The following is a 129,912-nucleotide window of genomic DNA, read 5'->3' as shown; positions in this document are numbered from 1 at the left end:
GCAGTGTGACATATAAGAAACAAACAAACAAAAAATCCAGAACAAAATAAAAACACTGACTTGGGACCCTGGAAGCCAGGACACAAGACCTGATTCTGGAACCAGTCCACTGTGTGACTTAGGACAACTCTCTTTAATCATTTTCTCTCATTTGAAATACAGGAATGCTCATATAAGCCTTGCCTGCCACACAGGGCTGTTGTAAAGACCCCTTGAAATCACGCATTTTAATGGCGCTCATACAATACTGGAGAAAAAGTGAGAGTTGAAGCGAGTAGGGGTCTTTTTAGTGGTTTAATTAACCAGCAAATATTTATCAGGTTTCTAATGTTTACTGAGAGCTTTTCTTTCCAAAGTTTTCTCTTTTCAGATGCTTTTCTTCTGCTATTCTTACTACATACTATAGAATGTAAACTCTATGGGAAAACAGTGTTGAGCTGTCTTGTTCAGCTTCATCTCTGTACTTGCACATAGCAAGCGTTCAGCAGGTATTTTAAAATGAAGGATGGAAGGAAAAACTTAATTGCCGCCCTGAAGGATAGCATCTTTGCCCTTAAGGACAATTAAGTTAGAGGCAAAGCGATACACAAAGAAAACAGACACCAAGCCCCGCACAGGTCACCTGTAACAGGTGCGGAAGCAAGGGCAGGGGCACAGGCACTCCTTACCCGTTAGCTGTAGTGGAGGACAGCACAATGGGCCCTTGCTTTTGTGAGAAAGATAGCAACACAGCCTGTCGGTGGAACAGACAAGACAGCGAAGATTCGAGTGATGGTCTAATTCAGGAAAGAATACATGTGAGCTGGCCTGGCAAAATAAATCTTTACGGAGCTGAGGCTCAAGTTGGGATTGGTAGGAACGCGTGATACATCCAGGTTTAGGGAGCACATCTCAAGCAGTTAGATAAATTACTGAAATCTATGCCCCTGGCGGAAGGCTGTAAGGTGAGGTGACCTGGAGCCGTTGCGCACAGATGGAAAAAGATTCCGGGAAATAGTTTAAGATTCTGCCTCCGAGCGCCCCAGAGAAGAGGTCCCGTTTTGAGACAATATCGGCACGCGTAGATAGTATTTGGTTTTCCACTAGTCGACGGACAGGGGTGGGTATTGGAGGACACGACCGAGTGGGCGGGGCCAACGCGAGTGGGCGGATCACGCGGGCCCTCCCTTTAGCTACTGGAGGGCTGGCAAAGGGGCGGGGTTTCCGGCGCAGAGGCACTCGGCATCGGGTGACGCTAGAGGACGAATCAGCACGTGACACGGAAGTGACTACGAACAGGAAGAGGACGAAAAATATAACCGTCCGCGAAGCCGAGCCGAACCGGACCCGCAGCCACCATGAACAGCAAAGGCAAGGACTGGGGATGGCTGAGGCCGTCGGGGGGAGTAGCGCTGCCCGGAGCGAGCGGCCGGGACCCCAGGGTCCCCTTACTCTAAATATGGGGCGAGCTGCGCCGCCCTCCTCGGCCGGCTGCAGTCCCCGGGGCTGCGTCTGCCGCATTCGTCATCTCCGAATTACGGCTGCTCGCTTCTTCCCGACCCTTTCCCCCTTCAACTCTGTGGCGCAGTTTGGCGCTGCATAGTCGGGGTGGGGGGGGGGGAAGGTTTGTCATGATGGGCATCTGCAGAAGCAAATGGGGAGCTAGAACAGGGATTTGGGTAGGCCAATGGGGAGCCGGCGGAGGCGGGGCGCCGCGCTCCCGAACCACAGGCAGGCCCCGGGCGTAACCGGAGCGGGCGCTGGTGGGCGGGCCAGCGCCTGAAGGGTCACTTTCCCCTTTCCTTCGCCGGCGACCATAATTTATCCTGGTTCCTGTGATGCTGCTAGTATGTCTGGCAGAACACGACCTCGGCTTTTCAAGTCAGGACTTTCCCCTTCACCCTCTGTCCAGGCTCAAGGTTCTCTTCCTCCATTCACGCTTTGTTTTAATTTGAAGTCGACCTTGAGTGCACATCTGTGAGATAACCACCGTTACTCGATCGAAGTCTTGGCTGGTTACAACCAGGCCTGTGGAGACTCCCGACCGGCGGCAGGAGGCACCCTTGAAACGCGGGCGAGAACTTGCCCTGCACTCTGGAAGGAACTTGGGCCTAGCTAGATTTTCCACGTACACCAGTACACTACGGGAAGAGCGACTTTCCTGCCCATTTATAATCTAGCATCCGTGATAAGGGACTGCTTAAGCAAAGAACGCTTTTTCCCCTTGGCTACAGGAATCAGGCCCTCCAGGGCAGTCTGGTTTTGCAAATCCCCTTTTGCTTGCTCCCACTAGTTTACTACCCGATATGCCCTTCCTTGATGGCTCTATATGGCAGGCAATATGCATTTTTTCTTGTCTTCCAGGTCAATATCCAACGCAGCCAACCTACCCTGTGCAGCCTCCCGGGAATCCAGTGTACCCTCAGACCTTGCATCTCCCTCAGGCTCCACCCTATACGGATGCTCCACCCGCCTACTCAGAGGTGCTTCTAATTTACTGGACTTGAACTGGTTGAGAATACTTTTGGATCACATTTTCAGTCCTTAGCTAAGTCTCACTCTATATATTGACAAACAGAATAATGAATAATGAATAATCTAAAACAACATATAGTTCATCAATATCTGTTGGGTTTCATAATGCATTATCTGATTATTGTACATTATTTGGCACAGGCTGAAGTTAAGATGAATTTGCATTCTTTCAGCTTAAGGTTAGGTATAGCAGGAAGTGATTTAAGAATATTGAGTGGTAGGGGAAAGGCAACTTGTATAACTTCTAGATTATAATCTGAATAAAGAGAATTAAGAGTGACTCATTAAAGAGGAAACAGGAATGAAATCTGAAATAGGAATGTCATCAAGTAACATTTCCCCTTCTCCTGCCTTTTCTAGCTCTATCGTCCGAGCTTTGTGCACCCAGGGGCTGCCACCGTCCCCACCATGTCAGCTGCATTTCCTGGCGCCTCACTGTATCTTCCCATGGCCCAGTCTGTGGCTGTTGGACCTTTAGGCTCCACAATCCCCATGGCTTATTATCCAGTTGGCCCCATCTATCCACCTGGTTCAACAGTGCTGGTGGAAGGCGGGTATGATGCAGGTGCCAGATTTGGAGCTGGGGCTACTGCTGGCACCATTCCTGTGAGTATGACTTTATCAGAAAAAACTCAGCTCTTGTGTATTTTAACTTTCTGAAATGGCTACATATTCATCCTTTCACCATCCTTGGATAATAGTTGCTGGTATTAGTGTAACCAATGACAGCCACTAGTTAGGCAGAAAGTGACTGAGAGGGCAGGAGAACTGTGGCAGGTCAGTAGCATCTGGAACATTCACTGGCTCTGAGTTAACCAGATTCCTTTGCTTTCCTGTCCTAGGAGTCTTACCTGCTGCTTGTGCAATTCACTTTGGTACAGTGAACTGGTCTAGTAACATTCTGTATTCATACCATAGCATTTACTTAATATTTGCCACCAGCATGGAGCCATGCTGATTAAAAGTAGAACGCATAATCTCTATTAAGTAGCTTTTAGAAAGATACTAGGGAGTTTAGTTATGTCTCCTGCTTAGTTTCCCTATACATGGGATTTAGAGCCCAAATGGTCTTTGCTAGGTCTTTCCCCCCTGCATTGATTTTTAGAGAGAGTGGAAGGGAGGTGGGGGGGAGAGAGAGAGAGAGAGGAACATCAATGTGAGAAAGACACATCAGTTGGTTGCCTCCCAGGGCAGGGATTGAGCCTGCAACTGAGATACATGTCCTTGACCTGTTGAACCTGTGACCCTTCAGTCTGAGGGCCTTGCTACGCCTTGAGGCCTGTCTACTCACCATAAGTTAGAGATGAGGTGGGAATGGTGTCATTAGGTAGAACCTTTTGGTTATCCCATCGTCATTGAAAAATATTGAGGGACCCTGTGGTATAGGGCCATGGACCTGGCACCCCATCCCTGTTTTTGGAATGTGGGTAGGAAACCACTGGGTCTAGACTACCCATATTCAGAAGGTATCCATAGGCTTTATCTTGAAGCTAGAGCCCTTTGAATAAGTAGTGCATGCTTTCCTGTTTGTATCTTTGGGTTCACAGATCTGCTTTAGTACCCAGATTGGTGGTACAGCCAGCTCCTAAAGATGCTTTTGGTCAGCGCACTGCCATCTTCCTAACAGGTCTTCTGTTTCACCTGTGTCCATTTCCCTTGTATCAGCTGCCTTATGCCCAATCAATCTTGTCTTTTCTTTTCAGCCTCCACCCCCTGGATGCCCTCCCAATGCTGCTCAGCTTGCAGTCATGCAGGGAGCCAATGTCCTCGTAACTCAGCGGAAGGGGAACTTCTTCATGGGTGGTTCAGATGGTGGCTACACCATCTGGTGAAGACCCAAGGCCACCTCTGTGCCGGGAAAGACATCACATACCTTCAGCACTTCTCACAATGTAACTGCTTTAGTCATATTAACCTGAAGTTGCAGTTTAAGACACATGTTGATGGGGTGTCTTTCTGGTGCCCAAACTTTCAGGCACTTTTCAAACTTAATAAGGAACCATGTAATGGTAGCAGTACCTCCCTAAAGCATTTTGAGGTAGGGGAGGTATCCATTCATAAAATGAATGTGGGTGAAACAGCCCTAAAGATCTTCCTTTAATTCCTCTGGAGTAATACTGTACCATACTGGTCTTTGCTTTTAGTAATAAAACATCAAATTAGGTTTGGAGGGAACTTTGATCTTCCTAAGAATTAAAGTTGCCAAATTATTCTGATTGGTCTTTAATCTTTAAGTCTTTGATTTATATTGCTTGTTATAAGTGAAATGCATTAGTTGTCTGCCTTTTCTTTTCCATCTTTTGTCCCACATCCCACGCCCAACCCATCTTCCATTCCCTCCCGCCAATCTCCATTGAATCAGTGGTGCAGGACAGAAAGCCAGTCAGACTAATTTCCTTCTCTCCTTGCACTTGTCCCCACTTGTCATCTTTGTCTTTCACAAGGATCCTCTGAAACCCCATCTGTGCCCAAAGCACAGACCCCATTATTTCTGTTTCTGCATGTCCTCAGGCAAAAGTGGAGGGTGCCTTTTGGACCCTCCTCATAGGCTGTCTCTTCATACATGAACCAAACCCAAATTTGCTTTGGTGCCAGAAAAACAGCTTATTTGAACAAGGGATAGCAACACAAACTGTAAACAACAGTTTGTTTAAAATGTGTGTGTGGGGGCGGGGAGGGCAAGGAGGAGGATGTATTTCGTAAGCCTGATGACTTTAGAGCCAAATTTAAGTGGAGTTGTCAGATAAAAAATTGGTTACCATTTACTGCCCAAGCGTCTGATGCAGCCACTCATGGCTCCCAATAATTCCTAAGCTGCGTTAATGGGGTCATGTTGTGAATGCCTCTACAAAATGACTTGAGTCCAGTGAAATCTCATTAGGGTTAAGAATATTTCAGGGATCCTTAATATTTTAATTTTTGTTTTTTTGCAATTGGGTTTTATTTTTATAATTTCAGTTCATCTAAATTTTGTGTTCTGTACATGTGATGTTTGACTGTACCATTGACTGTTATGGAAGTTAAGCATTGTATGTCTCTCTCTCTACACTGTGGTGCACTTAACTTGTGGATTTTTTTATACTAAAAATGTAGAATAAAGACTATTTTGAAGATTTGAATAAAGTGATGAAGTTGCATTACACCTCACTTCAAGGATTCATTACTCAGCTTGTTTTTAGATTTCTTCTGTTTATAGCTTTTATATCCCACTGAGAATTCAGATAGGTGCCACTGCCATTTTAAACAATTAATTTTACTTCCTAAGCTCTTGCTTTTTTTCCCATTGTGTGAAAAATTTTCCCCGTATTTTATACCCCTTATACGCTCTTCTACCTTAACTCACCCCCCTTGCAGTGTGTGTGTGTGTATGTGTGCACGTGCACACTCTGACCGGGAATCAAACCGTGGTTCATAGGTTGACACTCAACCACTGCCACACCAGCTGGGCTCAGATTCTAAAAGTCTATTATGCCACAGGAATTCAGAACATAAACTTAGAAATAAGGGAATGATACAGACTCCTAACTTGCCCTAAAGTTTGACTTGAGGAAAATGTTTTTAGTATAAAAGTTTGTGTAAGTTCAGGGTGACCTTCAGTTTCTCCAAGTTCTGTGTGGAGAAACACTGAAAACTGGAATCTGGGTTGCCAAGATTGATTCCTCAACTCCTGAGGTCTTACTTTGGGTGGACTTGGACAATGCAGACAATACATTTAAGACCTCAAAGAAGATTTAGCTTAATCCCAAAGAATTATCTGGGGAGTTAATGATTTCCACCAAAATAATTGTACCTCTTAATCCTCACCCGAGGATAAGTTGGTTTTTGTTTTTTTTAAAAAATTGATTTTAGAGAGGAAGGAGAGGGAGGAAAAGAAACATCGATGTGAGAGAAAAACTGATCGATTGCCTCTGGTATGCTTCCTGACCAGGGATTGAACCCGAGTGCACAGGGCAGTGCTCCAACAGCTACCTGGCCAGGGCCAATGGTGACTTTAAAACACACCTCATTTTGAGATACAAGTTAGATCTGAGAAGCTTCTCAGCTTGATTCAAGGAGATTAGTGGGAAAAGTGGTAAGTAGACTGCTCCTGGTGCCCTCTGTGTACACGAAGAATGGATTCTGGGAAATTGATGGAGAATAAGCCAATCCATCTCCCAGGGTATGTTTGTAATGACACTTTCTAGGACCACCTTTGTTTCAAGCCCCACCTCCACACCCCTCAAAAAAATTGTTCGGGGAACTTCCAAAACTTCCTTAGAGTTCTTTTAGTTTGGGAGAGGACATATGCAAAGGAGTCAAGCAAAAGAAAATGTCAGAAAGTTTAAGCAGGGATAAGTCACAATGTAAAGGTAGCCTTTCTGGCAGTAACAACTTCCCCACCACAACATGCCTCTCGCTAAGGATCTCCTTCATCCCTCTCCAGAAGAGAAGAGGAAAGAGCCCCAATTCCTATTTCATGGCATGGGTGTGAAATGTCCAGGATGCTATAAGACCACCACTGTTTGTAGCCATGCACAAACGGTAGTTTTGTGTGTTGGCTGCTCCACAACTGTCAGCCTACAGGAGGGAAAGCAAGGCTTACAGAAGGGTGATCCTTCAGAAGGCAGCAGGAAGAAAAGCACCCCGAATCAAGATGAGTGGGAAACATCCCAATAAAGACATTTTGGATTAAAAAAAAAAAGTTATTTCTTGTACATGAGAATGATTTCTTAATGAAAAATTTTAATTCTGATAAAAATAGCATTAAGTATGAGGCTGGGAAATAGGGAAAGGATGGGCTCAGATTAAGGGATGTTGCACATTCATTAGGAGGTAAGGTATCTATATAGTCTCCTACCCCTCATGGCCTGGCCTTTTATTGTGCTATCAGCCTCTGGGAAGAACTTCTGTGGACACTACCTCCACTGGGGCTGTCACTAGGTAGGCAACAGAGGAGCAGCCAGTGACCCTAACTCCTCCCCTTTGACCTGTGAAAAAAACCTGAAGATGACTGGGCACATACTGAAATGTTGCCTGGTATAGCCCTACCTTATTGGTCAGTCACAAACACTGCTGTCTAAAGACATAAGCAGCTTTCTCCATGTCCCTGGTCCCTACTGTCAGTGATGTTGGATTTGGGCCTCCTCCTGGAAGGTGCTCAGGTTTGCCCATACCAGTCAATGCTTCTCACTGGCTTCAGATAAAACTTTCACCTAATAAATTAAATAGTCATTGTGTTAGCACTGGAGCCTGGATAAGCTCTGTGGGGCCTGGGAATCATTAGATGAAATATTCCTCCTTCTCCCTGCCCTTGGCTGAGTCACTCTCCATCTGAAGGATGGTGCTGGGCTCTCCTTCTGCAGGTTCGTAGGTGACGTAGCTGCCTTTGTTCTTGTACAGGTAAAAGAAGATCAAGATCACGACTGAGAGCAGGGTGAGGAAGACCACGGTGATAACAACTTGTAAAGGAGGGAAAATGTAGAGATGTTTTAGGATCCAGTATATCTCAGTAATTCACGGGGTCCCCTGAACTAGACGACTCCCTCACTTTTCATAAGGATCCTCCTGGTCTAGTTAACTGGTGTCCACTTCCAAATCTATATTCCCCCACCAAGCCCAATCCCCATGGGACATGATCTCTGGGGACTTAAGCTAAGGACACAAGGCTTTTTTGACTTCTGATAAAATGGAACTCTCTCTCAACCAGTTCCTGACGATTATGATAGAAACAGGAAGGAGGCAAACAGGAAATAGCTTATCCAACAGGAAGGGCTGTTTGAATCCATAGCCTCCTGCAAGGGGGTTCTCTGCTCCCTCCTATCCTCTTCCTCATCCACTTGGCAAACCACACATCCGCCTCCCTACCCACATACTGGAGTGTAGCGCCCATACCCACCTATATCTACTTGTGGCCACCTCCCAACCTATCATTTACTGGCAGTGCCTCTGCCAGAAGCCTCAGAGAGTCTTTCAGAGTTTGTGTGTAAGATAACCTACATGCCGAAATGAGCCCCTGTGTGGGTCTGGTCTCTGATTTTTAGTGCTTTCCTGTATAGGGAAGTCCTAGTTCATCACCATGGGTTCCTGGCTGACTGGAACGAGATGGCCCCTGAACTCAGAAGGTCCCTTGGATTTGTCTCAGAGCTGTTGTTACCTGCAATGAGTGCTGTGCTGGCTTCAGCTTCTGGGGATAGGGCCTCAGTGACCTGCCGAATTGTGGTGATCAGTCCTGGAAAATTTAGAAAAGTGGAGAAGGAAATGGGGTGAGTTGTTTTGTTCTAAAGCATATGTTTGTCCTTCAAGTTTCACCACCCTTATTCCCTATTCAAAAATTTATCATTCAACTTCTATAGTAAACCCACATAGAAAACCTGGGGAACAGAGGAGAAAATAAACCACCACCCAAAGACAGAGAACATTCTCACGGATTTCTTTCTGCCTGATTTAGGAGTTAAGAGTATGGGCTCTAGAGTCTGACTGACAAGGTTCAAATCTGTCCTTTACTGGCTGTGGAACCTTGAGAAAATTACCTCACCCCCCTGTGCATCAGCTTCCTCCTCTGAAAAATGGAGAGAATAGTGTCTACTTTATAGGGTTGTTGTGACATGTAGTAACTCAATGAAGCTAAGCTATTATTAATTAGGAATGCACATTTTTGCATAAATGAAATCAAATGCTGAGTGTATATACATAATAGATATATTATATGGTACATGCATTTCTTCAATGTTCTTACAAACTCTTTGTAAACACTACCTAAAAGATTTTAATAAATTTTTTTTAATCTTCACCTGAGAATATGTTTGACTTTAGAAAGGGAGGAAGGCAGAGAGGGGGGGGGGGGGGAGAGGGGAGAGAGAGACAGAGAGAAAGAAAGAGAGAGAGAGAGAGAATTATTGCTGTGAGAGATAAACATCGATTGGTTGCCTCCTGTACGTGTCCCAACGGGAGATCGAACCTGCAACCTTCTGCTATATGGGACAATGGTCCAACCTAGCCATACCAGCTAGGGCATATAAACATTATTTTTAAATAATGAGATGAGGTTCCTTATTAAAACCCTTTCTACACTTCTAGAGTAGGCCCTGTAATTTGAAAGGTTCTGAAACAAGGCCTCTCCTATCCTAAAACATATCCCACTCCCTCCCGCTCTTAGTCTATCTATCCCTCAGAGCTTGAATGACCCACCCCTAAAGTCATTATCCTGAGTGGGAACACTACAGAACCACTGGTCTTCAGAAGTCCCTTTTAAATGTTTTCCTGGGAAGTCAGGAAGCCCTTCAGTTCCCCCCTAGTTAGCGTTTCAGTATAAACATTTGAAAAGGTAACAATTAAGTTAAGGTTACTATAGGACAGAAGTACCCTGAGGCAACAGGCTGGCTGATCCTGTTTTCAGGAAGCATCCACAGGAAGCATCTCAATATTCATTCAATAGATGATAACAGCGGCACTCATTAACTGCCTACTGTTTGCCAGGTACTGTGCTAGGCACGCTGGGGATACAACAGTGAGCAAAACATTCATGGCCTACCTCACTGAACTTGCCCTCCACCATGCCACAGTTCACAGTAATGAACTGCCGATAAATGCAGCAAAGGAAATATCCGGCACTTAGCATGTGACAGAGGGGCCTGGTCTAGTCTTCCAGCAGGGACAGCCTCCCCAGGAAGTAAGACTTGCATAGGGAGCTGAAGCAGGCGTAGGAGTTTACTACGGGGTAAAAGGAGTGGGAAATGGGACACACTCTATGCAGAGGGAAGAGCCTGGGTCGGAGTTCTGAGACAAGAGGATCAAAGGCCAGTGTGGCTGGAGCACAGGGCATAGCATGCTTCTTGTCTGGTGCCTGACACCCTCAGGTTTCCTGCCAGGGCAGGTGAAACTTAAGTGACCCGTGGTGGTCTGGGGAGCCTGGGAACAGTGCTAAGAGGGCAGTGGTGTTGAGGGGTGTTTTAACCCAGGCCAAGCGGAGGCCTGATGAATCGTCCTGGCTCTGCAACAGAGAAGGCGAGGTAGGCTGTCGAGAGCACCTCCCCTCCCAAGGCCAGGCCACTCTCCTCACTCTTCTTTAGGAATGGGGATACACTCAGCTACTTTGTGGCTCAGTTTCCCGATCTGTAAAATGGGAGTGTGGTAGGAAGCGTCTAAGATGACTCCCAATGATTCCGGCCTCCTGGTAGTCACACCCTTGTGAAAGCCCCTCTGCCTGTGTGTGGGCCGGACCCAGAGACTTGCTTCTAACAAACAGAATACCACAAAAGTGATGAGATGTCATTTGTGAGATCCATAAAAACAAACAAACAAACCCTGAGGTTTATCGACCCTTGCCAAGCACACGTTCCCTCCCCAAACCTCCCAGGGCTGGACTCTATCTTCTTACCGTTGATTCAGAGTTCTGTACAGTTGCTTCTAGTTTGGCCTTCCTTAAACATTTGGGAACTTAAGATAAACAAAGCACCAAGAAGAATAATGTAGGTACGTAAATTTAAAATAAAGGTAAGCAATATTCAGTTCAATCAATCAACAATTTACTTTGCACCTAATGTGCCTGAGGCACTGTCATAGATGCTCGGAAGCAGCCATGATGAGGGCAACCCGACGGACCACGGAGCTGAATTTTAGTGAGGGTTCTGGGTACAGATACGTATGAGTCCCTGAAAGAGAATCTGGGAAGAAAGATGATTCCTAGTTGGGAAATTCTGCCAATGATGTCAATTATGACAGCTTTGTGTTAGGTGCTTTATGGACATAATTATTAATCCTTAGAACACCAATCCCTTCAAAGTCGTGTTTTTATTTGCCCATGTAGACCCTGAGGCCACAGGAGAGTTAAGTGACACGCTTCATATTATAAATGAAGAAATAGTGGGTGGAGCCAACATCTGAATCAGGATGACCCACTCCAAAGCCCAAGCAAAGTATTAATGCTAAACCTTCCTACCTCTGTCCTTTTCTTTTTTCCAGTCGGGAAAGAGTGGAAGAGTGAATGAACGACAGCTATGAGGCAGCACAACAAGCTTCCTAAAAAGTCCAGTGGGTTAGAAGACACGGATGAAGGCAGAAGAAAACCATGCAACTACCATCAAGTACAGACTGCCGTGCCTCCGAGAGGGCGCCTTCTACGGAGGCGCTTAGAGAATGACATCAGTGTAATGTGGAAATCACGCCAGTTCATAAGCAACTGTTCCAGCTTTCCCATTTGATGTTCTACATCTAAAAAGAACATTTCAGCAATATCAGGACCTTAAGAAACATAAAATTCAATAGAAATGTCTTCCTTGGGTGCAGTAATCAGTTGGTTTCTACTTTTATTAAGCCGTCTGGTGAAGCAGTAAGTACAAATGAAGGACTTACACATAAATTTACCTGTATGAGAAAACCAAGGGTTAATGAAGAAGGCAGACCCTGCATCCGATTTTTAGTTTTGACGAACAATTTCACTCTGTTGGAGGTGAGGGGTCTCTGGCGTCTACTTCTAAAAGGAGGAAGCACACTCGCCAGGGCACAGGGGGCAAAGGGCTGGCAGAGATGCGAGGTTGGAAATGCTGGTGGAGATTTCACTGTCAATATTTTAATTGAGATTGTTGTCGTATTTTTAGGGTTTTTGTTACAGCGCTTCCTAAGTGTTGAGTGGTCTGTCCTAATCCTGTTTTTCCTGTAAGCCCATTTTTAGTAGTGTAATTTCAGAATGTGGGTCTTAAAAAAAATGCACATCGAGTTTTATAGCAGAAATGTCTATATTAGAGACTTAGAAGAATAGTGTCAGAAAACTGGCAAACAAATTTAAAAAGCGTTATATTTGGAGCAAGAACAGGGAAAGGGCTAAGGGTGCTGTTTGGGCCTGAGGATGTCAGCTTGGAGGTAACAGAGAAAGCAAGATTCATCCAGCCTTTTATTTGCCTCTGTCTCCTATCAAAGAGAATGATTTTTGCACAAAAGCAGCAGCAGGAACTTGGTGAGGTGGGGAAGTGAGTTTAAGAGAAGAGCCCAGAAAGCACCAGACTAATCTAAAAAGGATCCAAATAAATGACAGTCAATGGCAATGAAAGAACATGTAATGGGCCACTATTGGTGATGTAGGAGCGTCTGAGAAAGAGGGGCCAGGAGCCTGACAAGCCATAGAAAAGAAGGTGGATTCTGTAAACAGCTGGTGATTTCGACATAGTTCCCCAGCAAAATTCTAGAACAGTGGTTCTCAACCTTTCTAATGCCGCGACCCTTTAATACAGTTCCTCACGTTGTGGTGACCCCCAACCATAAAATTATTTTCGTTGCTACTTCATAACTGTAATTTTGCTACTGTTATGAATCGTAATGTAAATATCTGTGTTTTCCGATGGTCTTAGGTGACCCAGCTAGCGGTTCTCAACCAGTGGGTCGCGACGCACAGGTTGAGAACCGCTGCTGTAGAGCCTAAGACCATCGGAAAACATTGAGAACCACTGCTGTAGAGCCTAAGACCATCGGAAGACACTGAGAACCACTGTTCTAGAACAAGTTATTAGGGCCTGCTTTGGGGGCCTTGATCTTGAAACAGCATGCATTAGGAGCTACTCTGGGACCACTATGAGTAAGCGGCTCAGACAAGCCGCACAGCCTTCTTAGAGTGAGAGTCCACGTTCACAGAGAAATTAAAAGTTAATTCAGTAAGTATTTATTGACTGTGTACTCTGTGCTAGGCTCTGTTCTAGGCTCTGGCCATAGGCCAGTGAACACAACAAACAACAGCCCATGCCTTCACAGTTCCTTAAAAATTTAAACACAATTTCCATATGACCCAGCAACTCCACTTTTGGTTATATACTCAAAAGAAATGAAAGCATGAACTCGAAGAGATATTCACACACCCATGTTCATAGCAGCACTATTCATATAGCTAAAAAGCAAAATAACTCAAATGTCCAAGAACTGATAAGCAAAATGCCATATACATATACAATGGAATACTATTCAGTCTTAAAAAGGAAGGAAATTCTGACATATAATACAAAATGGATAAACCTGGAAGACATGCTAAATGAAATAAGCCCATCAATCACAAAAGGATAAGTATCATATGACTCCACTTATATGAGGTATGGGGAATAGTCAAATTCACAGAGACAGAAAGTAGAATAGTGATTATCAAGCGGTGGGAGGAGGGGAGAATGGAGAATTATTGCTTAATATGTAGAGTTTCAGTTTGGGATGAAAAGTTTTGGAGATGGATGGTGGTGATGTTGCATAACAATGTCATTCAGTCTGGAAACACTATACAGTTGTTCCCCACGAGGAAGAACACAGAACCGTAGACTTAAAAATTTTCAATTTTAGCCCTGGCCAGGTGGCTCAGTTAATTGGAGTGTTGTCCCTTACACCAAAAAGTTGCAGGTTTGATCCCTGTCTGATCATGTAAGGGAGGCAACGAATGGATGTTTCTCTCTCTCCCATCTTCTCTCTCTAAAATCAATAAAAACATATCCTCAAATAAAAAAAAATTGTAAATTTTATGTAATGTATAATTTTACCACAATTAAAAGAAGTTTAAAATAAAATTTACATTCTGAGGGGGGAGAAGGACAATAAACAAAATAAATAAGTGAGAAAATAGACCGCATTAGATGTTGATTAGTGCTATGTAGAAAAAACAAGCAGGAAGGGAGGCAGGGAGTTCGAATGCGGACGGCGGTGGTCAGGGAATGTCTCCCTGATGAGGTGACTTGAGCAAGCTAGGTGAGGAGGCAGCCACGCAGACCTGGAGAGGAACCTTCAGGCAGAGTTCAGTTAGGGCTACTCCATAATACTAACATGCACGTGGGGCCAGGGCACACTCGGCCTGTCAGGGGTGCAGCACAGAGGTCGCCTGGAGGGCGCAAGGAGGCGAGCAGGAGAGCAGTGGGGAGCGCTGTGTGAGTGAGTGAGATGGGAATCCTTTAGAGGTTTTTGAGGAGAAACTGGCCGGATTTATATTTTACAACAGTGCTTCTCAAACTCTGCTGTGCCCGAGTCTCCCAGGGATCAGGTGACAATGCAGGTTCTGATTCAGGGCCTGAAATCCCGAGGACCGTACCTTCGGAAAACTGAGTCCACTATGTTGTGAGGGAGCTGGATCCAGCCCACTGAAGGATGAGAGGCCACACTGAGAACACGGAGGCGCCCCGCCCGTACCAGCCGCTCGGTGCGTGAGGGAGGCCATCTTGGCCCTCTGGCCCAGCGGACCTTGTGCATCAGTGCGAGCACAGTGAAAGCAGCAGAGGAGTGCGGGCCAACTCACAGAACCCTAAGAAACAATACACTGCTGCTGTCTTAAGCCACTAAGTGCTGAGGTGGTTTGTTATGCAGCAATAGGTAACGGAACAGAAGCTGATTTTAAAGGCTCCTGAGCGAAGGTGGGGATGAAGTAGAAAGAGGTTCGACCTGGCACCAGGGCACAGCTCATCCACCCAAAGGGGAGCCTTTTTCTGGTTTGCACGAAAACACTGACTGGGGCTAGCAGCAGCTCACGGGGAAAGTGGGGGGATTCTGGATATATTCTGAAGTTAAGACTGACAGGATGTGGGGTGAAGTCGGGATGACACCAAGGTTTGGGCCTGAGTGACTGCAGGGAGGGAAGGCATGATGCCACCCGAGATGGGAAGCCTGTAGGAGGAACTGATTTGGAAGGGTAAATCCAGATTTGGACAGACCGCTTATCAGATATCCAAGTGCAGATGTTAATTAAGGCTGGAATTTTGGGAAGAGGTGTGCACTGGAGATTTAAAAGGTCAGCATATTGAGAGTGGGTGAGCATCATGGGAGCAAGTACAGGTAAAGAGGATCAAAGACCCCTGGGTTTTGCCAAGCATAAAGTCATGAATGACTTCGACGGAAGCCGCTTTGGCAGCCCTAGCTGGGTAGCTCAGTTGGTTAGAGCATCGTCCCAATATGCCATAGTTGTGGTTCAATCCCTGATCAGGGCACATATAAGAATCAACCAATGAATGCATAAATAAGTGAAAGAACAAATGGATGTTTCTTTCTTTCTCCTTTCCTCTCTCCCTCAAATCAATAAATAAAAAAAAAGTTTTTAAAAGAAGCTTTGGTGAAGTGCTGAGTATAAACCCCTGGTTTACAGAGGGTTAAAAAAAATGGAATGTTGCCCTAACCGGTTTGGCTCAGTGGATAGAGCCTGGGCCTGCTGCCTGCGGCCTGAAGAGTCCCGGGTTTGATTCCGGTCAAGGGCATGTACCTCAGTTGCAGGCTCCTTCCCCACCCGGGCCCTGGTCAGGGCTCATGCAGGAGGCAACCAATCGATGTGTTTCTCTCACATTGATGTTTCTCTCTGTCTTTCCCGCTCTCTAAAAATCAATGGAAAAATATCCTTGGGTGAGAATTAAAAAGGAAAATAAATGGAATGAGAGGAACCAAAGGCATAATATAAACTTTTTTTTTTCCTGTAAAGGTGAGCAGAGAAATGGGCTGTCGCTAGAGTGAGGAGGGAATTCAAGCTTTTTGTTTGCTTTTGCCTTTTGTAAGGATGAGAGAAATGACAGCATGTTTATGTACGTTCAGGAATGAGTCAGGTGCGAGGGAACAACTGATGATGCATGAGAGAGGAGAGTGGCTGGAACCATGGCCTTGAAGGGTTTGAGACCTAGTGTATAAATAGAGGGGTTGGCTGCAGACAGTGCAGGGACCATTCATTATCAATGTGTACACAGGAACAGAGGAGGTAGTAGGCAGATGGGGGCAGGGGATAGGAGCCTTTGGCAGTTCTCTTCTGACAACTAATTTTTTCAAGAAAACAGAATATAAGGTCATTAACTGAGTGAGGAGGGGAGAGGGTTGAAGGTGCCCTGTGAGTAGCTAGAGGCTCCTCACAGAACATAGGATAAAACTATTTATACTATCCTTGTGGAGTAATACAGCCTAGTTGTAAGGACTAAGTGTGGGGTAACTGTCAGTCAAGGAAAGGAGTGAGTGATGCCAGTCTAAATAGAGGTTCTTCCACTGGGGTTTGACTTTAGTTCTTTTTGAATTGATATTATTATATCAAACCAGGGATAGGACTAAATTAAGGCCTTTAAGCAATTAAAAAAATTAAATCGTAAGACGTGTAGAGGAAAGTCCAATAATATAATGTGTCCCTTATGATGATGACTCTGGCTTTTTGTTTGTTTTTAAAAAGATATTGAATATGAAATTCTTTGCAAGATCTTTGGGTGTCCCACTTTTTCGATACCTTCCCCAAGGGCTTAGTGCCCTTTGGGTAAACACAGTCCCCTGCGGACGCAGGGAAGGAGTGACAAAACTGTGAAACACTCAAAGCTAGAGGGGCAACTAGTAAGCTGATAAACAGAGAGATTTCAAATGACAGAAGAAACGGGCCAAACTGAACAAGATGAGAATTTAACAGATTCCCTGCTGTTAGGCCCAGGAAACCAATGAACTCACAAGTAAAATGGGGACCGGGGAAGAATGGGGAAGCCATGGCTTAGTGGCAGCATATACAAATGGCTTATAATAGGATCATTAGAAAGCAACTGACACAGGAAGGATATACCCCCAAATAACAGCAAGAGTGACGGGTACGTTATAGAATTTGGGATGGTTTTTATTTTCTTCTAATACATGCTTCCCTTTCTCTTCCAAATTTCTTACGATAATTACTCATAAAAAATGTTCAACTTGCTGTTAATTAGGCACCATTAATATGGTCTCTAATAATGGACACAGCAGTGCCGCCTTCCTTTGCGCCACACCTAGACTGCTGAGTTGCGTCTGGGTGTCACAATTTTGAGGTGAGCAGCCAACATTGTGAATGGTTTGGGAACCGTTCCAGGTAAGGAAAGCTTGCAACAGAAAGCCCAGAGAGAAAACTTAGGGGGAGCCTAGAACTTGAATGCTGCCCTCAAATATGCCACTGGATGACCTGTACAAGTGGCAGAAACCAATGGGAGTCCGATGCCACCCACAGAGGAAGAACACAGCAGGACAAATGCTTTGGGTACCGGCGAGATTCTAACTGAGTGGGTGGTTGAACTAGCTGGCCCTCAGGACCTTTCTCAGCCTTAATTTTGGAATTTTTATAAATTGAAATTGTTCTATCAGAATTTACTTCAAAACCACATTTTTGAACTGGTGAAATCTCAGTGAAGTCTGTAGTTGAGTTAATAATATTGTACCAACGTTAATCTGTTTCTTCCACAAATGTACCATGGTCATGTAAGATGCATTAAGGGGAAACTGGCTGAAGGGTATATGGGAATTCTCTGTACTATGTTTGTAACTTTTCTATAAATCTAAAATTATTCCAAAATAAAATGTTTATTTTTAATTTATTTTTTTAAATTTATTTTTAAAATATTTTATTGATTCTTACAGAGAGAAAAAGAGAGAGGGATAGAGAGAGAGAGAAATATCGATGGGAGAGAAACATCATTCAGCTGCCTCCTGTACAACCCCTACTGGGGATCGAGCCTGCAACCAAGGTACATGCCCTTGACCGAAATTGAACCCGGGACCCTTCAGTCCATGGCCTGATGCTCTAGCCACTGAGCCAAACCGGTTAGTGCTAAAATGTTTATTTCTCAAAAATTAAAATTTTGAACTCACACAAAAGTGCTTGTCTCAGACTAAAGGTCAAAAAATGTCCTGAGAACTGATGAGCTAGTGCCTTTCAGGCTTCAAGTATAAGAATTATTATCTATATTTCTGATTTACAGTTTATAAAACATACATTATTTTATCTCCACCTCAAGACCAGGACGTAAACAGGGTTGTTATTATCATTCTGTACACGCCAAGAAGCTGAAGCAGCTCAGCAAGCGCAGGGTCACTCAGCAGTTGGCTGAGCTGGGTTTCAAATCTGTCCAAGGCTCCTTCTACCACAAACTACCTACCCTCCAAGATCTGGAAACATCCTGTGCTGCCTCCAGTGAAACTGAGTTGTTCTCTGAGTTTTATTGCAGAAGGAAAGGGTGTTCACTGTTGCACTGTTTGCAAGAGTGACACATATCTGAATGTCCACAGGCAGAAGAATGATTACATAAATTACAGGTCATTCATTCTGGAAACACTATACAGTTGTTAAGAAGAAAGTGGTAGATCTGCATATACCGCGGGACAGGACATGTGGTTAGATGAAAAAAGCAAATTGCTGGGGCAGCATGTAATATGATTACATGTTTGTAAAAACTGTGAATTAAAATAAAATTATAAACACACACATATATAGAGAAAAGGTCAAGGAGGCTATTTTGAGGGGCATGAAATAACTTTTTTAATGAAAACAACAACAAAGGTTAACAAAGTTTAGAAAGTCTGGGATAAAAGGGGGATGGCTTACAGCTTCCCCCCATTATCTCCTGTTGCTACCCCATTTCTCCTCTGTCTTTTGTCCAACAAAGGAATAATAATGTTACTCTCTTCCTTCCCTTCTCAGGCTTGGAAGTGCTCTAGTGCCGCCGGCTTTTCTTTCAGGTGGCAGGTCTGGGGCTCAGGACCACAAAGAGGTTCCACCCAAATCCGTACCAATAGCAAATGAACTTCAAGATCTATTTTGCTCATTCACCCTCCTCTCCTGTTTGTGTTAACCCAGATACAGGTTGGCTTCTTTGTGTCCCTTGTTCCCCTAAATCTCTTATCACTAAGGCATCAGATCCTTTGCCACCCGAGTCTGCCAACCTACTTATTTGCTCTAGAGCTGCCCAACACAGGGCGGCTCCCCCAATCCTCCTTCCCACGGGAACCCGCCCTGGAATTCTGCTCCTTTTCTCCTTCCTTCTCTTTCATGTGGCCGGCCAGTGGGGTGGAGTGGCACTTTAAGAGCAGTATACCATGACGGAAAGAACACAGGCTCTGGAGTGAACCAAACGTGGCACCAAGTCCCACTCCTGCCATTATTAGCCACATGACCTTGGGGGGATTTCCTAACCTCTGAAAATTTCTGAACTACCCTGAACCTCAGTTTTTGCTTCTGTAAAATGAGACTAAAACCTGCTCATAGGGTTGTGGTAAAAAATAAGTGAGATGGAAAATACTGAGTGTCCAATCCAGAGTGAGGAAAACCTAGGAGGAAGCTAGTATGATTAGGTGGAAAGGGGCGGGCTTTACTTGTGGGTAGGCAGAGCCCACAATGGCAGGTTCGACTCCATCCTACTTCCAACAGGGTGACCTAGGCTTCATGATACTTCTAGGGGCCCATGAAAATGGTTTTTAATAATTTTAATTGTAATGATTTTAATTTTTTAAAATTACAGGAAAAAATTGAACATTTAGGTCAAGGAAATTGTAATACTGTTATCAATTAATCATTAATTATACGTACAACTTTAGTATTATATTTTTCCTTACACCAACACAGTTGTAAAATATAATTTTTAATATATATCTTTTTGTTTATTTGATAGTCCTCACCCGAGGCTATTTTTCCATTGATTTTTATAGAGAGTGGAAGGGAAGGGGAGAGACAGAGAGAGAGTGAAACATCTATGTGAGAGAAATGCATCAATTGGTTGCCTCCTGCACAGGCTCTGACCAGGGCTGGGGATCGAGCATGCAACCAGGTATGTGCCTTGACTGGAATCGAACCCAGGACCCTTCAGTCCAGGGGCCAACACTCTAATAATATAAATCTTTTTTTTTTAAAGATGATAATCTTCTTTTTAAAAAAATGTATTTTTATTGATTTCAGAGAGGAAGGGACAGGGAGAGATAGAAACATCAATGATGAGAGAGGATCTCAATCGGCTGCCTCCTGCACACCCGCTACTGGGGATTGAGTCTGCGACCCAGGCACGTGCCTCTGACTGGAATCAAACCCGGGACCCTTCAGTCCTCAGGCCGACACTCTATCCACTGAGCCAAACCTGCTAGGGCTGTGGCCCTCACTTTCAACACTCCAAGAGGTTAGCTCCTTTAGGAGATCTTTATAGACGGACTAGGGGAAAGGATGGGAGGGGACAGATGGGGAAGAGACGTACAAGACCCTCCATGATCTCACTGTTTGTGATTTCTCCCGTATTGTCTCTGAACTTAATATTTGCTTGGACCCAGTGGGAGGGGACTGTATGATACATCTTAAAATACCATATCACTAATTGATGTCACTAGTTGGGTCAAGAATGTAAATATACAACTCAACAAGAACAACAAAACAAGGCAATTAAAAAATGGGCAAGGGGCTTGAATAGACCTTTCTCCAAAGAAGATATACAGCTCAACATCACTAATCATTAGGGGAATGTAAATCAAAGCCACAATGAGATACCACTTCGTACCCATTAAAATAGCTATTATATAAAAAGATAAAGTAATGAGAATGTGGAGAAACTGGAACTCTTGTGCACTGCTGGTGGGAATGTAAAATGGTGCAGCCACTGTGAAAAACAGGCTGGCAGCCTGGCCGGTGTTGCCCAGTGGTTAAGCATTGACCTATGAACCAGGAGGTAATGGTTTGATTCCGGGCCAGGGCACATGCCCAGGTTGTGGGCTCGATCCCCAGTGTGGGGCGTGCAGGAGGCAGCAGATCAATGATTTCTCTAATCACTGATGTTTCTATCTCCCTCTTCCTTCCTCTCTGAAATCAATAAAAATATATTTTAAAAAGAAAAAGAAAAACAGTATGGCAGTTCCTCAAAAAAATTAAACATAGAATTACCACATGATTCAACAATTCCACTTTTGGGTATATATACCCAAAAAAATTGAAAGCAGGGACTCGGAGAGATATCTGTACACCCATATTCATAGCACCATTATTCACAATAGCCAAAAGATAGAAACAACCGAAGTATCTATCAGTATATGAATGGATAAACAAACTGATATATAATATACATATATTATATGTATATAAATAATAAAATTCAGCCTTTAAAAAGGAAAGAAATTCTGACACATGCTACAACATGGGTGAAACCTGGAGCTGTTATGCTAAGTGAAATAAATCAGACACAAAAGGACAAATATTATATGATTCCACTTATATAAGGTACTTAGTCAAATTTATACAGATAGGAAGTATAACGGTGGTGGTTACCAAGGGCTGGGGGGAGAGGGAACGGGGAGCTACTGTTTAATGAATACAGAGTTCAGGAATATGGAAAAGTTCTGGAGATGGATGGTAGTGATGGTTGCACAGCACTGTGAATGTTAATAATATTACTACACTGTCCACCAAAAAATGGTAACACATATTATGTGTAATTTATTGCAAATTTAAAAAAGAAGAGAAAAGGAATGTAAATACCTCCCCCTTTACCCAAGTGCTAATTGCTCAGCTAGCTGCCCGTTTCCCTATGGGCAGGTTTATTCTGCAGGTCCTCTGCCCTCTCTTCTTCTCTTTCAGAACACCCCTCCAGGGGAAATGCAATCTCTGCAGATTCACACATGGTACTTCCTCTATGGAATACTGTCTATACCAGGGGTGGGCAAACTTTTTGACTCGAGGGCCACAATGGGTTCTTAAACTGGACCGGAGGGCCGGAACAAAAGCATGGATGGAGTGTTTGTGTGAACTAATATAAATTCAAAGTAAAGGAGCGGAGGGGAGAGCAAGAGAACCCTTCGCTCTTTCGGCTCCGCGGGCCGGATAGAACAGCCGAACGGGCCGGATTCGGCCCGTGGGCCATAGTTTGCCCACGGCTGGTCTATACTCTGCCATTTCCATTCTCCACCCCTTCCCCACTCATGAAGACTTTGCTAACCAGTCTAAACTTCTACCCATTTCTCCTTTTTTTCTCACCAGAGAACTAACAGTCTGAATTGTGTGCATCATTGAGGACATTGTTTTAGCTTTCCTTGGGGTTGTCATGCACCTGTTTCCACATCAGTAAAACAGAGAATGTCTGTCCTAATGATAAATGAAACTGTGTATATGAACACAAAGGTGTATGGACCAACCAATTTATTATTTCTCCCTTAACCTAACTAGCACATAATGAAAGTACTCAATGAATATATTTCATAAGCAGCTCAGCTTGGTGGGAATCCATTCTCAAAGCGATGAGAGCATAGCTCCAGGAACAATGGGTTTTTGATACTGGAGTGTATCACCAGAGGAGTGCAATTAGAAAGATGCAGAATTCCTTTCCAGGAAAAGGTGGGTTTCTAACAAACACATAATAATCCTCCTATCTAATAAAAGAGTAATATGCAAATTAACCATCACTCCGCTACACCCCCCAGCCACGGCCCACCAGCCAATCAGGAGCAAGTATGCAAATTAACCAACCAAGATGGCTGCGGCCATGGAGAGAGCAGGAAGGAGGCTTGGGTTTCCCCGGCGATGGAGGAAGCCAAGCTTTCCGCACATGCTGGCCGGCCCAGGCCTCTGCTTAAGGCTACAAAGTTTCAATTATAGAAGATAAATAAATCCCAACAAAAATGGCGGCGGCCACGGAGCTGGAGAGAGCAGGAGGCTAGGGTTGCCCCCGGCGATGGAGAAAGCCAAGCTTTCCGCACACCCTGGCCTGCCTTGGCCTCTGCTCAAGGCTACAAAGTTTCAATTATAGAAGATAAATAAATCCCAACAGAAATGGCTGCCGCCACAGAGCGAGCAGAAGGCTTGGCTCCGCTCAAGGCTACAAAATTTCAATTGTAGAAGATAAATAAATCCCAGATACCAGGGCCTCCACTTGGGTCGCCAGGGGGTGTGGCTGGCCTGCAAACCACCACAGGCCCCTCGCCCAGGCCGTCCCACACCCCAAGGGAACCCCCACCCTGATCCGGACACCCTTCAGGGCAAACCAGCTGGCCCCCACCCATGCACCAGGCCTCTATCTTAGCTAATAGAAGAGTAATATGCAAATTGACCATCACTCCAACACACAAGATGGCTGCCCCCATGTGGTCAAAGATCCTGCCCCCATGTGGACACAAGATGGCCACCACAAGATGGCCAGCAGGGGAGGGCAGTTGGGGGTGATCAAGCCTGCAGGGGAGGGCAGTTAGGGGTGGCCAGGCCAGCAGAGGAGGGAAGTTGGGGGCAAACAGGCTGGCAGGGGAGCAGTTAGACATTAATCAGGCTGGCAGGGGAGTGGTTAGGGGGTGATCAGGCTGGCAGGCAGAAGCGGTTAGGGGCAATCAGGAAGGTAGACAGGTGAGCAGTTGGGAGCCAGCAGTCCTGGATTGTGAGAGGGATGTCCGACTGCCCGTTTAGGCCCGATCCCACCGGAATCAGGTCTAAATGGGCAGTCGGGCATCCCTTGAGGGGTCCCAGATTGGAGAGGGTGCAGGCTGGGCTGAGGGACAGACCCCCTCCCCCTGTGCACGAATTTCGTGCACCGGGCCTCTAGTAATAATAATAATAAGCAATGTTATTGAGAGCTTATTAGATCTGAGACACTGTACTAGGTGTTTTATATAGGTTGTCTTATTTAACCCTCACAAATAACCCCATAAGATAGGTATTATTTCCCCCATTTTACAAATAAGGAAACTGGAGCTTAGAGGTTAGATAACTCAGCATCACAGAGCTTTAAGTGGTAGTGCCAGGAACTGGCCCAGCCCAGGAGACTTAGATGCAAACGCACTAAAGTGCACACTAATTGCTTTCTGCTTCCTCCCAGGACCTTTCAGGGGTGAGGCAGCCAGAGAGGTCTTCTCATCTGACTGGAGGCCTCAGGGCATTCAAAGACTGGGCTGGGGTGAGGATGTTGAAAAAGTGCCTACCATTCCAAGGGGAAAAGGCCTTCACCTACCTCCTGGAGAAGGCGTGGTTGGGAGGCTAGTCATTGCAGCAAGTGGATGGGCACCTTGAGGACCTGGAGGTGTGACTGGGAGGCTAGTCATTGCCCCAAGCGATGCCACCTTGAGGAAGGAGCAGATCTGTAGGAAGAGGGCAAAAGACAGGAATGGGGTGGGTGGGGCGGGAGACAACTGGAAATGCCAGAGCTGGTCCTAAACCCTTGTTTCGTTTCCCCGGGTATCTCCCCAGGCTGCAGTTATCAAGAGCAGATGCGTGAGACCACCTGTATTTGGGGTGCATTATCTTTGAATGTCCTACCCCGAGATCCTTTCACTGGGTCACATTCACTTAGATTCTAGGTCCTAGAAGATTTCTCAAGGCCCGAGAAAGTTAGGCACAGGTATGCAAATGAGCAGTGGCCCCAGTTCCGCCAATCTCGGTCACAGGTACCGGTCACAGGTACCCAGTTCTTTCACAGCCGGGAGTTTGGGCGGGGCCACCCTCCAGGTGTCAGGATTGGGGGTGCGCAGGACCTGCACCTGGCTCGGGGGCCACGTGGGGGCTGGGGCGGGTCCTGGGGGCCGTGGTGGAGGGTGAGCCAGGCAAAGGAAACTGGGAGGTGAGGGGCCTTAGTCGCCTTTTGGCCTGAAACAACCGGTCCACCGGGCTTGAGCCGCTCCCCTCGGTCCTCCCTTCACTGTCCACCCGCGCCGTCTGCGCACCGACTACCGAACTCCACTGGCCGGCCACGAGGGCCGAACCCCACTTGGCCGAGCCCAAGCCTCTGACACCGGGGCAGCTTCGGACGCCGGGGGACCCCCGACACGTCCGCGGCGCCCGGTCTCGCCCCGCGGCCCCGCCCCCCGGCCCGGGACCCCGTCGTCCCGCGTTACCCCCACCGGCGTGCTCGCTGCGCTCCGAGGGAGTCTCCCGCCGAGGGCCGAGCTCGGGCCGCTCTCGGTTTCAGTTCCTGCCGGGGCTGAGGTGGCTGCGGCGTGAGTGTGGGCGACTGGGCTGGCCGCTCTCCGCCCTCCCCGGCCCCCTCCTCCGCGTGCTCACCTTACCAGTCGGACGGGCTGCGGGGCAGGGCCGGCGCCACTCCGCGCGTCCTTTTGAACTCGAGGGGGCGGGAACCGCAGATACCGCAGACCCACCGAGGGACGCGGCGGCCGGGAGCCCCGGAGAGGCGCGGAGAGCGCTGCGGAGGCCGGCGGGTGGGGGTGGGGGTGGGGGTGGGGGGCCGGCCGAATGGGTGGGACAGGAAAAGAGGAGAGAAACCGCCCTCTGCAGGTTCCCTCTGGCCGCCCGGCGCCCTGCGCCCCAGGAGGAAAGGCTGCCTGCCTTTCCTTCTCCGCTTGTCACTGTGCCCTCCATCCGGAGCGCTTCCTCCCTCGCCCCGAGGCTGGGGGTGGGTGGGGGCCCGTGGGAGCTGAACCCTGTGCTAACTGGGATCCGCTCGCTACCGACTTTATTTGAATTTTCAATTAATGTGGAAAATCGCATTTACTTGCATTTCCTTATCACTTAGGTTAGTAGGTCTGTGTCCAGAAGCTTGGAGCGCAAGGTAACTTCCCGCGGGCCGGGGAGCGGGGAGAGGGCCGTCGCCCCATCCAGACGGGTCTTCCTTGTCGGATATTCGTCTGAGGTAGAGGAGCGGCATGGACTTTGGACTCAAAACAGTCTCGGCTCCACAACTTGTTGGTTGTGTGCCTTTGGCAAATAACATCTCTAAAATCTGTTCCCTCATCCCTGAAATGGGGGACTGAAGCTGACCATGCCCGTGAAGCCATTTCATTTCATAGACATGGTAGGATTTAATCAATGCCATACTTTAGCCGCCTCTTGACTCACTTTTTTTGTGGCAGGAAAGTTACCCAATTAATGATGAACTCAGTGACTAAGGATGGGCTACTATAAACACAGGCTCTGAAATCTGCTCTGCCGAGAGATCTTGTATAAATTACTTATTTCTCTTGTTGGGGCAATACTTGTCTCATAGAGTTGATGTGAGGATGGATTGGGTTACTACATCTAAAGCAGGGATTTTCAACCCTTTTCATCTCATGGCACACACAAACTAATTACTAAAATTCTAGGGCACATAAAAAATATTTTCTGCCGATCTGACAAAAATAGGTGTAATTTTGATTCAGTCACACTGGACGACTATTGTGTTCACTGTTGTCATTTTAAAAGTTTGACAATCTACAGAGTCAGGTATTGCACGTTTTAAAAATTCTTGCGGCACACCGGTTGAAAATCACTGATCTAAAGCATTAGAACCTTACCTGGCATATAGTAAGTACTCAATAAATGCTAGCTATTGTTATCCTGGCTTCCTACTTGGGGTTAGAACTCTTGTGGTTATTCTTCCTTCCATCCCAGTGATACAGACTTCTGTGCTTACTTCTTATTCTTGTAAAGAGTTTGGGAATCTAGATTTGGGAATCAATGTTTATATAGATTGATAGAGAGACAGGGATTGTGTAAGTTTATTTGGGAGACAAAGACTGAAAGAGAAAGTCTCAAGAATAGAGACATAGAGTGAGAAAAAAGAAAGCAAAGACATAGAATAAGCAAGGGTAGTTGCTTTCATTCCTAAAGATGTTATTTGGTTGGTAAAAACTGAGGATAAAACAGAATAAGTTAATAAAATTCATTTTATTTAAATCTGTCTTTAAAGGCATAGCCGTGATCAGTGAAGAAGAAAGTCCAGGTGTGGGAAAACTGCTACTCCAACCAAGAAAGTAACACACAGGCAAGACACATAAGTTGTAGGTCAGTTGGACCAGTCCTCAGATCAGAGAATACTCAAGAGAAAAGGAAATTCTAAGGGTTAAACTCCAAAGGTGGACAATTGCTTGCATTTACTGACAAGCTGACCATGAATTCCAGGTAAGGTTGAAATTTTTCTTGTTTATTGGTTGGTCTCTCTCAGCATATATTCCATTATGTATTGAAAATTGTTAGAACCACAGACTCGCAGAGGCCATCCAACTGAACTGACTCTCTACTGATTTGCACAGTTACTTTCACAATTTAAAGGCTAATAGTCTCTCACAAGCATCTTTTTTCTCTCTAAAATGTAACCTTAAGTTTTGCTGATATGTGATTTGATCCCTGTAGGCACATACCATTCATTTTAAAAGTGTAAACATGTAGAAAAACAGGACCCAGTATGTACACGCTCAGCACCAATTTAGCATATAATAAACAATACTGTGAGCAGTGCGTATACTCTGCTCTTTGCTGTGCCCTAGATGACCTGGATATTTCTAGTGTACTCTGGACATATTGCCTAGTCTGTCATTATTGTCCTTCAAATTGATAGAAGGCAGGGACTGGGTGATGTTCTTGCAATTAATTCTACACAGAGATGCATACAGATAATGAATGAAGCCTCATGTGGTGACCTACCAGTGTTCTCCAAGGACTAAATGCTAAACCTCAGAAACTAGAGCAACCATCCTTTTGTCAACAGACCTCCAAGGGCCTCAGGACAGGAGATAAGAGATATTCATCTCTGCCCAATTTCACTGGATTTCAGCTCTTTATGTTGCTGCCAAGATGAATCTTCTGAGTCCTGGCCTTTTTCCCCTGGACAACTTTATCATTTTGTATATCTCAATAAACAGTTTGGTTCTTACCTGGGAATATCTATCCTAGATAAGCAAAATTATCACTCACGCCCAACCCACTGGCCCTTTCTCCTGCCTTTCTGGAACTTCCAGTAGTGTCATATACAAATGAAGTGTTCATTTCACAAAGAGAATCCATTTCCTAGGAGATGAGGGTCAGTGAAAGCCCTGCAGAGAAAAGGCTTGAACTGGGTTTTGCCAGATGAATGGGTGGGGCATTCCAAGCAGCTCAAGGAGGGCCTTGGACAGCTGGGGGCTTATATTGCCAGCAGTTTCCCCACCCTTCTAATACCCGTGGAGTATCACTCCCAGCAGTGATTCTGAGTGCTAAAGGACTGGGATGCCTTCAGGAGAGGTATTAAAATACAGGCAGTAGGCCTTTTGGGGGAGGGGGAGCATGCAACCTTCTCTCCATTATAACAGAAGAGATCCTCTGAAGGTTTTTAAATAAAATAGCAGGATTCAATCTTAGAAAAATGTCTTCTAAATACAAACATGTAGCCTGGCTGACGTGGCTCAGTGGTTGAGCATCAACCCATGAACCAAGAGGTTCCTGGTTCGATTCCCAGTCTGCCCTGGGGGTATGCAGGAGGCAGCTGATAATGTGTCTCTCATTGATGCTTCTATCTATCCCTCTCCCTCTCTAAAATTAATAAGTATATATTAAAAGAAAATATATAAACATGTATTTTCAGTTCCCTAATGGACATACCTACTGGAAAGTCCTGCAAGTTCTCAAATATTTGTATGAGATACCAAAAAATCTGCACATAAAGTATACAATTTGATCAGTTTTGACACATATATACATGTAATAAACTATCACAATAAAAATTAAGAACATTTTTATCACCCCAAAAGTTTCCTTGTACTTTTTTTTTTGGTTATAAATGTTTTCATTGATATCAGAGAGAGGGAGAGGGAGAGACAGAAACATCAATGATGAGAATTATTGACTGGCTGCCTCCTGCACACCCCCAACTTGGGATGGAGCCCACAACCTGGGCATGTACCCTGACCAGGAATTGAACTGTGACCTCCTGGTTCATAGGTCAATGCTCAACCATTGAGCACACTGGCTGGGCTCCTTGTACTTCTTTGTAATCCACTGTCCTTACTACCATCCCCACCAATGGTCTTCTTCCTGTCATTGTAGACACTAACATGCCTCCCCTCAAACTGGGCCCTGTCAGGTTCTTTCTCCAGGGAACCTGGATCTGCAAAGGACACAGTGGCAGATGGTGGCTGAAGCTGTCTTTTAATGACAACTGCCTAGAGGGACAATCCACACATTCCTGCTACAGATATCTGTGGGCTGGTTCTTGCCTTCTGCAGCTTGTTTGTTGTTTCAGTTTTATGAGCTGCCTAATATCCTTCAGACATATCCTTTATTGCTTAATTGTGTCTGTTGCTTGCAAACATAGAACCCACATACAATGCATTTCCTCCTATAGTCACCATTTCAGGGAATGGCACCATCAAATTCTAGTTTTTCAAGCCTAACCTAGAATAATTCCTTAAAAGTTGAGTATCATGTGTCATCTTCTAACACATTGCTAAATCCTGCCCATTCTTCTCCCTGCTCAATATTCTGTCTCTATAAAATTCTTACTTGTTCTACTCATTATTTCTCTAGTACCTAGTACAGTGCTTGGCACTGAGCAGGTACTCAATAAATGCTTGCTGAGTGATTGAACAAAAGCTGATATTGCCCATCACCCTTAGAAACAAAAAACAGACGATGGAGTATTTACATGTGTCCGAGTTTATCAGGGTGGCAATACTTCAAAGTTAGCTTTTAACGGATCACAGAAGCAAGTGATACAGCTGAACCCAGGACTCTTGACTCCCAATTCCATGCCATTTCCATTATATTATTATACTTTGTACCCTTTTCCTTTACTTGGAGTTCCATTTCTTCTTCCAACCTGCAGACCCTTACTTCACCAAGTACCAGACTATTATAACTCTAAAATGTAACCCCTTTCCAAAGGTATTTGCTTATTAACCAAGGGTAGGGGGCAGGTGCATGCAGTAGAGTATCTAGATTGAGGAGCCTGTGGTCCATGACATCATCAAATAGTTAAAGCCGGAAGGTCAAGTGAGCTGGAGGTCATGGATGTGACTAAAGCTTTCTGAACCCAGGGTAGAATCAATAACCTTGCCCAAGCAGAGAACAGTGTGCTGGACTGGGACAACCTCCCTATGTCAAACAAAGATTCCATACATAGAATAAAGCTTTATTTAACAATCTGAAAATATGTTCTTTTGGCTGTAAGTCTTGAAAAATGAGTGGTAAATCCAAGATTTGTTTCCTGTTCTCTGAGTATGTGTGGTTGTGTGTATGCATCCACAGATGCTTTTTGCTTATTATAGTCATTTTAGCCCAATTTTATTTATATATAAAGTCTTATTATATAACAGTGCTAAAATCTGAATTAAATATTCCCTGAGTCTAACAATCTCTTCTCCCAAGCCTGCTTGCCTCCCTCCCTCCCCTAAGTCTGCTCCTCAGCCTCCATTAATGCTAGGTCTTTAGAGACAACCAGCATCCGCTTTGAGAACCTAGAAATGAATGTTAGACCTTAAGTCTCTATGACTTATATACCCTCTAGCTGAAGAGTTTCTCTGGGAGAGGTACATATGTGGGAGGTCTTGGCAGTTGCTCTTCAGAGTTGTGCACTTTGAATTGTAGATACCTGGAAAGTAAACATGATTGCATTAGATGCTCACCTGCCCTCCCACCAACCACTCAAGGAAGGTAAAAACTCAATTTGCTTCTATCAAACTATATTTCATGTCATGCACTATTGAGGGAAGTGAAGCTGGTTGTTGGGATTGTCAAAACTTTTTGCAGATATTGGTCATTGCATCTGCTTGATTTATGAGGATTCACAGGAGAAATTTCCTTTTCATCATAGTAGCAGGAGTTGTTTGAAGGAATGGCATCATGAATTGGGTGAACTGATCAGATTTTTCTCCTCTTGATGTTTAGAAAGTATGGAACCAATTTTGTGATCCATCCTTAGTAAGTTTATTTCATAGAATGTATTTTTCTATTTGCCTAATTCATCGCTCCATTTTATGTCACTGTCATTATTTCTGAGTTACTTTGTTATATTTTATGTGTGTATATGTATTTGCCTTTTTGTATTTAACTTTTTGAAATAAGTTCAGAAAAAACTAAATAAGTACTTGGGAGATAGGGCTATGGTGAGAGGTCAAGAGGTTGAAGGCCAAGTGTTGGGAAATAGACACCCCAAACCCACAATGTCCCAGTTTACTCTTGGTTCCCCTGTTCCCATCTGCTTGACTTTGCTCTAAGGATATTGTTCACTGCTGCGTTCCCCTAGCAGCCATGGTGAAGATTCTAAACTGTAGTCAAACTTCTGTCCACTCCCAATGACCAATCTTACCACCCATCTTGGTCTCTGTGTATCTGTCCACCTTACCTCTTCTTGACACTCAGGTGCTGTGACGTTGCTGTCTTCTGGAACCACAGAGGCATGAAGCTGGAGACCTTGGCTCTATAAAAAGAAGAGTTCTGCCAGTGAGAGGTGGCTCAACCTCCCCAGCCTCTCAGCTTAGGGGGTCTTCTGTGCCTTACACTCTACAGGGTCATAGACAGTATAAAGGGTAAACATACAATGTTGGTTCACTACAGCCTGATGGCACGAGGGAAGGCTTTACTGTCATCCTCTTTCACAGGTCAAAAAACCAAGATTCAGAGGGTGAAATGACTTGCTGGGGCAGGTATCCAGGTCTTTGGGCTCCAAAGTTGTTTCTATAATGAGACACTGTAATTTGTGTGACATGCATCAGTATGTATGTCTATGTGGGAGTCTGTGAGGATATAAATATAGGTCTTAAGAACACTACCTACCACTTTTAGACTGTCCTCAAGAATACACTGCAGTTAACACACTGAGATGATCCTAACCTATGGCAGTTAGGAGAGGCAAGTGGTATAATGGTTTCTTTGGGAAAAGTTCTAGGTTCTGCAGTAGGAACCCGAAATGTGAAAAGCTCTGTCTAGGAGCTACTAAGCCAGGAGAAGACCTTGGAACTCTACAATTAAGAATTAATTTATTTTTAATTGGAATTTAATTCACACACCATAAAATTCACCCTTTTAAAGTAGAACCAATTTCTATCAGTATGACAGCTACTTGAAATTTTCTGATTTTTCCTTTTAGGAAATTTTTCCTTATTCACTCCTTTGATTTCAGGCCAGGAATTATTTGAAAGGTAATATTACCTCCCAGAAAGTTATCATCCTCTCACAGGTATTTTAACAAGAACAAATTTTCTCATAGTGGTCTTTTTTAATTGTGATCCATTTTATATGTGATATGTCCATAATTCTGCTTGAGAGAAAATATGATTTATGATGTATCTGCAAGGGAAGTAAACAGATCTAGTAGGACAAAGGCTTCAGAGGATTGATGTCACTGATAGGCTAGGATCTAAGATGCTCTAGCTGCTTAATTCCATAGGAAAAATAGGTTTCCTTAGTTGATGACCAAAGCAATCCCACAGAAAAGGCTGTGAGTAAACATTATAATTCTCAAAAAACAAAACAAAACAGTAACACTGTAATTCTCAAATGTATGGAGGTCGCCTCAGTGGAAAGGAGGTTGTGTCCTGTACCTCTTTCCAAAGGAGAACAGTGTTATTAGCCTGTTCCTCAATATAGACAGCAGCATCTTGGTCCCCATAATCTTCCTTTCAATAAGATTACTCCAAGAATGAAAATTTGTTTTATTATTCATCAGAGCCAAACAGCTCACATTATTGCTGCCTCCATACTAAAGTCATATATTACAAAGTCAAATATAAATTAATTTTGGATTTTCCATATTGTTGAGTTCCTCTTCTCAGTGCAGAAATGTCAGAAGTGGCTACACTTGATTCGAAATCCCACAATTACCCTGTGCTTCTTCATTATCCATATGCCCCACATCTCTCTCAATCAGCATAGTGACCTCACACCAGAAACCAGCCAAGAGAAAGTTTTATATCTTGCTCTGTTAGGACCTTCAATACCTCATGTGACTTAAGTCTCAGGGTATAATAATGTTGATGACTTAGATTTTAGTACCTCAGGGGAGTCAGCCAAGAGAAGCTTGTTTTTCTCTTCTTTGTCTTCCATCTTACTTGCCTTGTCAGATTCTGAAAAAACCTGTAGATCAAAGAGGACAATGTAGAAGGAAGTTCCAAACCTTCTCACCCTGGATACCACCCTGGTACCCGTTGTTCACGTTAACTCCTCTCGGATAGCAGGAGGCTCCCAAGGTATCATGGTCAACCTTCCTTAGGCATAGGCAGTAATAGGGTAGTGTGATCTGAGGGGTACCAGAAATCTCATACTCCCAGACAGCCACATGGCTCGTACCCTGGCCTCCTTCATTGCCCCAATGTCACCTGCTCTGGCCACTCTCTGTTTAAAATTACAATTCAGCACCAATTCCTGTGCCTTCCCCTACTTAATTTTTCTCCATATCTTTTATCACCACTAATTATAATTTTACTTATTTATTCTGTTTTGTATTCATCTTCTCCCCTCCTCCACTAGGATATAAGATGCAGGAAGGCAGGGAATTTTATGCTTTGTTCACTGTAATACCCCACTTCCTAGAAAAGTGCCTGGTACATAGTAAGGACTCAATAAGTAATTATGGAATGCATGAATGAATGAATCTTGGTACCATATAGTCAGATGTCTCACCCAAATCCTCCATATAATGCACCTGACAGATGATCATATATCTTAGCTTTTTTTTTTTAAAGAGATGAAGGGGCCTGGTGGGCCATTGTTAGGACTATTTTTTTAAATATTTCTTTATTGATTTCAAAGAGGAAGGGAGAGGGATAAAGAGATAGAAACATCAATGATAAGAGAGAATCATTGATCGGCTGCCTCCTGCAAGCCCCCTACTGGGGATCGAGCACACAACCTGGGCATGTGCCCTTGGCCGGAATCGAACCTGGGACCCTTCAGTCTGCAGGCCAATGCTCTAGCCACTGAGCCAAACCAGCTAGGGCTATATCTTAGCTTTTAACAGCAAGGAAGGAGAACTATTTGTCAAAGTGGCCCATCACATTTTGTTGTTTGAAAGCCCCTTGTGTCCCCTTTCTCACACACACACACACACACACACACACACACACACTAGAGGTCCAGTGCACGAAACTCGTGCACGCAGGGTCGGGGGGTGTCCCTCAGCCCAGCCTGCACCCTCTCCAATCTGGGACCCCTCGAGGGATGTCCCACTGCCCGGTTAGGCCCGATCCTAAACAGGCAGTCAGACATCCCTCTCACAATCCAGGACTGCTGGCTCCTAACTACTCACCTGCCTGCCTTCCTGATTGCCCCTAACCGCTTCTGTCTGCCAGCCTGATCACCCCTAACCACTCCCCTGCCAGTCTGATTGATGCCTAACTCCTCCCCTGCCAGCCTGTTTGGCCCTAACAGCCCTCCCCTGCAGGCCTGGTAACCCCTAACTGCCCTCCCCTGCAGGCTTGATTGCCCCCAACTGCTCTCCCCTGCAGGCCTGGGTCCCCCTCAACTGCTCTTCCCTGCAGGCCCGGTAGCCCCCAACTTCCCTCCTCTGCCGGCTTGGTCACCCCTAACTGTCCTCCCCCTGCAGGCTTGATTGCCCCCAACTGCCCTCCCTTGCAGGCCTGGTCCTTCCCAATTGCTCTCCCCTGCTGGCCTGATCACCCACAACTGCCCTCCCTTGCAGACCTGGTCCTTCCCAACTGCCCTCCCCTGCTGGCCATCTTGTGGTGGCCATCTTGTGTCCACATGGGGGCAGCCATCTTGTATGTTGGAGTGATGGTCAATTTGCATATTATTCTTTTATTAGCTAGGATTATTGATTTCAGAGAGGAAAGTAGAGGAAAAGAAGCATAGAAACATCAATGATAAGAGAGAATCACTGATGGGCTACCTCCTGCATGCCTCCTACTGGGGATTGAGCTGCAACCCAGGCATGTACCCTGACAGAATCAACTGTGACCTCCTGGTTCATGGGTTGACGTTAAACCACTGAACCACACTGGCCGGGCGCCCCTATATTTAAAAAATATTTTTCCATACCATTTTTTAACAGAGATAATTGCTAAAAGTTCCCCTTATATTGATTCAAAATGTACTTTAAAAAAATCTTTATACATAGGGCCTAGTTCTGCCCTCAGGAATCTCATAGAATACATCAAATCTCTCTATGATAGTGTTTCCATCTGAATAGAATATGACTTGGATTGCTAGATTCTTCACAGACCTGCTTGTTCTCCAAAGGGACTGTGTCTCTATTTTAACACAATTCTTTTCTCATCCACATTCTCATCTTTCAAAAGCCCATATTTTTTGCTTTCCTTCCTCTCTGAGTTCTTCTATTTCTTATCAATGAAATGATTCTTTGCCAATTTGGTTGAGGTCTATTTACCACAGTCACAAGTATGACAAAATGAAGTGAAACCCTCTTCCCTACCCCTATTCAAAAAGTTAAAGCTCAGGATGTCAGTTGTAGATTCTTTATTGGAACTCCCCAAACTTGTAGTAAAAAGAGAAAATTAGTAGAAACCTTTCATAATAATATTAGAGATAAGCCCTTTGTAGAAGTCAAATACTCTAATACTCTAAGAGTACAGATCACTAAATTAATTGCTCTGGAGATGTGAAACAATCCCCAGAACAAAAAAACAAAAACAAAAGGTGGTCAAGAGTATCCTTGAGACTGTAATATGACAAAATCTGATTAACTGTGGGACAACCTGGCCATAGTAAAGATGATCTACAGGGAGGTTATAAAAGAGAATAGAGACTTAATCAGATGGACTCTCACCTGAGGGATCACCGAGGTGGGGGAAGTACAAAGATCTGGGTTCAGATTGTTGGTGTTTTCCTTTTCTCTGTCCTCAGGAGTTCTTACTGGCTTCTGTGGTGGCTGTGGATCAAGAGAAACCTCCAAAGTGGCCCTAGAACTAGGACTTGGAGTCCCAGCCCCCAAGGAGGCCCTGGGGCTGGTGGGTGAACCCTGTTCAGAGGCTGGACTGGAGGGTATGTTCCCCGAGGAGGTTCTAGCTCTGGGTGGAGGAGGCCTATTAGGGGGTGCTGAGGTCCTCTGGACAGGGGCTCTCTTTTTTGGTTGTTCAGACCCTTCACTTGAGGTTCGGGTTCGGAGGACAACTTCTGGGAGAGATGCAGGCTGTTCTGAAGGGATTAGGGCTCTGCCTGGGGATGGATCTGGGGAGCCAGGGAAAACTTCCTCCTGGGACTCGCCAGCCTCAGTGGGCTGGGTAGAAGAGGGCTGGGCCTGGGTAGGGCCATTGCAGGCTGGCAGAGGCTCTTCCTCCTCAGAGGAGTTTGCTTCAGCCTCTTCTTTCTCTATTTCCTTTTCTTTTAAGGGCTCTTCTTTAATCTCAGAGTTGTCTTCTCCCTGAGCTGGATCCGATGTTAGCTCTTCTTCACTTGCTGAGATGGAGTCCCTCTCACTTGTCAAGGAAAGTGTAGAGGGACTGGTAGGTGAGGTAGGAGGGCTGGAGACTGTAGATGTTCGAACTGGGGAAGAGATGACTAAAGAGCGTCTGCTGCTGCTACAAAATGAAGGACATTCAGATTCAGAAGAGCGAAAAATAAAAAAGGAAGTTTTATTGGGTATTTTTAAGTACCCCCAAATAATGATGTATGCTACAGAATAACAGAATAAAATAATTTAAAATGATACTAGAATGTCTGTATAATTTGCAATGCTTATGTTATCAAGTAGAGTGTAAAAGGCTATAGCAAAATCTCAATTATTTAAAAATATATAAAGAAAAAGAAACCAGAAAGTAACAAGAACATACTAACAAAATATTTTCTCTAGGGAAAAGATTCATGGGTGATATGCAGTTGATCTTCATGGATTCTGCATTTGCAAATTCACTGACTCCGTAAAATTTACTTGTAAGCCAAAATCAATACTTGTGATGCTTTCATGGTCGTTCATGGACATACGCAAGTTGTGAAAAATCAGTGCCTGACAACACTTTCTCAGCTGAGGTCTAACAAGGAAACATTCTACCTTCTTGTTTCAGCTCTCACGTTGTAGCCATGTCCTTTTGCCATATTTTTCACACTGCTGGACTTTTGTTAGTGGTTTTTCTGTTTAAAATGGCCTCTGAGTGTAGTGCTAAAGTGCTAAGAGCAAAAGGACTGTGATGTGCCTTACAGAGAAAATATGTATGTTATAAGCTTTGTTCAGACATGAGTTATATAATTCTGTGGGCTGTGAGTTCAATGTTTTTTTTTTTAAATATTTTATTGATTTTTTTACAGAGAGGAAGGAAGAGGGATAGATAGTCAGAAACATCTATGAGAGAGAAACATCGATCAGCTGCCTCTTGCACACCTCCTACTGGGGATGTGCCCGCAACCAAGTTACATGCCCTTGACCGGAATCGAACCTGGGACCTTTCAGTCCACAGGCTGACGCTCTATCCACTGAGCCAAACCGGTTTTGGCGTGAGTTCAATGTTAATGAATCAACAACATATATTAAATAAGCTGTCTTTAAACAGAAACATACAGAAGACAAGGTTATGTATTGATCAGTTGATGAAAATGTTGGGACCAGGGGCTCACAGAAACCTAACCCTGTGTTTCCCCTGGGAGCAGTGGTTCAGTATTCACTAAGTTAGTGCTTATGGTGACTTTTTAGAACATAACTACCATAAGTAAAAAACTTAACTGTAACACGTATCAAGTAGGCTGGATACTGTGTTAAGTACTTCTACAGCCAGCATTAGCTTAACTCCTCACCTCCTTAAGTGCCTCCTATGTACTGTACACCAAGTGATTAAGCAACTCACAAGAATTTCCTTGACAGGTGCCAACTATGTGTTGTGCCCTGAGCACAAGGATGGGATATGGGGATAGGAAGAGAAAGAGGTAAAAGAAAGTTCCTTCTAAGGGAGTTTCTGATATGACATAAGCTGAGTGATATAAGGTTCTTTCTAGCACTACAATTCTAGAGGTCCGTAGGTGAAGGCCCAGGACACAGCAAGAAAACACCAGATTTCCCTACAAGGTTCTGAGACATCTTGATGTAGGTAATCATAAGTCTTAGATGAATGGACAATTAGAACTATGGTTTTCAATATTGGAAAGAGAATTTTTTGATCAAAAGGGATTTCTCATAGGAAGTCTACTTTGGCTCTTTCGTGATTCTTTTTAATAGTTTGTAACTAATTGCTAAATGAGAAGTTCAAGCAACAGATGTGAGCTCTATTCTTTTTCAAATCTCAAGCTCAGTTTCATCACCTCTTTAAAGCCTTCTCCGGCTGTCTGTACATTGGCAATTACTTATCTCTCTGGCATTCCTACCGGTCTCATTAGGCACTTTGTACGTGCGAAAGTTTAAATTGTTCCTTATCTCCTTATGCACATTTTCTGTCCTTTCAACTTTTTGTAAATCACTTCAGGGGAATAACAAATCTCTGTGTCTTTGGATCCCTAATTCTCAGCATAAAACCTGACCATAGAAGGAATGTAATCAAACTTCCTGAATAAAGGCTTCCAAATAAGAAACTGATCACATTCTGAGGGACCAGTGAATTGCTTATACTTACCAGCATAAAGAATGTATGATGGCAATTGACACCACAAAAAAAAGAGAGAAAAAAAGTGGAAAATCAATCCATAACAGATTGAGAAAGAATATTTGCAATGCATATCATTAAAGAATTAATATCCAGAATATTTTTTAACCCCCCAAAAGTTCATATAACTAAAATATTTTAAAAAGGGTATAGAGCCTGGCTGGTATGGCTCAGTGATTGAGCATTGACCCATGAACCAATAGGTCACAGGTTCGATTCCTGGTCAGGGCACATGCCCAGGTTCCGGCTCAATCTCTAGTAGGGGGCATGCAGGAGGCAGCCAGTCAATGATTCTCTCATCATTGATGTTTCTACCTCTCTCTCCCTCTCCCTTTCTCTCTCTAAAAACAAAACAAACAAACAAAAAATCAATATAAAGGGTAAACAATCCAAATGAAAAATTTGAAAAAAGGATAAACAGGAGACTTACAGAACAGGAATCTTAAATGGCTAATAATGTGAAAAGATGTTCAAACTCATTAGCAACTATGGAGATCTGAATTAAAACTGCAAGAAAATTGTATTTCGTACCCATTAGGTTGAAAATTAAGTATGATAATGTTACATGTGGCAAGAAAATGGAGCAATGGGGGCTTTTATTTACTGTTGGTGGATTGTAAATAGAAACAATCACTCTAAAGAACAATTTGGCAATGGCAGTATCTAGTAAGGCTGTAGAAAGCCAAATGCACAGACTCTGTGGCTCAGCAATGCCACTCCCTGTACACACCCTAAGGAAACTCCTGATAATATTCACAAGGAGAAATGTAAAATGTGTTCACTGTAACATTATTTGTAATAGCAAAAACTAGAAAACAATCCAAATATTCATTAGCAGGACGAGAGATAAATTGTGAACTAGCCATACAACAGCATCCATAACAGTATGGAAAGAACAGTATGGAAAGAGCAACATGGAACAACAAGAATAAATAAATCTCACAAACAATACTCAGAACAAAAGAAGTTACAAAAAATACAGTATAATTCTATTTATATGGTTTTAAAACATGCATAACAATATTTTCTGTGTGTATAATAAAAGTAAAAAGAATGCAGGGGGATAATAAATACTTAATTTAAGATAGTGATTACCTTTGGTGGAAAGTGAGTGGGGAAGGGACACTGGTAGCTTCAATTATGTATATAACTAGAGGCCTGGTGTACGAAATTCGCACGGGTAGGGTCCCTAAGCCTGGCCCGTGATCAGGGCCTTCCTTCATTCTGCACCACCCCTGGTGGTCAGTGCACATCATAGCAAGCAATAGAACTCCCAGTCTTCCAATCAAACTCCCATGGGGACACTTTGCATATTAACCTTTTATATAGAGAGATAGTTGTTTTCTTAAGTTTGGTGGTAGGTATGTGGCTATTTGTTGTCTTACTCTTTATACTTGCAGTTATAGCTGAAATATTTCATAACAGGTAAAAGAATTTATATTATGTGTTACCACAGACAACATCATGCACATAAGCACACAGGAATGGCCAGGATTTGGGATGGAACACGAGACTGTTGAATATGTTCACATACCGGACAAGTGAAACAAGAGTCTCAGAAATTGCTCACCTTGATAGTCCCTTCACCACGAAGACTTTGTTGGAATGTTGCTTCTCCAGTTTGCTCATCACTTCGTAGAGATTGTGGTTCAGCTAGAGCCAGCAAGAGAGAAGGAGATGCTAGCCAGATGGAACCTGAGACTAGCATATCCCTTCTCTACTTTCTTTCAGACAGCTCCCCCAAATAAAACCTTCCCACCCTTAATTATAAAACTCCTCTTCATTTCTTTGGCAGGGTCCTGTCCCATCACCCCTTCTTCTTTGACTTTCTTCTTAAGTTCTGCCTCTTCCATCAGACTGGCAGCTTTTAAAGCGGGGTTCTTGATGTTTGAGATTCTAGCTTCTCAGGTGATCCAAGGAATGAAAACTCACTGTAATATTAACTAGGCAAATCATAATTTAGCCAAAATAACTGTGGAGCGGAACATGTATGCATGTGGATGTGAATGTAGTTGATGACAGCTAAGAGTCTTGGAATCCCAGGACTAGAAAAGACCCCATGAGGTCAGGTTCTGTGCCTGCCTGTCACTGAGTAGGATTGGCCCTATTCAAGACCAATGAACTACCAGAGAAACTGACTTGTGCTTAAACACTGTCCTCTTGGTTCTGTAGCAACCAAAGATAGATATTTCACAACTTAGTTCCCCATTTCAGCTGTTCCTTCCGTAAGCCTAACCTCCTTTATTCATCTGAAGTTCAAGTTTCAATTCTATTCACTTAACGGGGATGGAAAGGACCCTCTGATATGTATATATACTTTAATACGATCAACACAGTTAATCAAGTGCTTTTGTTTCATCATGAGAAAAGGGTAAAAATCTGTAGTGCTTATATGGATACTTAATGATTATATAAATTAGGACTACTATCATATTTACTAGAAAAATCCACTGAGATGTCTAAATTGACCACCTATGTCTCACCTTGCTCATCTCCCTGTAGAAGACGTCCTTCAAGTTGGAAATGTTTTGAAAGATGGTCACATAACAGCCAATACGACTATCAGGGGCAAAACAACAAACATACAGGTAAAGGGTTGGTAAAGAAAGTTTTTTTTTGAAAACACAAGGTAGTAGCTTTAGCCAAAGCCAGCCACCACCAAGCATCCTCAGAGAAAAGCACCCCACATCCTAAGACTCAGGATGTTCTGGGATCTGATTCATCAGAGCCAGCCCAGGAGCACGCTTGACTCTCAGGAGTATCAAGGCCAGAGGAGACACTCAGCCCAGGCTGACAGCAAAGTGTAACAGATCTCTAGTTGCACGGAGTTATCTGATTCAGGCTCTTTAGGTATTGAAGCAGACATTAAACTGCTTTGAAGAATTTTTAAAGTGCTATATAAATATAAGGACATACAAAAAAAGAGAGAAAATATTATATGCAAATTAAAAAATAAATATGGGGCCATACAATTATATTAAGTAATTATTCTTTCTCATTATGCAATATTGAACTTCTATGAAGCTATATGTACATTAATGGAATTCTACTGAAAATGAATTGGGAAATTTTACATTTCAAGAAACTATTAAATTTCACTTCTATTTAAATTAAGTCACATAATGTTTTAGAATACATGTAGTTATTAAAAAGGTTCCATCATATGTAAACTAATATTAAGTGACAACATTGAAATACAATGGCTGCAACTGCATTAAAGCATAGCTTGTACAGTGAAAAGAAAATAGGATACAAATAGAATTTCTACTCAGATTCCTCTTCCAGTGTAAAAAATTTACATCTAAAGCACTTTTACCTACTGTGAAGCACAGACATCTTCATTAATGGAAATAATCATCCCATGATTTATCTACGTAAATCTGGATGGTCACAAACCACGCTTGTTTAAAACAATACATCCTTGTGGCATGAAACCAGATACTCTTACTATGCATGATGACAGCACTTTACTTGCAAGCTCTTTCCTATTCAACAAGCATCTTGTCTTTAAAGCTGGAAAAGCTGGCTGGGCAAGGATGGTTATCTCTGTATTGCTTATGTAGAAACCAGTGTCTAGAGAGATAATATTGCCTAATATTACACAGCAAGTTAGTAGGGAGGCTGAGGCTACAACCTACTCTTGGATGCTTTTTTTCATGAGGTGACAGCACTTTCCAGAATCTTAGTCATTACCTATTATAAAGAACAGGTAGCTCCTCTAGTAGTTCTTGGTTCAGATCTTCAAACACAAGCTGGGCTTTGTTGAACTCTTCATCTGCCTGGTTGGTAAAAGAGACAGGACAATTCCCGTAAATCCTGAACCCCAGGATAGACGCTGCTTTTATCCTTTCAGGGACTAGGCTTACTTGGAACCATGCCTCTCCTTCTCAGACCCATGCCCTCCCCAGCCTTGACTCTCTGGCTATCCTTAGAGCATCGGTGTCAGAGGAAACAGGGACTTCCTTCAGGACACTGGATGTTGAATTTATCATTTCCTAAACCTAACACGACTAGGGAAGCTTTACTAGGCTTTTTTTTTTTTTACCTTGGCAATCTTGGCCTCATCTTTCTTCTTGGCATTCTGCACCGCCTCCAGGTGGTGTCGGGCACTGTCGTAATCCACGAGTTTCCGACCCCGCTTGGCAATTCTTTCCTAACCCAGAATCATGAGAAAAAACCTTGATATTCTTCAGTGGCCAGGAAGTAGGTATCAGAGTATCGAACAGAGAGGCAAGATTCCTGGGTCCTATTATCAAATTTCAAGTTCTTATATGGTTTTGTACCCAAGGGATCACCCTTATCTGGAAAGAATGGGAATTTTCAGGGGGAAATAAAGGGCAATCCAACATTTGGAAGCCTGCATTAAATATGAACGTTTCCTACAAACTCACTATAAACTAGTTCAGCCTCTGGGATAAGTGGTCTTGAGAATCCTATGACATTGAAAGGCAGGAGTTTTGGATTTTACACCCAAGACTGCCATCTACTAGCCTTGTGACCTAGGGCAAGGCCCATCTCTTTTGAAGCCTCAGTAGCCTCATCTGGCTTTTGGTGTTATGCTGAATATAAAGTGCTTTGAAAATCCTAAAGCACAATAAAAATATTATGACCATTGAGAGAGAGAGAGAGAGAGAGAATCTCCTCAATCTCATGTCTCATTCTTTCAATCACAGAATTTGAAAGGATCTTAGCAATTATTTGGTCCACGTTTCTATGTAATACATGAACTATCTCTACAATATCTAAATTAAGAAGTAGTTTGACTTCTGTTTGAACAGAGAATAGACAACCCACTATCTTATAGTATATCCCATTTTACTTTGTTTTGGGAAAGCTCTAACTATGGGAAAATTAAGACTCCCTCTCATTTCTTCCTATTAATCTAAAATCAGTGCCTGACAGACTAGGTGATATGAATTGAATGAATCCTAATTCTGCTTCCTGGAACTGTTTAGAACAGGTTCACTTCCTTTTTAAACTAACAGACTTTCTAATATTTGCAGATAACTATTATGACTCCTTCTGCTTCTCTACAGTAAACATCTTTTAGTCTCATTAGCTGTTTCAAACAACTAAAAGGGATGCTCTAACCTGGATCTAGTTTAGAATCAGTCCAAATCTAGTTCACTGAAATCTAAGTCTAAACATAACCTCCACCCTACCTTTAACCCTCCACCCTAACCTCTTGACTAACCCTCAACTTTAATCCTTCTCCTAACCTGCTCAACTTTGTTCCTCACCACAGGCTCTATCTAACTCTACTTATAAGCTTAACCTAATATGGTCTCTTATATGGGCCACTCATAACCCATCCTTGATTCTGTAAATCGAGTGGATACCTTAATTTCACCAAACTGGGCTACATAGTTTTCCATGGTCCTCAAAGCCTGGTCAGCTAGTTTCTCTTCATAGTCTTCCCAAAGGAGATCATTATTCTGTGGGACAGAGGCAAATGGGAGTTGTGAGGGCTCCACTTCTCAACAACTGCATACCAGGGAAATAACCAAAGTGTTCCTGCAACAGACTTCCTTGTTTGAGCACTGGGAAGAATCAGATGAAGAAACAGCCCTTCCCCAAAGAACTGCCCTATAAGAGGTTAGACATACATTCAGGAAATAAAAACAGGAATAGATGGTCAGAGTATTGGACTCTAGTGCTTTAAGGATAGGTAAGTTTGGGAGTAAATAATTACATGAAGTTAGGTTTCATGAAACCTTCCATAAGGTTTTAAAGAGGGGAAGAAGGTCAAAAACAGAGAGTCCACAGATTAGGGAAAACTTGTTTTTACCTTCATAGTTGCAGTTTTTTCTTCTACCTGTGACTGAGACTATACAAATGAACAAACAGTGTGAATTGGCTCGTGCCTGTGACTGGAATCGAACCCAGGGCCATTCAGTCCGCAGGGCGATGCCCTATCCACTGAGCCAAACAGGCTATGGCTGGCTCCTTTGTTTCCCTACTTGTTTGATGGAGACGCTGAGGTGATGTTGAAATGAGGGCAGGAGTGAGTTGGGAAGAGTTGTTAAGCCCAGAACACTTACCCCTACAATGGCCTTCAGCTCCTCATGACCGTCCCACTCACTGCTGTAGATCTCCTGCAGGGTTTCTGACACTCTCTTTGAGCTTTCATGCATTACTGAAAGGAGAGAGCTACATAAAGTTTCCCAGAAGTAGTTTGTAATAATCATATGGGTGACAGGCATATCAGGGGGATAAACTGAGAAGGTTTGGGTTATCAGTGAGGGAAGCTGGCTGGGGCTGGGATAGAAAAAGTTTCTCTTCCCTGGCCCACAAAGTTCCAGGAGTCAGAGGCATACCAGATTGGGTTTTTTCCCCATCCCTCAAACCTGCTAGAGCTGCAGAAAAGCGATCTTTTCTCCAGTGCTACAATACCCACCTTTGACAGCACTAAGGAAGTTCTTCAGCTCCTTGTATAGCTTGAGGCCCTCTGCCTGAAAGAGAGCAACACCTTTAGTGACTAAAGAGATGTATTTGGAAAGACGCTGCAGAGGTCAAAGTATAAAAGTAGCTTAAAAGCAGAGATCAATCCTGGAACTTCTTCAAACACTTGCAAATGTAAATTTGCATTTACTCTCTTTACCAAGAAGTTGTAGGTTGTCTCTTTGGGGCAATTTTTAAGTTGGAAATTGCTCCCACTGCACTGGTATGTCTTCTTTCCTATGTTCTTCCTTCCAGTGAACAAGTGCCTACACCTAAGTTTCTTTGTTGAAATTCAGTGGTCATCTGGCTTATGCCTTCCTCTCTGGGTAAATTGCTATCATCTTCTGCAGACACCAGACCCTCTTCCTTCTCTGCTCCCTCACACAGGCCATTCTTCTCCTCCCCTAATGTCCTTCTCTGCCTTGGCCCACTTTACACTTCCCTTCCATCAGCCACCTGCTTTATACTTTCCTTCCAAGGAGCCTCATCACTGACTTTCTTGTTCCAACTCCAATGTCCTCACTTATAGTTCTATCTATCTGCCTGATTCGATCTTTGCTCCTGTGTCTGAATTCTCACTTTTTATGCTAGGACTCCCAAGCACAGATTAGGTCTCTTCCCTCTAAAAAAGAAGAAAGGAGGAAGGAGATGAAGGTATCACTTAGGTTTGGCAGTTCAACTCTCAATAGATGAGCTACTTTTGTTATAGCTCTGACAAATGTTCATTTAGCCTCTGCTTCTTGAGGCAACCAGAAACTCACATAACCTTTTGTTGAGGATGAACTTCATTTTAAAATAGCTCTATCAGAACTTTTGCCCACTGGCCTTACATTGGCCTTCTGTACTCTTGGCAGATATACTTTCTCTTGCATATATGTTTAAAGAGATCTTTCACATGCCCTGTACCAAGTCTTTTTCACAGGCTTTCTCAATTGTCCCTCAGGGTGTTTTTTAGAGACCCTTTCCCTTCTGTATGAACTCCAGTTTTTAGGAGTTAGATAAGAAGGAAGTTTGAGACCAAACCATTGACATTTTAGAGCCTGACTTTAGGAGTATGGGATTGGACTGAAAAGGCAGCTAACTTTAAAGGGCCAGGCCCATGGGTCAGAAGAGTGATCCTCCTACCAGTTCAGGTGATGAGGTATCTGAGCTAAGATGCATTATTCAGTACATACTTGTGAACTACTTCATTTGTTTTATTTGCTTGTGCTCATTACTGGGTAGGCTACTGAGCATGCCAAATGTATAAAAAAATTATTGAAAACTGGAAAATTCTAACAACTTAAATTAAAATTTTGTGTACAACTTTGAAGGACAGACCATTATTGTTTAATTTTAGCAGAAAATCTAGATCTACTCAGTAAAATAAAGAAAACTGGACTAATTATTTCATTTATCTTCTTGCCTCCAGAGCTCTCCTCTAAGCCAGTCCAAACTTTTCACCATACTTCAGGTTAATAGTCCTCTTCAAGGGGCTGAATACCAGGCTCCAGGGACATGAAAACAAAGATAGTCCCAAGGTAGTCTAACACACTGTCAGAGAGGGGGAAGAACTGGGATTGTGTAGTGTGTTATAGCAAATGAGAATAAAGACAGCATTAGAGAAATGACCAAAAAAAGAGTCAGATGCTACAGAGCAGTTACTGGACTTGGTAATGGGAGGTTACTGTTGACCGTGAGAAAGTGTTTCAATAGCATTATGGAGACAAATTTGGTAGGTTAAAAAAAAATTCAGAAACACTCAGCATTCACCAGAAAGGATGTCTCACTTCCTCCTTGCTTTTTCATTAACAGTCTAACATGTTAAATATACATAATATTTGTTTAAAAATCTTTATTGTTGAAAGTATTACATATGTCCCCCTTTTCCTCCCATTGACCCTTTCTAGCCCACCCCCACCCCCGGCCTTCACTACCCTATTGTCTGTGTCCATGAGTTATGCATATATGCATATGAGTTATTTGGTTGATCTCTTCTCACCCACCAACCATAATACCTTTTAAACATGGCTATGGTAGGTAGGTATAAGTTTGAGAGTTTTGCAAATGTGATAACCCAAGTTTTAAAAAGTTCTGAAAGAGTTTTACGGATTATAGAAATTAACAAGGATTTAAATTTAATTTTTGAAAGAAAACAACTCCTACTCTTTACTTCACCATGAAGATTTGGTCTGAAAAATACATATGTGAGGGACAAAACCGGTTTGGCTCAGTGGATAGAGCGTCGGCCTGCGGACTGAAGGGTCCCGGGTTCGATTCCGGTCAAGGGCATGTACATTGGTTGCGGGCACATCCCCAGTGGGAGGTGTGCAGGAGGCAGCTGATCGATGTTTCTCTCTCATCGATGTTTCTAGCTCTCTATCCCTCTTCCTTCCTCTCTGTAAAATATCAATAAAATATATTTAAAAAAATACATAGGTGAGGAACAAAAGCTGGTAAACTATCTTACATAATTTCTATAAATAAAATTCTTAATTTTTATCCCATTGGATCCATTGGATATTATATGGCCTGAAAAACCAGGTCAATAATCAGGCTACCATATATGATTGTGCAGGTTGTATGCACACTGTTCAGTACTAGGGGGAACTATTTATACCATAGTCCATAAAATGTGAATGCCTTCTGCCCTCCATCACACCTCACAAAAATCCAAATCCATTTTTGTGTTTTAGAATCAAGCCTCCTCAAAGTTCTTCCTTTACAATCTTGTTCCTTCCTTTGAGGAGATGTAGTAGTAGTAGGATGCGAGGTGGCGAAAAGCACTGAATGTCATTTTAAAAAAATTATTATTGTCTAAAGTTTTACATATGTCTTCTTTTTCCCTAATTGACCGCCCCCCAACCCCCCTAGCCATTCCCATCCCGGGCAAGCCCCCACCACAAGGCCCTACCGCCCCAGTGCCTGTGCTGAATGTCATTTTATTTCTCTGACCTGTCTGTCTTCCCTGAAATGTCTCCAGACTAAATCACCCCAGGTTCTCACTTGTCTGGGAGTCAAATACTTGTCTCTGCCACCAACTAGCAAGTTATTCTGCTTCTCTTGCTTTAGTTTCCTCATCTATAAATGCCTAGCCCTAAATCTATGTGTCACTTCTGCTCTCTGAAGCCTTGTCCAATTCTTGGCAGCACTATAAACAGTCTGAGTTAGTCCCTCCCATCCCTTATACAAAAACAGTCCCAGCCCTCAGTTAATGAACCACTCACTCTGCAAGCTTCTCCTAAGCACTCAGGTAGGTAAACAGAGCTATGTTCTCTAGGAGACTGGGGTAGTGAGGATAAAGAAGGCCCCAGTCCTGGGGTTCCCTACTTGCTGGAGAAAAATGGACCAGAGAAACCCAAACATTCAGCAAAATAAGTAAATAGCATGACTAACCCTGAGCAAGTGCTGAAAGTGTTTGATCTAATGGAGGTCCAGAAGGGGGAAGATAAAGCTAGATTGTTAGATTGGATTTTAAAGGCAATGATTTGGAAGCAGCTCTCACTACCAGAAATAAGGGGTTAAAGTACTGCTCGGGAAAAAGAATTCTTCCTATATAATATGTTTTAGAGAGAGAGAAAAGAGGGAAGCAAGTAGAGCACTCAAAGAAAAATTACCTATGGAATTTTGATTAGGAAAGTAGGCAAGTGCAAGGCCTTGAAATCAAATTGGAAAGTTTGGAAGTGATATTTACTTATTAACAAAAAGTTTACCTACAAGTTGATTGTGGATGAGGAAAAGGGCACATGACCAACTGGTCCAATTTCCGGAATACTTAACTTTCAATCTCTGGCCTTGTCCTTTTTCCTCCTGTTCGTCTTAGCCACCCCAGGTCCAGCCTCAGACCTGACTGTATTATCACTCTCTTTCTTCTTAAACTGTGAGACCCTTGAGGGCAGGTATGTTTCTTATCTGTGAAATCCCAGCATCCAGCCCAGTACCCGCATGCAGCAGGCACTCATGAAATAAATGTTTGTTAAATGAACTTTCCAAGCATGTTCAAACACGAGTAACTATAGGTGCAGCATTCTCTCAGGAGAAAAGTTTTTCCTTGTTCCTAATCTAACTCCATTTCATTTCTCAAAAATATTCCCCCTATCAAGTGACATTTAGTTGGTGGGCTCACAGAGAGAATTCTGAGGGAATTGTCCCATCTGATACTCTTTTTCTTCTTGATGATCCCATCTCTTATCCTTTCTACCCACACATCTGCCATTACAGCACCATCTTACAAGGCAGAGAGGGAGAGAAAGGACTGAGGGACAGAATGGGCCAAGAGCTGGAAAGCTTTCAAAGTGGGTGTCACCTTACTGATTCCTGTTCTTTTTACCCAGGAGTTGAAAGTAAAACAATAACTGGAGTTGAGAAGAGGCCCAGGGAGGCCTCCTATTGAGGTACAGGGGAAAAGGCACAGGGTTTAAGTTTGAATCATGCAACTCTTATGCTATGTCGCCTTGATGAAATCATTTCCCTCTCAATCAGATCCTATTTCCCCTCAAAGGAGTTAGACTAGATCAGTGGTTGCCAAATGCTGTTCTCAGACTAACTGCTACATCATAATTACTTAGAGAGCTTAATGTAAAACACAGATTCTCTAGTTAATGATCACCTATGGCTGTTAATATCACACAAAAAAGTAGACAACTATAATGATGTGCCTCCAGCTGGGAGAATAGAACACCTACAGTAATAAATATTCTCGCCACCAACCAAAAGAAACAAAAACAAAAATATGAATCTCATCAAGGCTCTAAATCTAACTATTAATTTTCAGAAAATACAAGTGATAGAGGAACATGTTAAACATACCATGGGGATTCAATCAGCAAAATTTAGACTATAGGAAAACAACTTAGTATTATCAGCAAATAATCTACAAAGGGAGGGATTAGAAACCTACAGATTAAGGGATTTAACTTTAAGAGATGTAAATATGTCAACCAGTTGCTGATGTAAACAAACTATAAAAAGACAACTAAGGGAGTGTGAACACTGACTGGATATTTTATGATATTAAGAGGTTATTGCTAATATTTTTAAATATCACTAAGACATCTTTTTTTTACATATGTTTTAGTGGGATAGTCAACATGAACTATCTGAAAAGATATTTGTGTTATTCTGTTAAGTGAAAAAGGCAAGTTATAAAACCATATAAGTGGAATAATTTCACTTTTGCAAACCTCTTTTCTTTATAGTAGATATATTTAGAGATCATACACATATATAGCAAAGTAACTGTAAGGATATAAAACACAATATAAAAATAATTATTTTTAAATTAATTTTTTTATTGATGTACTTTCTGATTTGTTATGAGTAAATGTTTACAGGAAAATATTTTTAGGTGATTGTATATCACTGGATATTTTTCCATTGCTTTTTTTTTTTTTAAGAGAGAGTGCAAGGGAGGGAGCAGGAGAAAGAGAGAGGGGGGAGAGAAACATTGATGCGAGAGAGCCATATTGACTGGTTGCCTCCCACACATGCCCCAACTGGGGGCAGGGAATGAACCTGCAACCCAGGTACCTGCCCTTGACCAGGAATCCAACCTGAGACCCTTCAGTGCTCAGGCTGACGCTCTAACCAGAGAGACACCAGCCAGGTAGGTGATTATATTTTAAAAGAGTCCTTATCTTTAGAGGTTGATAATGTAATTTTTAAAAAATTTATTTTTATTGTTTAGAGTATTACAAATGTTCCCCATTTTACTCCCTTTACCTCACTATTGTCTGTGTCCATGGACTAGCTATATATATCTGTATAATAAAAGCCTAAGCAACCGTTACAGTGGAATGACCAGAATGACTGGTCGCTATGATGTGCACTGACCACCAGGGGGCAGATACTCAATGCAGGAGCTGCCCCCCAGTGGTCAGTGCGCTCCCATAAAAGGAGCGCCACTCAGCCAGAAGCTGGGCTCATGGCTGGCCAGTGCAGCAGCAGAGGTGGGAGCTTCTCTCGCCTCCATGGCAGCGCTAAGGAGCAGCGAGCTGAATTGTAAGGAGAAGCAAGCAGGCGGGCGGTAAGGAGCGAGGGGTCCAGGATTGCGAGAAGGATGTCCAACTGCTGGCTTAGGCCTGCTCCCCCTGGTGAGCGGGCCTAAGCTGGCAGGCGGACATTCTCCGAGGAGTCCTGGACTGTGAGAGGATGCAGGCTGGGCTGAGGGACCCTCACCCCTGCCCCCCAGTGCACCAATTTCATGCACTGGGCCTCTAGTAACCAAGTTCTTTGGTTAATCTCCTTTCCCCTCTCCCCGCAACTCTCCTCTTCCCTCTGAGATCTGTCAGTCTGTTCCATGCTTCCATGTCTCTGGACCTATTTCATTTGTCAGTTTATTTTGTTCATTAGAGTCCACAAATAAATAAGACCATGTGATATTTGTCTTTCTCTGATTGGCTTATTTCACTTAGCATAATAATCTCCAGGTCTATCCATGCTGTCTCAAGGGTAAGAGATCTTTTTTTTTCACAGCTGCATAGTATTCCATTGTGTAAATGTACCACAGCTTTTTTATCCTCTTATATTCTGATTAGAGGCCTGGTGCACTAAATTTGTGCATGGGGGCGGGGGTCCCCTCAGCCCAGCCTGGACCCTCTCCAATCCAAGACCCCTTGGGGCATGTCTGACTGCCGGCAGTTGGACATCCCTCTCACAATCTGGGATCGCTGGCTCCTAACTGCTCATCTGCCTGCCTGCCTGATCGCCCCTAACTGCTTCCCCATGCCAGCCTGATCACCCATAACCTCCTCTGCCTGCCATACTGATCGCTCCTAACTGCCCCCCCTGCTGGCCTGGTCACCCCCAACGACCCCCCCCCCCACTGGCCTGGTCGCCCCTCACTGCCCCCCCTCCCTGCTGGCCTGGTCACCCCCAACTGCCGCCCTGCTGGCCTGGTTGCCCCCAACTGTCCCCCCCCCCGCCGGCCTGGTCGCCCCCAACTGTCCCCCTCTGCCAGCCTGGTCGCCCCTCACTGCCCCCGCCGCCATACTTGTGGCCCCACGCAGCCTGCTGGTTAGTCGTTTGAAGAACACTTATCTGCCCACCCCTCCCCAGAACCCAGGGTCAGCAGGAGCAGGAAAGGTAAGTTCCTCTGGCTCCAGGACGAGGATAAGCAGCACCGATGGCCCTCACACCTGGGGAAAATGAGTTACTAGGAGTGCTTTCTGATTTGAAGAACGTGCTGTTCCTCTACCACTCAGCCCTCCAAACTTCCCTTCCCCACCCTCCAGATTACCTGTTGATGGTAAAAGTTGTTGGCATTTTGTTCAAACCGTTCATCTTTCGTTTCCACAGTTTTCCCCAACTTCTGCAGTACCTGGGGATATAAGTCAGAGAGGCCCATAAGGTTATATACAGTATAGTCAAGTCTCTCTTATCTGTTGGTGTCACATGACCCTGGCTTCTCTCAGAGTTTCAGATACAACTAAAGGGCCACTGTACTCAACAGAATTAGATATATAGCACATTGTTGAATACATAATCATATTTTATGGCTCTTTTCACATTGGATACTCTTAAGGATATGCAGCAGTGTGCTAGTGGATATATATAAAGCCCAAAATAAATAAGGTATATGTTCCTGGAATGACATTGTTATTTTTTTAAGTTAATAAATCTTTATTGTTCAGATTATTACAATTGTTCCTCTTTTTTCTCCCCATAGCTCCCCTCCACCTGGTTCCCAGCCCCACCCTCTACCCTTACCTCCCCCCGACTGTCCTCATCCATAGGTATACGCTTTTTGTCCAGTCTCTTCCCACACCTCCCACACCCCTTTCCCCCCCGAGAATTGTCAGTCCACTCCCTTTCTATGCCCCTCATTCTATTATATTCACCAGTTTATTCTGTTCATCAGATTTTTAATTCGCTTGATTTTTAGATTCACTTGTTGATAGACATGTATTAGTTGTTCGTAATTTTTATCTTTACCCTTTTCTTCTTCTTCCTCTTCTTAAAGAATACCTTTCAGCATTTCATATAATACTGGTTTGGTGGTGATGAACTCCTTTAGCTTTTTCTTATCTGTGAAGCTCTTTATCTGACCTTCAATTCTGAATGATAGCTTTGCTGGGTAGAATAATCTTGGTTGTAGGTTCTTGCTATTCATCACTTTGAATATTTCTCGCCACTCCCGTCTGGCCTGCATAGTTTCTGTTGAGAAATCAGCTGACAGTTGTATGGGTGCTCCCTTATAGGTAATTAACTGTTTTTGTCTTGCTGCTTTTAATATTCTCTTTTTGTCTTTTGCTCTTGGCATTTTAATTATGATGTGTCTTGGTGTGGTCCTCTTTGGATTCCTTTTGTTTGGGGTTCTGTGCGCTTCCTGGACTTGTAAGTCTATTTCTTTCACCAGGTGGGGGAAGTTTTTGGTCATTATTTCTTCAAATAGGTTTTCAGTATCTTGCTCTCTCTCTTCTTCTGGCACCCCCATAATTCTGATGTTGGTATGCTTGAAGTTGTCCCAGAGGCTCCTTACACTATATTCAAATTTTTGGATTCTTTTTTCTTATTGCTTTTGCGGCTGAGTGTTTTTTGCTTCTTCGTATTTCAACTCTTTGACTTGATTCTTGCAATCCTCTTGTCTGCTGTTAGGTCTCTGTATAATATTTTTTATTTCAGTCAGTGTATGTTTAATTTCTAGTTGGTCCTTTTTCATATCCTCGAGGGTCTCGTTAAATTTATCGGCCTTTTCTAGAAAATTCTTGAAAAACCTTATAACCGTGGTTTTGAACTCTATATCCAGTCGTTTGTTTTCCTCCATTTCTTTCATTTGTGATCTGTTTCTTTGTCTCCGCATTTTGGCTGCTTCCCTGAGTTGGTAGAGTAGCTTTGTGTGGTAGATGTCCACTAGGGCACAGTGGCTCAGCCTCCCCAGTTACCTGAGGTGGACACTCTTGGTGCACCCCTTTGTGGGCTGTGTGCTCAGCCTTGTTGTAGTTAAGTCTTGATTGTTGTTGGTATCACTGGGAGGAATTGACCTCCAGGTCAATTGGCTGTGAGGATCAGCTGTGTCTACACTGGGAGAACTTCTGTGCTGGAGACACTCTTATGAGACAAGACTTGCAAAATTGCAAAAGCCTCTGTGCTCAGCTTGGATGGGGCGGAGTGTCAGGGCAGAGCAGACAGCCTTGGTTTCCCGTCAGCCCTGCCCTATGAGGCCCCTGGGTCTCAGTGTCCCTCAATAATCGCTGCAAGCACCTCTGAGAGAAAGCCACCCTCGAATTTCGCCCGCTGCCAGACAGTCCAGTTTCTCCCCAAATGGGTCGGGGTTCCCAGAAACTTGCCCAGAACTGGAGTTCAGCGCAGTCGGGAGCTTCCATCTCCCTCCTGCTTTAGAAAGCCAGCCGCACACTCAGCCTCTCGTGCATTCAGCAGTCAGTCCTCTCAGCGTGTGCCTCCAGACCTCTGACTTCCGCAGCTCCCGAGTCTCAGTGTGCTTTCTTTTTCCTGACAGTCCAGATTCCCCCTGAATGGGTCTGGTTTCCCAGCGTCTCACCTGGGACTGGAGTTCAGTGCAGTCGGGAGTTTCCTTCTCCCTCCCGCTTTAGAAAGCCAGCCGCACACTCAGCCGCCCCGTGCACACAGCCGCCCGTCCTCTCCGCGTGTGAGCCTCCGTACCTCAGCCTTTTGTAGCTCCTCTGAGTCTCAATGTGCTTTCCTCTTTTCTTCCAGTTGTAGAATTTCCACTCAGCCAGCTTTCCTGTGGTTTTGGATGGTGTCCGCTTTGTCTTTTAGTTGTAGTTTTGATATTGTTGTGCGAGGCAGCAGTTTAGGTGTTTACCTATGCTGCCATCTTGGTTTCTCTGACGTTGTTATTTACACTGTTCTTTGCAAGGGGATGGGGAAAGTATTATATTAAAACAACAATTAATACGCAGGCCGGTGTGGTTCAGTGGATAGAGCATGGACTGCGCACTGAAAGGTCACAGGTTTGATTCCTGGTCAGAGGCATGCACCTGGGTTACAGGATTTTTGTTGTTGTTGTTTGTTTGTTTTTTAATATATTTTTATTGATTTCAGAGAGGAAGGGAGAGGGAGAGAGAGATAGAAACATCAATGATGAGAGAGAACCATTAATGGGCTGCCTCCTGCACACCCTGCTGGGAATCCAGCCCACAACCTGGGCATGTTCCCTTGATCAGAATCGAACCCAGGACCCTTCAGGCCACAGGCTGACACTCTATCCACTGAGCCAAACCGGCTAGGACAGGGTTGCAGGTTGACGCCTGGCACCGGGTTGGGGTGCATGCTGGAGGCAACCAACTAATGTTTCTCCCTCCTCTTTCTCCTCCTCCTCCTGCTTCTTCTCCTCCTCCTTTTCCCTTTTACTCTTTCTACGAATCAATGGAAAAGAAATATCCTCAGTGAGGATTAACAACAACAACAAAAAGTAAAATGTGCATGGCTTTTAAAGATATACCTAGTAACATGAGCCTTAAAGACATTTTTCACTCGAGAAACTCTCTTTCAGCCATAGCCCAGGTTACTCTAGAATAGATGAGGTCAGAGAGGTGAGCAGGAGACTCCTCTCTTATGAGGGCCCTATTTTAAGAAGCCCTGATAAAATGCATTTAAAACTCAGCTAAAAATTAATGCTATTCATATTTATTTCCTCTCCACTGGGAACCCGAGAGCTAAATATTATTCCGGTCTCGGTGCTAATGAAAAGGACATGGAAATGAAAAATGTACAGTACCTGTTTTCATAGGGGACACTCACATAAACAAATAAGAAAGTCCTGCCTCTTCTATCTGTAATCCATTTTGGAAGGAGGTACCACCAACCCTAGGTCCAAGTTGGAATATCAGGAGTTTCCTGCCCTCAATTCCTTCTCTCTCACCTCATTCATCAAATCCCTCAACACGCCCATCTCTGAAAATCATTCCACGCTTTCTAGTCTCGTTGCCGTAGCTTCAGCCCAGGCCCTGATTGTTTCTCACCTGGTCTGCTTATCATGCTGCTACTTAAAACCTTCTAATGATTCTCCATTTATCTAATGATTCTCCATTTATCTTCTCAACTAATTGTTATTACATACCCATTATGTTTCTGTAAGTTATAGTTCAAGCTCTAGCATGCATGCAGGTCTCAATGATCTCACTACTCACTTAGCTTCAGCTCTCATAGTTCCTATTTCCTGTAGGTCTCTCCCCCGAAACACTTTATTGGTTTCCTGAATAAGCCATATTTCTGTTTATTGTAGATGCTGTGCCCTCTTTCTGGAATGTTCTTCCCACCTTGGCTGTCAGGCCACTATCTAAAAAACTCAATTCATAATTTATATTCTTTGTGACACTTAATCACATCTACTTCATCTTATTAATCAAGTTAATCACTCCCTCCTAAGCACTTAGAACTTCTGTACTTTATATGCACTTCTGTTACTCTTTTATTATTTTGTATTTATCTATCTATGCCTCTTTCTAAATTGTGAGCTCCCTGAGGATTGGGTACTTGCCTTATTTATCTAGATTTCTCAGTATCCAGCAAATAGATACTTAATAACAGGAAGGAGAGTAAGACTGATACAGGAGAGGACAAATGCGGGGTCTTTAATTAAGATTTTTGTTGTTGTTAATTCTCACTGGAGGATACTTTCCTATTTATTTTTATTTTATTAAAAATATTTTTATTGGCCCTAACCAGTTTGGCTCAGTGGATAGAGCATCGGCCTGTGGACTGAAAGGTCCCAGGTTCGATTCCAGTCAAGGGCATGTACCTTGATTGCGGGCACATCCCCAGTAGGATGTGTTCAGGAGGCAGCTGATTGATGTTTCTCTCTTATCGATGTTTCTAACTCTCTATCCCTCTTTCTTCCTCTCTGTAAGAAATCAATAAAAATATCTTTAAAAAATCTTTATTGATTTCAGAGATGAAGGGAGAGCAATAGAGAAACATCAATGATGACAGAGAATCATTGATTGGCTGCCTCCTGCACGCCCCCTACTGGGAGGGATCGAGCCTGCAATCCGGGCATGTGCCCTTGGCCAGAATTGAACCAGGGACCCTTTAGTCCTCAGGCGGACACTCTATCCACTGAGCCAAATCAGCTAGGGCAGGAAGACTCTATTCTTAATCCTGGGGTTAGTGTCTCTCACTTCTGGAGCTTTCTCTATAATGGTTAAGATCAAGGACTCTGGAATCAGACAGATAGATATATGCCCCCATCTTGGCCTTTCCACTTACTGGATATAAGCCTTTGGGCAAATCACTTAAACTCTGGAGCCTCAGTTTACAGACCTCCCTTTCCCCATTAAGATAATAGTAACTCCTGGGGTTGATGGCAGAATTGAATATTATACATATAAATTGCTTTCACAGTGCTGCCCTAAGGTGAGTACTCAAAACAAACCCACTATCATCACTATGTCTAGTTCCACCCCCTTCCCTTTTTCCTTTTCAGTTTAACCTTATACGTTTGTCTGTCTCTAACTCCACCTTACTTAACACCCAGCCCTGGCTGTGCAGAGTAGGCCATCTTCCTTGGCTCCACCCTCTCCCGCTAAGAAAGTTGCAAAACCACCTTGTTTAGTGATTAACACAGCCCTCACTTCCTTCCTGCTACCCCTCCCTTCCTTTGTTTGGGGCATAATTCTTCATAGGTGGAGGACGCTGAAAGGATAGAGGAGTCCACTGAGTCTGGAATCACCGTGGCAAATTACAAAGCAGACCTAAATTCCCAATCCCCAAAAGGCTCAAGGCAAAAAGGCTTGGAAGGTGTGGGAGTGTGTGTGCTGAGGGAACACTCCCACCTTCAGTTCTGAAACTGAAAAGATGAGTATTATCACCCTGGAAACACAACCCAGTGCCCTGGGCCCAAAGTCATTTGTTGCCATAAGAAATGGGGCCAGGAACATGGACACTTATACTATGTTGTAGATGTTCTTTCTTAACTAGAGTTCCTTGAGGGAAGTGGGTGTACACATGCTCCACAGATATTTGTTGAAAGAATTAGTAAATTCTATTTCAGGATCACTTCCTAGTAAAGGCCCACGTAATGCCAATCCCTGAAGTCCTGCACTGAGAATTCTGACCCAGTTTGTCTGGCTTAGCAGCTGGGAAGTTAGAATATAGATACTTCAGGAGAAAGAGCAGGGACAAGAGAGAAAGTAAATGTGGCAAAATGTTAACACTTGGTGAAACAGGTAAAGAATATTCTAGTGTTCATTGATTTACATTCTGTGTAAGTTGAAGTGGGAGGGTAAAGCTTTAAAAATAAATCACTGCAGATATGTTTGTTGCCTATAGTTCCTCACCATGACCCTTCCCCATAATCACATACTAGTATATCTTGAGTTAATTCTCTCAGTTGGGGTAATTTGAGTAGGGCCTGCACATGAGATATGAAATTTTGTTAATTTTTTTTTCTTAGGTGCGAAAATGATACTGTAGTTATGTAAGAAATTTTATTTTCAGGATATATGCTAAAGTAGGCTCTCATAATATGGCCCTCATATACTTCCCAGCCTTTTATCCCACCACTCCTTGCCTAAAAGGATTTCCAGAAGCCACACCTGGCTCATGTTGGCATTCCTCATCTCTTGCCTGAGGAACTACTAATTAGCCATAATTCCTATTTCAAATTCAGACTCCCCTACAAAACCTCCCTCAATTCTCAATCTTTCTGTCCTCTGAATTCCCACAGAGGTGCAGCTCTCTCAGGTCACCTATTTTACCTTTAAAAAACAAACAAACAAAATCTAGACTGTAAGCTTCGGGCAGGCAAAAATGCCTCTTACTCATCTCTAAATTCCCTCCTGGGTCCAGCCAGATATCCTGGACAAAGGAGTTTTTCTCTAAATATTGTTGATTGAACCATCTGAGATACATGTTGAATAAAAGTCAACAGAGGGAAAAGAGCAACAAAGGAGTGGGGAGTTAGAGATCTGAGTTTTCCACAGAGATATCACAAACAGTTGGTGAAAGCATTAGTGTGAAATGTGAAAATGTGTCTTCTTGTAAAAACACAATAAAGCCAGTTTGCACTGTCTCATGTTATGTCTGGATGGGAACTGGAAAATAACACAAGAATGCTTCACCTCCATTGTGTTTAACAGTCACCAGACCTTCACTCCTAGTTTTTCAGAGGAGGTGGTCTGAGCAAAAGGTGTTCCTACTCCCAGCTTTGCTCCTGAAAAAAGATCAGAAGGAAGTGGGCAGGCCAGCAGGAAGTGGGGAGGCACAGATGTCCGAGTGGTTTATCGGGAACCTTGTAAAGAGAGCAGCCTGAGTTTGGCATCCAAAGGCAAGACACCTGGGTTCCAGTGATAGTTCTGCCACATGCCAATCTCTTTTGAGCCTTGTTTCCTCATTTCTAAAATTGGGATACTAATAACATGCTTAAAGGTTGAAAAGATGAAGTGAAATCATATTATAACTATGTTGGCTCCATAGAGGGAAAGATCATGTCTTTCTTTTTTTTTTTTTAAATATATTTTATTGATATTTTACAGAGAGGAAGGGAGAGGGATAGAGAGCTAGAAACATCGATGAGAGAGAAACATCGATCAGCTGCCTCCTGCACACCTCCCATTGGGGATGTGCCCGCAACCAAGGTACATGCCCTTGACTGGAATCGAACCCGGGACCCTTCAGTCCGCAGGCCGACGCTCTATCCACTGAGCCAAACCGGTTTCGGCCATGTCTTTCTTAGTGGGCACTGGATAGTTGACACATTTGACTATTTGACATGTTAGCTATTACATACTACTGAGATTATAGCCAACTGCTTATAGAAACATTGCAAAGTTTCCTAGGGAGTCCTTTCTTTTGACTGTAACTTTCACCATCTTTAACTTGTCTTCAATAACTTCCCATTCAACAATAGAAAAATAAAAATAACTTCCCAAGACTCAAGAACTCTGGCAGGCTGAGTAAGCTGAACTCCTCCCCACATCCCAGGCTGTTCCCACTCTATCCATTGAGTATCCACTATCTTTAAGGTGCCAGCTGAACTGTCCAATTTCTGCCTGCCCTTCTGTCTAAGTTCAGAGTATTTTCTTGTTTTCTGCAACAACTTGGGAATTCCCCAGGGCAGATCTGAGTTTGTTCCTCGCTCTGCCTTCTCAGGGTTCAGACCACAAAAAACAGTGTGTACCTGGGCAGCTGGTTCTGCCTTTGGGAGGCATTTGACGCTGTGGTTCAAGGAGCCCTCTCTCCCCTTCTCACTTTAGTGTCCTTACCATGTTGAGTTTCCAAATCACTGAACACCAAATCTCTCATTTTACAAATGCAGAATCCGAAGTGGGCAGAGCAGGGACATTATTTACCTAAGACTTAGGACTCCATGCTTAAAAAAGGAGAGAAATCCCAAATCAAGGGCATAGTGTTGATAGGCTGGATGAGGACAGAAGGTGAACGAGTGAGTTCAAGTCAATTTCTGTATCTTTTAAAAATAACTATTATCCATAGTTTTTATCTTTTGGGTTTTCTTTTTGTTTTTCAAACCACTAGATAGCTAGCCTTCCCTTCTTCTCTAGTACCTCCTGTTTCTCCACACTGTTTCAGACCTTCCCATAGACTCTGATCTCTATATATCTGATCTGTAACAAGACAGCCTTTTGAAGGCTGAAACCATGATCAAGGTGAAGTTAGGGCAAGGTGATGTAACAGTCTAGCCTCACAATGTCCCTTTTCCTCTGCTTTTTCACATGAACCATCTTCTTCCCTCCCTCCCCTCTTCCACTGTGAGCTTCTTAAAGACAGGAACTCTATCTACATTCCATCAGTTCTCCGTTGATAATCTCATGTGGGAGAGCTGGTTGCCTTTAATCCTTCCAGGACCCAAGCCAGTGCTCTGCTTTTAGAAGATTACAAAAATATTTCAATTCTTAAGCATGTGGTATTCATCCAAATGCTTCTAAGCCCACGGACCCTTAGAAAACCACAATGCTATGTCAGGTCCTTCTTATCGCTCCCTCCTCCTTTTCTTCTGGCTATTTCATCTTCCCATACCATCTCATCTACCGGAGTGTTGACGGCGGGAGCAGAAGCTGAGGCAAAGAAAATACTCTGGGTAGGTATAAACAAGAATGCCATTACATGTGTAGGGAAGTGTCCACATAATCTACATAGGTAGGCAAGTTATAGACAGACAACCTGCCTAAACGCTAGGGCTGGAGTAGGGCCACCAAGAGCTAACCAAGGGCACAATGTAAAGAGAGAAGCACCTTCATCAGCCTGGACGGTACAGGAAGCAGATACGGGCCCTGTTACAACAGCTTCAACAGCAACCAGAGGCCAGGCAGGGTTAGACACACAGACTCATGCAGAATGATCTGGTCCTCGGACTCCCAGTCCAAGCCACCCGGCGGCACTCATTTATTTCTGTCTTATGACTTTGAGGGAATTATACCTACTTCGAACCATCAATGCCATCATCTGTAAAATACCATCCCTGCTGAATTGCTAGGGTCAAAACTGCTACCCAGCAGTCCCCAGTGTTAGTTCCTTCCCTTCATCTTTCCTGGGTCAGCCTGAGCGTTAAGGCTCCTGAGAAAGACAGCTGTCTCCTCAGCGTCCCTCATCCTTGCCCAAGATGGGGTGATGTTCTTCCTTTCTCTCGAGTCTGCCTCTTTCCATAGACACCCACTTCCCGCTGCTGCTTCCCCGCCGGAAGCCGGAGACCCTTCTCTTCGGCCCAGGCCTCCGGGGCCGCTGAGCACCCGGTACGCCCCTCTCGGCGCATCCGGCCTCGGGGCTCCGCTCCTGCTGGCGGGAGGCGGCGAGGCCGGCGCTTACCTTCTCCTGGGCCCTGCTGAACTTCTTCTGTACCTGCTTGGCAAAGAGGCCAGCAGCACCGCCAGCCTTGCCCTCAGCCATCCTGTCGGTTCCCTGGGGGCGGCGGCCCAGACCGAGAGCCCTGTGGTTTTCTGGAGGCTCCTGGGGAGGAAGTGCGGTTCCCAGCATGCCTCGCATCCGCTGGTGGGCGGGCCTCCCACTTCCCCCTGCGGGGGCGCTGCCCCTGGGGGCTGGGCTTGTCCACCCCAGGCCCCTCGGGACCACCCGAGGCCCCTCAGGACCACCCTGAGGTCGCCCCAAGAACACCCTGAGGCCCCTCAGGACCACCCTGAGGTCACCCCAAGATCACCCTGAGATCGCCCCAAGAACACCCCGAGGCCCCTCAGGATCACCCTGAGGTCGCCCCAAGATCACCCTGAGATCGCCCCAACACCACCCCGAGGCCCCTCAGGACCACCCTGAGGTCACCCCAAGATCACCCTGAGATCGCCCCAACACCACCCCGAGGCCCCTCAGGATCACCCTGAGGTCGCCCCAAGACCACCCTGAGGTTGCTTTAAGACCACCTCGAGGCCCCTCAGGATCACCCTGAGGTCGCCCCAAGATCACCCGGAGGTCGCCCCAAGACTACCCGGAGATCGCCCCAAGACCACCCTGAGGTTGCTTTAAGACCACCTCGAGGACCCTCAGGACCACCCCAAGGACACCCCAAGACAACCCGAGGCCACCCAAACCCCAGTGCAGCGAGCCTGGGCCCATACAGCGGCCACCCTGAGACCCACCACGAGGTTCACGTGGAGGCCCACTCGAGCCCAGCCAACACGGATCCCTGAAGCCCTCCCCTCCGCCCAGCACGGTGCGTGTGGCGGGGGCGGGGCGGCCCAGAGCAGCAGACGAGGGGCCAAGTGGGGACTTGTGGAGCTCAGGGTGGAGGCTGGGCCTGTTCGGAAGAGGCCAGAAACTTGGCCCGCCCTCAGGCAGTGCTCACTCAAGACCAACTTCAAAGATCTCCAGCCCTAAGGTATGGGAACACCAGCCCCACTGAACAGTTTTCAAATGGAGGCCAATTAGCTACAACTATTGGTGCTGGAAAATAAGGAAGAAACAATGGGGTAGGAAATATTGTGATTTTTCACTCAGCAAGAGTATTTATTGTTTGGGAAAGCTCCTTTCACTTATATGGGTATGTATACTGGGTGGCCAAGTAAAATGTACTTTCTTATGTCAGGTTACCTATTTTAAAGACGGAAAGCCTCTATCAGAGAGGTTGGCTCTAAGCCTAGAACTGGTAGGGACAGAGTCCACACCTGAATTTGAAAGGGAGGAACAACTGAGGTAGAGACAGAAATGGAGGTCCTGAGGAAAGGAGAGGATCTTATTGAAAAAAAGAATGAGGAGGAGAATATGGAAGCCTGTGCTGGGGCTGGAGAGCAAATCTTTCCAGCTTGATATAAACTACAACAATGTACTAGAAGGAAGCAGAATGTGAAGACAGACACAGATTGTGAAAGTTGGGGTGGGACCGCTGCTTTTACAACTGTTGCTTCTCTCTGTAGGTCTCCAACAGGAAGTTACTCTCTGACCTGTTTGAGGGGATAGCTGAAAATTAGGACACTAGATTTGGAGGAACCATTTACTCAAGGATTTTTCAGTGCAGATAAAATTCCCTTACAGAAGGGAAGAGGGTCAAAATACCACTTCCTAAGGAATGGGAAACTGGAGGCCTGGGACAAAATTGGAGGCCCTTGTCTATTGTTTTCCAAGTCATTCCCCAGAGTGGACGTACTACACTGAGGATCAACCGTGTGACTGGCATTGCTGAGTGTTGGGAAGCCAAAGATGAATGAAAAACATTTGATCTTTAACCTCAGGATGCTTAATGTCGACAGATGGAAAAAGGTTGGTAATCAGATGATCATAATGTTATGTTACATGTGTTATTCATTTATAGAGCTAGAGCCAATATTTTCAGGTAATAGATCAATAGAATTTATTCTGGGTGTTAGTTGTGAGGATGGTCTGAAGAAAATGGAAGGACTTGATGTTGGATGGGGAGACGTGGGGGAGAAGCCCAGAGAATGGTGGTGTTGTGGGGACACCTGAGAGAAGATGGTGATAACAGGTGTGTCACTGGCAGAAGGAGGCCAATACCTGTGTCACTCTCAGGAATCTGCAGCATCATCAGCAGTGCAGCCCAGCCACTGCCTCCCAAGAAACTCTCTTCAGTGCTAATCTCTCGGGAACTGAAATTGGTGGTCACCAAATCATGTAATATTAGAGCACAGACGATCTTTAGAAGCTAACTAGATAGGGAAGTTGAGTCATAGAAAGGGCTGGTGGCTTTCCCAAGGTTACCCATCCCTCAGTATGGAACTGAGATCAGGAATATAGGTATCCTGATCCCAGCCCAGCTTCTTTTTTTTTTTTTTTTAAATATATTTTATTGATATTTCACAGAGAGGAAAGGAGAGGGACAGAGAGCCAGAAACATCGATGAGAGAGAAACATCGATGAGCTGCCTCCTGCACACCTCCCACCGGGGATGTGCCCGCAACCAAGGTACATGCCCTTGACCAGAATCGAACCCGGGACCCTTCAGTCCGCAGGCCGACGCTCTATCCACTGAGCCAAACCGGTCTCGGCTCAGCCCAGCTTCTTGATAAACTTGGACCCTGGTCAGTGAGCAGACACAGGTAAAAGCTGCCAAAAACAAGACTGGAGCTGTTCCTATCGCTGATGTGGTGTGATCAGGCTACTACAAAGTTCTGGGGAAGGGAAAGCTCCCAAAGCAGCGTCATCACGAAGGCCATATATTTCAGCAGAAGAGTTGAGGAGAAGATTAAGGGTGTTGGGGGTCCTGTGTCCTGGTAGCTTTAAGCCACATACTAGTAGAGAGAAGTTCATTAAATGCTCACAAGCGCTTTTCAAAAAAAATTATATATATCCTCAAACTAAGTATGAGTTAGCACTTCAAGGCTGAGACTAAACAGTATATACACTGTTCCAGAGGCCTCTGCTGACATAGGAGCCTACAAATTCCAGGACCTGTCTTAGCCGTTTCTCCTGCTATAATGTCAACTACCCTGGTCCCTCTTGTCTGGTCTTCAGTAACTGCTATAGAAAGTGGCTTCTCAAAATGGGTGCCTCAAGGAAGCCCCGCAGCTAGTGAGGTTTGAGGAACTAGCTTCTGTGGGAAAGGGGAAGGAGGATTCTAGGAAAAACCATGGGAAGGACCAACACCACCCCGAGCCCCACAGTGCTCTTTCACTGAATATAAGGATTTTAAGCTGCTATATCAGCAGTATGCAGCTCTCTTCATTGTGGTTGGAATTAATGACACTAAGAATGAGATGGCGATTTATGAATTCATCCATAACTATGTGGAAATTTTAGATGAATACTTCAGCCAAGTGAGTGAATTAGATATAATGTTTAATTTGGATAAAATATACCTCATTTTGGATGAGAAAATATTAAATGGCTGCATTGTAGAAACAAATCAGGCAAGAATGCTTTCCCCTCTACTAATTCTTGATAAGATGTCAGAAAGCTGAATAATGGAAGGCTCTGCCAGGCATCATCGACATAGGAAATGAGAACATGGAATACCTCTCAACATCTATAGCCCAAAAGAATCTAGAAGAGCATACATTGCAAAATGGGGCATCCTTTCAAAGACATTTTAATCTTCATCCAAGGACATGCTTTCTATTTGTTTTAGAGAGAGAGAGAAACAATGATCTGTTACTTCCTACATGTGCCACCACCTGGAATCGAACCTGCAACCTAGGTATGGGCCCTTGCCACCTTTTGGTGTACAAAACAATGCTCCAACCAACTGAGCCACACTGGCCAGGGCCAACAACATTTTAAATATGTTTTTTTTTCACAGTTCCTAAATGGAAAACAAAACTGTATTTTGTAGGAAGAAACCTTTTCTGTGAGAGATAAGTTTTATTTTCTAACCATAAGCATTTCCCCCCACTTGTTTAAATTTTGTTAAATAAAATTGTTAGTCTCTGCTTCCCTTTGCAAATTAAATTCAGGAAAAGCAGCATGAGGTGGGAAGGAAGTGTGGCAGTTTTTTATCAGCCAATAAAAATTTAAAATGACTTAAAAAAATAAAAGGTTGCTGCTTCTCATCCTCTTAGCCTTCTCTTCTCAGTTTACTCTTCAATCTATGGTAGACCACTCTAACAGACTGAGCCCTGGCCAGGATGAGACAAATTATCAGCTTCCTAGTTCTCTGTGGTTTATAGAACTCTGGGTCAGGTTGCCTATTTTAGTCTCAGCCTTGAAGTGCTAACTCATACTTAGTTTGAGGATATATATAATTTTTTTTGGAAAAGTGCTTGTGAGCATTTAATGAACTTCTCTCTACTAGTATGTGGCTTAAAGCTACCAGGACACAGGACCCCCAACACCCTTAATCTTCTCCTCAATTCTTCTGCCTTCGTGATGACGCTGCTTTGGGAGCTTTCCCTTCCCCAGAACTTTGTAGTAGCCTGATCACACCACATCAGCGATAGGAACAGCTCCAGTCTTGTTTTTGGCAGCTTTTACCTGTGTCTGCTCACTGACCAGGGTCCATAGTTTATCAAGGTTGACTGTTGGGCAGAAGCTCTGGTTCCTCTTTAAGTGGTAATTCCTCATATCAGCTTTCCCCTAGTAACCTGGGTGATAGTTGTCCAAGTTGATCCTAAGATGTTACAAGCCACCAGTATTACCTCGGCCTCCCAAGTGCTTCTGGTGCTTGCGATGTGGCTGTGGCTGTGGCCATGGCTCACATGAGGCCCCATATTATTGTCTCCTCTCCCTTTTTGTTCTGCCTCTTCCCATTAAATCTTTATTTTCTTTGTTCAACATTTTCTTTTCTCCTTTTTTCTACTTTTTTACTTCTTAGTCTTTCTAATTTGCCACTTTCTTTGCTGGCACCTGACCTATCACCTAATCCTATACTCCTGTCTCTAGTGTATCCTTGTGAGAAGTTTCCACCATCCAGAACCTTGGAGTGAGCACTTGTTCTAGGCACTGAAGGGGGAAACAAAAGAAGAAGGAGCCTACAGTGTACCTGGAAGATCAGAACACATTTTGTCACTCAGGAACATTTAAAAGTACTCTGTGCCTTTGTATATAGAAAATATGCATTGGAGGGCAGATGGGTAGATTAATGGATCAGTAGATCCTAAGATAACTTAAAAAGGATAATATAAAACCACTCCCACTTGGCTTAGTTTGTGAACTGATAGAGGTGGCAGCAAATGGAAGAACCAGCCCAGAAATGTGGTGAAATCCAACTTGGGACCTATAACTACATTTTTCTAGAGAGCTTAATTACAAATAAAAAGACACAGGTTGGTAATGTGTATGCAGTTTTATTTGCATTTCTGTATCTGGTTCAATAGTCTCCTAGAATGTTTTTTTCTTGATGGCCTCAAGTCCTGCTGCGAATTAAAGTATTATCTTGGCATGGCTGTTGTACTCAGGAAGATGTTCAGTTGCTGGCAATGACCTGAAGGAAAAGCAAGTTATATCCACAGTCAGTTATTTCTGCCTACATCCTTTCTTTTTCCTTCAGGGTTCCTAGTTGAATATGGCTCTATACAGGGTTTATAGGGAGTTAAGAGGTTGTAGGGCAGCTGTGTCAAGACAATTCATTCTTATGGACATACTAGTGTCTCAGTTCACGGATTCATGCACATTGAAAGGAAATTAATTAGAAGAAATATTTTAATATCATTATTCGCCCTTTCTCTATAATAGAAGTGTCAACCAAATTCACGATCGACAATGACAGATCAAAACACACACGTGTGATTGGCACCAGTGAGAGCTTTATATGTATTGCACATGCACAAGTCAACTTAGCCTTTTATATATATAGAATAAACTTGCTTAATTAGACCTGCTTTCTGATTTAGCTAACCTTTTTCCAGCCCAGTGAAGTACCCCAACTCCTCTTTCAGGTAATTGTCAGCAACACAGCAGTAAATAGCAACATGAAGCACATTATTATTGTAGATCATGCAGGGAGAACAAAGAGTAAAATATTTAACTGCAGCAGTGTTTGACTATATTCTGCGCAGTGAGAAAACGTGAAGTCATTTTCAAGGTCCACCATTTCTTACTTCTTTTCATGCGGGTCAAGTTTCTAAACATTCTAAATCTCCATTTTCTGGCTAATGAAAAGAAAATAGGTTTCTACTGAGTCTCCTATCTACCTACTCCAGGACTTCTGTGAGGATCAAATGTGATGAGACGCGTGAAGATGCTTCACAAACATTTGGTTAAAGTGTAAAATGTTTGCACCTGGCAATAAAGCAAGTCATGTTCCTGGGTTGAAGAAACTCCAACAAGGTTAGTCGCTAGGGAGAGGAAGCTGGGCGTTGCTATGTGACGTAATTACCCCGCACCCACAGCGACTGTTTCTGATCCGGGCTGGGCTGTGGGCCACATTTTGCACCATGGGGTCTCAGCTGCGATTTGGTAGGGTATTGCTCCAGGGTGGTGGCAGGGCCTGTGTAAGTGCTGGTTTGTTGGAGCGAGATCTGTGGTGCTGTTTATTTTTAAATGACCAGTGTGGCATCATGGCAGCTCCTGCATTGAGTGTCTGCCCCCTGGTGGTCAGTGTGCATCATAGCTACCAGTCTGATGGATACTTAGCCTTTTATATATATACTAGTGGCCCAGTGCACGAAATTCGTGCACATTAAAAGGGGATTAATTAGAGGAAATAATTTAATATTGCTATTTGCCCTTTCTCTATAATAGAAGTGTCAGAGATGAAAGAAAATTAGTAAAATGTATATGAAAACCTTCCTCCTGTCAGAGTCTGGGGTGCACCACGGGACCCAGAGTCAAGTCCCCGCCCACCCACATGTGCTGCAAAGTCTCGTGAGACCCAGACCTGGCTGCCCCCCCCCATTGGGCTAGATCCAGACCTGGCCAGTCCCACCCTTGTCAAGCCCTGCCGGGCAGGGGGCGTAGCCTCAGGTCCCCTGAACCAGCACCAGGATGGGGGTGTGGCCTGAGGTCCCCCAGCCCAGATCAGGGTGGGGGGCATGCCTTGAGGTTCCCCGTCAAGCCCCGCCAGACAGGGGGGGGGGCTCAGCCTCAGGTCCCCCATCAAGCCCACTGGGCAGGGGGCACAGCCTGAGTTCCCCCGACCCAGCACTGGGGGTGCACCTTGAGATCCCCTGTCAAGCCCAGCCAGGCGGGGGGTGGGGGGGGGGGCGCAGCCTCAGGTCCCCTGGTGCTGGGGCAGGGAGGGCACGGCCTGAGGTCCCCCATCAAGCCTTGCTGGACGGGGGGTGCAGTCTGAGGTCCCCCGGCCTGGTGCTGGGGTGGGGGGCATGGCCTGAAGTCCCCTGTCAAGCCCCACCTGGTGGGGGCGCGCAGCCTGAGTTCCCCCGACCCAGCACTGGGGGTGCACCTTGAGGTCCCCTGTCAAGCTCAGCCAGGTGGGGGGCATGGCCTCAGGTCCCCTGGCCTGGCGCCAGGGCAGGGGGCATGGCCTGAGGTCCCCTGTCAAGCCCCATGGGGGCGGGGGGAGGGTGTAGCCTTAGGTCCCTGCTGATAGCTTGTGAAGGCTCCTTATGGGAACTTGGCCTCAGCTGTGGGTGCAGCCATCTTTGTGATGGTGTGATGGTCAATTAGCATATTCCCTCTTTATTAGTTAGGATAGATATCCAGGATTTAGTGGCAAGGACAGACTTTGCAATGATTGTGAGTTAATGTTCATACCACAAGACTCCAGAATGAGTTAGAAGGCTGCAAGGCACAGGTGAGATGACTGTGAGGCTCTCCCACTAAGTATCAGTAGAGTCTCATCTAACCCTCAAACATTGTTTAAAGTGGTAAAACCTCTTTCCAAAGGGTAGAGCAAATTCTCATAATGGGAGAGATTGTTAGTGCCTCTTCCCTTGCCCAGGAGAATGCAGACCTTCTGAAGCTGTTTTCCCCTTGACTTTAACTTAGGACAGCAGTGATAAATGCCTGGTTCAGATCTGTTGTTACCACCATCTTACCCAAAGCAGTAAACAATATGGTGAAGCCTGGTTAGTGGGTATGTGAAGGGAAACTCAGGATGGTATCATTATTGAGGGAAAGTGCACTATGGGGGGAAGGGAAAGGAGTAAACATATGAATGTGATGAGGAAAATGATGGTTTCCCCTGCCCAACTTTTGCTCTCCAACCCAGCCAGTGCACAGATCTTCAGGTGGCCCTATTTCAACCCATTATTTGAGATGACTCACATTATTCATCCAAGAGATGTAAGCAGAGACTCGGGTGAAGACTGTGGGCTTCCTGGAGACATTACAGCCCTGGCTGGACACAAAGCTGGTCACTCCATGGACAGTATACTGACCATTCACCAAGCAGTGGAGGGGGCCTCCAGAATCACCCTGCAGGAAATAAAAGCAGAGTCCTGAAATTCCAGATATTTTGATCTTTGGGCCTTTGCTCTTGCTTACACCCTGCCCACCCCCATCTCTGTAAAATTCTGTACACTTTTAAAACTCCAATTCAAATCACCACTTGCTTCATAATCCCACAATCAAGATGAATCTCTTCTTCCTTTCTAAACAACCACAGTACTTCTTCCTTTGTTTTGCATTATTTTTGTCATGTTCTTCCTTGCATTTTGGTTTCATAATTTGTTTCTACCTCCCACGCATAGCTAAGAGCTTGAGACAGGAGCTATGTTTTGATGATAATTTCCTTTCTACAATGCAAACACAGAACTTTGAACAGCTACAAGTTTAATAGTTTTTATTGACTTAAGTTGAACCTAGGATGGGAGAAGTAGGGTGTTCTAATGATTTATTTATCCCCAGCATTTAGACCAATGGGTCTAATTAGACTTAACATTTAAACACAGGATAGGTAGTCAATACATGTTAAACTAAACTGGGGTAAAGAGGAGAGAAAGCAATGTATTGGGTAATGGTTACATGCTCAGACTTAGAATCAAGAACCTGGGTGTATAGAATATGACCTTGACATGCTTCTTACTCAGTTCCAAGAATGTCAGTTGTATAATAATGGACATAAAATTGGAAGTTATTTCTCAGGAGAATCTGACCAGCACAAGAGAACAGACCTAAAGATACTGACATTGAAAGTCCCCCCAATGAAATAGCTTAGCCAGATCACCTGACAAAGTAGTTCACTATGGATAAACCCCACCTAAATTCAGAGCTACCTATCTACTTCTTAACCACCCCACTCTAAAGTAAGAGCAGATGGTCAAGGATTACCAAACATTTGAAGAAAGCCTCTAATATAAAAATAAAAATCAAAGGAAGAGACAAAGAAATAAACAAACAAAGGCAACTAAGATTATGCAGGGAGAAGAAAACAAGCAATAAAACTATGATTAATATTGTATCCATGATACAAGAACAGCATACTATTAATAGAACATTTGAAAATAAAAAGAGACTTTGGAAATTATGAATATGATAGTAGAAATGAAATATTGGAAGTATTGGAAGATAAGGTAGAACAAACAAACAAAATATAGAGAAAATAAGAGGACCAGTTTAGGAGGTAAACTTAGGAATAACAAATTCTAGAAAAAGAAAATAAAAATGGAGGGGAGGAAATACCAACAATACACGTTTTCAGAAACAAAGCTCTGGAGTTTCCAGAATGAAAAAGAAAGCTAGTAAGTGTCCCTCATGATGAATGCAAATAGACTCATACCAGGACACAGAACACTAGGGACAAGAGAAGATAAAATAGGTCACTTACAAATTAATTGAGAGTATGGTGTTGAATTAGCAATAAGTTGAGTACATATTATGCAAATAAAAAAGACAATTATTATTTTCCAGGGAAAACAAAGTTATGCAGGAAATGAAAATTAATTCTAGAATTCCTGGTTTGGTTGTGAATTGCATTTTACATAATTATAACAAACATTAAATGTTAACCTAATAAAAATTATTTTTGGAGTTTGAGGTGGTGATGGAAAAAGTTCATGCTTGGGGGCAAGTAAAAATGTGTAAAAGGAAGAGATATCCACATCTCTCATAATGCCTGAACTGAAAAATTAAGTAGCAATATAACTATATATATTTTTAGAGAGGTATGGAAGTAGAAACCAAAAGTCAGCTGAAAAGAGTTGAAAGTAGTTCCTTTTAGGGAGCAGGAGCTCAAGTGGTAGAAGGAACACAATGACTATTTTTTTCCATTATATTAAGCCTCATAGTTTTATTTGCCACCTTAAGCAATTTAATATGTATAGTTTCAATATAAGATTAAAGCTAAAAAAAAAAAAAAAAAAAAAAAAAAGAACTAGAGAAAGAGACCAAAAGTTCAAATCGGGATTTGTTTTAAAAAAGGAACTAGCTGTACTCCACCTGAACTAATGTTTAGGCAAAGTAGATGTTTTGTTTAGATTATTGTACTCAAAACAAACAAAACAATCTAAACCTCTTCTACCCAAATTCTAATAGGGATTTGAGAGTACTTCGGGGCTATAGGACAGGAAAGTAATTGAATTATATGTAATACAATGTCTTATGCTAATCGATCTGAAAAGAAACAAAGGCTCTGGAGAGATGGAGGGCATGGCTGAGGATTTTAGGGCAGGAGGAAGAGACAGACAAGAACTCAGTGGGAGTATGTGGATTGAGGTCAGAGAAGCTCAATGAATTCACTCTCAGGAAAGGGGTTGGGAACACAGAAGTCTGAAAACCTAGAGAGTACACTATTTGGAAAACTTCAGTGGGAAGGGACCCAGAGACATAATTATCTTAGAGAATTGTCTATTTGGAGTGGCAACCAGAAGAGAAGTACTCTAGTTTTTTCAGAATTCAAGACCCTGGGAGAGAAGAAATTAGGACACATAGAGAACACCACGGATGAGAAAAGACCATACGAGGACTCAGCAAGGTCACCATCTGATAGCTAAGGAGAAAGGCCCAAGAAGAAACCAAACCTGCTGACACCTTGATTGGACTCCCAGCCTCTAGAACTTAACATTTCACTGACCTGACCTTAGTTTCTCACCTTGGGTGATTGTTGACCTCCAAGCAGCAGAAGACAATAACCCAGTTTTGACTAAAAGTCACAAGATTAAGCCTGGCTAACTAACCCCCTGGATAACATCTTAAGTTATGTGTTAGCTTCTGAGCCCTAAAGCTGGATGATACCCTTGGCTACCTCTCTTTGGAACCGATTATGGACAATTGGACTCTTCAAAAATATTAATGGCATGAAAGACAAAAAATACAGTAAAATAAAAGTACGGGACAATAAAGGAGACTAAAGAGATATTTCTATTACTTAAAAGATATTTCTATTATTTAAAAAACTATAGGCCTGATGCATGAAATTCATTTGGGGTGGGGGGATGGTGGGGTGTGTCCCTCAGCCCAGTCTGCGCCCTCTCGCAATCTGGGACCCCTTGAAGGATGTCTGATTGCCTAAACCAGCCACTTGGGCCTAAACCAGCAGTTGGACATCCCTCTTGCAATCCGGAACCCCTTGCTCCTAACTGCCCGCCTGCTCGCTCCTTAACGCTTGGCTTGCAGCTCCTTAGTGCTGCCAAGGAAGTGGGGGAGGCTCCAGCCACCGCCATTGCGCTCACCAGCCGTGAGCACAGCTTCTGGCTGAGTGGTGGGCATGCTGTGGGAGCACACTGACCACCAGGGGGAAGCTCCTGTGTTGAGCGTCTGCCCCCTGGTGGTCAGTGTGTGTCATAGTGACCAGTCATTCTGGTTGTTCTGCCTTAAGGGTCGCTGGGCTTTTATATATATAGATAAAATTTAAAAAAGACCCTGGGAAGTGAATTAACTCGAAAAGGTTAAACCTTAAGAGGTTATAGGTTAAGCTGGCTGAGGAGGACCTGAGAGGTTGTCTTAGTTTCTTTTTTTGCCCCTCCTTGCATGTAAGGTTCCTAGGATACAGGACTATTAAGTTTTAACACTGGAAAAGTCCTGGGAAAACTAGGATGATTTGGTCACCTTACTTCCATAGTACTAAGTGCTCACAAAAAAACAATCTTTTGCTTCTGTTATTTCAGCCAGCCTACCAGCCTCCTGCTGGCTTCTCTTCCTCCTTCACCTAGCTTGGACCTTGCATTTGATTTGCAGTCTTGCCTTTTGCCTGGTAATGCAGGAAAGCCTAGTCCTTGGATTAATCCATTCTCTACAACTGGATCTTTGAATGGTTATTGTGTAATCTCTAACCTTAGCCTATCAGTAATATTTTGGAGGCCACTCCTTCTCCCATTCACTTTAATTAACCCAGATCCATACAGTCCTTTCCTCTTTAGTTTCAACATCCAGTTTGACTCTTACTTCATGAGTAAATAGAAGCAGTAATGCAGAACACCTGTCAACTTCCACGTACCCAGCATGCACACTCATGTTTATGCACATTTTGGCATCCTTCTCCCTGCCCAAAGCCAGCTCCACCTGTGCTCTTGGTTCCATCTTTTTTTGTTTCCACTGGGAGCTTGTGCTATCCATTCATTCCCTCTCTTTGACTGTATAGGATCCTTCTCTTTCTGCCTTTTTAACACACTTAATTTTCTTCCCTCTTAAAGGGTCCATCTCCTTCTTGACTTCTCATCCCTCTTAAAGCTACCAGACTTTTTTTTGTTCCTCTCTTTCACCCAAGATTCTTGAAAGAGCGTTCTACATTTCTTTGCTATGTTTTTTTAAAAAAATATTTTATATGTTTTTATTGATTTCAGAGAGAGGAAGGGGGAGAGAGAGAGATAGAGACATCAGTGATGAGAGATAATCATCAATTGGCTGTCTCTTGCACGCCCTTCTACTGGGGACCGGGCCCACAACCTGGGCATGTGCCCTGACTGGGAATTGAACCGTGACCTCCTGGTTCATGGGTTGATGCTAAACTGCGGAGCCACACCGGCTGGTCCCTTGCTGTGTTTTTATTGCTTCTTCTTCCTTACCCTTAAGCCTCTGCCATCACCACTCCACTGGAACTGTTCTTGCCATAGTTGCCAGTGACTCATCCACTGCCAAGTAGTCACTTTCAGTTATCTACTGTGGATCTGGCTGCACTGTTTATTTGTGATGACCTATCTGTATTTTTTGAGATTTAATAAAACTCTTATTTTTCTCTTGCCACTAGTCCCTCTTAGATCTTTCTGGGTTCTTTGTCTTCCACATATCTCCCTGAAGCACTCTTGTATTTATGTTATTGCAGTTCTGCTAAGTCACTGCTCTTTTTCTAGTGGTTTCCTTGGGGGTGAGGGTTGGGGTGGGAGTGTCTCAGTTGCTATTAAGGATATTTCTAGCCCAGCTCTCTTACCCAGGTTCCGCTTTCTTTATATCTAATTTCTTACCAGTTAACTATACCTGAATACCCCACAGGGATATCAGACTCAACTTATCCAGAACTAAACTCATCACCTTTCCTCTCAAATCCTATAAATCTTGTCTCATTTGAGGGAGCAAACCTCTCCCCCAAATAACTTAAACCAAATGCCTGTAGGTCATCCCATATCCCCCTTCTTCCCTCTTCTCCACTGCCCTAATTCAGACCCTCAAATTTTTTGCCTGGATAATTACAATAGTCTCCTAACCAATCTCCATGCCAATCTTGTCCTCTTCAAAAACATGATTATCTTGTCATCAGAGAGTGCTTCTAAAAGGCAAATCTGATCATGCTGTTCTCCAGTTTGAAACTCCTCAATAATTTCCCAGTACCTAAGTGATAAAGTTCATGTCCCCCAAGCATGACATTTAAAGCCCTACGTCATGTGGCTCCTACTTGCCCCTAGTGTCATCTCTTGACATTCCCTAGTATGGCAATAGTTTATGTTCTAGCTCAAGGAGTCAGCAAACTTTTTCTGTTAATGGCCAATAGTAAATATCTTAGGCTTTGCAGGCTCTGCTACAACTACTCAATTCTGTAAAAGCAGCCATAAACAATACACAAGAAACAACTATAGTTTTCCACTAAAATATTTTTATGAACATTGAAATTTTATATTTTTCACGTGTCATGACATATTATTCTGTTATTTTCCCCCCAACTATTTAAAAATGTAAAAACCATTTTTAGCTCAAGGGCCAAACAAAAACAGGCAGCAGGCTGGATTTGGAGGCTTGTGGGCTTCGACCTCTGCTCCAGCTAGCCGTAGGGAACACCCTATAATTCTGTATGTGTCCTACCTAGGTTCTTGGTCCATGCCTTTCTTCATGCTGTACCTCTTTCTGAATGTCTTTCCCTCTTTCTCCTGTTTAACTCTCAGGACTCACTGCAGATTCCACTTTCTCAGGGAAGGAAAGTCTTTTCAGACCCCAACAGTTAGAGGTAAGTACCTATTTTTTGGACTTCCCTATCACCTGATGCATATCTTTATTGTAACACTTAACCATGTTATATTACAATGTTCTCTCATATGTCTGCTCTTCCCACTTCTCCACTGTGTTTGATTTATCTTTGTATCCCTAGCATTTAGCACAGTATCTGGTATTTTATTTAGTAGCTAATCAAGACCATTTGTTGAATTGCATTAAGAAATCTGTAAGATGGTGTATTGCTGATTGATCTTGTCTAAAGAGAAAATTCTGTTTTATTTATACTATTATAAAACCATTTGTGCACTTTCCCCTACTATATTCACCCATATGTATGGCTGTAAATACTGGTGAGGTAAAAGAGTGGAAATAGAGGATCTATTGATCATTGATCAATAGATTAATCATTGATCAATAGATTGATCATTCTTGTAGCTCCTCTAAGGGGAGCTACCTTATACAAAATTACAACCATCACTCCAGGCTTAGCCCCACTGCATCCATAAAATGTCTAGGTCATGAACAAATTCTAAAGAACATATACCAACACAAATATTAGACCACATACAAGCTTTTGAGGTGGGGCCTCTAGGCAAGATGCATTTTTAAGATTTTTTTTCAACTTTGAGATCCTGTGAGCATAGAGTTACTAGCCAAGAATCATTCTCATTCAGAAACCAGAGTAGAAAGTTGAATCTGTACATGGGGTGTAAGTGTGGAACAGCAGGTAAGGAAAAGGTGGGAAGTGGTAGGCAGAGAGCGGAGGGTTCTAGGGTGGGACTTTAGATACTTTCTACATATGTTCACCTGGCATCCAGAGCGAGCTCCATCTCCTCCAGCGCACACCATGGTGTTCTTCACAGTGGAGCCCCAGTAGGAGGAGCTGGAGCAGGTGGCATAGTCCACAGTGGGCAGGTAAGCCTGCTGCAAGGTCTGGGCCAGCTGTCCATTGGCTAAACAGGACACACAGCATTGGAGATCAGGCCCAGATACTATTCAAGGGAAAAACCTTCCACATTCTCCCAAACCTTCCCAAGCTCTGACGAAAGCTGAACTCCAGGCAAGTTCCTTCTTTCTGCCCACTGCATGTCATAGATCCTCCTTTTTTTTTCTCTTTATATGGAATCAACAGGCTCTTGCCTTTAGGGAGTCATCCTTGATTACTGTTCCCGGGTTCTAAAAAACCAATCCTAGCCCTAGCCAGTTTGGCTCAGTGGATAGAACATTGGCCTGCGGACTGAAGGGTCCCGGGGTTCCAGTCAAGGGTACATGCCCGGGCTGCGGGCTCGATCCCTGGTGGGGGGCGTACGGGAGGCAGCCAATCAATGATTCTCTCTCATCGTTGATGTTTCTGTTTATTTCTCCCTCTCACTTCCTCTCTGAAATCAGTAAAAAATATATTAAAAAACACACAAATAATACAGATTTGAAAAAAACCACAACCAATACTACTCCTGCCTTTTTTTTTTTTTTTTTAACTCATGGGATACTTTAGTGAAGTAACTAGAATCATTTTTTGATAACTTATCTGCCTGTCCTGTTTTTTCCTTACACTATATACCCCATGAAGCAGAAATGGGACTGTGCACCCTTGTTTGCATTTCTTAAGAGCTTGGTGCAACTTTACTTTATCTGGCTCTTTGATTTTTCAAAGCCTTTGCACATGAATTATTTCTTTGGATTTTTACAACCCTTTCATGTTAAAGATCATGAAATTGAACCACAATGACATTAAGTGAACTGAGAGCAGAGCTGGATTAGAAGTATGTCTCTCAGCTCCAGGTTTTCCCAGGAGACTGGCTGCTCATAGCAAGGCCTTGCCTCTCTTTCAGAGCTCAAATACTGCCTGGTGGCTGATAGACTTCCATGTCAGGCCTAACATCTCTGCCCTTCTTAACTATCTCTGCTCATAGCCTCTCCCACCTTTCTATGCTATCTGAATAACATTCCCTACCAGAAATTTTCCCATGATGACCAGAAGCAGGTGGAGGCCTCATCTGCATTGACTTTTCTGGACCTACAGCTACACTGGTTCACTCACTCCAACCCTAAACCCAGCGACTGTCTATGGAGGTAGAACAATGGTGTAATGACTACCAAAGTGGGAGCCAGGATACCTGGGTTCCAGCCCCAGATCAGTAGTTACTAACTAGTAATGTGATCTTGTACAGAGTGTTTAATTTTCTTTGGCCTCAGTTTCCTCAGGCTTGTATATAATACCGAGTTAAGTAGTGTGGTTTGTTGTTGTTGCTGTTGGGTTGTTTTTTGAGTTATTAGAGTCTATGACTCTCTACCTTGATTCCATTGCCTGTTCTTAGCTTGATTTCATGTCTCAGTTATTTTATCTCTGGTTCCTTTGTGGTTTCTTGGCTTCTGGCTATGAATACCTAGTTTCACAGAAAATTGTACCCTAGAAGCTCAGCTAATCAAGATTCATGTGGTAGATGGTGCCCATGTAGGTGACTTACTTCTGGTCCTGCCCCAGCCTGTGATGTAGCAGGGACTATTGTTAGCCAGGATGGTTCCCTCCCGTGGCAGAACACCCAGCTGGACATAGTTGTTGAGGGTAACACTCAGGGCCAGACGCAGTAGGGCGATGTCATAGCTACGGGAGGGAGGAAAAGAGATTGCTCATTTGTGGGCCAGCTGCCCATGGCTGAACAGGTCTCAAGTCTCAGGCCTCAGGCCTCAGGTGGGCATATGGGCAGGCCCTCCCCTAGCCTTGTGTCCCCACAGAATTGAAAACCAATGATTCTGAAGAAGGAGGGAGCTGACTTGCTAAATCTCAAACTTGAGGCATTATACATTGGATTGTTTAGGACTTTATATATTTAATAGCAGCACCTGCTGGTGAAGTCTTGGTATTGTAGTCTAGCTCTGATGCCTGCAGCCCTGAGGAGTGGAGCTTACATCTTAAAAAAAAAAAAAAAAAATATATATATATATATATATATATATATATATATATGTGTGTGTGTGTGTGTGTGTGTGTATACACATATATATATATCTTAAAAATGTATATTTCATTTCAGAGAGGCAAGGAGAGGAAGAGAGAGATAGAAATATCAATGATGACAGAGAATCATTGATTGTCTGCCTCCTGCATGTCCCCTACTGGGGATCCAGCTTGCAATCTGGGAATGTGTCATGACTGGTAATAGAACCAGGACCTCCTGGTTCATAGGTTGACATGCAACCATGGAGCCACACCGGCCAGGCTGAAGCTTATATCTCTCAGTTGTAAGTGGGGAATCAGGAAGGAGCAGAGTGGTGCAATGATGATAGCAGAGACGTTTTCAAGGAAGAAAGATGTAAAAATTTGTGTGGTTCTGAAAGCTCTGTAGAAATATTCCAATTACTTGAACCGATCCCAACCCCCATATTCTATAGAATTGACCACCATTTTGATGACTTCTTTTCCAAAAATGTACAGCTCAGTCTTGGTGGAGTTTTCACATGTAAGATTCATTTTAAGAAATTTACTTTTGTTGATAAAGTCTATTCCATAAAATCCTATATAATAAAAGGCTAATATGCAAATCGACTGAATAGCAGAACAACTGGTCACTATGATGCTCACTGACGACCAGGTGGAAGACGCTCAACACTGGAGCTGCCCCCTGGTGGTCAGTGTGCTCCCACAGGGGGAAGTGCCGCTCAGCCAGAAGACCAGAAGCCGGGCTCATGGCTGGCGAGCGCAGTGGCGGTGGCGGGATCCTCTCCTGCCTCCGCAGCAGTGCTAAGGATGTCCGATTGACAGCTTAGGCCTGCTTCCCATGGGGAGCGGGCCTAAGCCATTGGTTGTACATCCCCCAAGGGCTCCCAGACTGCGAGAGGGAGCAGGCCAGGCTGAGGGACAACCCCCCCCCCCCACCAAGTGCACAAATTTTGTGCACCAGGCCTCTAGTAAATAATAAATAACAATAAAAAGAGAAACATTAAACTCTGCAGAGAAAGAGCTTCAGGTGATCCAATCATGTAAACCAGCTTAGATCAAATAAATATCAGAAATTTTTAAAAATTCTCAAATTCTCCAAAATATGAATTCTCAAAGTCCTCATGGATGAATGTGAAGAAAGCCAAAATCCTGTTGCTAGTTAGTCAGTCCTCCACTTCGCAGCCCAAGGCTAGCCCAGTCTTGCCCTTACCCGGCAGCCACGTTATTGCTGTTCCAGTATGGATGCACCACGATCTTCTGCACATTCACGTACTGCTCAGTACCATCATTCTGGCTCAGGTTGTGGTCTCCAACCACCACACGGAACGTCATTTGGCTGGAGTGACAGAAGAAAGCCATGAGTGATCCAGGATGTCCAAGCCTTCTCTTTCCCCCTTAGGGAAAAGTTGGGAAACCTTATATCTTATCTCTAGGACAGGAACTCATCTTATCTGGTCCAGCAGAGGAAGGATGAAAAATCCTGGATGACGAGGAAATAACAAGCTCCCTCATTTCCTAATTAATTAACATGGGAGGACAAAAACTACCATCAACTTCATTTTCCCAGTTTATTAAACTAAACATCATATGGTGAATATAAATGAAGTAATGGCTTTTTAGCTCACAGAGGAATTTTGAGGAAAGTATAAATTTCTAGACTAATAATTCTTAAAGCATGGTCCCTGGAACAGCAGCATCTGCTTGACCTGGAAACTTGCTACAAATGCAGACTATCAGGCCTCACCCTGGACCTACCAAATCAGAAAATGCTAGATGGAGTCCAGCAATCTGTGCCTGCCAGGTGATTCTGATACATGCTCAACTGAGAACCGACCATTGTGCCATATGAAAAAATTGTTACCAGCCAGCAGTAAAGATAAATTTTTTAAAAAGGGACATCTGGGGCGTGGCCATGGGGGGATAAGGACACATAGGTAATACCTTAATCAATAAAAAAAGGGGACATCTGTAATATTTTCAACAATAAAGATCAATTTAAAAATATTGTTACCAGCCAGGCATTGACTAGGCCCTCAAATATTTACCTCCTTAACCCTCACAATAACTCTACAAAGTAGGTTTTATTACCTCACTTTAGAGAGAAGAGAAAGAGGACTTAGAGAAGTAAGTTATCTAAGGTCATATAGCTGGAAGAAGGTGGAATGAGATTTGAACCTGAGCTTGCCTAATGCCAAAATTTATACTTTTCATTTTATTGTACTGCCTTCCCACAGGCCTCCAAACAGACTCTTAAAGTCTTGCCCTGGTGGTCCAAGATACATATTTATCCAGAAGGGCCAGACTCTTCCCCTCCAGGGGCTCAGTAAAGCTGGTCTTTGTTTTTCTCACTTGTCCACACAGTGAGCAGCTGTCATCACCCAGTTCGGTCTGATGAGGGTCCCTCCACAGGTGTGATACCAGTTACCTCTAGACCAGTACTGGAGGGAAATCTAGACAGGGAGGAAAGAAAGGAAGAATAAGTGGTGTTTCTTAAAAGCCTTTGCCCCAAATTACGTTACCCCTGAAATTTCTGCCATCCCTCAAAACATTCTCCAACTTTCTGGGCTAGAAATGGCAAATAGATTTCATTTGATCTGTCAATTGCTATTGATTGATTGGTCGTGTCTACCTGGTGTGGTAGCGAGAAAGGGTGTGTAGATGAGCTGGGATCAGCAGGAAAGAGTGCACCATTGTTTGGCGATGTTTGCTGTTTACATGGATGGGTGTCGGGAGGTAAAGGCATACACACAGAGTGTATCTGTCCCCCCACCCCAACTCTAGGTTGTTGCAAAGGGCCAAGAACTCATTTCCTTCTACTTCCATTTTCTCTTGGGAAGGAAATGTAGCTATGGATTTGCTCTATCACCTAAGACCCACAAGCTTAGGTCTCAGAGCCTCCCCTCCAATGTTTTCAAGATATACCCTGTCCCCTCTACTTCAGGGAATATTTAGAAATACCATTGGAATGTTCATTTTTATCAGTTCATGTCTTCTTCAGCACCTCATATTACACAATAACTTCTGAAAATTGGGTCTCAAACTTTTGTAAATTGATTAAATTCTAATTGTAATGATTCCTCTCAACTTGCCAATTTTATACATTTAGAATTGCTTAAATCAGAGCCTAGCTGTCCTGTTATGAAAGTGGAAACTCTTTAAATAGCCTAATAAACAACACACTCTTCTTGGGGGCAGGAGTGCACTTGAAAGCGTGACACATACTGTGTGAAGGTGTGTGTGTGTGTGTGTGTGTGTGAGTGTGTGTGTGTGTGTGTGTGTGTGTGAAATAGTGTCAAGGTATATGGAGTCTGAAGTGTGGTTCTGGCACACAGTCTTGGTAATGTGGCACAAATGGTGTTGCTGGGAGTGTAAATGTGATTTGTGTTTAGGTGTGTGTCTGGGAGAGTCAGTGTGGTTAGTGTTTAAATTCCCTCCTTCAAGCCTTTTGCACTTAGTAAAACCACCTAAGCCTGGTCCCATTCATCTTTAAAATCTAGAATTCAGGCAGTTGGAGAGCTTCCTGTTGATAAGGACATACACAAACTCCTGTAATACTGTGTATCAGTGCCCAGGCAACTCTTATTTTATTGGAAGTATGGGGCTGTGAAGAAACACCCACCTGAGAGGGCCAGGAATTCTTCCGGGCCTCAACCCCTCCAACTACCCGGGCGTTCGTTTCCGGGAAATCCTGGGTGCTGTGTCCTTTGTGGGGCAGAAGAAAAGTGAGTGATGACTAAGCATGGGGTCAGCCCGCGGTGGGGATGGGGAATAGCAGTTGTGCTTTGTCTGCAAATTCACAGTTCCTCCCTAGTAAATGAGCCCCCGCCCCCGCTGTGAGTTCCCTGAGCCCCTTTTGAAAGCAGGGGAGTCTGAGTGCCTTCTGCTTTCCCTGGGTGTCCTCAGAACTCTGGCATGCTGTGAAGGACCTACCTCAAATCACCAGGCTGGGGCCTCAGAGGCAACTTGTCTCAACCTTCCTCAGGCCTGCTGGGAACCCCCTCCTTCTTGACTACCGCCCTCCCCCCCAAACAAACAAACAACAACAAAACACACACACACACACACACACACACACACACACAGTGCTTGGGCAGGATTCTCCAGGGGGCATGGACAGGAGTGCTCATCCCAGCCAGGCACCTGCTGAGGATGTCTTCTTGTCAGTGGGGGTGGTAGGGAAGCCCAGGCCCCTGGTAGAGGCTTTTCTGCTTCATGAGGGGCCTGCACAAGAGTGGCCCCAAACTTTTCTATCATGGGCTCCAGGAGAGTAAAATTTTTGCTAGACTTACAGGCAGTGTCCTACCTGCTCTGGAGTAGAGAGCAGGTCTGGGCTTAGGGATAGCTCTGACCCTCCTGCTAGAACTCAGGCCACATGACCCACTCACCATAAAGGACCAGGGTGGCAAAGACGAGGAAGCTCAGCATGTTGCCAGTGGAGTAGACCACAAGTGGCCCCTTACCATGACCCAAGCCTTATTATACTCCTCTTATCAGCAGCTTTGCTAACCTTCCTGTCAGTTGGCAGGGCTGCGGGTGGAAGGCAGGGAAAATCACAGGTGACATGGAAATACAAATGAAAAGATTTATTTTCAAGTAAACTATCTGTTATTCAAAGACAGAACAAGGTCAGGGCTAAATTAATTATCTACTTTCAGTTGAAAAGCATCCAACAAAACCTTTTTCCGAAGTAAGGTGGAGAATCAGGACTGGTTTTTCCTTCAGGGTGCTCCCCTAGTAGCATGTCACTGCCTCACTGTCCTCAGTGGCACTACAAACACAGAGACCTATCCCGTGCACTAGGAGGTGGGGGTAAAAGAGGATTGGAGGAGGGAAGAGTGACTAGCAAGAGGAAAGAAGAGTCAGCAATATCTCCCAGTGCACAGAGGGAGATGGGACGTGTACATATGTCTGTATGCATGCAGACATAGGTGTAAATGCAGGGAAGCAAAAGCAAAGCAGGTGCATTAGAGAGAACTCTGTGGAAGAGGGTACTAGGAAACAGGCTTGGGGAGACTCAGAGAGCTGAAAAGAGAGCTCCCAGAGGACAATGTGGGAGAGTTAGAAGAGGGAGCCCTTAGGATAGCGAGATAATTTGAGGGTTATAAGGGTAGAGGCCAGGGGGAGCAGAGTGGAGGAGTGGGCATGTCCTGCAGGAGGTGAAAGCTCTGCCCATCAAAGTCAGTAGAAGAGGAAAGAGGGAGATGCAGTATGCCTTGAGGTAGGCAGAGGACTTTGGGTTGGGAGGCCCTAGAGCAGAGGACTATGGATGTAGTGGTTGTTTTAGGCAGAGGGAAGCCGGGAAGCTTGGAAGTCTAGAGGGAAGCAACAAAGTCACCAGGTCCCTAGAACTGCAGAATTCAACTTTTCATGTCTGCAGATACAGGAGAGGCCTGGAAAAAGCTGTTAGAAGCAGCTCTGTACAAACAGTCACCTTTTTAGGTCCTTGAGCTAGTCAGGGGAATGTAAACTATGATGCTCGGGTAACCTGGAGGGCTCCCTCTCCAGTCCAGTTCCCAGCATTCTAACACAAAGTAGAGCTTGGGGAGGAGGGCTGAGCTGGGCTGGGGACCAGGGTCTCTTTTGTCATTCTCCCCCCATGTCCTACCTCATTTGGAGAGTAAGGAGACAGCTCTAGCCTTAGGATGAGGGGTTTAAGAGGAGGCTTTAGGGCCTCCTAAAAGTTACCCCTCAACATCACATACTCTAAAGTGTACCTTTAAGGGCAGGGCCAATATCACATCCATCTCTGTATCTGTGGCCTAGCCCAGAGAAGCCCAATCTGTATTTGCTTAAAAACCAAAATCTTTAGGTCCTGACCAGGTGGCTCAGTTGGTTGGAGTGTTGTTCCATACACCAAAAAGGTTGTGGGTTCAATTCCCGGTCAGGGAACATATCTGAGTTGTGGGTTGGGGTGCATAGAGGAGGCAATTGGATAGATGTTTCTCTCTTTCTCTCTCTCAAATCAATAAAAACATATCCTCAGGTGAGGATTATAAAAAAAAGAAAAAAAGAAAGAAAAACTAAATTCTTTAGGACTACATTTAATACTTTCACAACCAGTGTCAAATCTACATGCCCTGCATCATCTCCTAGTGGTAGGCATAGATGGTGACTTTGGTCGTACTTTTTATTTTATTTATTTAAGAAAAAAATTTTTTTGGGGGGGATTTCTCTTTCTTTTTTAAAATGTATTTTTATTATTGATTTCAGAGAGGAAGGGTGAGGGAGAGAGAGATAGAAATATCAATGATGAGAAAGAATCATTCATCAGCTGTCTCCTGCACGCCCCACACTGGGGATCGAGCCTGCAACCCAGGTATGTGCCCTGACTGGGAATCGAACTGTGACCTCCTGGATCATAGGTCGATGCTCAACCACTGAGCCATGCCAGCCGGGCTCTCTTCTTTTTAATGATGCTGATTGCTTGAGGGCAGAGAGAAAGAGCAGAGGCATCATAAATGCTGAGTCTAAATTCTCAATGTATGTTCTTCCGAGAAGACTACCCTGGAAATGTCCAGAGGGAGTGACACATTGTTGACAAATCTTATGCACCAACATTGACCTTCACAGTCTCCCTGATTTTTTTTCTTCTATTCTTGTGTTCCTTTGTTTTCTTGAGGTCTTCTTCTTTTCATATAGGCCATGTCTTGCAAGTCCATGTTTGGGTTCATTTTTCTTTGCATAATCTAAGGAATCATAAATCATGCCAAAGTCAGTTGTCTTGCCATCACCAAAATGGGTTCTGAATCCAAACACAAAGATGACATCTGGTGTGGTGTTATACAGTTTGGCTAGTTTTTCCCGAATTTCTGTCTTGGGTACTGTTGCCTTCCCTGGGTGAAGGATGTCAATGACCATTTGTTTCTGCTGAAGTAGTCTGTTGGTCATGAACTTCCTGGTTCAATAGTTACTGTGCCTTTATGATAGAAGTTGATCTTCAAGCAACCAGGGAGGAAAGGAGAACCACTCTCCTCTGGCCAATTATATCAACAGAAGGACCCTGGACAGCACTGGTGTGTGGGTGTGGCCAGATCAGGAAGCCTACCACACCAATCTCTTCTTCTTTTTAAAGAAGGCCTTTTAACATTTCTTGTAATACTCCTCAGCATTTTCTTTTCTGGGAAGCTCTTTATCATTTGATTCTGAATGATAGCTTTGCTGGATAGAGTAATCTTGGCTGCTTTTCATCACTTTTTGTGTCAATATTTTGTGCCAATCCCTTCTGACCTACAAAGTTTCTGTTGAGAAATCAGCTGTCAATCTTATGGGAGTTCCCTTGTAGGTAACTAACTGGTTTTCTCTTGATGCTTTCAAGATTCTCTCTTTGTCTTTAACCTTTGGCATTTTATTATTATTATTTTTAAAAGACACATTTGCCTGGCCAGCATGGCTCAGTGGTTGAGGGTCAACCTATAAACCAGGAGATCTCAGTTTGATTCCTGGTCAGGGCGCATGCCTGGGTTGCAGGTTTAATCTCCAGGAGGCAGCTGATCAATGATTCTCTCTCGTCATTGATGTTTCGATATCTTTCCCTCTCCCTTCCTCTCTGAAATCAATAAAAAGATATTTAAAAAGATATTTATTCAGCATCATTATCTAACTATTACATTTAGCAATCAACAGCATGGGTGCAAAAAAATCTATATTAAAATCCTTTGTTAGAATGCTTTACACTTTCCACAGAACATAAACTAAAATAACCTGTTATACAATTAGTCACAAATACAGTCCTTGAGTTTTTGTTTATTTTTTAGAACTAATATATATATCAACTGGTTGCCTCCAGGCTCTGGGATCAAGCCTGCAACTGAGGTATGTGTCCTTGACTTGAATCGAACCCAGGACCCTTCAGTCCTCAGACTGAGGCTCTATGCACTGAGCCAAACTGGCTAGGGAAGCCTCAATATTTTTGCTCATTCACGTGAGTATTGTCTAAAACATACCTTCCTTGTAGCAGCTAGGTCCTGTCACTACTGTGCTTGGCTGAGTTCATAAATCTGCTGTAACCTGTAGCTTTCCTGTCACTTTTCTGGCTCTCCTCTTCTGCTAAGCTTTGTTTCCTGGCAATAATTAAAACCTTCTGTCACTGCCATAACTATTGCTGCTGCTGGAACCATCATAGCCATCTTGGTTTCGTGGTTTGGCAAAGTATTGGCTTCCACCATCATAGGGGCCTTCTACTTCCAACGTTTCTTCCTTTCATAGGTTCAAAATTTGAAGATTGATTATTGTAATTGCCAAAATCATTGTAGTTTCACCACCTCCAAAATTGCTTCCATCATTACCAAAACATTAGAGCCATCCCCACTGCCGCCATATCCACCACACCACAGCTGCCACCAAAGCCACCTCGATCACTGAAGTTTTCTCCACAACCAACATTGTCACTCTCACCAAAACTACCTCCACAACCACTTCCAAAGTTTCCAGAGACACTGTATGGCATACACCGACACAACCTTAAAAGCAAAACTTTGAAGACAGTTAACTACACTGGAGTTCAATATTCACAATAGGACATGGTCCATTGAAACACAATTTTCTAGGATTACCCTCATTTTCAAAGAGATTGCATTAAGTCCAGTTTTAGTTTGGCCTGATTATTTGCATAAACACAACAAGAATAGTAATTGATCAAATTGATCACACAGGCTCTTTCAAATCTGCTTTGATGAAATTTTTGCAAGGAATCTTAATAAACTTTCTCTTATAATTTGGAAAAATAAATAAGTAAAAAGAAAAAGAATGAATTAGACTTAAATAAAGTGACACGAAAAATGTTGCTGATATAGTAAAGAAATCAAGTGTACATGTGCATTTGTAGATTTACAAAAAAGCAGTTTCAAAGGGCTTTTACCAAGTAATAAAGTTATATCTAGAGAATGAATTACTAGGTATAGGAGCATTGTGAAGATAAATTTCACTTTTTAAACTCACATTTTCTGTATTATTTGACTTTTGTACAGAATTACTTTGTAATTAAAATATAAGTAGATAATAAATTCTGGGACATGTAGCTCTTCTTGGCAATGGCACCATTATTTTCAAGTGGGAAATAAATCCCCAAAGGGGATCAGCCATTCAATGCTAAGATAAGAGGCAGATAGCAGCACAGGGCTAGCAGCAAGGTTTTAAGGTTTTAGGTAAGCTCTGAGAGTGGTTAAAGGGGTGGACTTTAAGGAAGAGGGCAGATGTCAGGTTAGGGCAAGACCCACCTTGGCTACAGAGAGGCAATGAAGCTGGTTTCTTGAGCCTTTCTACCACCCATGTCAGTGCTCTCTCCCTCTTCTTGACTACCGCCCTTCCCTACTCCTCTACTCACCCCCAAACCTGGGCCTCTTCTATAGGTATGTCGTGTGGTCTTTTCTCTCTTGTGCTGCATCTCTCACTTCCAGTTAACTCTTATGATTGCCCCTGGGGGAGGCTATGCTGTTTTTGGGTAGGGACAAGGAATCACCTTAGGGCACCTTGGCTGAGCATATATCATAAGATTGGGCTGGAGAGCTGTTGGGTGATGTTATAGATGTACGAGGGATTTTGGGATAAGTGGCAAATAAGGCCTGATAAATGATTAGATGTTTAATTCAACCAGAGTAGGGCTAGGGTTAGAGTTAGTGACCATGGCTCCCTATGGCTCACCTGACTTATTAGCATGACATTCAAAGCCTTCTCAATTGGGCCCCAACCCCCTATTCTACAGGGCTGACCTACCCAGTAGGCATAGCAGGCACAGTGCCTAAGGCCCACAATACTTTTTTTAGGGGCTCAAAAAAATGTTTTATTTTATTTATTTAATTTAAAAAATATATTTTTATTGATTTCAGAGAGGAAGGGAGAGGGAGAGAGACACATCAATGATGAGAGAGAATCACTGATTGGCTGCCTCCTGCACACCCCCTAGTGGGGATCAAGCCCACAACCTGGGCATGTGCCCTGACTGGAAATCGAACCATGACCTCCTGGTTCATAAGTCAATGCTCAACCACTGAGCCAGGCTGGCTGGGCTGTTTTTCTTTTAAAACCATAATAAAATGAATACCATCAGCCTGGGTTATATTCATTTTTATACCAAAGCAGTTATAAAACATAATTTTAAATATTTTTTTATGAAGGCAAAAGTGCTCATGAAAGTTATAACGTGGCTCTGATCTTCTAGCTTCTACATCTACTGCTCCTTCACCCTGATGTCCTCTTGGTTTCCCAGATCCACTTGTACCTTTGACCCTCTGTATCTCTTCTCATGCTAGATCATTTCTTGTATGAGCTCTTTGTTTATTAAGTCCTTCCCACCTGAGGACTCATCCTTTGAGGTCTAAAGTCAAATGTCACCATCTTTGTGAGGCCTTCCCTGACCCCCCTGAAGTTTAGGGCCTAAATGGAAGGAATTGTTCTGACTTACCTAGCACATCTCTGAACACTCCATGACTTGCTTACATCTCTGTTTCTCCAGCTAGAGTGTGAGTTTCACAGGGGAATAGCCTCATCTTATAACTCCTCATGTCTACTTATGCTTGACACACAGTACGTAGGCCGGAGGATGTGTGGGAACAAGAGCAAGTTGCTGTGATGGACTTTTCAGATGTGTGTAGTTCTTCACAGCCTGAATCAATAGATTCTTCAAAGGGATCAGCTAAGGAACCATGCAGGGGGTGGAGGAATCCAATGCAAACTTCCTTTACCAAAGCCATAAAACCTTTATTTCTACAGGGATCTCATGTCCAATTCTCTTCTCTTTCTAGAAAAGACCTTTCCACTCCAGGCTACATCATGGGAGAGGCTATGCTCTGTCTTCTCCCTTTGGCTGGGCTATCCCAGAATGTTTCCTCTACAGGATCCTGAAGGCTCTTCAGGGACCTAGGAGACCCGCAGTACTGAGTTGCAGGGAAGGAGAGGCAGCTGTGGTCCCTTGGCACCCTCACATGGTGATGCCCAAGATGACAGCCTGCTACTGAAAGTCATAAGGAATTCTGAGTCCAAGTGTGTAGGGTCCGACTTCTTAGAAAAGAGCTGATATGCATGTCAGGTCTGCTCCACGCGAGGGCTTCATGTGAGTACAGCAGACCAGGGTAGTCATGCAGTCGTGTTTGAGTATACACTGTCCTTAATTCCTCAGCTTTCCTACAACTCTTGTTAGCCTTATCTGGGTCCTAGCTTCAGGGTTGCCAATGCCTTGCTGTTTGGCCTTGGGCAAATTACCTCACTTATTTGCCTTCAGTTTCATAATAGGAAAATGATAAGATTGGACTAAAATGATGGTTTTCAAATTGTCTTACAGAATTTTAGAAGTTCAGGGGCTAGTGGACATTGCCCCTGTCTATCTTCAATTTCATCCATGGCTACTTTGCCTTTTATTAGATTACATATGGGGCACTAAAAAAAAAAAAAAAAAAAAAAAAGGTTCTGGGACTTAAACCTGAGAATCGCTGGCTCCATGAACTGTATGGTTTCCCTCATGGCTACCTAGCTCCATTGTTCTGAGCTTTATAGAGACCAACCAGCCAGAAATGATCAGAATGCAGGGAAGAGAGAATGGGAATGGCGGTGGCTAGTTTAGTGTTTTTGTGGTGTAGTGGAAGGCGCCCTGGTTCAGTATCCAAGTTCAAGCCTCAGTTTTGGCTCCCACCATCCACTAGCTGTGGGACTACAGACAACCTCCTTTACCCTTCCCTGCCTCAGCTTTCTTATCTGTAAAATGGGCATGCCAGTCCCTGTCCAGTCTTTCTTACAGAGCCATTGTGCAGATGAAGTAAAATAAAGGATTCCTATCAGAGTGTTTTCTGTAAACCATAAATGGCTCTATAAACTTGGCGTACTATTAGCAAGGGAGTTGCTCTTAGACCGCTAACAGAGGGATCTCTGCTAGAATATATTATGTCACTAGATTCTGTATGCCCAGCTCTAGATGATCAGGTAGTCACGACATGGATGCAGAGGTACTTTTCTTGAATTCAGCATTGCTGCCTTGGGCCCTATCCCAGGAGCTTTCTCTGCTTTGGAAGTCTCTGTTTCTCGGACAAAAGGAAAGCTCTGGGTCAAGTACTATGTGTTCTTATAGTCTCTTCCATCAATCTGGAGAAAAGAAAATGGGCCCAATGTTGTTGCAAGGAGTAGAAAGGTCCTGCCTTGACATCCAAAATTAGGTTTAAACTCCATCTTTAAGGCCTACAGAGAAGCTGATGATCAGGTTCCCAAACACTAGGTTCCCCAAAATAATGTTTCCTGAGAGACTTGTGGGAACTCCCACAGGGTATGATCTGGGGCCTAGATGAAGAGCCAGTGCTGGTGGGGGTCACCGGGATTGCAGGAGGCCATGGCTGGCTTTTTGTCCTCAGACGTCAGGCAGGTACCAGATCCTGAGTTCCTGATGAGTTGATCCTAAAAGATGACATAGCAAAGGGTCAACCTGGGCCTCAGTCCTGTAACAGTGCTACCTAGGGGGCAATAAATAGCACTGTTACAGGTCTGGCAACATGCCAGACACTCTTATGGGATGCATTCCTGAGTTTCCACTTGTGTCAATTACCCACCCCAAGCTTTAGCCTGAATGGCTGGAAAAGAGGAAAGCCCAGGGGCTAACTGAAAAAGGCTTTAGGGCCTGCCTCCTCCAGATGGCCTGTGCCACTGCTGCCTACCTCCACTTTCTGCCTTGGATCTTATTTAGACTCCTCCCTTCCCTGTAGCCCCAAGGTTAGCCTCCTCTTTCCCTAACCCAGGGACTGAAGATTGGTGTAGAACAGAGTGAGCTAGTTTGTGCTCAGTACTATAGAAGTTACATTAAAAACCCTGAGGCAGTGTGGTATAATGGGAAGAGCCTGTGCTTTCAAGTCAGACTTATCTGAGTCTGAATCTCAGGCCTGCCATTTACTAGCAATGAATCTTGGGCCAGCCACAAACTTGCTGAGCTTCTTGGGAAGAACCACTGAAATATTAATCAAATCAATGTATGTGAGTGCATAGTTTTGTGCCTGACACATGGAGGGCAGGCAGGAACCATGAGAGACTCTTCACTTTCATCTACTTAGGTTCAGTCAAAAAATACTTGAGCCATGACACACCTGACCCTATCTTTCTATCAGCCAGAACCAGCCATCATCAAACATTACTTAAGCCCTGGGAACTCTGCCTGTGACCAAGCCCTCACCCTCCATACTTTCTACATAGTCTTGATCTACTCCATGGTATCTCAGGCATAAGATGCAGAAAATAAGGAGCGGGGAGGGCAGTGGTGGCCTCAGGTTCTTGATACTGAGCTTTCTGGGCCAACTTACCTGGGTTAATTCCCATTCCTCGTCCTTGGGGACTTGGCTGTTTTTGCCAGTGAAGTGACAGCTCCTAAGGCCCAAAGTGCCAGCACTGGCATGTAGACACAGCTGCTTTGCGATGTTGTGGCGAAGGTCCCTCTGGGTTGTGTACTCAAAGTACTATAAGTCAAGACAAGAGGTCTGAGAGACAGGCAGAGAGTTTACCCACCACCTCCCAAAGCCATCTGCCCTAAGATGCCAACCACAGATGGCCTCCTGGGGAGGCAAGTGAGTGAGCAACAAGACTTTAGTAATTCAAGTGTCACCTTCAGGAATATTTTTTTAAAATAAATCTTTATTGTTCAGATTATTACAATTGTTCCTCTTTTTTCCCCCATAGCTCCCCTCCACCCGGTTCCCACCCCACCCTCTGCTCTTACCCCCCCCCACCACTGTCCTCATCCATAGGTGTACGACCTTTGTCCAGTCTCTTCCCGCACCCCCCACACCCCTTTCTCCCTGAGAATTGTCAGTCCACTCCCTTTCTATGCCCCTCATTCTATTATATTCACCAGTTTATTCTGTTCATCAGATTTTTTTATTCACTTGATTTTTAGATTCACTTATTGATAGATATGTATTTGTTGTTCATAATTTTTATCTTTACCTTTTCTTCTTCCTCTTCTTAAAGAATACCTTTCAGCATTTCATATAATACTGGTTTAGTGGTGATGAACTCCTTTAGCTTTTGCTTATCTGTGAAGCTCTTTATCTGCCCTTCAATTCTGAATGATAGCTTTGCTGGGTAGAGTAATCTTGGTTGTAGGTTCTTGCTATTCATCACTTTGAATATTTCTTGCCACTCCCATCTGGCTTGCATAGTTTCTGTTGAGAAATCCGCTGACAGTCGTATGGGTGCTCCCTTGTAGGTAACTAACTGTTTTTCTCTTGCTGCTTTTAATATTCTCTCTTTGTCTTTTGCTCTTGGCATTTTAATTATGATGTGTCTTGGTGTGGTCCTTTTTGGATTCCTTTTGTTTGGGGTTCTCTGCGCTTCCTGGACTTGTAAGTCTATTTCTTTCACCAGGTGGGGAAGTTTTTGGTCATTATTTCTTCAAATAGGTTTTCAGTATCTTGTTCTCTCTCTTCTGGCACCCCCATAATTCTGATGTTGTGATGTTGTGGCGCTTGAAGTTGTCCCAGAGGCTCCTTACATTATCTTCATATTTTTGGATTCTTTTTCCTTTTTGCTTTTCCAGTTGAGTGTTTTTTGCTTCTTTGTATTTCAACTCTTTGACTTGATTCTTGCAATCCTCTAGTCTGCTGTTAGATCTCTGTATAATATTTTTTATTTCAGTCAGTGTATGCTTAATTTCTAGTTGGTCCTTTTTCATATCCTTGAGGGTCTCACTAAATTTATTGGCCTTTTCTAGAAAATTCTTGAAAAACCTTATAACCGTGGTTTTGAACTCTATATCCAGTCATTTGCTCTCATTTGTGATCTGTTTCTTTGTCTCTGCATTTTGGCTGCTTCCCTGAGTTGATAGAGTGGCTTTGTGTGCTAGGTGTCCTATAGGGCCCAGTGGCTCAGCCTCCCCAGTTACCTGAGGTGGACACTCTAGGTGCACCCCTTTGTGGGCTGTGTGCACAGTCTTGTTGTAGTTAAGCCTTGATTGTTGTTGGTATCACTGGGAGGAACTGACCTCCAGGCCAATTGGCTGTAAGGATCAGCTGTGCCTACGCTGGGAGAACTTCTGTGCTGGAGACACCCTTATGGGAGAAGACGTGCAAAAGCCTCTGTGCTCAGCTTGAATGGGGCAGAGTCTCAGGGCAGAGCAGACAGCCTTGGTTTCCCGTCAGCCCTGCCCTGATAGGCCCCTGTGTCTCAGTGTCCCATGGTAATCGCTGCAAGCACTTCTGAGAGAAAGCCACCCTCAAGTTTCGCCCACTGCCAGACAGTCCAGTTTCTCCCCAAATGAGTCTGGGTCCCCAGAGTCTCGCCCGGAACTGGAGTTCAGAGCAGTCAAGAGCTTTTGGGAGCTTTTTCTCCCTCCCGCTTGAGAAAGCCAGCCACGCACTCAGTTGCCAGTCCTCTCCGCACGCGTGTCTCAGTACCTCTGCCTCCTGCTGCTCCTCTGAGTCTCAGTGTGCTTTTCTCTTTTCTCCTAGTTGTAGAATTTCCACTCAGCCAGCCTTCCTGTGGTTCTGGATGATGTACGTTTTGTCTTTTAGTTGTAGTTTTGAAATTGTTGTGTGAGGCAGCAGTTTAGGTGTTTACCTATGCTGCCATCTTGGTTTCTCACCTTCAGGAATTTTTAACCATATCTGGGTTATACTGGAATAATAGTTAATTAATATTTTTTATTTAATTAAAATATTAACCTAACTTCATTTTAAGCATTATCTGTGAAGTCATGTGTCTGATACTCTAGTTCTTCTTTTTTTAATAGATTACTAGTAAAATAAAAAGGTTCACCAATGTACCACCTAAAATCATCATGCAGGCCAGTGGTACAGGGAATTGTTTTAGAATGACTATCTTCATATAGGCAGTCTTTTAGTGTCCCAAGCCACTCCTTCCCTTGCTTCAATTATGGTTCAAGTACTTCTTTCTTACCAAACGCTGGGCATTCAGGGTAGATTGAGGAACTTGGGCCAAAGATGTTACTAGTTATTCCTCAGGAAAGAGCTGGGCCATGGAATAAATTTTCAGGATGCTGGGTGACTGAGATGTCAGGAGGTGGTTGTTTTGGGGTCATTTTTGGGTGGTAGGATCACAGTGTTATTTTTTTGGCAGAAGAGGCACTGAAGATAGAAGTTGTATGTAGATGAGGGAAAGTGCTCAAAAATTTCCCACACTTACCCTAAAACATAACTTAGCAGCTGGCATCCTCCAGCAAGCCTTCTCTGATGAACAATCCTCCCCTCCCCCATCCCTTTCTAGCACCCAGCACTGATGCCCAGTGCTCTGTATGTCCCTAATTCAGACTTCAGACCTTGTCTGTCTCTGTCATGCTTTCTTCCTCAGACTGGGAGTTTTCTGAGGGCAGGGATGGTATCTCCTCCTCTCTCTGGACATCCCCCATCCTCGTCCTTTGGAAAGGACTATTTTGAGTGGAGGAAGGGGGACCCCTTACGAGAGGAGATGCTCAGAGACAGGCTTCTCTTGGGGCTGCCCCAGTAGGGTTGGGCTATATACCTGGTTGCCACCAAGACCATGGCAGGCATACATGATGAGAGGCTTCCCTCCATGGTTCTTCTCACCCACATCCAGGCATTGATTGATACCAAGGTTCTTTATCTGCAGAATGGGGAGCAGAGAGGGAAACCAGGACAGCATAGTCAGGAGATTTTTAGTTTGTGGTGTCAGGCCCAATTGGAATAAATTTGCATGACTGGATTTCTCCTCTGCTCATTAACCCAGATGCCTGAAGTTAATAGCAAAGTGAGGTGCACAGCCCAGAGGCTGGGCCAGGGCAGGCTGGGCATCCTCCTAGGCTGCTAGGTCTGTGGGAGAAGCCCTCAGCACATGGGATTTTCCTCATGAGCGATGGCTCTCAAAGTGTGATTCCCCAGATCATTAGCATCACCCATGAATTTGTTAGAAATGCATATTTTCAGGCTCCACCCCAGTCCTACTGAATCAGCAGCCTGTGTTTTAGAACTCCTTCCTGATGATTCTGATGCAGGTGAGCATTTGAGAGTGAGCCACTGCTTATAGGCTGTTTTCCTCATAAGGATTTTAGCTATCTCTAGAAGCTCCAAAGTCCTCCTTCTGGATAAAGAAGTGTGGAGAATAAAATTTAGCACTCGTTTGTCATCTGTCTGTGGGGAAAGTGTTCTTGAACTTCTCTAGGGGGTTCTGTGATGATGGGCAGGCAAGTTGGTTTTCAGGACTCACAGCTCCATAGAAGGTGGGCTTCAGGTCAGGAATAAACAACTCTGGGTAGATGTTGTGCAGGAACCAGGAAAAGTTACGACAATGTAGTTGTTCCCTCAGCTGCAGTCGTTCAGAAATGTCACCAAAGGATTTCTGTCAACAAGACAACCCCCTAAGGGTCAGTACCACCAGCCTTGACCTTCTTGCCTGCTTGAAGTAGTCCACAGTTCTTGGGGTCACTTTTTCCCAGAATAGGTCTCAGGCTCACTCTTGCTCAGGACCTGTTGGAGCTACTGCCCCAGCCTCACTTCCAATCCCAAACCCCATCTTGGCTTTGGGAACTCTAGCCATATCCCCCTTACTCCCTCATCTCCTGTCACTTCCCAGTTAGTTTCCTCCCAGCCCCATTCTGAGCCTCTCAGAGCAAAGCCAGTCCTCCTGGAAGAGGTTCTTTCTCCAAATCTCGTTGCTCTGCCCTCCTAAAAGATACTGGGGCTCTCTAGGCAGGGATAACAAAGACTCCTCTCCTCATTCTCTAGCTTCCCTGGGCTAGCTCACAGGGTCTAAGGTGGTAGAAATGGGTGGGCCTCTACCATTAAGCTCTTGTCAGGGTCTGGGATTCTGTACTTTTTTTCATCTAGACACCCGCTAAGGACCATTTCATCTCACCTCTTGGGCCATCTTTGCTGCCTCCATATTTCTCCGGTAGAAAATCTCCTTGTAGCTATCCATCCAGACTTCAGCCAGGCGCACTTGGTTGCGAGCAATGACATTGGTGCCCTTGGGAAAGGTGTGGGGGCTTTTGGTACGGAACACGTGGCCTACCACAGAGCAGGGAATGATCTCCAGCTGGCCCCCACACTGCCACACCTGCCGTAAGAGGATACAAAATAGGGCCTTTAGGAGCTGGGTGGGACAATCTCCCCCCAAGCAGCTCTGTTCCATTCCCAGAGCACCAGAACCCAGGTCCAAGAACTCAAGGCAATGCCACTTTCTCTCCTGAAAACAAGGACAATGACCAGGCTTCTCCTTAGGCCAGGACTACACACACACAATCCCTAGCTCTCTGATATTGGTTCACTCTGATTTAAGCACATTTGCATGTCTGAATGGCCCTTAGGGCCCATTTTAGAGAAAAGACAGTTGGCTAACTTTGGCTTTTTGAGTTGAAAATGTGATTTTATCAGCTCACACAGGTATTAGTGGAAACTCAAACTTCCTCAAATCAAGATAGACTTGTGACCTAATCAGAGCATTAGTACAAGGATAGTCAACTGCCAGGTGGCCTGTGGTAGTCACCTGGACCTGTAGCACACTAGTTCCCTAGGAGAGAAACTGAAGACAGGTCAGAGGCTCATGGATGAACCTAGAATCAGAACTCTGGGAGTTATGGGGAATGAGCTGGTGATCCTTCCGTTTAAGCCTTCCCACCTGTATCTTCTCTTTTTAGGTTTTAAATTCGGAGATATGTTGTTCATTTTAGTACAGCAGGAGCAAATACATAATAACAGCAGGTATTAAAGATGTGCTTAATATGTGCCAGGCACTGTGAGAGGTGACTTCAGAAATGAGCTCATTTACTTACTAATTACCTCTCCACTGGCATGGGGATTTGTATAGATTTCACGAAGAGGCAATCCTTTGTTCCTAAGCTAATCCTGATTTGCCTTATTCCTGGAACCCCTCCAAGTTCTGGGGTCCACCAAAATTTGGGCACCATCTTCTCCTACAGCACGAAGAGCTTTCTGAACATATGGTAGGGAAACTCTAAGACTACCAGGGCACATGTCCTCTGACCTGGAAAGGGGAACCTGATTTTTCTAGAAAAAAGATAGTGACTGCTTACTAACCTGTTCCAGGGTTCTCTACTATGATCAGGGTCTAATCCTTTTCTACAGACACCATGAAAGAGTCTGTAGATGTTCAATTCCTATTACCACTGTTATCTCTTCTTTCTGAGGAGTTCTCAATAATTTGTTTCAAGTTGTCTAATCTGATTCCCAAAGTCCTATTGCCAGAGGCAGGGAGGGGAGTGGAGGAAAAGCAGAGTCATGCCAGGAAACAGCCACCTTTTAAGTTCAGTTCCAGATGTTATATTTCTGCTGCCTAAGAGACAGGTTCTCAGGCTGTCCCCTGGGATGTTGTGGTTCCCCCCTCGAAGCCCTCTTCACTCTCACCCGGAAGGACATTTCCACGTTCTCCCCTCCCCAGATCTCCATCTGATTATCATAGGTACCGATGTGCTCAAAGTAGGACTTGGAGATGGAGAAGAGGCCACCAGCAAACGTCGGGGATCTGGAGAGACAGAGGGAGAAGCATGTGCATCTTCTGGGGAGGAAGTGAGAGGAGTGGAAAGATGGGACTCACTGCTAATGCTTCCTACCCTATTCCCACCCCCTTTCCTGGGATATACAGCCCCTCTTCCACTAGGTAGTTCATTTAGCAAATGTTTATTGAGCTTTTATTATGTCTCTTTACCTTCTAGGAACTAGGTCAAGGAGAGATGTAATTATCATTACTCTCTTCTAAAAGGCACCCATTCATTTATTCAACCAAGGATGTATTAAATACCAGCCACCAGGACCTGTGCTACATGTTAGTTAAGAAAGACAGATCTTAGTCTCTGAGAGCTCAGTCTAGTAGCAGAGGGTAAAGCTACCATTGTTTGTTTACTTTTTGGCAGCTAAATTCCTGGAGCATAGTAGATACTTGGTTATTAGAAGCAATGTGAAATTGTTTTTTGGAAATAGCATTCAAACCATGAATGAATGAATATTATGAGTTGAACTGACCCCATTGTCTTTCAGAGTCCCTGGCCCTTGAGGACTAGAAAGCCACAGTTTTAGTAGGAGCCCAGCCCTGGTACTTAATACTGCATGAGCAACTAGCTTTGGGGAAAATCTGCCAGCTGCTCTGGACAGAGGAAACTCCTGGAAACAGAATAGGAAATGAGATGACATCAAGCTCAACTTACACTGAAAGGAGCATTTGAAGGTTACAAAAAGATTCTGGCTTTCAGACAAAAGCAGGGAGGCACAGACCCATATGAAGACAAATTAACAAAAACATCTCATTCCTAGAATATAGATACTGAGTGGCTCAGAAGGGGAGCTGGGCTAAGGGTTGAAGCTGGAGGTAGGGGCTAGGGGAGACTAGGGTTGACTGTGGATACTTAATCAGTAGGTGCTAGTAGCTGTCGCCTGGCCAGGCTCTCTTGGATGTGGCTTTGCTGCCCCCTTCTGTTGCTTCTTCATGTAGCCCAGAACCAATCAAGGTGCTTCACACACAGCAGGGGCTCAATCAGTGTTCACTGGACTGATCTAGGTGACTACACATGAGCTGAACTTGGAGTTAACCTTGTGGCTGCTCTTGTTGCCCTGAAGTTGGTTGGCTCCTGCAGCTGCTTTCTGGAAGAAATTTTAGTTGGGAAACCCTCATGCTCATGCAGGCTTTCTGTCACTGGTTCTGACCCAGGAGTTCTAAGCCAGCCCAAGTAAGGCCCAGAAAGGTTCAGAGAGTCCTGGGACTCCAGATTAGCACTTTGGACCTAACCTACTTCTTCTACTCCTTCCTTCCTTCCTTCCTTCCTCCCTCCCTCCCTCCCTCCCTCCCTCCCTCCCTCCCTCCCTTTGCTCTGACCAGGGATCGAACCTGCAACCTTGGTGAATCAGAACAATGCTCTAACCCAGTGGTTGGCAAACTCATTAGTCAACAGAGTGGCAAACCGTGGCTCGCGAGCCACATGTGGCTCATGAGCCGCAGTTTGCCGACCACTGCTCTAACCAATTGAGCTACCTGGCCAGGGCTTAACCTACTTCTTTTTTTTTTTTTTTTTTGCTTTATGTTTTTTATTATTTATTTACCACAAGTAAAGGTCAGGAATAACCTACTTCATTTACAGCAGGAACAAATACATAATAACAGCAGGTATTAAAGATGTGCTTAATATGTGCCAGGCACTGTGAGAGGTGACTTCAGAAATGAGCTCATTTACTTACTAATTACCTCTCCACTGGCATGGGGATTTGTATAGATTTCACGAAGAGGCAATCCTTTGTTCCTAACCTAATCCTGATTTGCCTTATTTTGAGAGTCTTCCTGCCTTGGGCCTGTCCCTTGACTTTGAGAGGTCTCTGACCCAGAAGTCACTAACAAATGACCTCTGAGGATAAACCCTACACAGGGAAACTCACTGCAGACCCACAACCTACAGGCAACAGCCTGGGTTTCCTGGCCCATTTCTTAGGATCCTCTGGGTCCTTTATCTCTCCTCTCAGCCTCCTGTTAGCTTTCAGAGTAAAGGATTCTGCCTGCAGGCCTCCTAGTGGGGTACTATGCAAATTTCACTCCTCAAACACTGGAGTTTTATCTTCTAGCTGTATGGTTCTTGGACATTGGAGCCTGGAACATCAGTGATGGGTGGTGGCCAGGTTCCTTGTCCCTGCCTGTGTCACTGTGTGCCTGGCCCCAGCTTGTTGTAGCTGTACCCAACAAACAAAAGATATCTATGAAGCAGACAGACAGTCAATAGGGAGTTCTCATTTCTTTTCTCCCTCTTGCCTTCTCTTTTCCCCTCTCTTCTTTCTGTTGCCGCTTCTCCTTCTAATGGAGACAGAGAAGCTAGCGGTTCAGGATCCACGGGATTACTTCCTGTGGCACCCATCTGATCCCTCTCCACTGAAATTCTGGGCAGCATTTCTTAGGATTTGGGCATGTGGAGGGGGAGGAACTCCAACACTCTCTTCCTTTCAAGTCTTACTTCTTATCTCTGCTCATTCATTGTATCTCCTACCTCTGCTTCTCTCCACCCCAGATATATATTCAGTTGACCCTGGAATTTCCTGGCCAGTATGGAAAAACAATGGCAGATAATCACAGGATACTCTAAAAGTCACTCCCCAACTCAGTTTGGCTGAAATATCTGCTAAAATAAATTTGTGGTTGCCCTGGTTGGGTGGCTCAGTCAGTTGGAGCATTGTCCCTACTCCAAAAGGTTGCAGGTTCGATTCCCGGTCAGGGCACATACCTAGCTAGTGGGTTTGATCCTTGGTCAGGGCATGCACAGGAGGCAACTAATCAGTGTTTCTCTTTTTCTCTCTCCCTGCATCTCTAAAAGTCAATAAAAATATATCCTTGGGTGAGGGTTAAAATAAGCTGTGGTCTCTAACACCAACAGGCAATTGGAGAGGGAAGAACAGGGTAGATGTATGAGGGGAAGGTAATGGGTAAACTTTCATGCATCCATCCTATAGCTCAGGGGTTGGCAAACTATGGCCTGGGGGCCAAATCTAGCCTGGCTTTATATAAGACTCTGGGTTTATATAAGAATGGATTTTACATTTTTAAAGGATTGTTTAAAAGAAACACAAACAAGAAATATTATGCAACAGACTATCTGTAGCTGACAAACCTGAAATATTTACTATTTGGCTCTTTACCAAAAAAGTTCAGGGCAACTGCAATAAACTGCAAACTGCAGAACACTTGCACTATTTCTTTACTATGTTTTCAGTCTTTTCAAAGAGAATGACCTGGGAGCACATGCACCCACTCTTATTACAATGGCTATTCAACAATGGCCACTACCCACTATCTCTCAGCACCTCTGCAAACAGCAGTCATGGTCTTCTACAAATAGGGCAGAATAGATGACACAAAGTGTGTAGAGCCCTTAGTCCAGTGCCAGGCACACAGTAAGTGGCAGGTAAGAACAGTCTAGTGCCATAGTTAGGAGCGTAGGCCTGGGTCAGACAGGCCAGGATGGGTATCCCTGTTCCACCTTTTGTTAGCTGTGTAATCTGAGCCAATTGTTTATCCCTAGGAACCTCAATGTTCTCACCTATTAGACGGGCTAATCATAGGGGATGAGAATTAGATAAAATATGTCAGGTGCTTGATAGAGCACTAATAAATGTTGACCTGAGATGGCCCAGGTCCCTAGGACTGGGTGAGTCTGGGACCATGTAGGCCAGGTTGGGGCCTCATGAGGCTGTGGTCCTTACTTGATTGGGTAAGTCTCATCCTTGCGCCTCTGCTTTTCATGTGGAGGGAGAGTCTCCCAGCCGAAGGTCAGGCTCCAGTCAAAGTTGCCACGGCTATGGACTCTGCCCTTCCGAACGGGCTTGGAGAACTCAAAAGTGTTAAGGTCAATAGTGACGATGTCTGGGCTCACCACTGCTGTTTCATCCTCGGTGATGCGAGCCAGGAGGGGCTCCAGCCAGCCATGGAAGCACTCACCTGCAAGCCCAGACCAGGAGACAACTGTCAGGGTCCTGATCAAAGCTGAGCCCGTGCCCCAGGCCAGTGAGGAGACCCAGGAGGACAAGAGAATTCTCCATCCACTTCCTAGCTATAGGCTGAGAAACACAGGCAAGCTCGCTCACAGCTGTTCAGAACAGAGAGATCTGAGAACCTCCTCCTCTCCCCTCCCCCAACCTAAATATGCAGGCAGCTTTGGAGGGGAGATTGGAGGTCTCAGAGGACTAACATGGACTCAACTGATCCAAAAGCACAGGAAAGGCCCTGGATGGGTGTCTTCAGATTCCCAGCCTACCTACTGAATCAGCCCTCCCTCCCCAAGTGTGGATTTCAGAAGCAGGTGTCCCCTTTCCTGGGAATATCTGCATCTCAAGCTTCAGCTCCAATTGTAGAATAACAATCTCTTTCATTTGTCTAGCCCTTTGAGATTTTCAGTGAACTATATATATTACGTTATTTGACCCTCAGAGTAATAATTCTGTTGGTGAGTAAGGTTGGTATCCTCTTTCCACCTTACAAATGAGGAACCGGAGGCTTTGCTAGAATGCAAACCCGGGTCGGGCCTTCTGGCTTTCTAGGCTTTCCCCAATATATATCACTGCTTTTCGGGAAGTTCTTTTTTCCAGAGAATGGTGGGAGGTGTTTTGGTTTGGGGTGAGAGGAAGGCTGTCCTGGCTCCAGGTTGCCCTACAGGAAAGCTCCACACAAATCAGTTCCCAGTGGTAACAGGAGGCCTCTCTGAGGGGCTGAGTTCAGAACAAGGTACAGATCTGGGGAGAGAGGAATGCCTGGGGCTCCAGAGTATATTCCCAGCAATTGTGGGGTGACCAATTGTTTTAGGGTTGTGTGTGTCTCTTGATAAAACACCCTTGGGATTGGGGTGAGAAATGGCTAGAAGAAGCTGGAGAGAGTTCCAAGCCTCCTTCACTCCTAGAACAGAGCAGGAAGGGGCCTGTTGATGCTGTGGTCACAGCTCCTCATTCTCCTAGGGAGGGGTGGGGGATGGACCAGACTATACCCAGGTCTCCGGGGTGCAAGGCCAGCACTCTTACTCACAGTGGGCATCCAGGAAGGTGAGCACCTCTGCCTGTGCCACGCTGGCTCCCAGCAGTCGGGCAGTGATCAACCCCTTCCGCTTCTCCTGCCGCACCACCCTCACGATCTGCAGCTGCTTCACATACTGTTCCAGTTGCTCCTTTAAATACTCTGGAAGGGACAGTGTCATTGAAGTCAGCTCACCGCTTTGTTGAAAACCTAATCCCCTGTGGGCACCAAGCCCTGGCGCTCTTGGGTCTCCAGCAGGCCTGAATTTTTAATCCTCCCACACCTACTGCACTAAGCAATTCCATGGAAGCAGATGGTGGGGAAGGGGGTGGAAGGAGGAAGTCCTGTGTGTGGCCAAGCACCCCCTGCCACCCAAGCCCACCTTGCCAGGGCACTGGCTCTGCAGTGTCGATCCTGTGCCTGTTTACCTAGGCACCTTCCCTGATGTCCGAGACAGGATCTCAGGGCTGTTTCTTTGGCCTAACTCAAGTATAAACTTCCGACAAAGGCTTCAGACGCCCCTCTTGGTCTCTGCAGCCTTTCAGCTGCCATCTTTCAGAGCCGTAATCCCATCCTCCTCTCCTTTCTACCCCTAGTGATTGTGAGTTTTCAGCGTCTGCTTCCCTGTCTTCCAGGCTCCTCAGAATAAGTTTGCCAGGTAGAACATACCAATGTTGACTTCTTACTTGCTGGACCAGCAGCAAGAAGTCTTACTCTAATCTCCTTTATTAACTGCTCTGCATGTGGAATTTTTTAAGAAACGAAAAGGTGAAGAGCCTTTTTAATTAAATTAAAAACATGCATCAAGTGCCTGCCATTGGTCAGGCACAGTGGTGAGCCCAGCCACCTAGCACGATCAGTAACCTGTCAGAGGAAGTACAGGGCTGAGAGCCTGAGGTGGGAAGGGGGGTGGGGGCAACCATCCTGAATTTGGGGATGAGGAAAGCTTTTTGAAGGGAGGGGCATCTCTGCTCAGATCTTTCGTGTTTTTGTTTTTGTTTTTTCTTTCTGAGTGGAGGCTTACTTCATAATCCTGTTATTCAGTCTGGAATCCTCAAAGCATTAAAAATAGCTCTATTCTGAAGCAAGCCATCTTGAAACATATTCCAAATCTTACTTATGTTTTATTAACTGTGATTTTGGTTTCCTATGCTTTTGTTCTGTTCCTGACTGTGCAATGGAGTTTCAGAAGTGGAAGTTGAGGGGAAGGTGTAAGCGATGATTGTGTCCTTTCTCTTTCAAGCTGTGGGATCAGCTCAGTGCTCAGACCTTGCTCTGAACACAGTTCTATACAAACTGTGGGGCCTGAAATCAATTTGGGGTGGGGGTGTTCCCCTGTCTGTCTCTCTCTCTCTCTTACACACACACACACACACACACACACACACACACACACAGTCCAAATACTTGCACCTACTATGTGCTTTTTAAAAAAATATGATTTCAGAGAGGAAGGCAGAGATAGAAACATCAATGATGAGAGAGAATCATTGACCAGTGCACACCCCACACTGGGGATTGAGCCTGCAACCCAGCATGTGCTCTGACTGGGAATCAAACCCTGACCTCCTGGTACAACCACTTAGTAAACATCTGCTAATTCACTTCCTAGGTGCCAGACACTACCCTGGTCAGGGAGAGGCCTGGTCTGGGTCCTGCCTTTAAGGATCTCCCAGACTCACAATCCAACTACAGCCCCAAGTGCTGGTTCTAACAGGAAGGAGGGAGGAACCCCAACCAAGAGCCTTGCCTTCTCACAGGAAATTCATGGTGATGGAGATAACTCAGGGACAGAACATCATAGGAAATGGGTTTTGTGGTAAGAAACTGCAAAGCACTGAGCTGTGAACCTCAGGGGACCTGAGCTCTACAAGGCCTTTCTCCCATACCTTCCTCCCAGGCTCATGAGTGCAGGCCCTTCTAGGGGAGTGAGACAACCCCTGACAGTCTTCTGGTCACACCCCTGGACCCACTGGACATATGCTCCAGAGCATGCAGACACAGACAAGCCTATCCATACTTTCTTATGTCCTCTAGACAATAGCCTCCTAATTTAAGTTTAATACCCCACCACCCCAACCCAGCTTCATGCCTCATGACAGAGTCTGTAAGACTCCTGTGACCTCCAGCACACATGCCTTATTCAGTCTCAACAACATGCAGATGGCTCCTAAGTCTTCTTTCCTGGCCTGGCCATCTTCACATGGATGTATAACAGAACCACAAACCAAACACGCCCAAAATGGAACTCCACTTTCTCCCAAGCTGCACCCCAGGCTCCCCCATGTCAGTACACGGTACCTGCATCCCTCCAGCTGCTCTAACCTAGGAGTTGTGCTGGATTCTACCCTTTCCTCATCCATGACAGTGAGTCCATCAGCGAGTACAGCCAGTTCTCTCTCTTGGTCCTCACTGTCACCTCAGGAATAATGTCTTTTTTAAAAAATATATATATATTTTATTGTTTTTTTTTTTTTTTTTACAGAGAGGAAGGGAGAGGGACAGAGAGTCAGAAACATTGATGAGAGAGAAACATCAATCAGCCGCCTCCTGCACACCTCCTGCTGGGGATGTGCCCGCAACCAAGGTACATGCCCATGACCGGAATCGAACCTGGGACCTTACAGTTCACAGGCCGACACTCTATCCACTGAGCCAAACCAGTTAAGGCAGGAATAATGTCTTTTCAAAAAATATATATTTTTATTGATTTCAAAGAGGAAAGGAGAAGGGAGAGAGATAGAAACATCAATGATGAGAGATAATCATTGATTGGCTGCCTCTTGCATGCCCCCCACTGGGGAATGGAGCCCACAACCTGGGCATGTACCCTGACTGGGAATTGAACCGTGACCTCTTAGTTCATAGGTCAGTGCTCAACCACTGAGCCATGCCGGGTAGCAGCAATAATGTCTTAACTGGTTTCCTGGCCTCTATTCTACATCATTCTTCACAATCTATTCTTGACATAGCAGCCACAGGGGACATCAGTTATCTTACAAAGCTAAATCAGATCATGTCAGTACAGTGGTTTAAAATTGCACTTAAAAACAAAATCTAGTCCTGGCTGGGTGAATCAGTTGCTTGGAATGTCCTTTGTACACCAAAAGGTTGTGGGGTTGATCCCCAAGGACGTACGTACAGGAGGCAACCAACTGGTGTTTCTCTCTCTCTAAAATAAAGAAAAACATATCCTCAGGTGAGGACTTTAAGAAACAAAAACAACAAGAAAAAATCCAAATCCAAACAGTATGGTGGCTCCTCAAAAAATTAAACATAGAATTACCACATGGTCCAGCAATTCCACTTCTGGGTACATACCCAAAAGAAGTGAAAGCAGGGATTCAAACAAATATTTGTATGCTGATGTTGATGGCAGCATTATTCACAATAGCCAAATGGTTATTGTGAAATAACCATTGTCCATGGATAGATGAATGAATTAATAAATCCAGTTTATACAAACAATAAAATACTCAGCTAACCCAAAATGCTTCCCAAGTGTCTCCTCCCCTGAGTTTCACACAGTGCATTTCCAGACTTCAGGGCTGCCCCTTCTTTCCTTTCCTTCGCCTGCTGATCCCTCTACCTTCCCTCCTACAGCGCCCCTTCCTGGCCAACCTAACCTCGGTGCCCCTCCCCTCTCCATAAGGAACTTACTCACTGAGGGGCTGTTCATTTCCCAACTCTCCAGATCCTGGGTATGTGTCTGATTTCCTCCCATCCATCTAGCAAATTCCCACAGGAGGGACTTAGGCTCAGTCTTCCCCAGGGACAGGGCAGGGCTTTGACATGGAAATGACTTGTGTGGGGCACAACAGACTGATGAGCCTGCGGGGCCAGTTTTCATAAGCCTGTAGAGTGTGCCAGACCAGGAGTTCATCTGGCATCTGACCTGGCCACACAAGAGTAAAATCTGTGCCCAGGGTTCAGACTCTGAGGTAGGTAAGAAAAAGTTCCCCAGCCTGCCACTGGGCCTCCTTCCCCCACCCCAGCATCAAACATCTTGTGTACCTGTGGTCACAGAGCACTGCCAAGTACCTGGATAGGAGGACAGAGAGCATGGACATTGTATTTCAGCAGAGACACAGCTCCTCTCTGTGTGTGTGTAATGAGAGCCAGTTAATCTGATCAAATGGTCAAATGTGTGGAAAATTTTATCCTGCTGTGGACAGCAGAGACTTCTGACCATGGATCTGAGTTTTGTCCTTTCCCGACTCAGCTGAACATTTCTGAGAGCATCTCAAGAGTCCGAAAGTCCTCACGGTGGGGTTATTTTCCTAGGGTCCACAAACTCCCTGGAATTACATGCAGAACTGTGGGTGTGTGCACAGTGTTGTAGCAATTCTGCACTATTCTAGGGAGTGGGGTAAAGCTTTTTACAGATTCTCAAAGGAGCCAGGACCCAGAAAGCTAAGAATGACAGGTTTAGGATTTTCAGGCAGATGATTCTGAGATGCTCGCATTGGCCCTAAGAGAGAGTCCAGGAGACAACCAGAGAGAATGCCCACTAGGGGCAGGCACTTTGGAGGGGCTATAGTGGCCATTGGAAAGTCCACCCTACTAGGCACAGGCTGCTGTGTCCTTTAGACGCTGCCTATGCCAGCCTGGCATTGTCACTTCTCTAACCTGGTCGGAAGAGTTGCCCAACTGGGCACTTGTACCTTATGAACTAAAAAAATTCTGGGTGACAAGTACAGTTTAGAACTTCCACCCTCTGTGGTTCAAAGGAAGAAGCATCTGAGGGATGGCTAGCATAGGTCTGGGGGAGAAGAGTTACCAGAGAGCCCAGTTTAAGAGGAAGGGCAGCTGGATTGATACACTTGCTCCCCATTCCATACAGCCATTCTATGGCTACTAAGGGGCCACTCCCATCTCTGCCAAACTCTTTGCCCCTCCCTTTCCAGAAGCCTAATCTGATGCTTCTTGCCCACCAGACTCTCTCACTGCATCCCTGATACTTGCTTGCCTTTGATTTCAGAGAGGAAGGGAAAGGGAAAGAGAGATAGAAACATCAGTGATGAGAGAGAATCATTGATTGGCTGCCTCCTGCACACCCCTAACTGGTGATCAAGCCTGCCACTCAGGCATGAGCCCTTGACTGGAATCAAACCTGGGACCCTTCAGTCCACAGGCCGATGCTCTATCCACTGAGGCAAACAGGCTAGGGCTGCTTTGCTTTGTAAGTGCTGCTAGGTGTCTGTCCTCCCTGGGGAAATGTGAGCTCTCCAAAGAAATGGACTTACCAGCACTCACTTCAGCTTTTCCTCCCTCTGCCTTCCCAGCCTTATTCTACGTTTTAGCATAACCTCTAATCTAGAAGGCAGGCAGGAGACTGGGGAGGTCAGAAGGAGCCACCGCTCTACTGAGTGGCCCCAGGATACTCTGGGAAGTGTGGTGTCCGTTTCTGCACTTGATATAGGAGCATGGGCACAGGAGGCCAACCTGAGAGCCTTAGACACCATGTGCCACCCAGGAGGAGGGCTTAGCTCCTGGAGACTCCCAGCCTAATGATGTATCAGTTCCTCAGCCCCTTTCCTAGGTCTGGTCCTATCATCAATTCTCAGGTGGTTATAAGAATTTCCTCTCCTGACTTGGGGTCCGCTGCTTCTCTTTCTGACAATTACCCTCCCCCAAACTGCCATCCTTCTGAGACAAGGTCACTGTCCACCTTAAACACCTTCAATGACTCCTACTTTTTTTTCTAAATACATTTATCATGGCACAAATTTCAATTCAACATCATTTTAGTGTCATTTCCTAAAACAAACCTAAGTTTCAGCCACATCAAACCTCTCAATTTTTCACAAATACACCTATGCCTCTAGGATTATGTGTATGCCATTTTCTCTTCTGGGAATGCCCTTCAATGCCTCTTCTTTCCCTAGACACTCATGCTTTAAGGCTCCAATCTGGCCTCCACTGTGGACTGCCCCAGCCATGTGATGCAGAAATAACGTCACCTGACTACATACTCCCAGAGTGCACTGTTCCCATACAAAGACTAAATTGAAATCAATGGAGCACCTTACTCCATCTAACTACTTTGTCATCTGAATTATCTCATTTATCACCGATCTCTGATCCCTCATCCACCCTGTGAGGGAGCCATGTCTTCATTTTTAGCAGAGGAAACTGAGGTTCAGAGAGGTTAAGTATCTTGCCCAAGGTCACACAGTTAGGAAGAGGCACAATTGGGATTTGAATTCCTGGATGTTGGCCTTTAAAGTCCACATCCTTTTACATCTATTAAGGATGTGTTACAGGTCACACTGCTGTGGTTGGTGATGTAAGGGGCCATCTGACCCATGAGGTTTGTTAGCTTTTTCAGGGCAAGATCCATCTCATTTGTTATTTGTCATGGTATCCCCGTTGTCTAGTTCAGTGTCAGACACATAGTACTCTGCATATGTTTGTGGAGTTACTTTAAAAGGTGTGCGTGGAAGTTTGGTGAGCAACGTCACTTGCCTATTACCAACTACAGCAGAGGGCTTTTGAGGTGGAATCTTTGAGGTAGGAAACAGAGGGAAGGCCCATCCCTACCCTCTGCCCTGCCCACTCCCAGCATTTCTGACTTGGCAGCTCTAACGGAGTCTGAAAAGCAAAAACTTGGGCCACCTCTAGCCTCACCCTCAGTGCTGGCATCATCCACCAGTATGATCTCCTTCAGCAGGATGGCAGGGCTGGTGTGTAGGACACTGTACACTGTTCGCAACAGCGTGGACCAGGCCTCGTTGTGAAACACAATGATGACGCTGGTAGTGGGCAGTGGCGGGCAGCGCCGAAACTTCTGGTCGACACATCTGGAAGGATGAAAGTATACATATAGCTCTGCAGGTCCCACAGAGTTCCAGGGGTAAGGAGGGCTCTGTGCACGGATTACCATAACCACTCACTGCTCTTTGGAACCACCAGCCTATTCTCTGTTACAGCTGGGAATAGCTGCTCCCTGTTCCCAGCTTATGCTGTATTTGCCTCCTACTCTGAGCCTCTGCACAGGTCCTAGCCAACTTACTCCAAAACCCATTTTCCCCAGAGCTGGCTCAGTGCCACAGCTGTGATGCTGAGGGCTCCTCCCTGCTCCCCTTCTCACTTCTCTCATCTGCTCTAGGAGTTCCCAGGGCTGACGCTCTTCCGCAGTAACATGTGTGCTGCATAAAGTGTAATCCAATCCAGAGGTCCCAAAGGGGAAGTAGTAAAGGGCAAATTTGACATCTGAGAAAAGCGACTACAATTTTCATACTCTTCTTGTTACACTTTACAGTTCTTCTCTAATCCATTTCCTCATTAATTCCCTGTCATCTGAGACTACTATCACAATCAATTTCCTGTGACCTTTTCTCTATCCTCATCTACTCCAACCACTCTGTGGCACTTGGTCATGCTGCTACCCTCTTGACATTCCATCTCAGGTGGGAGTGGGAATGTGTGAACCCTGCATCTCAAGGAATCATGTGGCTCAACATCCTTTTTTTTTCCTTTTTTTGTTGTTAATCCTCACCTGAGGATATTTTTCCATTGATTTTTTAGAGAGAGTGGAGCGGGTGGCGGGATGGGGGGTGGGGAGGGAGAGAGACATCCATGGTGAGAGAGACAAATCAATTGGTTGCCTCCCGCTCCTGCCCCAACCAGGGATGGGGATAGAACCACAACCTAGGTACATGCCCTTGACCAGGAATTGCACACTCAACCCTTCAGTCCATGGGCCAACAAGCTAAGCACTGAGAGACACCTGCCAGGGCTCACACCTTTTCTTATCCCCTCTGCTGGTCAGAAAGATTTCTTATGGAGTCTCCAGAGGGGGCTCCCAAACTTCCTCTTCTGGCTTCCCTTCTGGCCCAATACCCTTCCCTGCTAAGAAGCTCATGACAATTCCAAGTGGCTCCAACTTCTAGGACTATAATACTTGGTCAATTCTGAGGAACCCCAGGTTCGTAGCCCTAGAGAATCATGAATGTGGGGATGGGGGCTGCCATGTGACAAAAGGCCAAAAACGATGTAACTCGTGAGTTGGGAAAGACAAGTCTAAATGAGAAAGACACAAAATCTTTGACTTGAGGACAGTGTGAACACAGCCACGATCACATAGAGTGAGGTGGCTTATGGCTCAAAGATCTAAGTGCTGGTTCATTGCCCAGAATTAAAATTATAAACAGCTTCAAATAAAGGTTGGAATGAATTCATGGTCCTGTGCGCCTTCACTGGAAGAAGGAAATCAGGAGGTGTGGGGATAGTCCTGATCACTAGAGCTGCTGTCGGGAAACGTCCCTCTCCCAGCAGCTCAGCAGCAGTGTCCCATAGCTTCTGGGGCAGGCCGTTCCCGGAAGGGCTTTAGCTCAGCTCGGGTGTAGAACCCAGGGTGGCAGAGGACAAGGCCACCAAATCAGTGGCCTGGAATCAGTCCCTCTCAGTCACCCCTAGGCCAGGTCCTGGTCCCAGACCTTGAGTTCTTTGTTCTGTACACTGTCACCTTCATAATTGTGTTCTACTCTCATAGGACTCCCTAGGCCTCTGGCCTGACCAAAATACTCTTGAACCCCAACCCCTGGGATAAGGGCAACTGGTCAGGAAAAGGGGTGAGGGTGTAGAGGAAATCCCTGTCCATATTCTAAAATCCCCATCAGCTCTTTACCTGGCACTTGGCCCAAGGCCATGGCCATACCAGCCACACCTTTGGCAGAGCCCTGGCCTCACCCAATGACTCTGGGCTACTTACTCAGGGGGTCGAGTGTCTGGCCCCAGGGCCCTCTGCAGGGAGATCCGGTCACTGGCAAAGGCATTGAAGCAGTGCTTCTTATAGCCCTCTTCCTTTTCCTGGGTCTCCAGGGGAGTCCATTCGTCCTTCTGAAAAGCTTTCCCATCTGCCCCAGGGCCGTTGGGGTCCTGTGGTGGCCGTTCCCAGAAGGGCTTCAGTTCAGCTGGGGTATAGAACCCAGGGAGGCAGAACTTGTTTGTGGAGACCAGTGTCTCCTGGGGCTCTGGAGCCCTGATCTGGAGCTTGGGCATCGAATCCTTAAGGTTGTTCATGGCCCCCACCATGAGGTCCAGGACATGATCCTTCTGGCTCACCAAGGACTTCAGCCATGGTTTCTCTGTGGCATGTTCCCTGCTGCTTACATCCCTCTGCAGGATGAAGAGGAAGAGCACAAAGGCGCTGCCCACTATGGCCAGGCGCAAGGGCATGTGGCGTCTGCGGAGGAGCCTCATTCTCTGGAACCAAAGGGGACCCCAGCTGAGTCAGCTCCAGTGCTGGGCTGATACTGAAAATAGCTTGATATGTCCGGGTGGCCACACCTTGGGGCCTTAGCCTGAGAAGGGAAAGAAATAAGACAGGGCAGGGGTGGAGAGGGAGTCAGGGGGTTGGGGCTCCAGACCAGGCTCTGTTGCTGAATAGTGACATCACCTTATCCAATCACTTAACTTTCTTGCTTCTAAATTTCCTCCACCCATAAAATGAGGAGAACCAGAATCAGTGTTTCTTTCCTGCCCTAAGATTCTGACAGTAGTGGATCTAGAATAATCAGAACACTAAAACTCTAAATGCAGAGATTTAACAGAAATAACCTCTTTGGGAGACAATTTGGCATTATAAAGTAAAATTTAAAACGTACACACCCTATGAGGCTGCAGTTCCACTCCTAGTTTTATATTCCATTCACACTCCAGTGCACATGAGCCAGGAGGCATGTACCAGAATGTTTCTAGTAGCACTAAATAAAATGACAAAAATAGCAACCACCCAAATGTCCATCAGCAGTAGAATGAATAGAGTATGAAATATATCCATATTACGGAGTACTCTACAGCAGTGACAAAGAATGAACTATTTCTACATGCAACATTGCAGATGTAATATTGATCGAAAACAAGTTGCAGAAGAATAAGTACAATATGATTCCATTTATAGAAAATTGTAAAGCATGTAAAACTAAACAATGTATTGTTTATGAAAACAAAAATGAGTACACACTATTGTTCATGAATACAAAATGAATATGTGGTAAAGCTGTAAAGAAAACTAACGGAACGATGAAACAAAAGTTTCTGAAGAAGGAGGAAAGATATGAGAATAGAGGCACATGGGGACTTCAAAGTAAAGTATTTTTTCTTAAAGTGGATGGTGGCCACTACTGGTACCCTAAACATATTTTATAAATATTCTTCTGTATCTACTCATGTTTAATAAAAAATATCTAAGATTCCAGGCAGGGCTGAGCTTTGGTGTTCATCAGCTCGCACCCCCAGGCACATACATAATCCCATGGCTCAGAGGATGAATGTTTGCAACACCTTCTGTGGAAAGCTCTGAAAACACCAGCGTCCCTTGTTAAGCACCAGATGTTCATGGCACAGATGTGTGCGCAAAGCCCAGTTCTGCCCCTTCTAGTAATAACAGCACCTACCTCCTAGGGTTGTTAGGAGGATTAATAAGTTCAATAAATAATCATGGAAAACACTTAGTAGTCCCTGCACACAGTAAATTCTGAAAAAGTATTCGTTTTTATCGTTAGTGGCTATGTGACGCTTAGACAAATTACTTAATCTCTCTATGCCTCAATCTCCTCATCTATAAAGTGGGGGATAACTAATACCCAACTCACAGGGATGTGAGAATTAAATCAGAGAAAATGTATGTAAAATCCTTGGCAGAGTTCCTGGCAAATAATAAGCCCTCAATAAATGGTTATCAATTATTTCCACTATTATAATTAATAAATCCCTGCTCAGCTTTCCAGCAATTTTCCTCAAGCACCTGGTCCTTGGTCAACGCCACACTCATTACCCCATGGCATGTCATGCTATTTAATGCTGTTACTTAAACACACAAGTTCCTGCCTGTGGAGAAGCCTGGCATCTGGAGTCACTTGGACCCGGGGAATATGATCTCAGGGGGAGCATGGATCACTCTGGGCTGGGGGAGACAGGTGGTTTTCTTTTATAACATCAGACTCAGCAGCAGCAGCAGCAGAAATCATATAAAATGAAGTCTCTTTGACTGTCTATCTTGTGTTAGATGTCTACGAAATGGGAGAGGAGATTGGTTCATTCTGCCAGTATTGATGGAGTATCTGCTATATGCCAGATGTGGGAGATACAGAGATGAGCAAGCCCAACCTTCAAGGAACGTACAATAACTGGGGGAGTCAGATTTTAAACAGACATCATCCAGTGAGAAGATGGCATAAGAGAGGTGTGGAGAGTGGCCACAGTGTTTGGACAGGTTCAAGCCTCAGACTAATGAGAGGGCACGGTCCTCTCATGGCAAAGCCACGTGCAAGTCCTAGCTTGACCTTATGGTCCGAACCTGTAGCCCCACGTGGCTAAGTGATATAGGCTGTGGGAGGTGCAGCAAGTAAACAAAGCTTGATCAGGTGCATGTAATTGCGTAGATTTGAAACTCACCAGAAGGTTGTAACCACACCCTTACTTTGCCTCCTGGAATCTGTCTATAAAATAAAGACACAGCTTTCAGGCTGTGGCGCTGTAGCTAGCTCTCCATCAGAGAGGAGGGCGTCCCACCCAGACCCAACTTTTTTCTCTTGTCTGTCTTTTCTCAATCCTTCACCGCCCCCTCTCAGGCTCACCAAACCTGGCTGAGCTGGCTTGGCATAGAGAGAACCCTTGGGTGCTGAGGAAGAGAGGATACAGGAAACTGAGCAAGTGGGAGAAGGTGACATTTCTGAAGCAGTTCCGAGGGAGAGGAGCTTGGGCTGAGCACTAACCCACCAGTAGGAGTTGGCCAGGTAAGGTGAGCACACAGAGGCCTAGAGGCAGGAGACAGCATAGCCCATCAGAGAACAGCAAGTAAATTGGGATAGTGGGAGTATGTAGTCTGATCCAAGTAGTAGAGGATGGGCCTGGAGAGGCAGAGGCCACCAAGTCATCATGCCAAGGAGTTTGCTGTGGACCTGAGACATGAGGAGCAATAAGGATTAGTGGGGAGCCTAGTACTATAGGAAGAACAATATGACAGCTGGTGGAGGGTATCTAGGAGATGGACCTGATTGGCAGCTGGATGGCCAATTAAAAGGGGTTGCGGGATCTGATCCAAGATAGTATCGGTGCTGATGGAGGAGGGAGAATGTGGTGCTAGAAAACTCCCTTGAGTGACCAATGGGCCAGTTCACTCCAGCTGGGGCACAGAGGTATGAGACAATTGTTTTTCCCATGAGATTTTAGAATCTAGTTGGAAAATTAGAACTGGTACCGTTGGGTCCATGTAACACCTGTCTAGGGAGGGGACAGGAGCAGAGAAAAGATTTTTCACTGAATACCTGTTTGTACTTTGAACCTGACTATATTACCTATTCAAAAATTAATAAAATGAAAACAATAGCACAAGCAGTAAGTCCAAGTTGAAAAGGTAGAGTTCTCTGTGGGCTTGAAGAAGGCTTCAAGGAGGAAATGGGATTCAGTGTGCAGGCAGCTTCCTGCACTCAACTGGGGTTGAGCTATGTATGCCGGGTCAGCACAAGGAGTTCTGCTTGAGCTAGACACCTCATAAATCCTGGAACTGCACCTGCTGAGCACAAACAGAGTCCCACAGAATGCAGAAGTGTTTGCCATGACAGTGTTGAACTATCCTACAGGTCGCACTTCCCTGATATTTTCTGTTTACCTACCCACAACAGCAAGAAAAGAGGGGGCACAATTAAAAACCAAGGTGTGGTAATAAATTAGTTAACAGCTGCTGCCAAGTGCTTAAGACTCACCTCCTCCAGGAAGACCGACCTGACCGACTCCCTCAGAATCACCCAGGTCACTTCAACTCCCTCTTCCTGGCATTGTGTTGTGGTCCTTGGAAGTGGGGTTGGCCTTTATTACTTTTATTCCACCTGAAGAAAGAGACCTAGGGTTAAATTGAGCCCTTCCCAGGCATCTGTTCTCTCAATCCAACCTGGAAGTCTACGGCTTTCTCTCTGGAGCCTGCAATTCCTCAAGGTACTAACCACATCCTCAAGTGAAAGGAGACACCTGTGATTAGCCCTGGCAGTAATGGACTCGACCTCTAGTTTGTTTGCTCAGCATGCAGGCAATAGGAAAGAATCACTTGGAAGAGACACATAATCCGATGGAAGGCAGAAGACTGGGATTAAGGATTCCTGCTCACTGAGTAGATGACTCCCCAAGTGTGGTTAGCAAGGTCAGGAGGTCACCGTTTTACCAGCTTTGGAAAGGAATAGCTCCCTCCTGCATGCAGTACTGTACTTTGCCAAGTGCAGAGCTTCACAGGATTCTCCCCCAGTGTCTTGTGTAGCTCCCTCATCTTTGGGTTCCCACAGTATGGCCACCAGACCAGGTGCACTGGCAAGTGTGCCTACAGCCCTCATCCACTCATTCCTCTTCCGCTGCTGCTGGGCCTTCACTCCCAATCCTTTTTCCTCCAGCCACTCTTGAGATCTCAACACATGGGACCATCTTGGTTTTAGTACTGAGATGATGCCAGACCACAAATTCATCTTCTCTCACTGGTCTAAGGGAACTGAGCCTTCACCCAGCTCAGTGTCTATCACACTGCTGACTACAACCCACTATAGGATTGTGAAATAAACTTAAACTGTTGCAAATCAGCATGAAAAAATTCTTAAAAAAAGATCAGAATGGAATAGAACAAAAAAGTGCCAAAGTATGTCACATGTAATATAGGCTTTTATTAAAATTTCATTGCAGTTACTATACACTAGAGGCCCAGTGCACGGATTTGTGCCCTCTCACAATCCAGGACCCCTCGGGGTATGTCGGACTGTCGGTTTTGGCCCGATCCCACAGGCCAGGCCGAGGGCCTCCAATATGCATATAAGATCTTTGGTTAATCTCTTCCCGCTTGTCCCCCTCCCACCTTTCCTCTGAGATTCATCAGTCTGTTCCATGTTTCCATGCCTGTGCATTGAGCATCTGCCCCCTGGTGGTCATTGCGCATCATAGCTACCAGTCAAAAGGTCAAATGGTCGCTTAGGCTTTTATATCTATACTAGAGGCCCGGTACACGAAATTCGTGCATGGGGGTGGTCCCCTCAGCCCAGCCCGCACCGTCTCCAATCCAGGACCCCTTGGGGGATGTCAGACATCCCTCTCACAATCCTGGACCACTGGCTCCTAACCGCTCACCTGCCTGCCTGCCTGATCACCCCTAACTACCCCCCCTGCCAGCCTGATCACCCCTAACCACCTCTGCCTGCCAGCCTGATCACCCCTCACTGTCCCCCCCCTGCCAGCCTGGTCACCCCATGCAGTCTGCTGCTTGGTCGTTTGGTTGCCCCTCACTAACCCCCCTGCCAGCCGGGTCGCCCCATGCAGCCTGTTTGGTCACCCATTCAGTTGCGGTGGTCGCTTAGGCTTTTATATAGATAAGTATATAAAAGCCTAAGCAACCAGCTGACTGTTCGAGCATCTGACGGGTAGCTATGACACACACTGACCATTGAAGGGGCAGACCCTCAATGCAAGAGCAGAAACCACAGGCATAGAAACATGGAACAGACTGATGAATCTCAGAGGGAAGGGGGAGGGGAGAGGGCGGTAAGAGATTAACCAAAGATCTTATATGCATACTAGAGGCCCGGTGCACGAAATTCATGCATGGGAGGGGGGTGTCCCTCAGCCCAGCCTGCAACCTCTCCAATCTGGGACCCCTCGAGGGATGTCTGACTGCCCGTTTAGGCCCAATCCCGGTAGACTGTTGGACATCCCTCTCACAATCCAGGACTGCTGGCTCTCAACTGCTCGCCTGCCTGCCTTCCTGATTGCCCCTAACCGCTTCTGCCTGCCAGCCTGATCACCCCCTAACCACTCCCCTGCCAGCCTGATTTATGCCTAACTGCTCCCCTGCCAGCCTGTTTGCTCCTAACTGCCCTCCCCTGCAGGCCTGGTCACCCCTAACTGCCCTCCCCTGCAGGCCTGGTTGCCCCTAACTGCCCTCCCTGCAGGCCTGGTCACCCCTAACTGCCCTCCCCTGAAGGCCTGGTCTCCCCCAACTGCTCTCCCCTGCAGGCCTGGGTCCTCCCCAACTGCCCTTCCCTGCAGGCCCGGTCACCACCAACTTCCCTTCTCTGCTGGCCTGGTCACCCCTAACTGCCCTCCCCTGCTGGCCTGGTCACCCCTAACTGCCCTCCCCTGCAGGCCTGGTCCCTCCCAACTGCCCTCCCCTGCTGGTCATCTTGTAGTGGCCATCTTGTGTCCACATGGGGGCAGGATCTTTGACCACATGGGGGCAGCCATCTTGTGTGTTGGAGTGATGGTCAATCTGCATATTACTCTTTTATTAGATAGGATAGAGGTCTGGTGCATGGGTGGGGGCCAGCTGGTTTGCCCTGAAGGGTGTCCCGGTTCAGGGTGGGGGTTCCCCTGGGGCGTGGGGCGGCCTGGGTGAGGGGCCTGTGGTGGTTTGCAGGCTGGCCACGCCCCCCGGTGAACCAAGCAGAGGCCCTGGTATCTGGAATTTATTTATCTTCTATAATTGAAACTTTGTAGCCTGGAGCGGAGCCAAGCCTCCTGCTCGCTCAGTGGTGGCAGCCATTTCTGTTGGGATTTATTTATCTTCTATAATTGAAACTTTGTAGCCTCAAGCGGAGGCCAAGGCAGGCCAGGGTGTGCGGAAAGCTTGGCTTCCTCCATCGCCCGGGGCAACCCTAGCCTCCTGCTCTCTCCAGCTCTGTGGCCACAGCCATTTTTGTTGGGATTTATTTATTTTCTGTAATTGAAACTTTGTAGCCTTGAGTGGAGGCCTGGGCCTGCCAGGGTGTGCGGAAAGCTTGGCTTCCTCCATTGCCAGGGAAACCCAAGCCTCCTTCCTGCTCTCTCTGTGGCCACAGCCATCTTGGTTGGGTTAATTTGCATACTCGCTCCTGATTGGCTGGTGGGCATGGCTGATGGGTGTAGCAGAATGATGGTTAATTTGCATATTACTCTTTTATTAGATAGGATTAGAGGCACTGTCCCTTGGCCTGGCCTGTGCCAACTCGAAATCCAGGACCCACTCATCCCCCTCCCACCTGGGGAATGTTGGAGAGCCAGTTTTGGCCCAATCCCCACAGGCCAGGCTGAGGGACCCCTACTGGTGCACGAATCTGTGCACCGGGCCTTTAGTATATAGATATGTATAGAGTGTTTCAAAGGACTTAGTGCAGTTTTAAGCTTTAATAACTTCAGAAACAGAAATGCTACAGACTTTCAAAGAACATCATTTGAAAGTTTTTATTTTATCTTTTTGAGTATTATGAATTTTGAATAAGTTTTTATTTTAATGTTTGTCTCAATCCATTGATGCTAGACACTTCCCGATACAAACTTAAATGGAAAATTTGTTATTAAAAATTCATAAAGGTAAAAAAATGGAAACGATTACATTTTCAAGTTGTGTTTTTTTGGTTAGTTTGTAGAGTTCATACCTCTGATGTGATTGCAGTGTAAAACTGCCCTAAGACTTTTGAGATACCCTGTCACATGTTAAGTGGAAATGAAGTTTTGTTGTAAAATGTTTTTCTTACTTTGGTCCAGTCATAGAAATCTGAAAGCCACTGACACCATCCAATTACATCCTAGACTCCCAAGAGGCCTTTTTAGCTCTCTCCCCTCTTGCCCCTCAGCAGACTTTATGCTCCTACCCTGGCCCCATCACAGCCTTCCCTGTGTGGGAGGAGTCTGTTCTCTCTTACACCTCTGTGCACTCCTGGACCAGAGATGCCAGGTTGTTTTCACCTCTTTATCACTTAAAAAATCCCACACAAGTTTAGTACGTAGGAAATAGTCCGGAAACTCTTGTTAAATGAGATGAGGGCAGACAGGTTAAAGCTACAAGGGTAAGCACTGGCTTCACCACGTGATGTTCTGAATGCACTTACTCCAACAAGCATTGAGTTACATGATATTCTGTTGTTAAGCCTTAGCGTGCCACTTGGACTGTCTGGGAGTCTAGCACCCTCATTTCACAGGTGAGGACTTCTCTATTGTCACACAGCTTGTGGCTCCCAGAAGCAGATGGCAGTTTCCTAACTCGCTGGCCACGGCTCTGTTCCCACATCTTACCCACCCCTTGGAGGTCTCCAGGGAAGTTTGGGGACTGGGTTTGGCTGTCCTGAGCCTGGGGCAGGGCTGTTTTCATGAGCATCCCAACTTCACTCTCAGAGCCACCACCTTCCCCCACCCCCAACCCCAGCTCCCACTCAAGGCTACAAAGGCTTTAAAGATGACAAAACTGGAAGTCCCAAGCAAACTTTCAGCTTTTATGAAAGCCAGGGTAAATAACGCAGAACACGCCCTTGCTGGCCAGGTGGCCTCTTTGTAACAAAGTTTCTTTCTGTTTATCAACTGAGCTGCTCACCTCCGGGAGACGTGGCAGCCAGGAAGTAAGACGCCACCACAGGGATGTTTGTTCAAGTTAGTCAGACTAAGGCCCAATTACAGGTTTGTTCGAAAAGAGATGACTGTCGCCACTCTCACCCAGGGCCCAGGTGTGTGGAGCTGGACATCATGTTAGGAGAGGGGACAGGTCCATTTCAAACTACTGGTGGGGGGAAGGGGCCGAGAGGCTGCTTTGGTTACATGATCATCTCTTTCTTCCTTGCCATCAAACACAGCACTCATTTCACTTCCTCTGTTCTCATGCTGTGCACAAAGTAGCAAATGATCCTCTTCAAGCCCCTCCTCCCAACTCTGACCCTTCTGATTACAGAATGCTGGGAGGTTTTCACTTTTCTCCATAATTACACCTTTAAGACACTTCAGCTGCTGTGGCTTATTTTCCCAGAAAGACACACTGAAAGTTATTTCTGTAGCTATTCTATCAAGTTCTTCCCCCACCGTATCTAGGTTCATTTTTTGTTTGCATAACATTTTAAGCTTGTTATCCAAACACAGATTTTCAATTGAAATAACCTACCCAACTTTGCTCACACTATATGCCTAGAACAGTGCTTGACACTCAGTAAATATTTGTTGATTTTATGACAAACTTGTAAAAGCCCTTGAAAATCAAAAGAATATGTAATCGAAAAGGAAGTTCAAGAGCTAGCTCACAAGTTTTCACTGGAGTTACTTCCAGGCCCTGACAGGTGGGGCAGCTGTACTCAAACTGAGCGTTGAGACTGTTGGCTCCTAGGAATCCAGGGATGAAAGAGGAACCTTCAGGTGGGCATGAGGTGGGATTTTCTAAACCCTGGTGACAGGCTGGGTTTGAGAGAAGGCAAAAAAAAAAAAAAAAAAGGAACTTGAATTGAGTTTTAACATCTGTCAGTTGGGGCAGTGGAGAGAGGGAGTGTTAAGAGAGGTATTTCTGAAGGCTTAGACTGGTCTCCAGATTGGGGTGGGGGTGATAGGAGAGGACAGAACGGAAGTTTTTCCTTCTCTCCTCACCCCACAGTCTGCTCCTGGCTGTAGGCCTTCTACTCAGGCCCACCAGATATCAACATGCCACACCCTGAACTCAGGGTCTGTGCCCTACCCCTAACCTAGCCAGCGTTCCCAATTTCCCTACTGCAGCCAGTAGCATCAAAATCCTAGGAACAGCCTCTGCCCCTGCCCCTGCCCCTGCCCCACTACCAGGTGTGTAGTTTGAATCCCTTCTCAATTTCAGGTTTACCCCGCCCATTGCCAAATTCTGCTGATTCATTCCCTGCCTCCTGGATCCTCCTCTTCCTCTCTACTCAGAACTCATCTGAGAATGGCCCTTATCATCCAACATCTGTAGGATAAGCAGAAGCTGCCTGCCCTCCGCCTTCGCCTCAGGCCTCTCTCCCTTTCACAATCAGAACAGCCATACTTATATTTCTTTAGCACCATCTGATTGCATGTTTCTACATGGCCTGGGCAACCTGCTTCCTGTTTGCTACTCAACCTCACTGGTTATCTTTTCTTCCTCAGAGATTCCCCCTTATGTTTTTGCTAAGCAAACCGCTTTTCTTTTCCAAATTCTTACTTGAAACTGCCCTCCTCCAAGAAGGCTTCTTAGGCTAAGGTGCATCTTATTGCCCCTGGTATCAAGGTGTATTTGTTTCCAAGTTTCACTACCATGTTTCTCCATGTGGGACTTCCCCACTAGATTTTATGGGGGAGAACCAACAGGCCTAGACACTAGGCCACTTAGATCCTATTTTCTTTCTCCTTCCCAGTCCTTAAATCCTGGTCCCAATCTTCTGCCTCTGGAATGCAATCCACCTAGCCTTCCAGTCCCTGTAGTATCCCTCTGCCCTGAGGTTTCCTCATCTGCCTGTCTTTTGTTCTTTGTTATATGTCTGATGTAGACCTGAGAGTGAGGTTTGTTTCTTCCTTCTTCAATTCTCTATGTAGAGCTCAGGACCAGATTGCACAGAGTACAGGAGAATAATCTGACCCCGCAGGGCTCTTAGGTGCCACAAAAGAGTCTTCTAACAGTCCTTTTCCTCCCCAGACTGAACCCATCCTTGTTCACTGCGAAAGCCTTTTCCATGGCACAATTACAGCATTGAGCTCCACACAGAGACAGTCACTGCCCTGTACTTGACCTCTCCTTTATTCAAACCCTCACTCTCATTCCCATCAAATGAGAATGGACATTTTGGGCTTTCCCAGAGAGGAGCAGAAGGCCGTATGAAGAGCTAAGTTCACCCACGTCTTCGGCACAGCCATTCACTGGGCCCTCTGGTGTGCAGACACCTACTCTGGTCCTCAGCTTCACTTCTAGACAGATGTCGGAACATGTCTGAGAACCAGAGTTAGTTTAGGACAGTACCACCACTTATTAAATTACTGCTTACCATGTCAAGTCAGGTAACAGATATCGTCTCCATTTTTACGCAGAAGCAAACGGAAGCACAGGGAGATAAAGTAACTTAACCAAAGTGACATAACTAGGAAGTAGCAGAGGCAGGATTTGCACTCAGGCCCACGTCTCTCCAAAGCCCACTTACTGCCTTAAGCATGACCCCACACTGCCTTGCATTTGGCGGATGCTTGGAGCTTTGCCAAAGCACTTTCCCTACACCTTCTCATTTGCTCCCCACCTGGGGAGTGTTTATGTGCTTTGGCCAAGGTTAGATAGTTAAATCAGTGACAGGGCTGAATCAGCTCCTGCCTCTTTATACCACCGCCTTCTCAAACTGAGAGGGCTTGGGAGCTAGGTTAACTGCCCCTCTTGGCTTCTGTTCTAGGCAATGGCTACCCGGACTAAGCCCAAGGTCGTATTTCCTGTCCAGGTTTCTCCCTCCTGAACTTGGGCTAAGATGTTTCTGATCTCACAAGGCATCTGACATGGATCAGTACCTCCCCTTGCATGCCTGAGCTCTTCTATGCTGCTATGGGTAGGAGTCAGTTGTCCCGCCAACTGTGGGCAATGATTACCCAGGATGAGGCCATCTTGGGCAGTCCAGTATCCTTCATGGTTCCTTCCACCAGCTCCAGACCACCTCTTCCATTTGACAGTCCTGCCCTGTGCCTCTTAAAGTGTTACCTCTGGGTACTTAAAGTGAATGGCTTTCCTGAGGAACAGCAGCTAGGGAAGTACCTGCAATGATACTGACTTCTGCTGGATAATGTGGAGCCAAGAATATTTTAAACCCCTCACCTTAGAGTGTACTATTCATCACATGAATTTGCCATCTCATCCTTTTTACCCTTCCTGTGATGGGCAGGGATACGGCTGATCTCTCTGAGAGAATAGGGCCTGGGTAGTGTACACACATCTCTGGTTAAATGAACACAGCCCCAGGGTCTTCCTCCCCCCCCCCCCCCCCCCACACACACACACCACACACACACAGGAGAGCTCTGTCCTACCCTCTGCTGAAGTCAGGGTCTAGGACAACTGGCTCTGGGGGTAAGGAACAGTTTCTCCTTTTGGTTAGCCTGGGCTCGGAACAAATGACGGGGAAATCGGGAAGTTGGTGACAGTCACAGTCATGAACGCACATCAGACTCCCTCCCACAATACCACACAGCTCCCATCTGCACCAGGCCCAAGCCTCCAGAGGGAGGACATCCCAGATGGCCCCACCAGGAGGCTTCTCTTGGCTTGCCTCTTCTGCTCAGGGGTGACATGGCCCTGGGGGGAGGGAGCCCCTCTTAAAGACTTTCAGTAGGGGGGCACATAGGGTAGCCCAACCTGAGAGACTGGGCACCCTGGAGTGGGCGGCAGAGCCCTGGAGGGAGTGCTATGGCTTGTCCCTCCCCCATCACCCCCACCCTTACCAGCCACAGAGGTCTGAGCTTTCCTTCCATCCATCCTTTAAGGAAGGCACACAGGTGGAGGGGGATCCTACCGAGGGAGAAGCTAGAGGCCACTAGGACAGATTAGGGCCAGTCTGGCCCACCCTCTTCCTTTTATTGTGGGGAATGGTGGGGAGGAAGAGGCGGAGAAGGTCGGCAGAGAGCAAAGACTTAGCAGAAGCGAGAGACTAGAGGGAAGTCCCCAGAAGGGGGACAGCTCTGGGTTCCAAGTCAAGGGGAGGGTCAAAGGGGTGGGAGATCACGGTGGTGGGGGGTGGGAGGGCTTGTGAGGGTCATGGGCTGCTTCTGCAGCTTACCTGTCGCGCCAAGGCAGAGCCGCAGCCGCGCCGCTGAGCAGATCAGGGTTTTCCGACGGGACGTCCTCGAGGGCGGGGCCGGGGCAGGGCCTGTGAACTACCGGGGCGCATTCTACACGCCCCTTCCAGGCCAGGTGCTGGCGGCCACCCGCGGTGCCCCGGATCGCTGCTGCTGACCTCACCACTCCGGGCGGCTCCCAGGGCCGCCAGGAGGCTGGGGGCCGAGTGCGCCAGCCCCTCGCATCCTCCCCTCCTCCTGCTGGCCGCTGCTAGGAGCCCAGTTTCTCCAGATCTCAGCCCACCCCAGGGTGCAGTCTCCAAATTACCTCTTCCGTGTGACAGCCCTGGCTCTCAGCGCCGAAAAGATTGGAGGGTCCTAGCCAAAGACGACCGGCATCAGCGGTGCAGCCGGTGGCGCGGACGGCGTGTGCAGGGAACCGCCTACTGGTGGCGGCAAGGCTGGAGCGTTCGGAGCCCGAGGCAGCGAGGCAGCGAGGCAGCGCTGGAGAGTTCACACGCCGCCAGGCAGTGAGGAGCAAGGGGCTCTGTCCCAGGTTTGCTTCTCCTTGTACGGGTGTCTTGGGCAAATGACTCCCCCCTTCCATCGAACAGCAAGAGCAGTTATTAACGTGTGCCACGAGGCTCCCTATGCCAGGACTTAGGTAAACCACAGCCCCGACAAATACCTACAATTATTGTCCAGAATATACTCGGTAGGTGGCTGATCACACAGGTACAGTGATGCTCAAAGCGTGGTTCCGGGACCAGCAGCATCAGTAGCACCAGATAATTTGTTAGAAATGTAGATTCTTAGGTCCCACCCCAGACCTAAATAATCCGAATCTCTGGTTATGTGGCCCAGAGATTTGTGTTTTTAAAAGTGATTTTGGTGTACACTCAGTTCTGAGAACTACTGAACATATACTGGCAGGGCTGGTTCTAGAATCCAGGTCAATTCAATTCCTAAACTCAAGCTCTGAATCATCCATCCCTCCAGGGCTGCTCCCTGGTCCTGTCCAGCTCTAAGGTTCTGTGATATTATCTTTGGGTCCTTATCTCAGTAATAGAGAAGTAGCATAATTGACTCCAAATAGCCAATAATATGGAAGTTTTCTATGGTAGAATCTTAGACTACCAACTTTGTCTTTCTTTTGTTTTGACATTTAAATGATTTGTATTTCTTTTTTAAAGTATATTTTTATTGATTTCAGAGAAGAAGGGAGAGGGAGAGAGAGTCAGAAACATCAATGATGAGAGAGAATCATAGATGGGCTGCCTCCTGCATGCCCCCCACCAGGAACTGAGCCCACAACCCAGGCATGTGCCCTGACCTGGAATTGGATCATGACCTTCTGGTTCATAGGTCGATGCTCAACCACTGAGCCACACCAGCTGGGCTAAATGATTTGTATTTCTGAGTTCATAAGACCTGTGAGCAGGGGTCTGGATGAGAAGATCTGAGCAAGAAGACAGTTATGACATGAACTGGGACAGGCAGGGAAGCCACTTGGGGATTAACAGCTGGATGAAAAAATAATCTTGTTTTCTAATCTGGGACCCCATGGTAGGAGGCCAGAGGTTTTCCAGTGATGGAGTCTGGAGAGACAAGGTCAGTATAGCATGGAGATCTTGCCCAGCTAACTCGATCAGGGGAATGGTGAAAGATGGACATTCCCAAAGGAGTAGAAAAGGAGGTGTCCCCACTCTCTTGGCATGGTCACCTATCTCCCCTTACTCCAAGTAGCTGACTAATCCTCTAACCCCCAACTCCCTTTCTTTCACACTAGAGACTTTCTGGGGTTTAAATTCCTAAATAAAGACTTTCTATAGCATTTACAGACACTCAGGGCTCATTTTCACTCCCATTGCTCCAGTTGCCACCATTCTTGTCATTGGCCTTATTTGACACCTATCTTTCTCAGAATAAGGACATTCTCTGTCAAAGTTTGTGGGATGCTGCCCCACATTTCTCTTTCTAGGTACTGGACACTTCTGTATGGGTCTGGCTCTACTATCTTTGCTCTAGCCTTCCTCTGACTCTGCTCTTTGACCCCCATGGGTCACGTGGTTCTGACCTGGCCCTGGAGCCTTAGTCAGGACCCAACCTGAACCTGAGGGTGTTAGGCTAGGCTGGATTCACAGCCTCTGTTCTCCCCAGGACAGAGTCATGACCACCAACCGCATCCTGGAGTTCCTGAGAGGGTGGTGCCCAGTTTCCCAAGGAGTGCTTCACTTTCCAGAAGCAGATTACTCATCCAATTTTACTTCAGCTGACTCTGATTTTAAACGTGACTTTGAGTCCTCAGAATCATTAGTTGCCTAATTTGGAGGCACATGCAGTCTGCAGGATGTGGGACCCACCCCTAACACGTCATGCACTGGGCTGTTCTCTCCTAGCAGGAAGGACGGTTCAGGCTCCCTGGCCTCTGCTCCAGGAAGGTCTGGAGATGAGCCACTGCAGAATAGTGCCTGTGATCTCAGCCTGCCACTGGTGCAGGCCACTTTTAGAAAGTGTTTTGTGTTTTGTTTTGTTTTTTTTTTTTTTAATTGAAAAAGTCATATAGGCACATAATTACAAAAAAAAAAAAATCAAGCACTATATAAAGATATACAATGAAAGATACATTTCCTTCCTCTCTAGACCTTCGGTCCTTCTCGCCAGAAATCATCTATGCATATTTATGACACACTCTTCCTATCATCAAGCATTTCTGCAGGACATTCCTGAATTCCCTGCTCCTCAGGAAGTCCTGTGAATTTCATTTTTTTCTCACAGTCTTATTTTTATTTCTGGGCCATTTTAGAATTTGTTTTTGGGTGTTCTGAGTTTCGTTTTTCACTTCAGTGTGCTTCAGGGGGCTCCCCCCACCATACAGCAGGAAATGTGGTGGGGAGCAGATCAGTGGGAGCAAGTGAGACAAGAGTAACTCTGAGGCTACTGACATCAGCTTTGGCCCTTATCAAGTGTCTTCTTTCCACATGCAGTCCCTGGTGAGGAGACACCCACCTCTGTGTGGGCAGAATGAGGGAGATTTGCCCATCCAGTGGAGGTGCTCCTGGCTTCACTTAGCAGGAAAAGTTTGTAGAGAAACTGACCCAAGCTTGTCTGGGAGGTTAGGAGGTGGGCAGCTGGCCTGCTGACAACCTGTCCACCCTGCTCATGACTTTACTCCCCCACTCCAGAGGCTGGCTAACCACAGAAGGAACCAAGCAAGTCCCTTTATCCTTCTTACATCTCAGTTTGTTATTTGTAAAGTGGGGTTAATGATGCCTAGAGTTGTTGTGAAACTCAAGCAGTTAACTGAGGTGAAAGTGTGACAGTTTAGTTCTACTACATCTGTTCCCCCTTCCTTCTCATCTCATTCCCATGCCCAGAAGAGAAACCATCAAAGCAAAAAACCTATAACTGTTTCAAGTTCTGTCACAATCATTTATGCATACAGTTCACTCACCTCTGTTTGCCTCAATTTCTTCATCTGTAAAATAAGTATAATATTAAATTTATTATTGAATTGTCAGATTAAAATAAGTAAAATGTTTAACCCATTGCCTAGTACACAATAAGCATTCAGTAAAGGTCAGAATGTTAGTCATTATCATTAGCTGTTTTCCTTCTTTCTTTTTTTAAAAAATATATTTTTATTGATTTCAGAGAGGAAGGAAGAGAGAGAGAGAGAGAGAGAGAGAGAGAGAGAGAGAGAGAGAGAGAGAGAAACATCAGTGATGAGAGAGAATCATTAATTGACTGCCTCCTGCGTGCCCCACACTGGGGATCAAGCCCACAACGTGGGCAGGTGCCCTGACCGAGAATCCAGCAGTGACCTCCTGGTTCATAGGTCGATGCTCAACCACTAAGACATGCCAGCCGGGTCCTTCTTCCTTTCCTACCTTCAACAAAACGATGTTGAAGCCTACTGTGGGTAGCTTCCGTGCTAGGCATTGGGTAGGACACAGAGATACAAAGGAAATAAAACACATCTTTCTCCACAGGACATCTATAGTCTAGGAAAGGAAGTTGATAAATGTAAAAAAGAGTATGACTGGGGTAGAGCCAGGACTATGCTAAGGTGAATGAGGCACTTGCTTTGGATGCAAAATTGCAGGGGGCACCCCGAAACTCAATGATCAAGTAATATTTAATGAAATATTTTTAAAAAATCAAAATTAATGCAAAAAAATCTGTGACAAAGAAAATATCAACAATCTATAATAATAAAAGTATGATATGCTAATTAGACCAGATGTCCTTCTGGATGTCCTTCCGGGGCTGCTGCTGTGAGGGCCAGGGCGGCAGCGAGGCTCGGAGCCCCTTGCACAAATTTCATGCATCAGGCCTCTAGTTTAAAATAAAGAATAGTGCTCTGCTGAGCCGTATTGGAGCTTGAGGCAAAAGAAAAAAAATGTGTACCCCATATTCATGTTTTTCTGTATATTTTAAATAGTTATTTTTCTAATAGTAGTAGTTGAAGAAATATTAAAAAATTTAAAAAGTAGGTGTATTAAAACTCACAACATTAATTTAAGTTTAAATATTTTATTTATACCCAAACAGAATTTACTGATTTTGCTTCAGTTTAAGTTAATTAAAATTTATTTAAGATCATCTCTTGGTCAAGAGAAATTTTGAAACATGGCAGTTTCTCAACTGAAAATGAAATAAGCAAAGAATTAGATTTTGAAAGTATCATTGGTGAGTTTACTTGGATTAAAGCCAATTTTCTTTTTCCTCAGGCTCCAATATAGCTCAGCAGGGCACTGGATTGGGGTCTGGATAAAGAATCTGGAGAAAATGGAGGGGGAAATAAGGGAAAGGGAGAGGGTTTGAAGAGTTGGAGGGTGGGTAATATAGTATTTATTGTTTTTATTACTTACCCAAATATCATATGTTTAGAAAGCACACACACACAAAAAAACACAAAGAGGAAAATAAACTACCCATAATTATTGTACATAGAATAACCCCTGTTACTATTGTGGCATAATACATTCTTTTTTTTTCTAATCATATATAATTCACATACACATGTATTCCATCAATTCTAAGATGCATATTTTTTTATTTTTTAACATTTCTGAAATCAGGATGTATCTTAAATTGTATCATAATTTAATTAGCAGTGTTTTTCCTTTACAGATATCCTATATAATAAAAGCCTAATATGCTAAGTGTCCAGTTGA

At 44.9% G+C, this 129,912-nt stretch overlaps 5 protein-coding genes and 2 pseudogenes across 11 annotated transcripts; 2 read left to right on the top strand and 5 right to left on the bottom strand.

Annotated features, from left to right (window-relative positions):
- The first annotated feature begins 1,196 nt into the window (after nucleotides 1–1,196).
- DAZAP2 (DAZ associated protein 2) lies at nucleotides 1,197–5,656 on the top strand. 2 transcript variants are annotated; one of them, XM_080660570.1, is made up of 4 exons: nucleotides 1,197–1,350; nucleotides 2,344–2,462; nucleotides 2,875–3,120; nucleotides 4,218–5,656. In XM_080660570.1, the coding sequence occupies exons 1-4, from the start codon at nucleotides 1,338–1,340 to the stop codon at nucleotides 4,344–4,346; spliced, it is 507 nt and encodes a 168-aa protein (XP_080516696.1). In that variant the 5' UTR covers nucleotides 1,197–1,337; the 3' UTR covers nucleotides 4,347–5,656. The 2 variants fall into 2 exon arrangements, with proteins under 2 accessions (XP_080516696.1, XP_080516695.1); XM_080660569.1 differs by lacking the exon at nucleotides 1,197–1,350 and adding an exon at nucleotides 1,740–1,898.
- A 1,105-nt stretch (nucleotides 5,657–6,761) lies between these two features.
- Nucleotides 6,762–25,534, bottom strand: SMAGP (small cell adhesion glycoprotein). Of its 3 annotated transcripts, none has more exons than XM_080660566.1 (4): nucleotides 25,199–25,534; nucleotides 24,153–24,279; nucleotides 8,648–8,722; nucleotides 6,762–7,952 (listed from the first exon to the last, which is right to left on the bottom strand). In XM_080660566.1, the coding sequence occupies exons 1-4, from the start codon at nucleotides 25,511–25,513 to the stop codon at nucleotides 7,774–7,776; spliced, it is 696 nt and encodes a 231-aa protein (XP_080516692.1). In that variant the 5' UTR covers nucleotides 25,514–25,534; the 3' UTR covers nucleotides 6,762–7,773. The 3 variants fall into 3 exon arrangements, with proteins under 3 accessions (XP_080516692.1, XP_080516693.1, XP_080516694.1); XM_080660567.1 differs by having other exon boundaries at nucleotides 7,218–7,952; nucleotides 25,204–25,307; XM_080660568.1 differs by having other exon boundaries at nucleotides 7,218–7,952; nucleotides 25,033–25,253.
- On the top strand, nucleotides 6,901–7,151 carry LOC308244506 (small ribosomal subunit protein eS27-like; annotated as a pseudogene). Its single transcript has one exon. The product of its transcript is annotated as a small ribosomal subunit protein eS27-like (transcript).
- Nucleotides 25,535–30,001: 4,467 nt separating the features above from the next.
- On the bottom strand, nucleotides 30,002–61,737 carry BIN2 (bridging integrator 2). Its single transcript, XM_080661020.1, has 13 exons — nucleotides 61,588–61,737; nucleotides 52,082–52,162; nucleotides 44,822–44,876; nucleotides 44,466–44,560; nucleotides 43,764–43,859; nucleotides 42,470–42,577; nucleotides 42,118–42,203; nucleotides 40,908–40,983; nucleotides 39,995–40,077; nucleotides 35,628–36,378; nucleotides 32,879–32,959; nucleotides 31,230–31,304; nucleotides 30,002–30,476 (listed from the first exon to the last, which is right to left on the bottom strand). Exons 1-13 carry the CDS (start codon nucleotides 61,666–61,668, stop codon nucleotides 30,447–30,449), a joined length of 1,698 nt encoding a protein of 565 aa, XP_080517146.1. The 5' UTR covers nucleotides 61,669–61,737; the 3' UTR covers nucleotides 30,002–30,446.
- A 5,208-nt stretch (nucleotides 61,738–66,945) lies between these two features.
- Nucleotides 66,946–83,367, bottom strand: CELA1 (chymotrypsin like elastase 1). The gene is made up of 8 exons (XM_080662914.1): nucleotides 83,203–83,367; nucleotides 82,437–82,519; nucleotides 81,167–81,267; nucleotides 80,028–80,153; nucleotides 78,345–78,481; nucleotides 76,684–76,829; nucleotides 69,844–69,993; nucleotides 66,946–67,099 (listed from the first exon to the last, which is right to left on the bottom strand). Exons 1-8 carry the CDS (start codon nucleotides 83,240–83,242, stop codon nucleotides 67,082–67,084), a joined length of 801 nt encoding a protein of 266 aa, XP_080519040.1. The 5' UTR covers nucleotides 83,243–83,367; the 3' UTR covers nucleotides 66,946–67,081.
- A 1,861-nt stretch (nucleotides 83,368–85,228) lies between these two features.
- On the bottom strand, nucleotides 85,229–88,561 carry LOC308245526 (small ribosomal subunit protein eS24-like; annotated as a pseudogene). The gene has a single exon. The product of its transcript is annotated as a small ribosomal subunit protein eS24-like (transcript).
- A 933-nt stretch (nucleotides 88,562–89,494) lies between these two features.
- Nucleotides 89,495–125,147, bottom strand: GALNT6 (polypeptide N-acetylgalactosaminyltransferase 6). 2 transcript variants are annotated; one of them, XM_080662912.1, is made up of 12 exons: nucleotides 124,735–125,147; nucleotides 115,954–116,076; nucleotides 111,957–112,548; nucleotides 109,871–110,043; nucleotides 103,253–103,402; nucleotides 101,941–102,175; nucleotides 98,116–98,233; nucleotides 96,608–96,808; nucleotides 95,960–96,091; nucleotides 95,258–95,359; nucleotides 92,086–92,238; nucleotides 89,495–91,192 (listed from the first exon to the last, which is right to left on the bottom strand). In XM_080662912.1, exons 3-12 carry the CDS (start codon nucleotides 112,445–112,447, stop codon nucleotides 91,079–91,081), a joined length of 1,869 nt encoding a protein of 622 aa, XP_080519038.1. In that variant the 5' UTR covers nucleotides 112,448–112,548; nucleotides 115,954–116,076; nucleotides 124,735–125,147; the 3' UTR covers nucleotides 89,495–91,078. The 2 variants fall into 2 exon arrangements, with proteins under 2 accessions (XP_080519038.1, XP_080519039.1); XM_080662913.1 differs by lacking the exon at nucleotides 98,116–98,233 and having other exon boundaries at nucleotides 102,111–102,175; nucleotides 124,735–124,847.
- Nucleotides 125,148–129,912: the final 4,765 nt, after the last annotated feature.

Source organism: Plecotus auritus (genome assembly GCF_963455305.1).
Source record: "Plecotus auritus genome assembly, chromosome: 3".
Taxonomy (NCBI): Eukaryota; Metazoa; Chordata; class Mammalia; order Chiroptera; family Vespertilionidae; genus Plecotus; species Plecotus auritus.
The sequence above is the reverse complement of the archived record's forward strand: the minus strand, read 5'-3'. Positions and strand labels throughout refer to the sequence as shown.

Excerpts from the sequence above, each read along its gene's own strand:
- BIN2 (XM_080661020.1), bottom strand. The coding sequence starts at position 61,668 with ATGGCTGAGGGCAAGGCTGGCGGTGCTGCTGGCCTCTTTGCCAAGCAG. Across the intron at positions 40,984-42,117 it reads CTACCTGTTCTTTATAATAG|TCGTATTGGCTGTTATGTGA; the intron begins GTAATGACTAAG and ends TGCCCCTGATAG. Across the intron at positions 31,305-32,878 it reads TCTTGGCTGACTCCCCTGAG|AGCCAAGGTCTCCAGCTTCA; the intron begins GTACTAAAATCT and ends TTCTTTTTATAG.
- SMAGP (XM_080660566.1), bottom strand. The coding sequence starts at position 25,513 with ATGGAGGGCACAGTGACAAGCGGAGAAGGAAAGGCAGGCAGCCTTTCC. Across the intron at positions 24,280-25,198 it reads CAGCCCGTCCGACTGGTAAG|ATCTGCTCCTTCCTCAAGGT; the intron begins GTGAGCACGCGG and ends CTCTTCCTACAG. Across the intron at positions 7,953-8,647 it reads CAGCACAGCACTCATTGCAG|TTGTTATCACCGTGGTCTTC; the intron begins GTAACAACAGCT and ends CTCCTTTACAAG.
- GALNT6 (XM_080662912.1), bottom strand. The coding sequence starts at position 112,447 with ATGAGGCTCCTCCGCAGACGCCACATGCCCTTGCGCCTGGCCATAGTG. Across the intron at positions 98,234-101,940 it reads GATGAGACTTACCCAATCAA|ATCCCCGACGTTTGCTGGTG; the intron begins GTAAGGACCACA and ends CTGTCTCTCCAG. Across the intron at positions 96,092-96,607 it reads CAGCAAAGATGGCCCAAGAG|AAATCCTTTGGTGACATTTC; the intron begins GTGAGATGAAAT and ends TCTTGTTGACAG.
- DAZAP2 (XM_080660569.1), top strand. The coding sequence starts at position 1,829 with ATGTCTGGCAGAACACGACCTCGGCTTTTCAAGTCAGGACTTTCCCCT. Across the intron at positions 1,899-2,343 it reads ACCCTCTGTCCAGGCTCAAG|GTCAATATCCAACGCAGCCA; the intron begins GTTCTCTTCCTC and ends CTTGTCTTCCAG. Across the intron at positions 2,463-2,874 it reads CTCCACCCGCCTACTCAGAG|CTCTATCGTCCGAGCTTTGT; the intron begins GTGCTTCTAATT and ends TGCCTTTTCTAG.
- CELA1 (XM_080662914.1), bottom strand. The coding sequence starts at position 83,242 with ATGCTGAGCTTCCTCGTCTTTGCCACCCTGGTCCTTTATG. Across the intron at positions 82,520-83,202 it reads TGCCACCCTGGTCCTTTATG|GACACAGCACCCAGGATTTC; the intron begins GTGAGTGGGTCA and ends TGCCCCACAAAG. Across the intron at positions 76,830-78,344 it reads AGGCTGGGGCAGGACCAGAA|CCAATGGACAGCTGGCCCAG; the intron begins GTAAGTCACCTA and ends TGTCCTGTTTAG.